At 39.1% G+C, this 125,806-nt stretch overlaps 2 protein-coding genes and 1 pseudogene across 3 annotated transcripts; 1 reads left to right on the top strand and 2 right to left on the bottom strand.

Moving 5' to 3' along the window:
- Positions 1-40,240: 40,240 nt before the first annotated feature.
- On the bottom strand, positions 40,241-75,944 carry THSD1 (thrombospondin type 1 domain containing 1). 2 transcript variants are annotated; one of them, XM_036249975.1, is made up of 5 exons: positions 75,864-75,944; positions 72,666-72,795; positions 67,649-68,602; positions 46,345-46,503; positions 40,241-41,899 (listed from the first exon to the last, which is right to left on the bottom strand). In XM_036249975.1, exons 2-5 carry the CDS (start codon positions 72,721-72,723, stop codon positions 40,512-40,514), a joined length of 2,559 nt encoding a protein of 852 aa, XP_036105868.1. In that variant the 5' UTR covers positions 72,724-72,795; positions 75,864-75,944; the 3' UTR covers positions 40,241-40,511. The 2 variants fall into 2 exon arrangements, with proteins under 2 accessions (XP_036105868.1, XP_036105867.1); XM_036249974.1 differs by lacking the exon at positions 46,345-46,503 and having other exon boundaries at positions 72,666-72,774.
- Positions 51,515-51,608, top strand: LOC118623090 (annotated as a pseudogene).
- A 4,818-nt stretch (positions 75,945-80,762) lies between the features above and the next one.
- VPS36 (vacuolar protein sorting 36 homolog) lies at positions 80,763-118,651 on the bottom strand. The gene is made up of 13 exons (XM_036249976.1): positions 118,574-118,651; positions 117,115-117,185; positions 112,019-112,133; positions 110,637-110,726; positions 109,822-109,908; positions 104,016-104,048; positions 103,819-103,896; positions 103,135-103,269; positions 93,532-93,597; positions 83,479-83,543; positions 82,588-82,672; positions 81,326-81,402; positions 80,763-81,246 (listed from the first exon to the last, which is right to left on the bottom strand). Exons 2-13 carry the CDS (start codon positions 117,174-117,176, stop codon positions 81,153-81,155), a joined length of 987 nt encoding a protein of 328 aa, XP_036105869.1. The 5' UTR covers positions 117,177-117,185; positions 118,574-118,651; the 3' UTR covers positions 80,763-81,152.
- Between the last annotated feature and the right edge of the window lie 7,155 nt (positions 118,652-125,806).

The raw sequence follows: 125,806 nt of genomic DNA, 5'->3' as shown, positions 1-125,806 counted from the left end.
CCAAGATATTTATCAATTATATCAAGGAAAACAGTAAATTGATAGTGAAGAAATTTGACAGATACCATCTTAACCGAGTAATCAAGATTAAAATCAACAGTAATAGGACATATTTACATTGTACACTGAGAAGGATACTTCACCTCTGTGGTATTCTGGCCAAAATATACATAACCTCAATCTAATAATGAGAAAAGATCACACAAACCCCATTTGAAGGACATTCTGCAAAATACCTGGCCACTACTCTTGGAGGTGTCAGATCCTGAAAGACAAAGACCAAGGAAGTCCCCCAGACTGGAAGAAACTTCGGAGATAGACAACTAAGTGTGACATTCCAAATTGGATCCTGGAATGGTGGGGGGGGGGGGTGCAAAAGACACTGGAAGGAAAACTAATGAAACTCAAATAAGGCCTGTAGTTTAATTAATAGTATTATACCAATGTTAATTTTTTGGTTTTGATAACTATGGTTATGTAATTGTTAACATTAGGGGAAGCTGGATGAGATGAAGAGTATACTTGAACGCTACATACTATAAAACTTTTCTATAACTCTAAAATTATTTAAAATTAAACATTTTATTTTTTATTAATTTTTGTTAGAGATGTTTCTTTTTTTCCCATTGACAACCAACTACCCATCACCTCCACTTCATACCAGGCTTTGTTGTCCATGTCCATTGGTTATGTGTACATGCATATAAGTTCTGTGGTTTATCTATTCTCTCCCCCCACCATCCCCTCTTAGAGTTGTCAGTCTGTATCCTATTTCCATGTCTCTGGGTCTACCCTATTCCTCAGACTGTTATATTCTTTATATTTCACAAATAAGTGACATCATGTGGTATTTGTCTTTTTCTGCTTGGCTTGTTTCACTTAGGATAATACTCTCCAGGTTCCTCTATGTGGTCTCAAAGGATAAGAGATCTTTCTTTCTTACAGCTGCATAGTACTCCATTGTATATATGTACCACAGCTTTTTTATCCATTTGTCTACTGATGGACACTTGGGCTGTTTCCAGATCTTAGCAATTGTAAATACTGCTGCTATGAAAATAAGGGTAGGTATATTCTTTCTGATTGGTTTTTCAGGCTTCTTAGAATATATTCCTAGAAGCTGGATCACTGGGTTAAATGAAAGTTCAATTTTTTATTTTTTGAGGTAACACCATAGTGCTTTCCATAGTGGCTGCACCACTGCGCATTCCCACCAGCAGTGTACTAGAGTCCCCTTTTCTCCACACCTTCACCAACACTTGTTGTTTGATGATTTTCTGATGGAGGCCATTCTGACAGGTGTGAGGTGCTACCTCATTGTTATTTTAATTTGCATCTCTCTGATGATTAGTGATGTTGAGCATTTCTTCATCTCTCTCTTGGCTATTTGTATGTCCTTTTTGGAGAGGTGTTTATTCAGCTTCTCTGCCCATTTTTTTAATTGGGTTCTTTGTCTCTCTTTTGTTGAGTTGTATGAGCACTATCTATATATTGGAAATTAACCCCTTATCTGATATATCATTGGCAATTATGCTCTCCCATACAGTAAGTCGCCTTTCCATTTTGATGATAGTATCTTTCGCTGTGCAGAAGCTTTTGAGTTTGATGTAGTCACATGTGTTCATTTTCTCCTTTGTTTCTATTGCCTTAGGTGATGTATCAGTGAAAATTCTCCTGTGTATGATTTCTGAAATTTTGTTGCCTACAGTTTCTTCTAGGATTTTTATGGATTCATGAGTCACATATGAGTCTTTTATCCATTTTAAGTTTATTCTTGTGTGTGGTGTAAGTTGATGGTTTAGTTTCTTTTTTTGCTTTGCATGTAGCAGTCCAATCTCCCAACACTATTTATGAAAAAAGGCTGTCTTTACTCCATTGTATGCTCTTGCCTCCTTTGTCAAATATTAATTGACCATAACGTCTTGGGTTCATTTCTAGATTCCCTGTTCTGTTCCACTGGATTATATGCTTGTTCTTGTGCCAGTACCAGGCTGTTTTGATTACAGTAGCTTTGTAGTATAACCTGATATTCAGTATTGTGATCCCACCTACTTTGTCCTTCTTTTTCAAGATTACTGCAGCTATTCAGGGTCTTTTTTGGTTCCATATGAACTTTTGAAGTATTTGTTATAGTTCTTTGATACGTGTCATTGGTATTTTGATGGAGATTGCATTGAATCTATAGCTTGCTTTGGGTAATATGGACATTTTAATTATGTTAATTCTTCCAATCCATGAACAAGGATCCTTACTTCTTTGGTTAAGTTTATTCCTAGGTATCTTAATTTTTTTGCCACAATGGTAACTGGGATTGATTTTTTAGTTTCTCTTTCTGTGAGTTCATCATTTGTGTATAAGAATGTCATCAATTTCTTGATGTTAATTTTGTATCCTGCTACTTTGCCAAATTTGTTTATTAAGTGTAGTAAATTTTTGAGGGAGTCTTTAGGGTTTTGTATGTATAATATCATGTCATCTGCATTTAATGACAGTTTCACTTCCTCCTTTTCAATTTGGATCCCTTCTTTTATTTCTTCCTGTCTGCTGTGGCTAAGACATCCAGTACTGTGTTAAATAAGAGTGGTGGAAGCGAGCATCCCTCTCTTGTTCCTGTTCTTAAGGAAAATGCTTTTAGTTTTTGCCCATTGAGTATGATGTTAGCTGTAGGTCTTTCATATATAGTCTGTTCCCACATTGCTGAGCGTTTCTATTAGAAATGGATGCTGGATTTTGTCAAAGACTTTTTCAGCATCTATTGATATGATCATATGATATTTATTCTTCATTTTGTTTATGTGGTGTATCACATTTATTGATATGTGAATATTGTACCAGCCTTGCATCCCTGGGATGAATCCCACTTGGTCATGATGAATAATTTTTTTTTGATGTATTGCTGGATCCGATTTGCTAGTATTTTGTTCAGGATTTTGGTGTCTATGTTCATCGGGGATATTGGCCTGTAGTTTTCTTTCTTTGTAGTGTCCTTTTCTGGTTTTTGAATTAGAATTATGCTGGCCTCATTACACAAGTTTGGAAGTTGTCTTTCTTCTTTAATTTTTTGAGTAGTTTGAAAAGAATGGGTGTTAGTTCTTCTTTGAATGTTTGGTAAAACTCCCCTGTGAAGCCATCCGGGCCTGGGCTTTTGTTTGCTGGGAGAGTCTTGATTAACTCTTCAATTTTCTGAGTTGTTATTGGTCTGTTCAAGTTTTCTATCTCTTCCCTGTCCAGTTTGGGGAGACTATGTGTTTTTAGAAATTTGTCCATTTCACTTAGATTGTCAAATTTGTTGCCATATAATTGTTCATAGTATTTGTTAATGATCTTTTGTATTTTTGTGGTGTCAGTTGTTAGTTCTCCTCTTTCATTTCTGATTTTGTGTATTTGGGTTCACTCTCTTTGTATCTTGGTGAGTGTACTAAGGGTCCATCAATTTTGTTTACCTTTTTGAAAAACCAGCTCTTAGTAGCATTCATCCTTTGAATTATTTTTTTGGTCTCTATGTCATTTATTTCTGCTCTGATCTTTACTATTTCCTTTCTTGTACTTGCTCTGGGGTTTTCTTTTTTTTTTTTTTTTTTTTTGCTTTCTAGTTCTTTAAGTTGTTAAGTTGGATAAACTGTTAGAAATTTTTCTTGTTTCTCGAGGTAAACCCATAGTGCTATGAACTTCCCTCTCAGAACTACTTTTGCTGCATCCCATAGATTTTGTGTTGTTGTGTGTTCATTTTCATTGTTTTCCAGGAAGTTTCACAATTTCTTCCTTGATCTCCTTTGTGGCCCATTCATTGTTTAATAACATGCTATTTAACCTCCATGTGTTCAAATGTCTTTGCATGTTCTTTTTACAGTTGATTTCTAGTTTCATGCCATTGTGATCTGAGAAGATGCTTGATATGATTTTGATCTTCTTGAACTTGCAGAGACTTAGTTTGTGTCCTAACATGTTGTCTATCTTTGAGAATGTCCCATGTGCACTTGAGAAGAATGTAAATTCTGTAGTCTTGAGGTGTAATTCTCCATGATATCTATTAAATCCATTTAGTCTAGTGCTTCATTAGAGTCTCTGTTCCCTTGCTAACTTTTTGTCTAGAGGATCTATGCAGTGATATCAGCAGGGTGTTGAAGTCCCCTGCTATGATTGTATTGCTGTCAATTTCTCCTTTGAAGTCCTCCAGATGGTTTTTAATATATTTTGGTGCTCCTATGTTGGCTGCATATATGTTTATCAAGGTCATATCTTCCTGTTGGATAGATCCTTTTAATATTATGTAGTGGCCTTTTTTGACTCTAGTTATGGACTTCATTTTGAAATCTATTTTATCAGATATGAGTATTGCTTCTCCAGCTTTTATTTCCTTTCCATTTGCTTGGAAGATTTTTTTTCATCCCTACACTTTCAACCTATGTGAGTCTTTTGTTGTGAGGTGGGTCTCCTGTAAATAACATATAAATGAATCATACTTTCTTATCCAATCAGCTACTCTGTGTCTTTTAATCGGAGCATTCAATCCATTTACATTTAAGGTGATTATTTATATGTACTTATTTATTGCCATTTTTATTTAGTGTGTTTTTATTTTTCTTCCTATTTCTTCTACTAATTACAGCAGTCCTTTTAACATTTCTTGCAGTGCTGGTTTGGTGCTAATGTATCTTTTAGCCTTCTTTTGTTTAGGAAGCTCTTTATTTGACCTATTTTGAATGATAGACTTGATGGGTAGAGTAGTCTTGGATTCAGGATCTTGGATTCAGATTCTTGTTTTACATGACCTTGATTACCTCATGCCATTCTGTTCTGGCCTGTAGTGTTTCTGTTGAGTAGTCAGCTGATAGTCTTATGAGTTTGTTTTTGGGGGTTTTTTTGTTTGTTTGTTTGTTTGTTTGTTTGTTTTTTGTAGGTAAACTGTTGCTTATCTCTTGCTGCCTTTAGGATTCTCTCTTTGTCCTTAATTTTTGGCATTTTATTACTATGTGTCTTAGTATGGGCCTATTTGGGTTTTTCTTACTTGTGCTTTTTGGACTTGAATGCCTTCTTCCTTCACCAAATTAGTGAAGTTTTCTGTCCCTATTTCTTCAAATGTATTCTCTAACCCTTGGTCATTTTTTTCTTTGGGGACTCCTATGATGCAAATATTATTACGTTTCCAGTTGTCCCACAATTCTCTTAAGCTGTCTTCCTGTTTCTTTGGTTTCTTTGTTTTTGTTTTGTTTTTTATTCTCACCTGAGGTCATTTTTCCATATTTTGTTCAAATAGAGTGGGACTGAGATAGAGGAAGAAGGAGAGAAACATTTATGTGATATGAACACATCAAATGGTTTTCACTCCCACTACCAACCAGGGCCGGGGACAAACTGCCACTGAGGCTCGTGCCCTTAACGAGAACAGAACCTGGATCTTTCTGGACTGCAGGTCGGCACTCCTACTCTTGAGCCAAACTGGCCAGGGCTGTCTTCCTATTTTTTAATTGTTTTTTCCTTTTGGTTTTCTGATTGGTTGATAGTTTCTATCCTGTGTTCTAATTCACTGATCCAGTCCTCAGCTTCCTCTACTTTGCTGTTTAGTCCTTCCAAAGTGTTCTTTATTTCTGCTATGTCATTCTTAATTTATTCTTTGTGGTTTTTAATTTTCAATTGATTGATTTTCAATGTTTCTATGTCTTTACTCATGTCTTTACTCAACATGCTATTGAGCTCCCTTAAGATCATGTCTCTGAATTCTAGCTCTGTTAACTTGCTTAACTACATTTCATTTATCTCATCTTTGGTAGAGGTCTCTTGTTCTTTCATTTGGCATTTTTTTCTTTGTTTTACCATTTTGGCTATCTCAGTGAGTTTTGGAGCCTGCCAAATTTTCCCTGTGTGTGTTGGTGTTCTGCTGTTGTGGCTCACTCTCCTGGGTTTGCATGAGCATGGGAGGACCCATGCTAAACACCACTATCAAGTCTTACTTTCCTGTGTGGAGTTGCAAGCCCAGGAATGGTTCAGTTATCCTCTAGCTTTTTGCCTGAAGGCTATTAGTTGTGATTACTTGAAGAGCCTTGTGTTCTCAGTTGAATAAAAAACTCCCTCAGGTGTTCAGTGTAAGGGGATTTCCTGAGGGTGGGCAGATGCTGGTTGTTAATGGGCCTCAATTTGCATTTCAGTGGCCACCGAGTGGGGTTGAATCTCCAAGCGAGGGGCCGCTGCCTCTCCCAGGAGCCCTGGGAAGGAGTACGATGACCACCATCCTGCATGGTCACAACTCAGCAAAAGTTCTGAGTGCCCCCAAATCCCGAGTTTCCCCACTCAGTTCCAGTCCAGTCTGCCCTCCCTCTGACAGAGCCCAAGGTGAGTGAGATACTTCAGCATCTGTCCTGGCTCTGCACTCTGGAGCCACTTGGGAGTTTAACCCGAGGCCTCTGCTTACAACTAAGACTGCTGTTGTCCGTGGGCTCCCAGCCCCCCTCTCGCAACTCCGCAATTCTACTAGGATTGGTTCAGTGTCCCTGGTTAAATGGTCCTCACAGCTGCTTTTCTGTTGCTCTTTCCCGATGATTTGTCTTTATTTTAGTTGTAATTCCAGTTTGGTCGTGGGAGATGGTCTGTGTAGCTTCCATTCCCTCCATCACCATTTTGGCCAGGGTCTTAAATGTTTTATTTTTAAGAATTTGGTTCAAATCTCAGCTCCAGTGTTTGCTACTCTATGACTATTCCTTAGGGAGCACTGCAGAGCCACTCTGTGGACACAGAGTTCACCATCCTTTACCTCAGCAAGCCAAATGCCTATTGATTAGCACTGTTTGAAAGGGGAAATCTTGAAAACAATCATGGAATGTTTGCAGGTAGTCATCTCGGCAGTTCAAGTGTCAGTTTAAGGCAGAATAATATGGGACTAGAGAATTGCTTCCTGTTTATTAGGGAGTCGAAAGCTGCTTTAGTAAATATTATGCCAAGAGGAAATTTACTTACCCAAAAGAATAGCTAAAGAAAGAGGATTTTAGTCCAGAAGAAAGCATAAAAATAGAAGATTACCAGTTAAAGAGTAGTGGAATTTTAGGGGTCATGTTGTTTCAAAGTTTTGTTAATGTCTTTATTGTCTCTTTAGAATTAAAAATACATCTCCCTAAAAAATTAAAAATGGTTATACTTCTAATAGAGAAGCATATTGTTGAAACTCACTGCCTCTCTAATCCCAGCATCTAGGAAAAATGTCCCAGGAATGCTTCAGCAGTTAGAAAACAATTCAGCTTGGCAGTGCTCATTTCCCTCGATACCCTCCCACACATCCACACATGCATTTCTTTTGACCACTATGAACATTCCATGCTTTCCCCTTCCAACAGTATCTGCCTCACTTCCATGTTCTCATTCTCTTGTGGGCCCTTCATTCCTGCAGAAACACTGAATATAATTCAAGCATGAATCTGAGCTCAAGGACACAAATGCTGCAAACTAGAAGGGATCCCATTTTCATTATGCTTTCCAAGTTCAGTAAGATTTTCTTTAGTTCCCAACAATCAGATTTCATTGTCTTTACCATTCAACTTTTCTCCTTCAAAGTTCTATTCATTACATATGCACCCTTATGTTCATAGAAGGATTATTTATAGAGCTAAGACCTAGAAACAGCCCAAGTGCCCATCAGTAGATGAGTAGATAAAAAAGCTATGGTAGCCCTGGCCAGTTTGGCTGAGCAGTTAGATCATCAGCCTATGGACTAAAGAGTCTCTGGTTTGATTCCCTGTCAATGGGATATACCTTGGTTACAGGTTTGATCCCTGGCTTCTGTCAGAGTACTGCAGGAGGCAACCAATCAACGTGTCTCTCTCACATTGATGTTTCTCTCTTGCGCTCTCTCTTTCCCTTCCTCCTTCCCACTCTATCTTAAAAAAAAATCAACATAAAAATATCCTCAGGTGAATATTTTTTAAAAGCAATGGTACATCTACACAGTGGAATACTGTGCAGCTATAAAAAAGGATCCCTTACCCTTTGTAACTACATGGATGGACCTGGAGATTATTACACTAAGCAAAATAAGGCAGTCAGAGAAAGACAAATATCATGTGATCTCACTTATATGTGGAATCCAATGAATAAAATAAACAAAAGAACAAAATGGGTCCAGAGGCATGGATTCATGAAACAGAATGACAGATCTCAGAGAAGGAAGGTGGTGGGGAGTACAAAAAGAGATTAACCAAAGGCTATATCTGCATATATGCATAGCCCATGGACACAGATAGTAGTGAGGTGACTGTCTGGGGCGAGGCAGGGGCTGGGTGGAGGGGGGTTAAAGAGGAGATGAGGGACATCTGTAATACTGTCAACAGTAAGAAAAAAAATTCTCCAATGTAACAAAAAAGTGTTTTTAATACTTTGCCCCACTTGACACATTTTCTACGTGTTATAGGAAGTTAAAGGTTTTAAATTTACTGAAAATGTTCTGCAATCAAATCTCTGTAGAGTATAAATCACCCAGAAAACTCTCTAAACCCATTTAGAATTATTTTCTTTCAGAAAACCTACCAAGACCTTTTCATGGGCCTGACCCAATGGAGAACTCACAGCCAAGTACCCCAAAGAGAACATGCATGTAGCATCTCCCAGCACCCTACCACAGTCAAGAAGTTACAGGTCGATGGTAACATGCCCAATCAGTACTTGTGAGATTAGAGTTGCCTGGGGCTCCACTCCATTGTTTAATGGTTGCCTTTATACTTTGATTATTTATTTTTAATATTCAAATGTGGCTCCTTTGCCACCAGTTCTACCAGGGAGTGGCTTTAACCCCAGACTAGATTAATCCATATATCTAAAGTTTTATCCCTTCAAGCACCAAAGCAAACATATTATTTAAACTGGTGTCTATGGAATGTCAATGTATTTACCATTCCTTGTGTTTAAAACAGAGTATACTGGATATCACTGGGCACTCTGGATGGACCCCTTTGGCATATGATGCCCTGTGGCTAGGGTAATGTACAGCTCACCTGATCTTGTTTCAGTTCATCTAGGCCCGCGCTCTTTGGAATTCTTTATTTTTATTTATTTTTCTCTTTGGAATTCTTAGATCACACTTTTAACTTTTCTTTTTCCCCTTTACTGTCAAAAGCTATAAGCTATGAGCTGCTCACAATCACCAATGTGCCTGTCTGTGTACTTTTCAGGTACTTCTAATCTGCTGTAGGCTTGGAAATGAGATATCTAGAATCATGCCACTACGTAAAATACAAATGTATAGATCCTGAGGGAAGTCTGACAACCTCTCACATTATTAACATATGTGAGCTTTGAGTATGATCCCAAAGAACTGAAGGAAGCTAGAAAAAAAATAAAGTGACTCTTGGACTCCATTCTTGAAAAAGTCTCCTTTGAGCAGCCAAGTTACAAAAACAAAAGATTATTTTATTCTTTGATATACAGTTGTCCCTTGCCACTTGGCGCTTTGACTTTCGCGGCTTCACTCTATCGCGGTTTTTCGAATATATGTATAAATAAAGAATCCTACTTCGTGGAAATTCATTTATTGTGGTAGAGTCTGGAACTGATTAACTGTGATAAATGGGCTGACTGTAAATTTCATACCCAATGAAATGCACATAATCTTCTGTGTACAGTTTAATACATTCTGTCAGATGTATATTCCATGGAACTATTACCCAAGCAAGATATAGAACATTTCCATCACCCCTGAAGTTTCCTTGTGTCATTTCAAGCCAGTGCTCCCACCTTTCTGCCACTGCACAGAGACCCAGAGACAACAGCTGTTCTGATTTTGTACTGCTATAGATTCATTTGCCTGCCCTTGAACTTTGCCCAAATGGAATCATACAACATTTTTCTATGTCTAGCTTCTTTTGTTCAACATAATGTTTTGAAGATTCAACTTGTTGCATGTATTAGTGAATCATTCTTTTATATGTTGAGCAGTAGTTCAAGGTACAAATACCACACAATTTGTCTATGCATTCCTCTGTTGATACAATTTGGGTTGTTTCCAGTTTGGTGCTATTATAAATAAAGTCCTATGATTATTTAAGTATAAATGCCTTGTAGACATATGTTTTTATTTCTCTTAAGTAAATACCTAAGAGTGGAATTGCTTACTATTTGTTTTTATAATAAGTTATATATACATAATCAATTTGTTAAATGGTTTTGAGTGGCTTTTAATTTTTAGAATTAACCTACAGACAAAGCAAGTGAAAATAACTGTACTTACAAGAATAAGGAAAAGAGTAAAGAGCATGGTAGGTAAAAAGAATAGTACATGCAAGGTCCTGAGGAGGAAATATTTGATATACTTAAGGATCAGAGTGTAGGCCATGTGGCTAGAGCATGATGTTGTAAAGGAATAGTGGTGGTGATACCATTATAATAATCTGGTTACTATTTAACAGGAAAGTAGTAAAGGGAAGACCAGATAATATAAGCATCCATTTTTTTTTTTGGTATGTGCCCCTAGCAGGAACCAAACCCGGGACTCTCTGGTCCGCAGGCCAATGCTTCAACTGCTGAGCCAAACCGGCCAGGGCTAAGCATACCATATTTACAACTTTGCCAGGAAGCTGCAGTCAACCCTCTCCAAGTCTGTTTCCCACAGACTGATGGTCAAGGGACTGGACAAAGCTGCAGTTTAGATGCATGCCCAGTAAGGTCTGAGTGATGGGAAAATGCTTACCTGTCAGTCACACCTGGGAACAAGTCAGTGGCCTAAATAGGTGTGACTACTGCAAAGGTACAAGATCTGAGATACATAATCTCTTGAACAAAGGAAGTTCACTCTCTTGCTCTCTTGTCTCTTGTTCTCCTGGCCCTCTTGGGACTCCTGTTGCAGAGAGAGCACTCCCCTGCCTTTGCCAATGTGTCTCTCAGCCACATGGGACCCACACAATGGACTGCTGGACTGAATCTAGCCTGATGCTCAACTCCACCATAGAATGAAAACTCTGGACACTGGCCTATTTCTAGCTCTGCTGAACCCCCAGCTATCCCTATTTCAGAACTGGATTAAAGGAACTGGGACTTTGCAACCCAAGGAATATAACTATACAAATAAAAATTATTCATTCTTCCAGGCAAATCTTAGAAAATTCCTTTTCTGAAGATATCACAAGAGACTCACCCCCGCTAGCAATGGAGAAATTGGCCCACTCATTTCTCCTGCAACAGTAGGAGATAAAACTGGTGAGGATGGCTGGGGTCAGACTATGAAGGGCCTAGTAAGCTGCAGTAAGCAGGCTACATTTTATCTACAGTGCATCCCGTGAATGGTTATAGGAAGCTGAGTAGTAGTATTCTCTGAGGAGGAGGCGGGAGTAAAGCCTTGCAGATGGGTATGGCGTTAGGCTAGAGATGGAGAAGCATGGGCATTTTTAAGGCATATTTTGGAAGTAGGATGTGAGCGATTGGCATCTACCAAATGAATTTCTAAGTTAAAGGGGGGAGGGAGAAAATATTACATAAATATCCAGGCATTATTTTTGAAATCTTAAATTTATTATCTCTTTGGTCTGGGCTGATTTTGTGTGAGTCATTAAAAGTTATTCCCAGAAAAGCTAAAATAAATGAAACTAAGGAGAAAAGGTATATTTAAAAAGCAAACAGATTCTAAAATGTTGGTGGAGTGAATGGAAGCCACACAGACCATCTCCCAGGACCAAACTGGAATTACAACTAAAATAAAGACAAATCGTCAGGAAAAGGCAAAATAAAAGCAGCTTAAAGGACCACATAACCAATCCCTATAGGCTTGCGGAGACGTGAGACGGGGGCTGGGAGCTTACGGTCGGCAGCAGCCTAAGCTGTGAGCAGTGTCCTTAAGTCAAATTCCCAAGTGGCTTCAAAGCAAAGAGCCTGGACAGACAATAAAATAGCCACAGCCACTCACCTTGGGCTCTGGCAGAAGGAGGGCAGACTGGACTGGAACTGTGAGCGGCCACTCGGGATTTGGAGGGTGCCCAGAGCTTTTGCTGGGTTGCGGCCACAAAGAACAGTGGTCATCTTACTCCTTCCCAGGGCTATGGAGAGAGGCAGCGGGCCCCTCTCTCAAAGATTCAACCCCACCCAGGATGCCATTAAAATGCAAACTGAGGCCCATTAACAACCAGCATCTGCCCCACCCTCAGGAAATCCCCTTACACTGAGCACTTGAGGGAGTTTTTCATTCAAATGAGAAGACAAGGTTCTTCAGGTAACCCTACAGATAGCCTCCAGGCAAAAAGCTAGAGGATAACTGTACCATTCCCTGGGCTAGGAACTGTAACCAGGAAAGTAAGATTTGACAGTGGTGTTTAACGTGGGTCCTCCCTGGTTCATCCAAACCCAGGAGAGGGAGCCACAAACAGCAGAACACCAACACGCACAGGGAAAATTTGGCAGGCACCAAAGCCCACTGTGATAGCCAAAATGGTGAAACACAAATACAAAATCCAAATGAAACAACAAGAGCCTTCTACCAAAGATGACATAAATGAGGTGCAGTTAAGCAAGTTAACAAAACTAGAATTCAGAGCCATGATCTTGAGGAAGATCAACAGCATGTGTAAGGACATGAGCACCATGAGTAAAGACATAGAAATGCTGAAAATCAAACAGTTGGATAATAAAAACCACCACGAAGAAATGAAGAATGACATATCAGAAATAAAGAACAATTTGGAAAGTCTAAATAGCAGAGTAGAGGAAGCTGAGGACTGCATCAGTGAATTAGAAGATAAAATAGAAAAAATAAACCAATCAATAAACTAAAAGGAAAAAACAATTAAAAAACAGGAAGGCAGCTTAAGAGAATTGTGGGACAACTAGAAACGTAGTAACATTCACATACTAGGAGTCCCCAAAGAAGAAGAAAATGAGCATGGGTTAGAGAATATATTCAAAAAATAGTGACAGAAAACTTCCCTAATTTGGTGAAGGAAGAAGGAATTCAAGTTAAAGAAACACAGAGGGTTCCAAGTAAGAAGAACCCAAACAGGCCCACACCAAGACACATAGTAATCAAAATCCAAAAATTAAAGACAAAGAGAGAATCCTAAAAGCAGCAAGAGATAAGCAACAGGTTACCTACAAAGGAAATCCCACAAAGGCTCTCAGCTGACTTCTCAACAGAAACACTACAGGCCAGAAGGGAATGCCATAAGGTAATCAAGGTCATGAAAAACAAGGAGTTGAATCCAAGAACCTGAACTCAAGACTACTCTACTCAGCAAGGCTATCATTCAAAATAGAAGGTCAAATAAAGAGCTTCCCAGACAAAAAAGGCTAAGGGAATATATTAGTACCAAACTAGCACTGAAAGAAATGTTAAAAAGACTGCTGTAATTAGTAGAAGAAATAGAAAAAAATATATATAACCACACTAAACAGAAATGGCAATAAATAAGTACATGTCAATAATCACCTTAAATGTAAATGGATTTAATGCTATGATAAAAAGACACAGAGTAGCTGATTAGATAAGAAAGCATGACTCATATATATGTTGTTTACAAGAGACCCACCTCACAACAAAAGACTCATATAGTTTGAAAGTGAAGAGATGGAAAAAAATCTTCCAAGCAAACGGAAAAGAAAAAAAGCTGGGATAGCAATACTCCTATCTGATCAAATAGATTTCAAAATGAAGGCCATAACTAGAGTCAAAGAAGGCCACTACATAATATTGAAAGGATCTATCCAACAGGAAGATATAACCTTGATAAACATATGCACCCAATATAGGAGCAACAAAATATATTAAAAATCTTCTGGAAGACTTCAAAGGAGAAATTGATAGCAAGACAATCATAGCAGGGGACTTCACTCCCCGCTGACACCACTGCATAGATCCTCTAGACAAAAAATTAGCAAGAAAACACAGAATCTAAATGAAGCACTAACCAAATGGATTTAATAGATATCTACAGAGAATTACACCCCAAAACTACAGAATTCACATTCTTCTCAAGTGCACATGGGACATTCTCAAAGATAGACCACATGATAGGACACAAACTAAATCTCCACAAGTTCAAGAAGATTGATATCATATCAAGCATCTTCTCAGATCACAATAGCATGAAACTAGAAATTAATTGCAACAAAAACATGTAAATACACTTGAACACATGGAGGTTGAATACCATGTTATTAAACAATGAATGGGTAACTGAGGAGATCAAGGAAGAAATTAAAAACTTCCTGGAATCCAATGAAAATGAACACACAACAACACAAAATCTATGGGGTACAGTGAAAGCAGTTCTCAGAGGGAAGTTCATAGCACTACAGTCCTACCTCAAGAAACAAGAAAAATATCTAATAGATTACCTAACCTCACAACTTAAAGATCTAGAAAGCAAACAAAAAGAAAACCCCAGAGCACGTAGAAGGAAGGAAATAGTAAAGATCAGAGCAGAAATAAATGACATAGACACCAAAAAAATAATTCAAAGGATCAATGAAACAAAGAGCTGGTTTTTCGAAAAGATAAACAAGATTGATGGACCCTTAGCTAGACTCACCAAAAAAAAAAGAGAACCCAAATACACAAAATCAGAAATGAAAGAGGAGAAATAACAACTGTTACGACAGAAATACAAAAGATAGTTAACAACTACTATGAAAAATTATGTGGCAACAATTCGACAATCTAAGCAAAAGGGACAAATTTCTAGAAACACATAGTCTCCCAAAACTTGACCGGGAAGAGATGGAAAACTTGAACAGACCAATAAAAACAAAAGAAATTGGCCCTGGCCGGTTTGGCTCAGCGGTTAGTGCATCCACCTGCGGTCCGGAGAAACCCGGGTTCGGTTCCCGCTAAGGGCATGTACCTCGGTTGCAGTTTGTCTCCGGCCCTGGTTGGTCGTGCGGGTGGCAGCCACTTGATGTGTTCCTTTCACATCGATGTTTCCCTCTCTCTCTCTCTCTCTTCCTCTCCCTCCCTCCCACTCTATCTGTGCAAAAAATGGAAAAATGTCCTCGGGTGAGGATTAAAAAAAGAAAGAAAAAAAAAACGAAATTGAGGATGTAATTAAGACTCTCCCAGCAAACAAAAGCCCTGGCTCGGATGCTTTCACAGGGCAGTTTTACCAAACATTCAAAGAACTAACACCCATTCTCCTCCAACTATTTCAAAAAATTCGAGACGAAGGAAGACTTCCAAACATGTGTTATGAGGCCAGCATAATTCTAATTCCAAAACCAGAAAAAGACATTAAAGAGAAAGAAAACTACAGGTCAATATCCCTGATGAACATAGACTCTGAAATCCTGAACAAAATACTAGCAAATCGGATCCAGCAACACATCAAAAAAATTATTCACCATAACCAAGTGGGATTCATCCCAGGGATGCAAGGCTGGTACAATATTTGCAAATAAATAAATGTGATGTACTACATAAACAAAATGAAGAATAGAAACCACATGATCATATCAATAGACACTGAAAAAGCATTTGACAAAATCCAGCATCCATTTTTAATAATACACTCAGCAATGTGAGAATAAAGGGATCATATCCAGACGTAATAAAGGCCATATATGAAAGACCTACAGCCAACATCATACTCAAGGGCAGAAACTAAAAACATTTCCCTTAAGAACAGGAACAAGACAGGGATGACCACTTTCGCCACTCTTATTTAACATTGAACTGGAAGTCTTAACCACAGCAATGAGACATGAAAAAAAAATAAAATAAAAGGGATCCAAATTGGAAAGGAGGAAGTGAAACTGTCATTATTTGCAGTTGACATGATATTATATATAGAAAACCCTAAAGACTCCATCAAACATATACTAGACTTAATAAATGAATTTGGCAAAGTAGCAGTATACAAAATTAACATCAAGAAATCAATGACATTCTTAAACACCAATGATGAACTCACAGAAAGAGAAACTGAAAAAACAATCCCATTTACCATCCTGGCAAACAAAATTAAGATACCTAGGAATAAACTTAACAAAAGAAGTAGAGGACCTATTTCCAGAAAACTACAGGACATTAAAAAAAGAAATGGAGGAAGATATAAAAAAGTGGAAGCACATACCTTGTTTATGGATTGAAAGAATTAACATCATTAAAAGGGCCATATTACCCAAAGCAATCTATAGATTCAATGCAATCCCCATCAAAATACCAACGACATATTTCACAGAATTAGAACAAATACTTCAAAAGTTCATAAGGAACCAAAAAAGACCCCAAATAGCCACAGCAATCTTGAAAAAGAAGGACAAAGTACGTGGGATCACAATAGCAGATATCGGATTATACTACAAAGCAACTGTAATCAAAACAGCCTGGTACTGGCACAAGAACAGGCATATAGACCAGTGGAACAGAACTGAGAACCCGGAAATTGACCTAAGACATTATGCTCAATTAATATTTGACAAAGGTGGCAAGAGCATACAGTGGTGTAAAGACAGCCTCTTTAATCAATGGTGTTGGGAAAATTGGACAGCTACATGCAAAAAAATGAAACTAGACCATCAACTTACACCATACAAAAAATAAACTCAAAATGGATAAAAGAGCCCTGGCCGGTTTGGCTCAGCGGTTGGAACATCGGCCTGTGGTTCAGAGACACCTGGGTTCGGTTCCTGCTAAGGGCATGTACCTCGGTTACGGTTTGTCCCCGGCCCTGATTGGGTCATGCAGGTGGCAGCCACTCGATATGTCCCTTTCACGTTGCTGTTTCTCTCTCTCTCTTCCTTCCACTCTATCTGAACAAAAAATAAAAAATGTCCTCGGGTGAGGATAAAAACAAAACCAAAATGGATAAAAGGCTTAAATGTGACCCATGAATCCATAAAAATTCTAGAAGAAAATGTAGGCAACAAAATTTCAGACATCATACGCAGCAGAATTTTCATTGATACATCACCTAAGGCAACAGAAACAAAGAAAAAAAGAACACATGGGACTACATCAAACTCAAAAGCTTCTGCACAGCAAAAGAAACAACCATCAAAGTGGAAAGGCAACCCACTGTATGGGAGAACATCATTGCCAATGATATATCAGATATGGGGTTAATTTCCAAAATATACAGAGTACTCATACAACTCAACAAAAGGAAGACAAAGAACCCAATTAAAAAATGGGCAGAGGAGCTGAATAGACACCACCCCTAACAGGACATACAAATGGCCAAGAGACATATGAAGAAATTCTCAACATCACTAATCATCAGAGAGATGCAAATTAACACAACAATGAGGTATCACCTCACACTTGCCAGAATGGCCACCATCAACAAATCATCAAACAAGTGTTGGCGAGGGTGTGGAGAAAAGGGGACTCTAGGGCACTGCTGGTGGGAAGGCAGACTGGTGCAGCCACTATGGAAAACAATATGGTGCTACCTTAAAAAATTAAAAATTGAATTGCCATTTGACCGAGTGATCCTGCTTCTAGGAATATATCCTAAGAAGCATGAAACACCAATCAGAAAGAATATATGTACTCCCATGTTCATAGCAGCACTATTTACAATAGCTAAGATCTGGAAACAGCCCAAGTGTCCATCAGTAGACGAATGGATAAAACAGCTGTGGTACATATACACAATGGAGTCCTGTGCAGCTATAAGAAAGAAAGATCTCTTATCCTTTGAGACGACATAGAGGGACCTGGAAAGTATTATCCTAAATGAAACAAGCCAAGCAGAAAAAGACAAATACCACATGATCTCACTTATGTATGGAATATAATGAATATAACAGTCTGAGGAATAGGGTAGACCCAGAAACACGAAAATAGGGTACAGAGTAACAACCCTCAGAAGAGGGGGTGGTGAGGGGTGGGAAGAAATAAACCACAGAACTTATATGCATGTATGCATAACCAATGGACATGGGCAACAAAGCCGGGGATGGGGCAGGGGGCGATGAGGAGGAGGGTGTCAATGGGGTAAAAAAGGAGAAACATCTGTAACAAAAATAAAAATATATAAATTAAAAAAATAAATTAAAAAAAAAAGCTGTGGTACATATACACAATGGAGTACTATGCAGCTGTTAGAAAGAAAGATCTCTTATCCTTTGAGACGACATGGAGGGACCTGGAAAGTATCATCCTAAGTGAAACAAGCCAAACAGAGAAAAACAAGTATCATATGATCTCACTTATTTGTGGAATATAATGAACATAACAGTCTGAGGAATGGGGTAGTCCCAGAAACGTGGAGGTGGGGTAGTGGGGGAGAAATAAACCACAGAACTTATATGCATGTATGCATGAACAATGGACATGGACAACAAAACTGGGGACAGGGCAGGGAAGGATGGGGAGGCTGGAATCAGTGGGGGGAAAAGGAGAAACATCTGTAACAAAAATAAATAAATTAATTAAATAACATAATAATAAAAAAATTAAATAAATAAATAAATAAATAAAAAGCAGGGAATAGGACAATAAAAGAGATTACTCATTTAATTTAAATTATAAAGGAGCCAGTTCTAAAACAGAGAAGTGTAATGCCAATGACTCATGCCTTATAGCAGGCCAGTCTCATTAAGCTTTACTAGAAGGATAGACTCAGAAACCTATTTTTTCTATTGGTCTCATATCTGCCTCTTTGATGAAATAGGGAAACTGGTATGAAAATGGTGCTGTCCCTGAAATACATTTCATAACATAGCGTATGCATCTAAAATCACTTTAAAACACATTTATTTCAGTAAAGTAAGTCAAACAGAGGAAGACAAATACTTTTTTATGATATAATATATGTGAAATCTTAAAAAGCTGAACTCATAAAAACAGACTAGGATGGTGATTACCAGGGACTGAGCGTTGGTGGTCAAAGAGTACAAACTTCTGGTTATAAGATAAATAAATTCTGGGGATCTAATGTACAGCATAGTGATCATAGCTAATAACACTGTATTATATGCTGGAAAGATGCTAAAAGAGTAGATCCTAAGTATTCTCATCACAAATTTTTAAAATGATAATTATGTGACATGATGCAGGAGCTAGCAAACACTATGGTGGTTATCATTTTGCAATATAAAAATGTGTTAAAGCAACATATTGTACATCTTGAACTTATACAATATTATATTTTGATAAATCTGGAAAAAATATTTATTTCACTGAACTTATCCAATTTGGGATCTAGCCAATAGCAATGTCAAGGGATAGTGTAAGAAGGTTTTAGTCACCCCCATGATCTACTTCAGTCCCCCCATCAAAGCTCCCAATAAATATACAATTTAAGGAATAAAATACATGCTCTACAAACAATGCTTCAAGGTCTATTTGCTAACCTCACTGAATTACTCTTCTAAGGCTGCTGTAATTAATTACTACAAAGTGAGTGGCTTAAAACAACAATTTATTCTCTCACAGTTCCAGAGGCCAGAAACCAAGATGAAATCAAGATGTTGGCATGGTTGGTTCTTTCTCTCTGAGGGAGAAACTGCCATACATCTCTCCTAGGTGGTGACTGCCAACGATTCCTTGGCTTATATATAACTGCAATCTCTTCACATACCTTTCCTTGTTATGTTTCTGTGTCTTCTCCTTTTTTGTTCCTCATAAGGATATTCATCATTGGATTTAAGGTACACCCTAAATCCAGGATGAGTTCATCTTGAAACCCTTAATTTATTTATGTCTACAAAGACCCTACTTCCAAATAAGGTCATAGTCAGATACTAGGGGTTAGAACTTTGGCATATCTTTTTCCTTTAATTTTTTTTTTTTTTTTTATCCTCACCCGAGGATATTTTTCCATTTTTTGTACAGATAGAGTGGGAGGGAGAGAGAGGAAGGGAGAGAGAGAGAGAAACATCGTTGTGAAGGGACACATCGAGTGGCTGCCACCCGCACGACCAACCAGGGCCGGGGACAAACTGCAACCGAAGTACATGCCCTTAGCGGGAACTGAACCCGGGTCTCTCCGGACCGCAGGCCGACGCTCTAACCGCTGAGCCAAACTGGCCAGGGCTGGCATATCTTTTTGTAACCCACCTCACTCACCTTCTGATCTGATTGCTGCCTCTGAGCCTCTCCTATAGAAATTTTGGAGGAGCCTCTGACTCTGTCTTCCTAGTTTCACCTACAGTTCTCCACAAATAATAAAATAAGTACCAGGTAACTACTGAGTATTTACCAGTGACAGGCACTATATATGTATATCTATATATGAAAATGGCATTTGTATTTTAAATTAATCATTGTTAAAGTCATACTTGCATTATGTTTAAAAAGCAAATGGTATAACTTCTAATGAAAAACAGTGATTCCCTGTCTTACCCTTCTCTAATCCCATCCCGTTTCCCAATTCATTTAACTTTCTTCTAATATTTACATCCAATATTATAAATATAATTCTTATACTGCTATTTCTTGATTTTTCTATTTTATACAGTATGTATTGACTTTCTATTATGGACTACAAGAATTTAGCCTGACCTCCTTCATTTCTCCCATCTCCCAAAGGGCGTATGCCAATTTCCTTTACTACTAAGCTGAGTACAGTACTATAATTGTAATGTTTTTTCCTTGTGCAAATTTTGTTTTTTCCTCAAGTTATTAATTGCTTTTTTTTCTATGTATAGATATTTTTTATTCCCAAACTCTCAAAAGTATTTAAAATCCCTCTTAGTACTATTTTCCTCTGGTCAAATGTATCAGGTCATCTATCAATTCCATTTTTCCTTTAGGGGGACTTTTTCCGGAGGTGTCCATTGTCCTCCCGTCCAGGCCTTGTGCATAATTGCTCTGGCACTTTCTTTCCAGTCTGTTAGAAATTCCTTCTGTTTCTCTTCTGTGTTGGAGTTCTCATTTCCTGCCCTTTGTGTCTTCCTTTACTCACTCATTTTCTTTTTCTTTTTTTTTTAATATATTTTTATTGATTTTTTTTTTTTTTTTTTTTTTTTTTTTTTTAGAGAGAGAGGAAGGAAGAGAGAGAGAGAAACACTGATGTGAGAAACATCAATCAGCTGCCTCCTGCATGCCCCCTACTGGGCACTGAGCCGGCAACCCAGGCATGTGTCCTGACCAGGAGTCGAACTGGGACCTCTCAGTCGGTGAGTCAACACTCAATCCATTGAGTCACACAGGCGGGGCTCTTCACCCGTTTTCATAAAGCACATTAACCAGTAACTTCTTGAGAAAGAAAACAGAAAAAGTAAAAATTTTAGACTTTTGTGTCTGAAAATGTCTTGATAATTTGGTTTGGTACCTCATTGAAAAACATTTTGTCTCTACGATTTTAAGTTGTTTCTTTGTATTATTGACTACAGTTGCAGTTAAGAGGTCTGATTCTGATGCTGTGAAATCCTGAGCTTTCCCAGTGTCCTCTGGGGCATACCACCTTTTTTTAGGGGGGTGGTTAATCCTCACCCTCACCCGAGGGTATTTTTTCCATTGATTTTTAGATAGGGAGAGAGGAGAGAGGGGAGAGAGAGAGAGAGAGAGAGGGAGAGAGGGGGGGGAGAGAGAGAGAGAGAGAGAGAGAGAGAGAGAGAGAAACATTGATGTGAGAGAGACACATCAATTGGTTGTCTCCTGCATGACCCCAACCAGGGCCAGGATCAAACCTGCAACTGAGGTACATGCTCTTGACTGGGAATCAAACCCATGACTTTTCAGTCTAAAGGCTGATTTTCTAACCACTGAGCCAAACTGGCCAGGCCTCCATTTATGTAGTTAGTTAGTTAGTTAGTTAGTTAGTTAGTTAGTTAGTTAGTGTGGAAGGGAGGCTGAGGGGTAAGAGAGAGAAACATTGATGTGAGAGACACATCCATTGGTTTTGGGGGAGATACATTGATTGGTTGCCTCACACACACACACCCAGACTGGGCCAGGGATGGAACCTGCAACCCAGATATGTGCCCTTGACCGAGAATCAAACCCACTACCTTTCAGTGTATGGTGCGTGGGCCGAGGCTCTAACCATGGAGCAACACCGACTAGGTCATCAGCTTTTTCTCATTGGTGTTCCTTTCTTAGATTTAGATTTCAGCTTGTTACATCAATTACCATTTCTCCATCCTGGAGTGACCATGAAAATACTTAACCACTAGGAGAGCGTGAGCATTGAATGGACACTGCCTCTATAAATTACCAATAGGGTCATTTGAGTGTGCACTGGTGAGCACCAATTCAATATCTGCTCTGCCTCCATCCAGTTTCTTTTCTTTAAAACTTTGGTAACATTTCTTGTTTACTGTTGTCTTCTTTCCCATTGTCCTCTCCTTAGGTATGTAAGCCTTTTTGGATTCCTTTACCATCATTTTGATTAGATTTCAGCATAAGTTAAAGTATATGCTTGTGTTTAAAAGTTATGTTTAGCCCTGGCCGGTTTGGCTCAGCAGTTGAAGTGACAGCCTGTGGACCAAAGAGCCCTGGGTTCGATTCCGGCCAAGGGCACGTACCTCAGTTGTGGTTAGTCCCTGCCCCAGTTGGGGTCATGCAGGTGGCAACCAATCGATATGTCTCTTTCACATCAATGTCTCTCTCTCTCTCTCTCTCTCTTTCTCTCTCTCTCTCTTACTCTCTCCCCTTCCCTCCCACTCTGTATGAAGATAAATGTAAAAGTACCCTTGGGTGAGGATTTTAAAAAAAAGAAAAGAATACTATTTTTAAAAAAAGTTATGTTTAGCCAGAAGTCTACAAGATGCTCCATTCTGTTATCACACTTCATCCTTACACCAACCCTTTGTGAAAGGTATTATTAGCTCCATCTAACAAAGAAGCTGAGGTATAAATATGTTGACAACTCTTGCTCAAGTTTGGGTAGGTAATTAGTATGGATCAAAGTCCAAATCCATTGATCTGGTTTCAAAATCCATGGTTTTGCCTCCCTGAAGTGAGCATCTCTTAAAGTCCATGAGCATAATTTATATAGCCTCTCTCCATATTACTATGCTTTTACCAACCTTCTGCTAGCTATGTGCTTTTCAAATTATATCAAAAGCACCTGGGAGTGATTGTTTTAAATGTGGCTTTCCTGGATTCCACCCTAGACCTGTTAAATCTCAATCTCCAGGAGACTTGGGATTGGGTTTGTACTTTAAACCAGTTCCCCAGAAAAGTATGGCTCCCAGACACTTTGAGAAGCACTGCTCTAGTTAATGTATGCCTCTCCAAAGCAGCAATACTCACCATTCCTCACTGAATTTTTTTGTTGTTTGGTGAGATATGCAGGTCTTGAGGAATCCAAGCTGTTATACAGTAATATTAGAACAGATAATTGAGGGGCAATATTGGAAAGTAAATATTCTGAGTCAATTTTCCCGAGAGAGACTATCTAAAAATATTACTACAAAAATATCTAAATATGTGATGACAAAGGCATAATTTTTAAAGCTAAACAAACTAGGGTGAAAATAAGGCAAATACTAATAGAACCAGGAAGTACTCAAAACAAATCCAAATGATAAACCAGTGTATGCACTGGTCCTGATGGCTGGGACATCCCAGGGAGCTCAGAGTCAGCGCCTGAGGACTGAGCAGATAGAAAACAGACTGTACCCCCACATAAACTCAGGCTGAAGTCAGTGAATAAACCACCCAACATGCTAATGCTACTTGTGAATTTGTTAGAAGGGAGTATTGTGAATAAATGTTCTGTGAGCCTTTTGGTGGTGAGCATCCCCCAGACAGCACTCTAGAAGCAGCACAGCAGAGAGGCAGCAACAACACGGTGGTTTAAGTGTGAGCTCTGGGAAAAACCTTCTAGGGAATGATCTTGATTCCATCATTCACTCAGTGTGACTTTGAACAAGTTCTTTAACTGTCCTGGGTCTCACCGTCTTCATCTGGGTACATCTAGCTCCCAAAGCTGGTATAAATATCAAATGATTTCATGAAAAACAAGTGCCTTCACCAGCACCTCACACATAGCAAACTCTCAACAAATATTAGCTGGGATTACATACACTGGTGCCCTGACAGCAAATGCTAGCAGACTAGCCTGTTTGAATTTAGCTTTTTAATGTCCAAATCATACCCATTTATCTCTAATATTTAGAAAATATTTCTGGTAGAAACATCGGCAAGTTATTTCTTTAACATCCGATAATACTTGAAATATAAATATGGCCTCACTGCTACTTCTTCATGGAAATGTAATTCCACATGTCAATTTTTGAGTCTACTTTAATCCAACTGGTCTAGTCCCTCCTTCTTTTCTGCTGTTCTCCTCTCCCACCATGGGCCCATCAGGACCACCTGCAGAGATCCCGCCTCAGCATGGCTTCCAGCCCACCCCAAACTCAACCATGCCCTGTCCTGCTGCTGTGAAGCCTTATCAGATTGGCTTTTTAAATTCTTCCAAACATTCTGCTTTCCCCAGCCTGTATAACGTCTGCATGAACTCAACAAACAGCTGTTGGTTTTTATAGTCACCACACCTTCTCAAACTCTAGAAAACAAATTCCCTTAAAGTGAATTTTGTATTTAAAAACTGCTTTGCCCTGGCCGGTTTGGCTCAGCAGTTGGAGCGTTGGCCTGTGGACCAGAGAGGCCCAGTTCGGTTCCCACTAGGGGCACATACATACCAAATAAATAAATAAATAAATAAATAAATAAATAAATAAATAAAAATTGCTTTTAAATGAAGGGGAAAAGGCCTCCTCTTTCACTTGAGTTGTGTCTTAATGGAATGGGTCATAAAACTTAAACTAAGTAATGGAACTTTGAATAGTTTATCCCAGCAGAATAAATGTATCCTACATTATCTATTGATTACTCATCAATATCATAGGCTGGAAAGAAATACCCAAAATGAAAAGTAGAGTTAGGGATCTGGGAATTTTTTTTTCTTATTCAAAAGCTTCCTTTAATCTTAAAGCAGATTTTAAAATATATGGAAATAAAGTTTAAAATATTTATTAATGACTTTCTTCTTTTGATTTCTATAACTATCAAACAATCATTATTTATGAAAATCATGTTATAAATCCTGGGAATCAATTGGTTTTTAAAAAGTTAAGTCAAGCAAACACCCTTGTCACAATGTTAGTTTTTACAATTGTGAACAAGGAACTCATAGCAAGTTCCTGCTGTCTCTCATATTTTAGAAAAATTTTTCCAATAATATCTCAGACTAGAAATTTAAATATTTTTTTCTGGCATGCAAAAGCCTACGTTTAATCTAATAAATGAGGAGCCATGTTACTGATTGAGAACATAGCACAAAAGCAACAGAATTGTTTTTTAATAATGGGTGACTCAATACGGCCCAAGTTCAACCTACATAAAACATTGCTCTGCTTTGATTTGCTTGAACATGAAGTTCCAGTTGGAAAACATTCACTGTGGGGATTGTGTTAGGAGGTTAACAACATCTGGACTCAGCAATGGTAGAGTAGAAACAGATGGTGACTTCATGGTAGGAGAGCTGTGGTCCTCTGTAGTGAGTTGCTCATGCCATGATTTTTTTTGGCTGTTGTTTTGCTAATAATAATAAACAACTAGGAAAAAAAAAAAGAAATTGTTTAGGTGGCTCCATCTAATTAGCTCAAAAGTATTTCAGAGTTCTAGAATTCTCCAAAGAAATTGTATCACAGGACCCCATAGAAATAAAATGTTGAACGTCAATCAAAATATCAGTGATAATCACATCATTGTCTTTATACCAGAAGTATTTCTTTGGATTTTGTACGCAGGTTAGTGCTTAATTAGCTGTCTCCCACCATCCTCACCGCCCATCTCTAAACCAAAGACAGCCCTGGACAGTGTTACTAAGTGGTTAGAGCATTGGCCCCTGCACCTAAGGGTCACAGGTTTGATTTCTGTAAAGGGCATGTACTTGGGTTGCAGGTTTGATCCCAGATCCTGGTCAGAGCATGTGCAGGAAGTAACCAATCAATGTGTCTCTCACACATTTATATTTCTCTCTCTCTCCCCTCCCTCTCTCTCTAAAACTCAATGGAAAAAATAATCCTAGGGTGAGGATTAACAACAACAACAAAAAGGTAAGTAGCTATGACATAATATTATATATCTATATAAATATATATATATTGGAACTCCCCTAACTTCAAATCCTGGCTCAGCAGTTCACTAATTGTGCCCTTGAGCAAACAAGTTATTTAACTTCCTTGTACCTCACTTTCTTCATCTGTAAAATGAGAATAATAACTTATAGGGTTGATCTGAGAATTAAATAAATTAACTTATTACATATAAGCACTTAAAACAATGCCAGCACATAGTGGGAGCTCAATAAACATTAGCTATTTTTATTTTATTCTACTCTTGCAGCAGACATTCCTTCAGGCTAATCATTTATTGATTATAAAATTACTTTCTTTTTAGTGCCCAGTGTGGTAGGAAATCATGTGTTGCTCGGGGACCAGAGAACTAAAAACAGGGTGTTGGCAGGAGGAGATTCTTTTCAGCCACAGTGCCTGTGGTGTATCCTTGAGCAAGCCCTTCCCCTCTGAGCCTCCCATGGCTGCATAAATTCAGTGAGACTTCATACACTTGATGCACCTAGACTGCTACCTAAAATGTACGTAAGAAGTGATTCTTGATTACTGGGAAAATGCATATCTGTAAGATCCTCTGGGAAATTACTCATAACAAACCCTTCTTTAAGTTTTTCAAAACTTGTAGAATTTAACAAAACTCTTTTTTAATTTTTATTTTATTTTATTATTGTTACAGATGTTTCTCCTTTTTTACCCCATTCACACCCTCCTCCCGATACCCCCCACCCTGTCCCCGGCTGTGTTGTCCATGTCCATTGGTTATGCATACATGCATATAAGTTCTGTGGTTTATCTCTTCCAACCCCCCACCACCCCCTATTCTGAGGGTTGTCAGTCTGTACCCTACTTCTGTGTTTCTGGGTTTACCCTATTCCTCAGACTGTTATATTCATTATATTCCATACATAAGTGAGATCATGTGGTGTTAGTCTTTTTCTGCTTGGCTTGTTTCACTTAGGATAATATTTTCCAGGTCTCTCCATATTGTCTGAAAGGATAAGAGATCTTTCTTTCTTACAGCTGTATAGTACTCCATTGTGTATATGTACCACAGCTTTTTTATCATTTTGTCTACTGAGGGACACGTCGGCTATTTCCAGATCTTAGCTATTGCAAATAGTGCTGCTATGAACATGGGGGTACATATATTCTTTCTGATTGGTGTTTCAGGCTTCTTAGGGTATATTCCTAGAAGAGGGATCACTCAGTCAAATGGAAGTTTAATTTTTAATTTTTTGAGGTAGCACCATATTGTTTTCCACAGTGGCAGCACCAATCTGCATTCCCACCAGGAGTGTACTAGAGTCCCCTTTTCTCCACACCCTCGCCAACACTTGTTGTTTGATGATTTGTTGATGACAGTCATTCTGACAGGTGTGAGGTGATACCTCATAGTTGTTTTAATTTGCATCTCTCTGATGATTAGTGATGTTGAGCATTAGTTCATATTGTCTCTTGGCCATTTGAATGTCCTTTTTGGAGAGGTGTCTATTCAGCTCCTCTGCCCATTTTTTAATTGGGTTCTTTGTCTTCCTTTTGTTGAGTTGTATGAGTACTCTATATATTTTGGAAATTAACCCCATATCTGATATATCATTGGCAATGATGTTCCCCCATACAGTGGGTAGCCTTTCCACTTTGATGGTTCTTTCTTTTGCTGTGCAGAAGCTTTTGAGTTTGATGTAGTCCCATGTGTTCATTTTCTCCTTTGTTTCTGTTGCCTTAGGTGATGTATCAGTAAAAATTCTACTGCGTATGATGTCTGAAATTTTGTTGCCTACATTTTCTCCTACAATTTTTATGGATTCACAGAACACCTTTAAGTCTTTTATCCATTTTGAGTTTATTTTTGTGTATGGTGTAAGTTGATGGTGTAAGTTCATTTTTTTGCATGTAGCTGTCTAATTTTCCCAACACCATTTATTGAAGAGGCTGTCTTTACTCCATTGCCACCTTTGTCAAATATTAATTGAGCATAATATCTTGGGTCAATTTCCGGGTTCTCCGTTCTGTTCCACTGGTCTATATGCCTGTTCTTGTGCCAGTACCAGGCTGTTTTGATTACAGTCACTTTGTAGTATAACCTGATATCTGTATTGTGATCCCACCTACTTTGTCATTCTTTCTAAGATTACTGTAGAAGCCCTGGCCAGTTTGGCTCAGCAGTTGGAGCGTTGGCCTGCGGACCAGAAAGTTCAGGGCTCAGTTCCCGCTAGGGTCACATACCAAAAAAAAAAAAGAAAAGATTGCTGTAGCTATTCGGGGTCTTTCTTTATTCCATATGAACTTTTGAAGTCTTGTTTTAGTTCTGTAAAATATGTCGTTGGTATTTTGATGGAGATTGCATTGAATCTATAGATTGCTTTGGGTAATATGGCCCTTTTAATGATGTTAATTCTTTCAATCCATGAACAAGGTATGTGCTTCCATTTTTTTATATCTTCCTCTATTACTTTTTTCAATGCCCTGTAGTTTTCTGGAAATAGGTCCTTTACTTCTTTTGTTAAGTTTATTCCTAGGTATCTTAATTTTTTTGCCACAATGGTAACTGGGATTGTTTTTTCAGTTTCTCTTTCTGTGAGTTCATCATTGGTGTATAAGAATGACATTGATTTCTTGATGTTAATTTTGTATCCTGCTACTTTGCCAAATTCATTTATTAAGTCTAGTATATGTTTGATGGAGTCTTTAGGGTTTTCTATGTATAATATCATGTCAACTGCAAATAATGACAGTTTTACTTCCTCCTTTCCAATTTGGATCCCTTTTATTTTTTCTTCATGTTTGATTGCATTGGCTAAGACTTCCAGTACAACGTTAAATAAGAGTGGTGAAACTGGGCATCTTTGCCTTGTTCCTGTTCTTAAGGGAAATGCTTTCAGTTTCTGCCCATTGAGTATGGTGTTGGCTGTAGGTCTTTCATATATGGCTTTTATTATGTCTAGATATGATCCCTCTATTCCCACATTGCTGAGTGTTTTTATCAGAAATGGGTGCTGGATTTTGTCAAATGCTTTTTGAGCATCTATTGATATGATCATGTGGTTTTTATCATTCCTTTTGTTTATGTGGTGTATCACATTTATTGCATCCCTGGAATGAATCCCACTTGGTCATGGTGAATAATTTTTTTGATGTATTGCTGGATCCTATTTGCTAATATTTTGTTAAGGATTTTGGCATCTCTGTTCATCAGGAATGTTGGCCTGTAGATTTTCTTCTTTGTAATGTCATTTTCTGGTTTTGGAATTAGAATTATGCTGGCCTCATAAAACAAGTTTGGATGTCTTCCTTCTTCTTGAATGTTTTGGAATAGTTTGAGGAAAATGGGTGTTAGTTCTTCTTTGAATGTTTGGTAAAATTCCCCCGTGAAGCCATCCGGGCCTGGGCTTTGTTTGCTGGGAGAGCCTTCATTACAACTTCGATTTTCTTACTTTTTATTGGTCTGTTCAAGTTTAATATCTCTTCCTGGTCCAGTTGGGGAACTATGTGTTTGTAGCAATTTGCCTATTTTGCTTAGATTGTCAAATTTGTTGCCATATAATTGTTCATAATATTTGTTAATGATCTTTTGTATTTTTGTGGTGTCAGTTGTTACTTCTCCTCTTTCATTTCTGATTTTGTGTATTTGGGTTCTCTCTCCTTGTTTCTTGGTGAGTTTGGCTAAGGGTCCATCAATCTTGTTTATCTTTTCGAAAAACCAACTCTTTGTTTCATTGATTCTTTGAATTGTCTTTTTGGTCTGTATGTCATTTATTTCTGCTCTGATCTTTACTATTTCCTTCCTTTTACTTGCTCTGGTGTTTTTGTTTGCTTTCTATTTATTTAAGTTGTGAGGTTAGATAGTTTATTAGAAATTTTTCTTGTTTCCTGAGGTAGGCCTGTAGTGCTCTGAACTTCCCTCTCAGAACTCCTTCGTTGCATCCCATAGATTTTGTGTTGTTGTGTGTTCATTTTCTTTTGTTTCCAGGAAGTTTTTAATTTCTTCCTTGATCTCCATGGTAACCCATTGTTTAATAACATGCTATTTAGCCTCCATGTGTTCAAATGTCTTTGAATGTTCTTGTTGCAATTGATTTCTAGATTTATGCTATTATAATCTGAAAAGATGCTTGATATGATTTCGAAATTTTTGAACTTGTAGAGACTTAGTTTGTGTCCTAACATGTGACCTATCTTTGATAATGTCCCATGTGCACTTGAGAAGAATGTGAATTCTGTAGTTTTGGGCTGTACTTCTCTGTAGGTATCTACTAAATCCATTTGGTCTAGTGCTTCATCTAGAGTCTGTGTTTCCTTGTTAATTTTTTGTCTAGATGATCTATCCAGTGAGGTCAGAAGGGTACTTAAGTCCCCTGCTATGATTGTATTCCTGTTGATTTCTCCTTTGAAGTCTTCCAGAAGTTTTTAAATATATTTCGGTGCTCCTATATTGAGTGCATATATGTTTACCAAATTATATATTTCTGTTGGATAGATCCTTTCAATATTATGTAGTGACCTTCTTTGTCTCTAGTTATGTCCTTCATTTTGAAATCTATTTGATCAGATATGAGTATTGCTACCTCAGCTTTTTTTTCCCTTCCATTTACTTGGAAGATTTTTTTCCATTTCTTCATTTTGACCTATGTGAGTCTTTTGTTGTGTGGTGGATCTCTTGTAAACAACATATATGTGAATCATGCTTTCTTATCCAATCAGCTACTTTGTGTCTATTTATGGGAGCATTCACTCCATTTAAATTTACAGTGATTATTGATATGTACTTATTTATTGCCATTTTGTTTAATGTGGTTATATTTTTCTATTTCTTCTACTAATTACAGCAGTCCTTTTAATATTTCTTGCAGTGCTGGTTTGATGCTAATATATTCCCCTAGCCTTTTTTTGTCTGGAAAGCTCTTTGTCTTTCTATTTTGAATGATAGCCTTGCTGGATAGAGTAGTCTTGGATTCAGATCCTTGTTTTTCATGACCTTGATTACTTCATGCCATTCCTTTTTGGCCTGCAGTGTTTCTGTTGAGTAGTCAGCTGAGAGCCTTATTGGGGTTCCTTTGTAGGTAACCTGTTGCTTATCTCTTGCTGCTTTTAGGATTCTCTCTTTGTCTGTAATTTTTGGCATTTTAATTACTGGGTGTCTTGATGTGAGCCTGTTTGGGTTCTTCTTACTTGAGGTTTTCTGTACTTCTTTAACTTGAATGCTTCTTTCTTCACCAAATTAGGGAAGTTTTCTGTCACTTTTTATCCAAATATATTCTCTAACCCTTGCTCAGTTTCTTCATCTTCAGGGACTGCTAATATGCAAATATTATTACATTTCCAGTGTCCCACAGTTCTCTTAAGCTGTCTTCCTGTTTTTTACTTTTTTCCTTTTGGTTTTCTGATTGTTTGATTTTTCTCCTGCCCTGTCTTCTAATTCACTGATTCAATTTTCAGCTTCGTCTACTCTTCTGGTTAGTCCTTCCAATGTGTTCTTTATTTCTGCTGTGTCATTCTTCATTTCCACTTGGTTGGTTTTCAATGTTTCTGTATCTTTACTCATGATGTTGAGGTCCTTACTCATGATGTTGAGCTTCCTCAAGATCATGGCTCTGAAATCTACCTCTGATAACTTGCTGAACTGCATTTCATTTATCTCATCTTCAGTGGAGTTCTCTTCTTTTTTTCATATGGTATTTGTTTCTTTGTTTCACCATTTTGGCTATTTCAGTGGGTTTTGGGGCCTGCCAAATTATCCCTGCAGGTTTTGGTGTTCTGCTGTTTGTGGCTTCCTCTACTGGGTTTGAATGAGTGTGGGAGGACCCACAGTAAACAGCATTGTCAAGTCTTACTTTTCTGGGTAGATTTGGAAACCCAAGACTGGTCAGTTATCCTCTAGCTTTTTGCCTAGAGGCTATTAGTCGAGGTTACTTGAAGAGCCTTGGGTTCTCAGTTGAATGAAAAACTCTCTCAGGTGTTCAGTGTAAGAGGATTTCTTGAGGGTGGGACAGATGCTGGGTGTTAATGAGCCTCAATTTGCATTTCTTTGGCCCACTTGGGTGAGGTCAAATCTTCAAGGGAGGGGCTTCCATCTTTCCCCAGAGCTCTGGGTAGGAGTAAGATGGTCACCATCCTGTGTGGCTACAACTCAGGAAACGCTCTGAGTGTCTTCCAAGTCCCAAGTGTCCCCACACAGTTCCAGTCCTGTCAGCCTTTCCTCTGCTGGAGCCCAAGGTGAGTGGTGTGGCTAATTTAGCGCTCTGTCCCAGCCCTCTGTGCTGTGGAACCAGCTTTGGATTTTAACCCTGAGGGCTCTGCTCACAGCTAAAGCTGTTGCTGTCCGTGGGCTCCCAGCCCCCTTCTCATGCCTCCACAATCCTACCAGAATCGACTCAGTGTCCCTGTTATATGGTCCTTGCAAGCTGCTTTTCTGTTGCTTTTTCCTGACAATTTGTTTTTATTTTAGTTGTAGTTTCAGTTTGGTCCTGGGAGACAGTCTGTGTAGCTTCTGTTCACTCCACCACCATTTTGGAATCTCTCCTTGAGTCAATCCAATGTCCTGGCAAGCTTCTCTATCCTCCCCGTGGTCTGTTCAAACACAGCAGTGGCAGATGAGAGTCAGGGTCCAGTGAAATCACTGGTGGTGTGCCTTCCTTTTTGTCAAGGGGGCATAATATTAGTGGTTCCCGCTGGCTTCCAACAACAGTGGCTCAAGGGGCCAGTGTGACTGTAGCTTCCTGGCCGATGCACCAAAATGTTGTGGCAGAAATTCAGTCAGCAGGAAGAGACAAACTGCACATACTTGGAGGATCAGAAATGACTGTTTAATGTGCACCAGTGCTGGCCCAGCAGAACTGTGCTGTTTTTATTTTATTCCTTTTTTTTCTTTTTCCCAGAGAAATAAAGGTCTAAACATTTTTTTTTTTTTTTTTTTTTATCCTCACCCGAGGACATTTTTCCATTTTTTGTTCAGATAGACTGGGAGGGAGAGAGAGGAAGAGAGAGAGAGAGAGAAACATCAATGTGAAAGGGACACATCGAGTGGCTGCCACCCGCACGACCAACCAGGGCCAGGGACAAACTGCAACCGAGGCACATGCCCTTAGCGGGAACCAAACCCGGTCTCTCCGGACCGCAGGCCGATGCTCCAACCGCTGAGCCAAACCGGCCAGGGCAGGTCTAAACATTTTTTAAAATGATTTCTTTCTGTACTTCATGCTGATGGAGTGGAATAGAGCGATTATGTATATTTTTTTCAGATGCTTCATAATGAGTATATATTGCTTTATTTTTAAATAAAAAATATTTTAAAGCAGTTTTATGGTATAAAGCTTAGAAACAGCAAAACATACAAAGTTTATGAAGAACTATATTTTTAATTAATTATGATTATGAGCTAAAATTAAGTTTCTAAGTGCATGTATTTGAATTGATAAAATAAATTTATATCATCAATTTATAGTAATAAGATGCAGTTTGATGTGTTTTGGCAGTAGTTAAGGGAGAAATTGACAATATCAGTGACCACAGGATGGAGGCATCCCATCTGGCTGAAGTGGCATCCAGAAGAGAGGTGGGCAGTGAGACAATTTTTGCTCGAATACCAGGATGTGGGAGACTGTTTGCATGGCATCCATTTTGTTAAAATCTGCTCTGCCATCTCCTGCCCCAAGGCAAGATATCTCTGTATACAATGTTTCTGCATTCCTTTAAGTAACCATTTACTCAGCCAGTTATACTCTGTTTATCTTTTGTTCCACCAGGGATATTTACTTGAAATTGCTATATGCTTGGCAATAAATGTTCTTGTTTTTTTGCTTCTTGCCCTATATATTGTGTGGATCTCCCCAGAATAAACGAGACTTGATCAGAGCCCTGTCTTGTCTCCATTTCTCGTGTCTCTTTTCCCTCCTCATCCTCACTCCCCCTCTAGAGTCCTCGTTGCTCGACCTGCGGACCTGCGGGACGGGTCACCAGGAGAAACAGTAACATTAAACATGACAGGGCAGCTGTGTGTATGAGCCATCTGGGATCTCCATGGAAGAAAAACAAAACAGAGTGGGCAGTTTGGGGTTTGGTTGGCAGCAACATCAGAAACAAATTCTACTGACAGCCTCAAGATGACTCACTGATTAAATTTCCAGAAATTAGTAATAGGTTATCTCTGACCCTCATCATAATCCTGTAAGGTAAGATTGTTGTTTGGTTTGGTTTGGTCAGCTTTTTTGTTTGTTCGTTTTTTTAAGTCAAATAGCACAGAAGGATTTACAACAAAAAACAATGGGTTTGCTGCTTTTCATTTCCCAGCCGCAGTCCTGCTTTGCAAGTGATACCACTTTTACCTTCCTGGCTTTTAATTCTCCTGCCGATGTCCTCGAACTGTACAAGTTTTATTGAGCTGTTATTTATAGCATTATCTGTTGACTTGCAATGACAGAGATTCAGCTTAATGTCACCTTGCACACACAATAGTCACATAATTAGTTTTAGTTCTATCATTTGCTTTTGCAACTTTTATTTCCTTAAATTTTGGTCTTTAAATCTCTCAAATGCAGACAGCATCTCTTGGCTCTTTATTTTGTGAAAGGAGGATATTTGAGCTCCTACTTCTAAACTACCCACCTCCACTTCTACCTCCACACTTTTTGTAAAGCTATACTTGACAAAATTCTTCCAGACCCATGCAGGATTAACCTTCCTCAGACACCAAAATCCATGGATGTTCCAGTTTTTTGTATAAAATAGTGTAGAACAGTGCACAGCTGGCCCTCTGCATCCACAGACTCCCAAACTTGGATACAAAATACTGTTGTTTTGGATATTTTTGGATCCGTGTTTGGTTGAATCCACAGATGCAGAACTCATGGATACGGAAGACCCACTGTATTCTTATTCTTAGATTACCATGACTGATAACATTTACATTTCATCCTGTAACTATAATAAAGTCATCTACAGTTTGTCCTTAGGTTAGAGCCTAATAGACAGTAACCTATAAACAGCATTAGTACTATGTTTATGAAACTTTCCTCTGCAACAGAACCAAGAAGTATTTCTTTCTCTGTAATCATGTCACAACCCTGTGCTGCTAAACTGCTCACAATCATGATCGTTTGATGTTTTTTTCTAGTGTTTTCTTATTGAAAGAGGAAACCTGTACCATCTCGTCCATTCTATCTATTGCTTGGAATTCTTCATTCCCCCTCCCCCTTCTTTTCATAGCCAATGGACATTTAATTCTAACTTGATTCATATTTATATTGTCTTTTAAATTTTTTCTAGTTATTTTTCTTCTTTTAATGCATTTTTTGCCTATAGTGTACTTTCAAGATCCTCCAACTTTTATGTTCTTTGGCATTTCTTTCTTTCCTGGAGCCCTATTCTTGCTCAAATATGAACTGGTAGCTAAGTCACCCACATAGCAGACATTCTTGGTCACATCTGCTGTTTCTAAACCCCATGTCTTCTTTGCAATACTGTTATTCTACTGATGAAGTACATGCTCAAATAACTTCTCAAGAGAAAAGTATACAGCAAGTATGCTCAATCTTTGCATGTCTAACAATGTCTTTAGTAATTTGTCACTAGTAATTTGACTAGTCATAGATTTCCCAAGTTAAAAATCATTTGCCCCTGAATTCTGAAGCTGTTATACCACTGCTTCTAGCATAGTTAATAACAATCTAATGCCAACATGATTTGTTTCTTGTAGGAGTTTGTATTCCCCTGCCCCAAGAAAGCTTTTAGGATTTCTCTGTTAGCTTATTATTCTAAAACTTCCAAGTGAATGTGTGGCCTTTCCCATTGTCCCTAATCACAACCCAGGAGGACCTTTTTAAAGGAAATGAAAAGCTCACCTTTCATTCTGGAAATTTTCTTTGTATTATTTCTTTAACATCTTTTCCCCTTGTTTTCTCTGCTCTTTCTGGAATTCTTATTACTCTCTTATTGGACCCGCTTTGGATTAATCTTCTGTGCATGTATATATTTAATACTCTCACATTTTACATATTTTTGTTCCAGGTTTTAGATTTCTCTAATTTAGCTTACAATGTACTATTAAGTATTTTATTTTCAAAGGTTCCTTTCCATTTTCTGATTTTTTTATAGCATCATGTTCTTGTTTAATAAATGTAACATCATTTCATTTTTTTTGTGTGTGTGTGTGTGTGATAATTAGTTTTGTAGAGTTTTTATATGACTTTTCTCAAATTTCCTGAATGATATGTTTCCTCTAGGGTCAGTTTCTCTCTGCTTATCTTTCATCATCCTGTAGGCCTTCTCAAATGTTTGGTGATTCTTGGTTATCAGGCTATTCCTGAACGTAATGATTGGCAGGCTTCCATATAGGGTGTATAGTCAGAGATCTGATCATTGTTCTAAGGCAGTGGTTCTCAACCTGCGGGTAGCGACCCCTTTGGGGATCAAACGACCCTTTCACAGGGGTCACCTAAGACCACCGGAAAACACATATTTCCGATGGTCTTAGGAACCAATATACCGCTCCTCTATCCATCTCCAGGTGGGTCCGCACACATGCAGATACACCCACATACAACATGAGGAACAGTATTAAAGAGTCGCAGCATTAGGAAGGTTGAAAACCACTGTTTAGGCATCTCAAATGCCAGAATGTAGATAGCTTTGTGCTAGGATACCAATGACAACTCCAACTGCCCAAGTTTTCTCAGAAAGATCCTTCAGTGTCTTTAGAAAAGTCCCCTCTGGTCATTTGCTTGTTGGTTGGTTGGTTTTGTTTTTGTTTGTGGTTGAACATCTAGTTGTGGGGATTCTTGGCACCAGAGAAGTAGTGATGGAAGATGACCATTCCATATACACATCTTCACTATCTTTGTCTTCTCTTCATTCTACTAACCTAGAATCCCCAACCTCTGCAAGGTTCTATCACATAGGGAGGCTCCCTCATCTTCTCTATGACTCTCCAAGCATATTCTGTGCTGTAGCTTCTTCCACTCTGTTCTCCCATGCACTTTGTCTTATAGAAGTTCACTGAAATCACTTGTCTTTTGTTTTCTTAACTTTTTTTGGTATTGCACCTTTTTTATAATTTTAATTGAGTCCTAGAAGGAAGAAACAATGATGTATGCTCAAATCCCCATCCTAAATCTCTAGCAAGAATAGAGATTTTCTCATTTTACATCTGAAAAATGGAGACTTGTAATTAAGTGACTTGCCTAAGATCACACAGCTAGAAAGAGAAGGGCCAGGATTAAATTTGTATACTTTTGACTGTGCCAAACTACTTCTTTTTGTCCAAACTACGACTCAGCTGGTATGACCTGGAGGTCTTACACTATACTATACTACTGTAAGTTTACATAATACTGTAATATTTAAAGTGTCATTTGTGTATAAAAACGATTCAGAAACTGCACAAACTGAAAACTGTGCAATATCACTTTACAAGTTACATATCTAGAATACAATGAGAAATAATCAAAGTTGTAAAGCAGCAGTTTTATATTTTGTGGGTCAAGATGGAGTGTACTAGAACTTGTGGAGAGAAAATTGATTGGAAGGGCTGGATTATCATTCAGGTAGTGGTGGCAAGGATTTGACATACTGCATGCTCTCGGCTCTATCAAATCCTCTTTAAAAGTCACAGTGGGAAGCAACTCCCCAAAAGAGGTGCTGCAGATTCCAGAGCAGTGGAGTGAATGGGAGAGACTTGCTAGGAAGGCAGGGAACCCCATTCACTTGGATGCCCCTCTCTCATATACATTCAACAGCCTGGCTGGTGTAGCTCAGTAGTTTGAGCGCCATCCCATGGACTGAGAGGTCCCAGTTCAATTCCGGGTCAGGGTACATGCCCAGGTGGTGGGCTCAATCCCCAGTAGGGGGCGTGCAGGAGGCAGCTGATCAATGTTTCTCTCTCATCGATGTTTCTATCTCTCTCCCTTTCTCATTAAAAAAAAAAAAAAACATATTTAAAAAAAAAATACTTATTAAGTGACTACTGTGTACAGACACGACAACAGGCTCCGAAGATACTTTCCCCTTTAGCCAGGATAATATCCACCAAAAATGAGGCTTTCATTTTTGGAGACTTTCTAGAAATTAAAATTCCACCGTATCACACAGGGACACATCTTAGTCACAATGGTTTAAGATTTAAAGTGTTGAAATTGTTCTAGTTCAACCACAAATATAGTATGAAGGTTTTTGAATAGCTAGTTTTTTATCCCATAGATCTTTATTGAGCCCCTACTGGCAGCCACTGGGACACAACAGTGAAGAATAGGAGATTATTTCTAATGAAGTTTAGGACTTATCCACCAAAGACAATGCTGAAGCATCTACTTTTCTGTTTCTCAGAGGTGAGGCCAAATTAACAACTATGAAATGCTGAGATTGGCTCTTAGTAAGAGCCACAGAACACTGGACTACACAATGAATGTGTTTGTTATATGCTGGTATTAGGTCACAGTGATATTGTTTAGATACATAAATACTAGGGAAGAACATAATTTAGTAGAAAATCCTTCTCTTCATAGTGTTTTTCTTGACTTTTCGCATTCCCTGTGGCTGTTTTGGTCTGACACTGTAGAGAAATTCACTGTGAGGTCTGAAATAAGTGTGTACCCTCTGTTCTCAAAGGATGGTAACAGCCCTGTGAACTTGGAAAGAGACCAGGGCTTTTAAGTATGATAAACAAAGAAAATGGAAATTAAAAAGTCTGGTTTCCTCTTCTTTGTATCAGCACATACCAGCTGCCAGACGCTGCTGAATAATCTACTCCTCCTGTTCCTGAAATGAGTCCTCCTGTTCCTGAAAGGTAGATAGTTATTAAAGCATTGCCAAAAGGAAGTATGTTTTCATTTCCAATACTAGTGGCACAAATGAAGCTAATGCAACACATAGAAGATAAACTTTTAAAAAATACAGTATTTGCATTTGTGATTATTTTTTTTTTGTCCCATCTAATTCCACTCTCTCCAACGGTCTCCAAAATCTCACCAGCAGGTTGTCATCCTCATAAACATGAAGAGGAAGAAAAAAAAGAGTCTACAAGGCAGGGTGGGTGTGGCATCTAGAGAGGTCATGGGGAACAAGAAGTGCAGCTACTCAAGTGTATGCAGATAAGGCTTTAGGTTCAAGGGCTGAAAGTGAGTATACCCTATGGCAGTGTGCCCTCATGGTACCTGATGGAAGACTTCCAATGAAGGAGCCCAACCTTTAGGTTGTTTTGTGTAGTTGTGTAGCCTTCACTTCCAATCATAGCAAGTTGCAAAACTAGTCCTAACATCAAGCAGCAGAAAGTTTCCTTTGGGAAAAGCTAATAAAGGCATCTCTCTGTGCCCTCTTACTGCAAAAGGGCCAGCTTTCTCCTGAAGGTGTTATTAAAGAGAAGCTTGCAAAAGCTGTGCTGACAGTGCAGAGTACGGTAGAGTAAAAATGAGTCCGTGTTCATCCAACCCTGCAGGAGTTAAGTCCCCTCCTTGAGCCTCAAATTCTTCATCTGTAAAATGTGGTAGGCAGATTGAATCAGAAAAGTGATTCTACATTTCTAAAAGACTTTTCTCGCTCCCTCTTTACTCTTTCCAATTAAAAAAAGAGTAAGCTGTAAGAGCATAATATAGTCCACCTGCTTTCCACACCCCTGTGATTAATTCACATACTTTCTGATTAATATGATAACGTTATCTTCAGAAACACACATATCCTGGTTTCAGAATTACACTCCCTGGGGTCTTGGCTGCCATGCTGGCCCAGCACAGTAAGCAGGCTGATACCAGGGAGCCTCCTGGACAGCACCCACTGCCCTGTTCCAGCTGACGCTCTCTCAGGAAACAATGCCTTCCTTTCCCAAATGTTTATTTTGCTCAGAACAATGATGGATATATGGATAGGTCTTCATTTGACTTACCACCCAAACAACCGGCTTCTTATGTTATTTCTCCACAGAAGAATTAACTTACATTATTGTGTGTCAAGTCACCAGAACTCCTTGTTGAGTTAAAAAAAAAAAAAAAAGTAACATATCACCCAACCCTGGCCTGAAAGTTCATCTGGAGTATCTCGCAGTATCACCCTGTCTAGGTAGCCTAGTATGTAATAGTCATAACTGACTTAATCAGCCAAACATGAAACATGTTCAATTCTGCCCCTGTAGGCATCAAATTCTTAAGTATTTATAACTTAATAAATTACAATTCGGAGTTGTGTTAGCAAGTTCATTTTGTTCCAGTCCTTATTAGACTTGAGACTCCCAAATTTGTTTCCAGATGAAAACTGTTGAAGAATTGTTCAAAGCATTTCCTACTCACAAATCACATCTTGTCATCTTTCATGTCCACGTGAGAAAACAAGCCCTATTTCACTCTTGTTTAAATTTTATTATTGTAGTTATTAGTAATAAACCAATAGAAATAGGATAACAAAGGGAAAATTTCAGGATGAATATCCTCTTCATTATGAATTAGAATGCATGTGCGCACACACAAGTTACTTCCTTCCCACATGCTGTCCTACTGTACAAACAGTTATACGAAACAGTCCACAAAACAATATGAGCAGCTGATACCATGAGCTGGGGAAAGGACACCAGTTATGTGGAGTCTCAGGCTGATTTCGGTCTAGATGACCAGCTTCTCCACACTAAGTGTACTTGTGGTATCATCCTCTTCGTTTGACCCAAAATATCCCGGGAGGTCCAGCATCCTCTGCTCAGCTTCGGTGAGGCCAAATGACGTATTGTCATAGAAGGCGAACTCAGGGTGAGCCGGGAAGCTCTGACACCTGTCCTTTCTACATTGAGACGGGCTCAGAGGACTCACCCTGTGGTAGCTGTCTTTGGGTGCAGTGGGTGAAGGCTGCTTCCTTGAGACACTTCTGTGACTGGGGGACGGTCCCCTCCTGGCTCTGGGAGGCTCTGTTCTCTCACCTCCTGCCATGAATTCTGCCTGGCGGAACCCCAGGTCTGGTTTCCTCGTGGGCTGCCCCAACGTGTAGGATTTAGGGAGAGAGCTTAATGGACCACTGGTTCCCCCTGCTCCCTGGAAATGATCCGGTTTCTCAGGGAATACGACAGCTCCTCGACTCAGAGGCCGACACCTGTCTCCTGCCTGGTCCCAGGGTCGGGTGCGCGCACTGTAGCCAGGGGCCTGCCGCGGGGTCAGGGTGGACATGCTCCTCTCCCGGAACGGCCGGGCCTGCTTGGTTTCGTGAAAACTGGCAGTCCTCCTGAAATGAAAGCTCCTGGGGTGGCTTCTCTCCGACAGCCCCCCGCGGCTGCCCACAGGCCTCAGCGGTGACTTGCGGATGAGGGTCTGGCTGGGGCTGACAGCACAGCTGGCCGGGGGGCCGCTGCCCTCCGGGCGAGAGGAGGGCCTCTCCCCGGCACTGCCTGCGGGCTGCTCCAGAAACGGGGCTTTGATCCGGAACTTGTTTGCCGCGGCTTCTTCCGGGCTCTCGGGGTCCAGGGGCGGGTCCAGGGGCGGGGCGGCAGCGTCGATGGCCGTGTCGGTCAGGGGGCTCTGAGACACGTGGTACACTTTGGTGGTCTCCGTCAGGCCCTTCTTCTTCATCTCCTTCAGCTGCTGCTGGGCCAGCCGGTAGCTGAACAGGGGGGGGATTATCTTCTGGGCGCTGGACTGGAAGCTCTCACTGCCGGAGGCCTCGTCGTCAGGGGTCACTGGCACGCTCTGCCTGTAGGTCAGGGGGATGCCCGTGTCCCCCCGGCTGCCCATGAGCCCGTCTCCCGCGTCCGAGAAGCTCCCACGCTGCTCGCTCAGCTCGCAGATGTTCTCCTCGTCTGAGTTCTTCCGGAAGCTGGGGGAGTGGAGGGAGTTGTGTCGGGCGGGGGTGCTGCACTTCGGGGGACGCCCGAACTTCCTCCACAGCGTGATGAGGACGGTGGCGACGATGATGAACAAGCACAGGGAAATCCCCGTGACAGTCACAATGTTGTTGGACTTTACTGGACCCTTGGGCTGAAGAGGAGACACACTGGATGGCTGGAAAGCTACAAAAAAAGGAAGAACAAATGTAGTCTCTAGAATTGTTTTCTCTGCATGGTTTTAAGATCTCTGAGAGGCTTGCTCTAACTATCTGGCAGCTAGAGAAAGAAGTAAACTAACCAAGGACCAGGATTTGTAGCCAGAAAGGGGGCTGTGAAGTTTAAGATTTCATCAGAGGAGCAGCTGCAGACAAAGGGAAGGCATACGTTAGGTGGACACTGAGGTCGCCTAGCTAGTCCTAGCTATGGGATGGTGAGGAACATGGGGACCCAGGTCCTAGTGACTGATGGCTGTCATGAGGTTGAAAATTGACAGTATTTGGGGATAGTTGGGGAGTCATCTAAGTGGATGGCTTGGGCATCAAAAGAGTAGAAGTTTTACATGGAGGTAGAAGAGTTGGCTAAAGTGACAATCAGAAAGGAGAGGGGGAGCACACCTGTTGCTGACCCTGTATGCTTATAAAGTACATGTCAAGCTTCCCCCCAAGAAGGTAGGGGAGAAGCTGTGCCCTATAGTCATCCAGCCCTCAGGTAAGGCAAGGAGGTGAAGGGAGTATCTGGTGAAAAGGTTCTGGATGTTGATGAGCTTGCTTGTCAGGTGTCCCATAGGTGCCATAGGAAGGAGAGGGGAGGACGGGTCTGTGGCTGGTGGCAATAAGGCTGTGGGAAACCAGAGATCAGACAGGTGACTGGAAGGATATGAATGGTGGATAGTGACCAAGGAGGAAAGAGAGGTGAGGTCTGGTGGCATAAGTTGGTCTCAGGTTCCCAGGCTGTGGTCTCAGATGGCATCTGAGTCTTGGTGAAACATTTTGATGGCTGTGGGACAAACCAGTTTGAGAGAGCAAGGAAGAAGAAAACTCAGTGCCACATGGAAGGTAGGAATGGGAGTGGATCGCTTAAAATGGACGAGTGAGAAAGCAGGGGCTTAACAGTTCCTGGATATTAGACAGGAAAAGTGAGTTACATTGTCAACAATCTTATTTTCATGTATGACTTTCTCCTGACATACTAATTTAGGTACAACCTACCTAAATTATTTTGCATTATTTGTTTTATACTTGTAAGAATTTCCTGATGTATGCCTACCTCAAAGGTACACTTAACTAGATGTCCCATATACGTACCTTAAGTGAAAAATGTTCATTTTACCTGGAAACCTTCCTCATGCTGCTTCTATGTAGAAAATTTGAGGTGTCAATAGGAGCTCTGAGCCCAGGTCGCTGTTATTGTGGCTTATCTGGTCACCTCACTTCTATGGTCCTCTTCCAAGAACAGAGGTGTTCCCAGCATGTATTATCATCCCTAAAAGCTTCCACAGCAAGCTGTGGGTACCTTTATCAGTGCAGGCTCTCTACTATACTATATATTACGCCTGTTTTTGTGTCTGATGAGCAACTATATGGTAAGTTCCAGACAGGGACATGTCTTATCTACATATTCCCAACCCCAGTCACAGTAACTTGCATATAATTGATAATCAATAAGTGAGAGGTTAATTAATCAAGTGATTCATTATTTAAAAGGTAATAGCAAAATGATCAGTATCCACCAGACAGAACTGGTTGCAATTGCAATTGGTTCCTCCTCCTCTTGTGTTGAACAAAATGGACCAAATTAATATAGAACTAGACTTAGACCTTGGCATGAAAACATCCCCTCAAAGCCAAACAAAACTCTAAACTCTCAACCAAGTGAAATTCACTGGATGATAAAAGACTTGTTTCCTGACTTATCACTTCTTTCATCTGCAGTGACTGTTGAGGTCAGGGGGTAGCAGCATTGCTGTTACACACTGAGGACCTCTTCACTTAGCCGTTATCTGTGACCTGGCTGGATCCCTTCAACACCACAGCTGGAGGAAAACCCAAGAACTGCTGGCCTCTCCTATCTCTGCCTCATCTATCTTTCTTTTTTCACCTGAAATGTAGATTTCCTGACGTTAAGCAGCCTGTGAACAAATCTCTACATTTCCAAGGAGTGGAAGATAGGTTGAATAGGAAAAAGAGAACACTTGAAAGAAATTATCATATTTATCCACATAAGCATCTATCTGAGTACCCCTTATAGAAGAAGTAGGGGTACCTGTAGCACTTACCCTTTTTGCTAACTTACAATGTACAAGTTTCTAGCTCCCACCCAGTATTAAAGAGTTAAGATGCCAGAATATGAAATAATACCACATATCCTTGAAAATGATTGTTAATTTCAGGTGTTGATGTTTCTAGAAAGCTACACTGGCCTGTATATAAAGGCAAAGTATTCAAGATAAGTAGCTTAGTATGGGGTCAGATATAGCCCCCTGCTTTCTAGCTTTATGGTCTTAGACAGGTCATTTACCCTCTCTATGCCACCAAGTCCTCAATCTGTATATGGAGATAATGATGGACCTACTTAATGTGTGCAAGGCATTTAGGAGAATGCCTGCTTGGCAGCAGGCTCTCAAAATCTGAGCCCAACATGATCATCCTTACCTTGTAGAGTTGTGAGCTTTAAGTGAGGTGATATATCCAAAGTACTGGCACACAGCAGATGGTCAATAAATGGTTGATATTGTCATTTCAACAATACTAAGGTGCAATAAAAGCCAGGGGCAATTGATTCTAAATTCACTCAAGAATTACTGAACTCTAGCCCAACTGGTGTGGCTCAGTGGACTGAGCATTGCACCATGGACTGAGAGGTCCTGGTTCAATTCACCAGTCAGGGCACATGCCTGGGCTGCAGGCTCAGTCCCCAGCGGGGAACATATAGGAGGCAGCCAATTGATGTTTCTTTCTCACATCATTGTTTCTATCTCTCTCTCCTTCCCTCTCTCTCTAAAATATCAACAGAAACATATTTTGAACTCTAGATGGGATATCTTCACATGCCACCTTAGAATTCAAAGGAATCGGTGTATTTAAAGAAAAGTTACACACAAGGAAGAAACTGTGGAAAGTGAAGGGAACTTATAAAGAAAGGAGTAGACAGACAATAGAGCCTTAGAAAGCAGTATTGGATATAACTGGAGAAAGAATAGATTCAGGGTGTGCCCAAGGCTTATAAAAAAAAAAAAAAGAGAGCGAGAGAGGGGCAGGCTCAGGGATGGGAGAAGAACCTGGGTCTGAAGCTATAATAAAAAAAACTAGGAAAGATCATCCTTAGGATACTGGAATAAAGGGAAGAAGAACTGTAGCACTGGCTGGAAAGACAAGATAGCAAGAATGATTTTCTAAGGTCACAGACCTGGACACTGGCCAAGGTGTTGCCAGGTGCCTGTAGTTTTGGCTAAAAGGTACCCTGAGATTAAAGCACAGAAAAACATCTAACTTCTCCAGATGAGAATGGGAAGAGGAAATAGAGATGGTTTTCTAACTTGGAATTGGAGTGGAAAAAGTCAAAGACTTGACAGAAGGGCTTTATTTAAGGGTCAGGACCAGAGCAAAGGCCAGCCAACTAAATGGGGGATTTGGTTATGTATCAGAAGATGGAATGGTGTGTGGGAAGAACAAGGATTCTTTATTACTGTAACCTGTGGCAAATGAATGGGATTCTGTTCCATAAACTAAAGCAAACCTAACTGAGCCAATATGAACATTACATTAAAGTCAGTTCATGCCCTGGCCGGTTTGGCTCAGCGGTTAGAGCGTCGGCCTGTGGTCCAGAGAAACCCAGGTTCGGTTCCCACTAAGGGCATGTACCTCGGTTGCAGTTTGTCCCCGGCCCTGGTTGGTTGTGCGGGTGGCAGCCACTCGATGTGTCCCTTTCACGCCGATGTTTCTCTCTCCCTTTTTCTCTTCCTCTTTCTCCCTCCCACTCTATCTGAACAAAAAATGGAAAAATGTCCTTGGATGAGGATAAAAAATAAATAAAGTCAGTTCACATCAAGTTTTCATTGAGCAACTACTAGTGTGTGCCTTCAAGATACTTAGAGGATGCAGGGAAGGCCAGTCTCTAGGTAATGGCAAAAAGAACTCCCTACCTTTTCCTCCTGGGTGGACTGGTCAAGAATAAATATAGGGCCATCCAGGGGATAAGTCTTGCCCCATTTTGTCAAACAATGGTCTATGTGGTCCCTTGGAGCTTCTCTGGGATGATGGGGAGAAAATATTTTTAATGTTTTTCCACAATTTTGGTGAGGAGACGTGAAAGAGAGAGAAATAAAACAAAAGTAAAAACAAAAAAATATATTGAGGTGGGGAATGATCACTTCTCCCATTTTTGTATTTATAAATATAATTTCATATGTCTGAATCTTTAGGTAAATTTCCTTGTCATTTCCCTATCTTCTACAGTGTTAAACCCCCTATTCCGAATCAATGACACACTAATGAGTACAAGGTTAGTGCAGCCAACAGCAACAACAGAATTTTATGAGTCCATTCCTGAACTCAGTGTGGTCATTTTCAGGCAGATGTGGGCTCAACAGTTGCCCTGGGAGAGACTCCCAAAGGAAGAAGAATACCTACCAGCACACTCCTCCAGGGAGCACCGGGAGGTCTCCGAGGACATTCCAGGGCAGCCAGGTCTGGAGGGAAAGGAAGTCAGGCACAGACGGCGACGCTCTCTGACACCATCCCCACACGTGGCACTACACTGGCTCCACGGCTGCCACAGTCCCCAAGTTTCTGCAAGGACATTAGCCATGCTTTTAATGCTTGCTCATTTGAGAATCAAATTTAACAGCACCCAAATGAAGCAGCAAAACTAAAATCTTGAGCCTTGAAAAGTCAGTAAATAAAAACATTCTCAGATGTAGAAAGCTGGAAAGAGTGTTGTTACTCCTACTCTTAAAACAAATGAAAGCTGTATGAACTACAAAATATTAACCTTTTAACCTTTCTAGATCCCATCAGAGAGTTTAAGTCACAGGGCAGCCAAATAGCCTAAAGTATAAGAAAAGTCAGCTCCTCTATGAAAACAGGATGCAAGCATCGCTTCCTGGGGCAGGTGCTAGGCTTCATACAAGCTGGTGAGAAGTCATCAAAAATGTAATGAACTGCCTAATTGGGGCTAGCATGAAAACACAGAATGCTAGGAGCCGCATGCTCAAGGGGAGTTTGTACCCACTTTCAGGCTATTCTCCATAGATCTCACCAGATGCTCACAGGGACTAAGGGAAGGTGCAAGAGCAGAAAAAGCCTTCCTTTCTAGATGGAGGCCTAAGGAGGGAAGGAATAGCACTGTGGGAAAGACTCAAACCTCACCCAGATCCTCCTTCACATTTGCTTCATCAACAAAAGCCTCAACCGCTGGAGACAAGACTCTAAAAGCACCCAGTATTGCCAGGAAATTTTAAAAAATGATTAAAACACTTCACTCCTGGACAGGAGGGGAAAATATCCTGGACCCAGATTGTTAGAGGGCTTCTACCACTAGGGAGGGGTTGCATTATCAAGAAGGCCCCAACCCTGAGACTCAGGGGCACAGTACTTGCCTAAGACTAAGACTGAACTGGCACAACAGTGTACTCTCCCACCCCCATAGCCCATCCCCAACCCTGCACCATATTAGCAATTACCAAGTATCAAATAACAACAACTTACTACTGTGGCAGGGGCAAGAGTAACAGGTGAAAATATCTCTGATACAGACTCAAGCCTAAAGCTGAAAGTACAACAGAAGTATGGAGTAAAACCCTCTGGCAAACCAAATCTTACCCTGAAACAAAGTAACATTAGAAAAACTTGAACTCTGTTATGCACTGAAGGTAGCCATAGCAACAGCAAAACCCAAACACAGCTCAACTCTGTACTAGATTGACCAACCCTCACACTAAACATCAGCAAAACCAGGGTTTGCTCGTTTCCAGGCAAATACTATTTAACAGTGTCTACACATCTAAGTAAGATGTCAAACTTTCAACCAACAATTATGAAACACATAGAGGAGAAAAAAAAAAAAAAACAATACACTATCAAGAGATAAAGTAAACAAGACAGCCAGACTCAGATGTGACCCAGATATTGGAACCATCAGAGAGAAAAGTTAAGATAATTATGATTAAGATGTTAAAGATTTTAATGGAAAGGTGAACAAGAAACATAAATAGATGAAAATTTTCATCAGAGTGTTGTAAACTAAAAAGAATCAAATGGAATGCTAGAAATGAAAAGCATGGTAACAGAGATAAAGAATGCCTCCTAGAGGCTCACAGTGGACTCAACACAGCGGAGGAAAGAAACAATGAGTCTGAATATATGTCAATAGAAATCATTCCAACTGAAACACAAAGAAGAAAAAAATTAGTGAATAAAACAGAATAGAATACCTAAAAGCTGTGGGACAATATCAAACAGTGTATTACACTTGTAATTAGAATCCCAGAAGAGGAAAAAAATTGAATGCCCAAGAATTCTTCAAAATTAATTAAGGATACCAAACTACTTCCAAAACACCCAGAAAACACCAAGCGGTATAAATTTTAAAAAGCAAATAAACAAAAAACTTGAACATGCTGTTTTCAAACTACTAAAAACAAAAACAAACAGAAAACTTTATGGAAGAAGGGAAGGGGAAGGTAGAACAGAAGAATAAAGATGAGAATAACAGCAGACTTCTCATCATGCAAACCAGAGATAATGGAGTGTTATCTCTACAGTATACTAAAATAAAAAATGAGCAACCCAGAATCCCATATTCAGTGAAAATATTTTTCAAAAATAATGAAGAAATAAAGACTTTTTCAGACAAAAACTGAAAATTAATTACCAGCAGATCTTCACTACAAGAAATGTTAGAAAATCCTTCAGGAGGGTTTTCAGTCAAGATAGTGGATTAGGTGAATGCTGTACTCACCTCCTTCCATGAACACACCAAAATTACAACTTAATTATAGAACAATCAACCTGGATAACCATTTTAAGACTAGCTAACAGTAGTCCTATAACTAAAGTTATAAGAAGCCATGTCAAGACTGGTAGGAAGGGTAGACACACAAAACAGGCTGGACATACTCCCAAGTGCAATGGTTAAGAGTCTGAAGAAATATATCAGCTGTAGAGGTCCTCCCTGAGGAGCAAGGGGTCTCAGCCATCTGCTAGGATCCCCAGCCTGGAACACCAGTGCCAGAAGGAAGAATCCACAACATCTGGCTGTGGTAATCAACAGGGTTTCCTGAGATGGAAGGCTGCTGGAAACCCAGGTGTCCTCTTAAAGGGCCAGCACACAAACTCTTACTGGTAGACCCTCACCTTGGGCACTGGCAGAGGGAGAGTGGCTTGGTGGGCACCAGAGACATACAGGGAGAGACTGAGTTGTGTGGCTTTCATGCAAGGGGTGGAGGGAATGCCATCTTGTCCCTGTGTTGAACCCTCCTTCCCACAGGGCCAACGGGAGTCATATCTCCTGTGTTGAACCCTCCCTCCATGGGCCAAATCTGATTATGTATTGGCCTAGTGAACTCTGATAGTACCCTGATTACTCACTGATACCCTGCCCCATCCCACTTACCCACAGCCTGAGGCTGTTTTGGGGGCAATCATCCTTAGCCTGCATTGCAGACTTTCCTTTAAAATCTTGAGAAATTCTTGTGTAGCTTGGGAGTTGCTTGGGACAAGCAAGGAGAGGCTGAATTTTGTGGCTTCAGGGCAGGGACTGGAGGGGTGGTGGCCACTAGGCCACTATTCCTGTGTTGTGGCTGACAGGCACCATCTTTCCTGTGTTGTGCCCTCCCCCCATCCACCAAATGTAAACTTGAGTAGCTTGGTGAATTCCTCTAACTCTACCTGATGACTTCCAGAGACCTCATCCCACCCAACTTGCCCACAGCCCAGTGCTCTGTCATGCAACAAGCCTGGGCCTGAATTATTGTCTTTAGTATAAAAACAATAAAAAATGAAAGCAAAGCAAAACAAAACAAAAGTACCTTGGGGACTGCCAGAGACATTCAGGGATGCCACCATCTGCCCTGTGTTGTGCCCTCCCCCACCCAGCCAAATTGTTACTGTAGACAGTCAGTATACTAATGATTGGAATGTGGGCAGTCAGCAGCAGAGTGAGCATTGGCCAGGCTGGCCACTTCAGAGGTGCAGGCTGAAGGTTCACCAGGATCCAGGGGTGCCCCACATACTCCAACTGGATACCCCAAAGGTGCAGAACACCTTGTCCAGCGTCAGGAGATGGGCTGAGAGCTGCCTCATCTCCAGGCTTCCAGATGGCGGGTCCTGCAGTCCCTACCTCCCCACCAACCCTTATACCATAGACAGTCCTGGAGTGCCAGTGAGTCTCCCACATTGGTCAAGGTGGTGCAGGGGAGGTTCTTACACTTAGCATGCCAAAAGCTAGAAGAATGAATAAAAAGGGCCCATGCCAAAAGATAGAAAGATGAATGGATAAGACCTGAGCACACCAAAAGCTAGCAAGATAATTGGATAGAAAAAGGCCCCTCTACCCTATCCCTATTAGAACCACAGGCTTGAACAGGAAGAAGAATGGTCTTGAAGACAGGAGTCTACCTTTCTCCCAGGTCATGGCAGCTAAATAAACTTCTTTCCTTTTTCACTAGCACCTGTCTCACGAGTTTGGCTTTTGTTGTAACAGGGAGCCGAACCTGTGTTTCAGTTACAAAACTTGATTCTGCATTTGTCTGGTAAACTCCACTAGCTCCACCCCCAATAACTCCCTAAGAATAGACTAAGGCAGCTCATGTTCTGCCCAAGGCTCTTTCAGCAGCTGAGTCTTTTGGGCAGTTGAGAGGCTGAGACTGGTTTCAAGGTGCCTGAACCTTTTGGTGGTCTGCCTCAGGCCCAATACTGGTGTTAGCCGGCCTTGGTTTGCAGCATGGCCCCTCCTATATGCATCTAGGCCTAGCACAGGTAGCTACTAAATGCTATAGCTTTATAGCACCTAACAGGTAGCCCCATGATAGTCACAGGCAGCATCTGACATTGACCTATACCAGAGACCCTTCCAAGAGGCCCAGAACACATCTGGTGACCAGTTTCAGACCACAACAGAATACCACCTGATTCACTCAACAAGAAGAATACCCAAATGGGAGGTCTCAGCCTGCACTGGACCCCACTAGGGCAAATCCTGCTCTGTGGGGTCAACCCCTGCACAGCAGATTGTATGCTGTAGTGGTGGCCAATCCTCACAGCCAGGCAGCCTAAAGGTCAGTCCCACCCACAGATGCGCCATCAGCAATCAAGGCTCAACTATAATAGGAAGTCACATATAACCCACACAAGGGACATTCCTAAAGTGCCTGGCTAAGGTGATCAGAAAGTCTGTGACACTGGGCACCACAAGACACCTACTACATAAGGCTATACTGCCAAGACTGGGAAACAGTCTAATACAAACAGTCTAAAACAGTCTTCTAATACATGGAAACAAAGACAAAGAAGCAGCCAAAATGAGGAGAATAATAAATATGTCCCAAATGAGAAAACTGGAGAAGCATCCAGAAAGAACTAAGTGAAATGAAGACTAGAAGTCTACCAGACCCAGAAATAATAACACTGGTTATACGCAAAACACTAGTTGGCAAGAATATATACACCCCTAAGTTAACTGCAGCATTATTTACAATAGCCAAGATATAGAAGCAAACAAGTGCCCCCCAATAGATGATTAGATAAAGAAGTGGTACATATATCAGTGGGATATTACTTGGCCATAAAAAACAATGAACTCGTGCTCACTTCGGCAGTACATATACTAAAACTGGAACAATACATGACCCCTGCGCAAGGATGACACACAAATTTGTGAAGTGTTCCATATTTTCAAAAAATAAAACAAAACAAGGAACTCTTACCCTACTTCAGCATAGATGGACCCAGACAGTATTATGCTAAGTGAAATCAGTCAGTCAGAGAAAGACAAATACCACATGATTTCACTTACATGAGGAATCAAACAAACAAAATTAATGAATGGACAAACTAGAAAACAGACTGACAGTTGCCACAGGAGAAGGGTTTTGGGGAATTGGTAAAAAAGCGAAAGAGATTAAATACAAATAGGTAGTTATAAAACACTCATAGGGATGTAAAGTACAACATAGGGAATATATTCAGTAATATTGTTAATAACTACAAGCCAGGTGGATACACTAAATATCAGGGGGGAACACTTTGTAAAGCATATGACTGGTCTAACCATTATGCTATATATCTGAAAATAATACTGAATGCTATCTGTAATTGAAAAAAGATACATGGGGGAAAAAAACACTGGTTATAAGGGTGCTCAAGAAACTTAGAACAGCAACAAAGAAATAGTAAGCATAAAGAAAAATTAAGATAACAAAAAAAAGAACCAGTCATAAATGAAGAATACAATAACCAAAACAAAGAATACACTAGAAGGAATCAACAGTAGATTAGATGAGGCAGATGATCAAGTCAACAATCTAGAAGACAAGGCAGCAGAAAACACCCGTTCAGAAGAGAAAAAAAAAAAATTAATAAGAAGAGTTTAAGGATCTTCTGGGACAACATCAAGCATAACAACATTCACATCATATGGGTATTAGAAGGAGAAGACAGAGAGCAAAGGATTGAGAACCTATTTCAATGAATAATAACTGAAAATTTTCCTAACCTGGTGAAGGAAATAGACATACAAGTCCAGGAAGCACAGAGAGTATCAACCAAGATAAACCCAGAGGCCAACATCAGAACACATCATAAGCAAAATGCAAAGGTTAAAGACAAAGAATCTTAAAAGCAGCAAGAAAAAAACAGTTAGTTACCTAGAAGGGAGCTCCCATAAAACTGTCAGCTGATTTCTCAACAGAAACTTTACAAGCCAGAAGAGATTGGCATGCAATATTCAAAGTGATCAAAAGCAATGACCTACACTGTGGGTAAAAGGCTGCCCACACTACAGGACCCAGAGATGAGGGGGCCAACTGAGAGCCCTTCCAGCTGGCACATGGGTCCTCCCAAAGCCTCCACATTACCCCCTACACAACTAGACATTAAAATAAAGAGAGAGAGAAAAAAAAGCAAGGACCTACAACCAAGATTACCTAGCAGGGATATTTAAAACTGAAGAAGAGATAAAGAGTTTCCCAGACAAGAAAAGGCTAAAGGAGTTCATCACAACCAAACCAGTATTACAAGAAATGTTAAAGGGACTTCTTTATGAAGAAGAAGGGAAAAAAGGAAACATAAATATGAATAATAAAATGGCATTACCTATCAATTACCTATCACTTACCTATCAATAATCACTTTAAATGTAAATGGATTAAGTATTCCAACCAAAGACAGAGTAGATGAATGGATAATAACAAGATTCATACATATGCTGTCTACAAAAAAACCAATTCAGATTTACAGACACACAGAGAGACTGAAAGTAAAAGGACAGAAAAAGATATTTCATGGAAATGGAAACAAAAAAAGCTGGAGGGTGGGCGTGCAATACTTATATCAGACAAAATAAGGCTATAATAAGAGAAAAGGAAGGACATTATATAATAATAATAATAATAATAAAGGAATCAACTGAACAAGAGGATATAACCATTGTAAACATTTATATACCCAACACAAGAGCACCCAAATATATAAAGTAAATATTGATGGGCATAAAGGGAGAGATTGACATCAGTACAGTCATAGTACAGAACTTTAATAATCCCATTGCCATCAAAGACAGATCTGAAAGATGGAAAATCAACAATAAAGCACTGGTCTTAAATGACACATTGAACCAGATGGATTAACTTAATATCCCCTAACCTGCACAATATACATTATTTTCAAGTGCACATAAAACATTTTCCAGAAAAGACATGTGAGGCCACAAAATATGTCTCAATAAATTTAAAAAGACTGAAATCGTGTCAAGCATATTCTCCAACCATGATGGTATGAAACTAGAAATCAATTTCAAGAAGAAAAATGAAAAACACACAAACACAAGGAGGCTAAATTACATGCTACAAAATGGTGATGGATTAACAATGAGATAAAGGAAGAAATAAACATATACCTTGAGAAAAATGAAAATGAAAATAACAACCCAAAATCTATGGAACACAGTGAAAGCCATCCTAAGAGGGAAATTCATAGCAATACAGGCTTACCTCAAGAAACATTTCAAATATATAACCAAATATTACACCTAGATGAACTAGGAGAAAAACAACAGGCAGAGCCCAAAATGAGAAGAAAAAAAATAATAAAGAACAGAGCAGAGAATATGGGGGCGGGCAAAACCAGAGGGAGGGTGAGTGTGTGAGAGAGTGAGCAAGTATGTGAGAGAATGTGTGTGGACGTGAAGGTGGATGACCAAACCCGAGCAGTGCAGAGCCATGGAGCAGAAGGTTCCTGTGCTGTGGACGGAAGCCGCCGGCTACCTCGGTAAGCGGCCCTTCAGGGTGCTAATCCCTGTGCCACGGGGAGATCCCACCATTTTGGAAGATCCCAGGTCTTCCCTGGGAGAAGGCAGTGGGAGCGGCTAGGGCCCAGCAACCTGAGCCTACCAGCACACATGGCACCATCGGACCAGTGGACACTCTGTGTCGACACAGACCAGTGCACAGTAGTGGAGCTCCCAAGATGCCAGTCAGGGAAGTCCCAGACAGCCAGGAACCCAGCACCATCCCCCATAGTAGCAGCCTGATCAGAGTCCGGATACATCCCCAGCAACAGAAGGCTGGGGAGCAGAATCCATTCCCAGGCAACAGAAGCACACAACAGCAGGTGAGACCCATCCCCAAAATCTACAGCAAAAGCTTAGCTGGAGTTGAGCCCCATGGGGCAGCAGGACCCCCCAGCTGCCAGCAGCTGGACCTGCAGCTCCACAGAGGCCTGTGCAGTCCAGTGGCCCACAAGAGCAGTAGGAAGCCAGAGCCCAAGAGAGACTGGTGAGATCCACCTGCCCGCCCGCGGGAACTGCAGGATGCAAAGGCACCAGAGAGGCCTGTGTGACCCAGCAGGGACTGTGTGATCCAGTTACATGCAGGACCTGCGGGGTACTAAAACACCAGAAGGCTTGTGCGACCCAGCAGGGACTGTGCGATCCAGTTACCCACAGAACCTGCGGGGTACTGAAGCACCAGGGAGGCCTGTGCAACCCAGCAGCCCATAACATAAGCATAGTGCCGGGTCCCCAACAGGACTGTGAGATCCAGTTACCCATGAGACCTGCAGGGTGCGGGGGCACCAGAGGCCTGTGAGACCCAGCTTCGCACAAGGTAAGTGCAGAGGATGTGAAAATGGAGGCAAAGTGAATAGAAGCTACACAGACGATCTCCTAGGACCAAACGAGAAGTACAACTAAAATAAAGACAAATCCTTGGAAAAAAGCAACAGAAAAGCAGCAGAACAGGACCATATAACCAGAAACACTGGCAGGATGTGCGGAGGTGAGAGAGGGTGGCAGGCTGAGAGACCACGGACAGCAGCAGAGTTAGCTGTGAGCAGGGCCCTTGGGGAATAAAGACCAAGCCCACTCCACAGCACAGAGAGCCAAGACAGATTGCTAAAATAGCCATAGCCACTCACCTGGGGGCTACGGCAAGGGGAGAGAAGACTGGGCTAAAACTCTGTGGGGACTCCCGGAATTTGGAGGGCACTAAGAGTTTTTGCAGAGTTGCAGCCACAAAAGACAGTGGCCAGTGTGCTACTTCCCCGAGCTGTGGGGGAAAGCAGCAGCCCTTACCCCAGCTTGGAGATTCAGCCTTTCCCAGGTGAGGAAAAGAAATGCAAATTGAGGCTCATTAATAACCAGCATCTATCCCACCCTCTGGAAATCCTCTTATGCAGAACACCAGGGCTACATTCCAAGGCACTGAGTAACTGAGAATACTAGTCACCAGGGTAAATGTTAGAGGATAACTGAACCTTTTCTGGGCTTGCAAATCTACTCAAGAAAGTAAGACTTGACAGTGGTGTGTAACATGGGCCTACCCAGCCTCATCCAAACCCAGTAGAGGGAGCCACAAACAGCAAAACCAACACTCACAGGGAAAATTTGGCAGGCTCCACAACCCAATGAGATAGCCAAAATGGTGAAACAAAGAAACAAGTCCCAAATGAGAGAACAAGAGAACTCTATCGAAGATGAGATCAATGAAATGCAGCTAAATTATCAGAGGTAGAGTTCAGAGCCATTATCTTGGGGAAGCTCAACAGCATGAGTAAGGATATCAGCACCATGAGTAAAGATATAGAAATATTGAAAACCAACCAAGTGGAAATGAAGAATGACATAGCAGATATTAAGAACACATTGAAAGGACTAACCAGCAGAGTAGAGGAAGCTGAGGACCATATCAGTGAATTAGAAGACAGGGTAGAAAAAAAAAAAATCAACCAATCCGAAAACCAAAATCAAAAATCAATTAAAAAACAGGAAGATAGCTTAAGAGAACTGTGGGACAACTGAAAACGTAATAACATTCGCATCATAGGAGTCACTGAAGAGGAAGAAAAAGGGCAAGGGTTAGAGAATATATTTGAAAAAATAGTGACAGAAAACTTTCCTAACTTGCTGAAGAATGAAGGCATTCAAGTTCAAGAAGCACAGAGAGCCCCAAGTCAAAAGAACCCAAACAGGCGCACACCAAGAAACATGGTCATTAAAATGCCAAAAATTAAAGACAAAGAGAGAATCCTAAAGGCAGCAAGAGATAAGCAACAGGTTACCTACAAAGGAACCCCCATAAGGCTCTCAGCTGACTTCTCAACAGAAACACTACAGGCATGCAGTAATCAAGGTCATGAAAAACAAGGATCTGAATCCAAGACTACTCTATCCAGCAAGGCTATCATTCAAAATAGAAGGTCAAATAACGAGCTTTCCAGACCAAAAGAAAAGGCAAAGGGAATATATTAACACCAAACCAGCACTGCAAAATATGCTAACAGAACTGTTGTAATTAGTACAAGAAATAGAAAAAATATATATAACCACACTAAACAGAAATGGCAATAAATAAGTACATATCAATTATCCCCTTTAATGTGAATGGTTTGAATGCTCCCATAAAAAGACACAGAGTAGCTGACTGGATAAGAAAGCATGACTCACATATATGTTGTTTCCAAGAAACACACCTCACAACAAAAGACTCACATAGGTTGTAAGTGAAGGGATGAAAAAAAAATCTTCCAAGCAAACGGAAAGAAAAAAAAAAAAAAGCTGAGGTAGCAATACTCATATCTGATAAAGTAGATTTCAAAAAGGCCATAACTAGAGACAAAGAAGGCCACTACATAATATTGAAAGGATCTATCCAACAAGAAGATATAACCTTTGTAAACATATATGCACCCAATATAGGAGTACCAACATATATTAAAAATCTTCTGGGGAACTTCAAAGGAGAAGTCAACAGCAATACAATCATAGCAGGGGATTTCAGCACCCTGCTGACATCACTGAATAGATCTGCTAGACAAAAAATTAACAAGAAAACACAGACTCTAAATAAAGCACTAGATCAAATGGATTTAACAGATATCTACAGAGAATTACACCCCAAAACTGCAGAATTCACATTCTTCTCAAGTGCACATGGGACATTCTCAAAGATAGACCACATGTTAGGGCACAAAATAAGTCTCTATAAGTTCAAGAAGATTAAAATCATATCAAGCATCTTCTCAGATCACAATGTCATGCAACTAGAAAACAACTGCAAGAAAAATATTTGTTCAGGATTTTGTCTGCAAAGACATTTGAACACATGGAGACTAAATAACATGCTATTGAACAATGAATGGGTTACCATGGAAATCAATGAAGAAATTAAAAACTTCCTGGAAACCAATGAAAATGGACACACAACAACACAAAATCTATGGGATGCAGCAAAAGCAGTTCCGAGAGGGAAGTTCATAGCACTCTAGGTCTACCTCAAGAAGCAAGAAAAAAATTTTAATAGACTATCTAACCTCACAACTTTTAGAACTAGAAAGCAAACAAAAAGAAAACCTGAGAACAAGTAGAAGGAAGGAAATAGGAAAGATCAGAGCAGACATAAATGACATGGAGACCAAAAAAAAAAAAAAACAATTCAAAGGATCAGTGAAACAAAGACCTCGTTCTCTGAGAAGAAAAACAAGATTGATGGACCCTTAGCTAGGCTCACCAAGAAAGAAAGAGAACCCAAATACACAAAACCAGAAATGAAAGAGGAGAAAAAATAACTTACACCACAGAAATACAAAGGATTGTGAAAAAATATTATGAACAATTATACGGCAACAAATTCGACAATCGAAGCAAAATGGACAAATTTCTAAAAACACAGTCTCTCAAAACTGAACCAGGAAGAGATAGAAAATGTGAACAGACCAATAACAACAAAAGAAATTGAAGAGGTAATCAAGACTCTTCCAGCAAACAAAAACCCAGGCCCGGAAGGCTTCATGTGGGAATTTTACTAAACATTCAAAGAAGAACTAATAGCATTCTCCTCAAACTATTTCAAAAAATTCTAGAAGGAAGACTTCCAAACTCGTTCTATGAGGCCAGCATAATTCTAATTCCAAAACCAGAAAAAGGCACTACAAAGAAAGAAAACTACAGACCAATCAATATCCCTGATGAATATAGATGCCAAAATCCTGAACCAAATACTAGCAAATCGGATCCAGCAATACACCAAAAAACTTATTCACCATGACCCAGTGGGATTCACCCTAGGAATGCAAGGCTGGTACGATATTCGCAAATCAATAAATGTGATACACCACATAAACTAAATGAAAGATAAAAATCATATGACCCTATCAATAGATGATGAAAAAGCATTTGACAAAATCCATCACGCATTTCTGATAAAAACGCTCAGCAATCTGGGAATAGAGGGATCATATCTCAACATAATAAAAGCCATACATGAAAAACCTGCAGCCAACATCATACTCAATGGGCAAAAATTAAAAGCATTTCCCTTAAGAACAGGAATAAGACAAGGATGCCCACTTTCGCCACTCTCATTTAACATAGTACTGGAAGTCTTAGCCACAGCAATCAGACAGGAAGAAGTCATAAAAGGGATCCAAATGGGAAAGGAGGAAGTGAAACTGTTATTATTCGCAGATGACATGATACTATACATAGAAAACCCCAAAGACTGCATCAAAAATTTACTAGACTTAATAAATGAATTTGACAAAGTAGCAGGATCCAAAATTAACGTCAAGAAACCGATTGCCAAAAGAAACAACCATCAAAATGGAAAGACAACCCACTGTATGGGAGAACATCATTGCCAATGATACATCAGATAAGGGGTTAATTTCCAAAATATACAGAGTACTCATACAACTCAACAAAAGGAAGACAAAGAACCCAATTAAAAAATGGGCAGAGGAACTAAATAGACACCTCTCCAAACAGGACATACAAATGGCAAAGAGACATATGAAGAAATGCTCAACATCACTAATCATCAGAGAGATGCAAATTAAAACAACAATGAGGTATCACCTCACACCTGTCAGAATGGCCGCCATCAACAAATCATCAAACAACAAGTGTTGGCGAGGGTTTGGAGAAAAGGGGACTCTAGTACACTGCTGGTGGGAATGCAGACTGGTACAGCCGCTGTGGAAAAAAATATGGTGTTACCTCAAAAAAATAAAAATTGAACTTGCATTTGACCCTGTGATCCCACTTCTAGGAATATACCCTAAGAAGCCTGAGATACCAATCAGAAAGAATATATGTACCCCCATGTTCATAGCAGCACTATTTACAATAGATAAGATCTAGAAACAGCCCAAGTGTCCATCAGTAGACAAATGGGTAAAAAAGCTGTGGTACATATACACAATGGAGTACTACGCAGCTGTAAGAAAGAAAGATCTCTTATCCTTTGAGACTACATGGAGGGACCTGGAAAGTATTATCCTAAACGAAACAAGCCAAACAGAGAAAGACAAGTATAATATGATCTCACTTATTTGTGGAATATAATGAACATAACAGTCTGAGGAATGGGGTAGTCCCAGAGACGTGGAAGTAGGATACAGACTGACAATCCCCAGTAGAGAGGGTGGTGGGGGATTGATAAACCACAGAACTTATATGCATGTGTGCATGAATAATAGACATGGACAACAAAACTGGGGACAGTTTGGGGAAGGAAGATGAGGGAGGAATCAGTGGGGGAAAAAGGAGAAACATCTGTAACAAAAATAAATTAATTAATTTTAAAAAAGAAAGAAAAAACATAGGATGGATTGAAGAAATATAAAACTAGCAAGATGACAGCTCTTAATCTAACCACTTAATGATTACATTAAATTTAAATAATAAAAATACATCAGTTAAAAGACAGAGATTGTGAGTTTGTGTTAAAAAAAAGTATGACCAAACTATATGCTATTTAAAAGAAAGGATGGAATAATTTATACCTTGTGAACATTAAGGAAAACAAAACTGTTTTTGTACATAACAGACATTTCTCCCAAGAGGACATACAAATGACCAAGAGTTACATGAAAAAAAATACTTGACTTCACTAGCTATTAGGTAAATGCAAATCAAAACTACAATGAGATACCTGTTAGAATGGCTATTATCCACAAGACAAGTAATAACAAGTATTGGAGAGGTTGTGGAGAAAAAGGTATCTCATTCATTGCTAGTGGGAATGTAAACTGGTACAGACACTATGGAAAACAGGATGGAGTTTCCTGAAAAAAATTATAAATAGAGTTACCATATGACCCACCAATTCCTCTTCTGGGTATCCAACCAAATTTTTGAAAACATCTATTCTCAAAGATACATGCACCCCTATGTTCTCTGCAGCATTATTCATATTGGCCAAGACATGGAAACAACCAAAGAGTCCTTCAATAGATGATTAGATAAAGAAGATGTCCTAAGCAAAACAAACCAATCAGAGAAAGACAAATTTCACATGATCTCACTTATCTATGGAATATAATGAACAAAACAAACTGATTAAAAAATCCAGAGACATAGAAATAGGGTACAGACTGACAAACCTCAGAAAAGGAGGTGGGAGGGAAGGAAGAGATAAACCACAGAACTTATATGCATGTATGCGTAACCACAGACATAGACAGCAATGTTGGGGACAGGGCAGAGTGGGGTGGCATAAGAAGGAAGGTTTCAATGGGGGAAAAGGAGAAACATCTGTAACAAAATTAATTAATTTAAAATAATTTTAAAAATATTTCCAATGGAGTACTAAAAAAAAAAAAAAGATGTGGTACATATATACAATAGAATACTACTCAACCATAAGAAAAGATGAAATATTGCCATTTGCGACAACATGAATGGACCTTGAGAATACCATGCTAAGCAAAATAAGTCAGAAAAAGCTAAGAACCATATTATTTCATTTATATGTGGTATATAAAACTGAAACTCATGGACACCGACAATAGTATAGTGGTTTACAGAGGGAAGGGGTTAAGAGGATAGTAAAGGGGGCCAAATATATGGTGACAGAAGATGCTATGACTCTGGGTGGTAGGCACACAATGTAATATACAGATGATGTATTACAGAATTCTATACTTTAAACCTATATAATCTTATTAACCAATGTTTCCCCAATAAATTTAATTTTTAAAAGATTTTAAGAAAAAAAAACTGGAGGGCTATATTAATATCAGACAAAATAAGACTACAGAACAAGAAATATTATCAGTGATAAAGAGGAAAGGGTCAACTCAGCAAAGAGGTTTAAGCTTTAACAACCCTAAATGGAGCTATACCTAACACCAGAGCTTCAAAATACATACAAAACACTCTCGTAATAGTTATTATTGAGTGATAAATGCTAACTTTTCTTCCAAGCATATATGCAATCACTGACAGATAAAATGATTGAACAGTCCCCTATAAAGAATTACACTAAGTCTCTTCTCTATCAGCACCCATCCAACCCCAAGACACAACAGTAGACCTAGCCAACTAGTCATGCTAACACTAGGCTCCAAAACACCTCTGCATAAAGGTCTCTCTTCATCCTTCATGAGCAAAATCTTACACTGCAGTCAAAGGTATACAAAGCACTACAAAAACAAGAAGAGCATGTAAGGCAGATACATTCTCAGGTGAGCTAAGTGGTGCAATTTTTGGAATGAGTCATGGAATATAAGTTCTTTACAGCAATTAAAAGTCTCCTGGACTTACGCAAGAGTTCCTGGACCAACATAAACTGAGGTGTGGTAATTTTGTTCCATCCAGAGGTTCAACTGAACATGATATTGGTTTTATGCCTCCCAAATCACACTGCAATTCCTCAAATGGCAGAACAATGAGCCAGCTTTGTCCTCAAGCTTCAGAGCTGTTCAGACACTAAGCCCCAGCACTTCCAGAGCTTTGGAAATCTGATACTAACGTCTCTTGAGTTAAAGTGTTGTGATTTATTTTTTAAAAATCTACTGGGAATTCCACTACTGTGAAATCTAAATTGAAAACTAAGTCAATGTATAGTTTATTCTTCTCTTGTGCTCACATTTAAGACCACAAAATGTAGAAATACAAAAGCTAAGTCCTTTGTTATTCTTTCTTAACTCTTCTATACTTTACATAAATATAATTTACTTAAATACATAAAGTCATTTGTCAAACTAAAACCAAAAATTCTATTAATGGGGGCCAGAAAAAAAAAAAAAGTTTTGATGAAAGGATGAATCTTAATGTCAAAAATGTCATTTTGAAATGTTTTGTCTTTTTCCCTTAAACATAAAATCATGGTTTGGAAGATAACCAACAATAGAAAAAATTATTATTTAAGCTAAGTTTTATGTGTTTTTATTTCTACACTAAATTTACTCAAATAAAGCAATGGAAAAATTTAATCAGGCAACTTTTTAAAAATGCTTTAAGTAACTCTACCTGTTCCCTGAACATTTCTGCTAATAACTTTGAGGAAAATATTTGGTAAAATGGGAACTCATTAGATAACTGCAGTTCATGTATTAGAAATGAAAAGCAAGATGACCAATATTCCAAAAGTCTTACTTCATGAATAAAAGGTTTTGTTTTGTTTTGTTTTGTTTTTTTGTGCATACATATGCTCACACTACATAACAAACCTGTTTGGCCAGGACAAATGCCTTTCTGGCCACTATAGAAAATATTAATTCTAAATAAGCAAAATTTGTCTGGAATGGGGAATGGGAGATTTGTTTCCACCTCCAAGACTATCTGAAGTAATACAACCTATGAAATATTCATATCTGTGAAACATTTTGCTCAAGAGACTAAGGTAACTAAACAAAGAATGCTTATAGATAAGTAGCTAAAAGTAGCAGTAGGAGCAAAGGCACCAGGATAGGCAGTTCAGACAGTCCATGCACAGACCTTTCACACAGGCTCACTCATATGGGATGAATTGTGCTTATGCCTGGGCCAGTGGACTCCAAAGTGAGTTACGTGTCTTTAAGAGTGGTGTGAACAGCACAAGATGAACCAGTAAGGAGAAAAATATCAGAAATTGTTTTCAACTTAAGAGCTTTATATTATTAAAGTGGTTAAGCCCCTTAGCCACCACTAACATTAGGCAAGTTACTTAACCTTTCTGTGCCTCCATTTCTTCACCTATAAAATTGACAATACAATAAACCTAACTCATAGGGTTGTTATGTGAATTAAATGGGTTAATATTCATAAAGCATTTAGAACAGTGCCTGAGCAAAGCAATCACTGTATCAGTGTGAGCTGTATTGTGTCAGATGGTCACAAACAGTATGTCAGATACCCTAAAGGAATCCTGGAGGAAGAGGAGTTCCACTAGTTGAAGGGTTTACTGGTTCACTTTCAGAGAATTGTGAAGTATTAAAGCAACCAGTGGTCTGCTCCTATGAACTTTTTAATATTTTCTAATTTTAGGTAAACTCACAAAGTGGACAAAGTGGTTTAAAAACATTCTGGCAAAGAAGTAAAAATAATACTATTATTGCAAGCACCTGAAAATTAAAACAAAATGACAGAGGTAACTATTCCTTTCTTGGTAAAAAAAAAAAACAAAAAAAAAAACAACTCTTGTTCAGTCATTATGAAGGAAAAACAAGACCATGTAATCAGTGACACAAGAAGACAGCCAAAAATTTTAAATTATCAAGAAAACTGTGTTAATTATACATTATTTTTATTTGCCCCCCCCCCGAAAAAAAACTGTGAATATGAATTTATACCCTTGATCATTAATTGCAACTTTGCCCTAAATACATTTTTTGCCTTAAGATACAGGGTCCATACTCCCTGGCTGAAACCCTTGGGGCAGATGTGTTCAGAATTTAGAATTTCTCAATTCAGATTTCTGTAAGTTATTACAGTGCCTGTGCTATATATCACCAACACTCCCCTAGCAGGATCTCAGGCAGCATCCTATAACCAACACATTAACATATCTGCAGAGGAAAATGTAAATTTCCTCACTAAGTAGGATAAATGAAGATCATAAATAATCATTTTTGACAACATCTATTATATATTTGCTGTAAATTGTCATTTACAGAGTATCTTAAGGTCCTAAGACAAACCTACCGTACACATTCTTATTCCATTTTCAAAAACAACTAATAAGAAATTCAGTAGAGTTGGTGGCTCACATAAGTCACAGTAAGTTCAGTGGGGTCCCTGAATTAAGCCATTAGTCAAAAAAGACAGTCTTTACTGATGAGAGCTGACAATTATTTAAATGGAAAATTAAAAGAAGAAAATGTGATTCAATCATATATATATTTTTATACTAAAAACATGGAAAGGCACTGAGGTTCCTATCACTAGCATAAATTTCACAATCAGTCTGAGTCAAAGCCACCGCTGGGCAGCCACACAGAAAATCTGGGGTCTCCAGGAGCATTTAGCCCCTGCAGGTACTGCTTCCAGTTGTGTCTGGTTGCTGCAGCCCCCAGGGAGCCCCTGGCCATCCTCAGCCTGGACGTACAGAGAACCAGTCCCAGCTCTGCCCCTTTCTAGTGTCTTCCCCCCACGGCTGTGGAGGAAAACCCAGTTGTTAGACAATGATTGGAAGAATCTGGGGAAAGTCCAAAAGCTGGGAGAACCAAGGTAGATTTCCAGTGCCTTTCATCAAATGGCCCAAATATCTTTACTCCCCTTGGTTTGTTTCCATTAAATTAAATTAGAATTTTTTTTCTCTTAACAAGTAACTTCTGAAAAGGCAAGCACATCTTGAACGATTTTTAATGAGTTTAACGTAATTATTTTTCAACTAACATGAGACTAGCCACATCTGAGTTCAATATTCAGTTTAATAAACACGTATTAAGCACCCCTTAATGTGGTAGGCATATTAAGTGAGCCAAATAAAGACTGTAAATAGCTTTGTGGCAGCACAGGTTGACTTTTGCCACCAAATGAGAGTCCCCAATCTGGGGGTGAGGTAAAGAAGGGGTAAGGGCATCAGGGAAGAAAGACCTTGAACAAGCAATAACAGAAATGATGTCGAGAGATTAACTAAGGACAGCGTGCCAGCTTACAGCAAGGCAATTTAACTAGTCTGGGTTGAGAAAGAGTAACCCAAGTGAAGACTTGAGGGATGGGTTAATGTTAACCAGGTTAAGGTGGGGCAAGGCTGTTCCAGGCTCCAGCCAAGTGACCACAGGGTGGGGAGTCGGGCCATGGAGCACCTTGTGGGTTCTCATCCTCCTGTCAAGCCTGGTGCCTGAGAGGCTTTAAGCAGGGGAACAGCCTCAGCTGGCCGGAACTGTAAACAACCCCTCTGGCTGCACTGCGAATGCGGTGGGAGGAGGACAGTCAGGAGTCTGTTGCAGGAGTGAAGGGAAGGAAAATCTGGGGTCTCCAGGAGCATTTAGCTCCTGCAGGTACTGCTTCAACCAACTGGTGTCACTGAAACTGGGGAGACTAGAGTGATACCGACATTCAGAAGTTCTTTGAGGAGAGAACATCACAGGACACAGTAAATTATTTATAGGAAGAAGGTGAAGAAGAGGAAGACTCCTGGGTTTTTGTTTTGAACAATGATTGGGTGGTAGAGTCCTGTTGAGGAGCAGGGTTGAGGGGTAGGGTGAGTCCAATTCCAGGTATGTCACTTTTGAGGTGCCTCAGGGACTTCTGAGGGGTGACAGCTATTCAGACACTTGAATGTAGGGGAGAGATGACAACCTGGAGTCACCAGCATCAGGATAGTAACCACCCAGCACACATAAAGACTAAGAAAAGCAGACAAGATGCAGACGTCTGACACGTAGGAGATAAGACGAGGTGGAACTGGCAGGCCACGGAGACCATGAGACAGCTGGCAGGCAGGAGGCAAACAGCAAGTGTGACATCACTGACTTGAAGTCAATGAAGATACAGACTGAAAAACATCCAGGGATTTGGGGACCTGGAAGTCATCCACTGGCTGCTATAATGAGAGCATTTTCAGGGGAGGAGGTGTGAGTTTGGAGTGAGTTCAAAAGTTAATGTGAGGTGAGGAAATGAACCCCAAAGTATAAATGACTTTTTCAAGAACCTGGGCTATAGAAGGAAGAAGAGTTAAGAGGGTAATTTCTGAGAAAGAACCAGGTGGTGAGGAATGATTTTGTTTTGTTTTTAGATAAGAGAGTTTCAAAGTTGATGGGAATAAGCTGGTAAAGAAGGGACAGAGAGGATAATGATTGACAGAAGGTTCCTGAAATGGGCAGAGGCGGGGCTCCACAGTGGAGGGGAGGGCTGGCTTTGCACGGGAGGAATGACGCATATTCCCCAGTGACAGCAGAAGGTGAAGAGGATGGGACTGATACCTATGGACTCAAAGAGGTTTTGGTGGGGGGTGAGGGAGCTCATACCTTATGGCTTCCAGCTGCTCGGTGTGGTAGGAGGTAAATTCATCTCTGAGAGGTAACCAAGGGCAGAGGTGAGGTTTGAGGGAAGCAAGCAGAGGAGGTGAAAAGAGCAGTTGTGGAAAACAGAAGCAGAGTCAGCCAGGGCGCCTCGCTGGGTACAACCATGGGCCCGGCTGACGGTGGAGGCGTGACCCTCCCCCATACTGGACTGGGTGCTATCTTCTCATGAAGCTTTGCTGCAGTGGGTGGCCAGCAGTTGGCTGGATCTGCACAGACCTTGGCCATGGCCTGGCAAGTACATTAGAAGTACAACAAAGCAGAGTTTGGGGTGTGGGCAGGAGAGTGATTGATGGGATGGGCCACATAATCTGAGCTTCAGAGATGTAAATGCAAGCAGGGAAATGGCCAGTGAGTGGGCAGACAGTCAAAGGAAAGGGACTTCTAAGGAGAGAAAGTGGGTGAATCTGGATCAATAAACACTTGTAGTTACAAAGATGCTGGAGGTTTGGGCTGTCAAGGGGCATGCAGCTAAGTGGAGATGAAGACAGAAGCAACATGTAAGCAAACCAACCTCCGTCAGGTTAACCTTTGCCAAGACCAGGCTTGCACCCAGGAAAAGAGAAAGATATGTAAAGACAGGCATGGGGCATGGATGGAATTGTAATAACCCCAATTCTTTGTGATTAGGTAGGGCATTATGCAAAGAATTCAGAACTTGAAGTTTTTAGAAATCTTGCTTTGAAATTTCATGAAAGCAGCTTCATTCTTATAATGAAGGACTTAAGAGGAAAAAGACATGCTCAGCTGGAGCAAGCCAGCAAGTTACTAAATACAGCTTGGAATTTAGATTTGAATTCTGATCACACCTGCCGTGGACTTGCCATATGATGTAATAACAGCTAATGTTTATTAGTGCCACTATGACATGTGATCCATAAAAATGATAATATAGTTCATAGAAAATTAAGCTCACCCAAATTCAAAATAATAATTTTGACTGCATAAAGGGATCAATTTGATTTTTAAAAATTTAAATCTCAATACCAACCTATATTTCTCTGAATTATCATGCACTCTTTCTCCTTTGTGGAAAACTGGCTTCTGCTTGAAATGCCAAAGTCAAAGCAGTATTTATTCCTTCCCATGTCGAACAAAGTGCAGTTAAACACTGTTCTCCTCTGTCCCAAAGGCAAGCTGTTTTCAGCCAGCCGCATGGTCCTTTCCCCAGGACGTCTGGGAGCCTCCTTGAAGACGGCAATCACTCCTTGGACGAAGATGCATGGAGGGGGTAGCACCATCACCTCCACCCCAGACGCACATGTGAGTTCTGGCACCATCACCAGTTTGTATCCAAATTTCTGGGCCAGGTCAATGGGTCCTACAGAGGTAATGACTGAGTCTTGGCCAACGAGCTTCAGCACCACAGTGACATAGGCTTCTGGCCCCACAGGTGCACAGCCAAACTCAATCCACTGACCTTGAGAGAGTTCTGTCTTCTTGCTGGTTCTTATCTCTAGTGGTTGTCCCTGACTTGTTCCTGCCTCGGGAAGACTGTTGGTGAAGATGACATCCACCAAGATGTCAGGCTTGTCCACAGGGAATAGGCATAGTGGTTGACTGGTGAAAAGGCCCACCTGGAAGGTGCCTTCTGCTGCCTTGGATGTCCTATTCAGATCAACATGAAAGTCAGGCCATTCCACCTTCAAAAAGGCACTTTTCTCTGAAGTGCTGCTGTCTGTCATGCCCTGAGTCATCATGAACCAGTAGTCACCAGCCTCCTTGAAGTAGAAGCATTCAAACTCAAGTGTCCCCTGGGACTGGTTGGTCAGGAGGTATTTGGTGGTCACAGTCTGATTGGTGTTAGCCTCCAGCAACAGCACAGATACATTCCTCAGTGTCCCATTAGCGCCATCAAAATACTGAAAATCCACAGACACTGTGGTGTTGCTTAGTGCTACATGTCCTGGCTCTCCTAAGAGGAGATATTCGGCTTCTCCAAGAACTGAAATGAAACAGTCAGAATGGGGTTTACAAAGGTACACTTGAGCAGCACTATTGGACACAGCAAAGAAAAAAATCATATAAACACAAGGGAAGTCTGAAGTGAGCCAAGGATGATAGAAAATGATGTGAGTGCTCATTCTGGGAACAGGGCACTGTTTCCACTTTAAAGTGGCTTTGTCTCTTTAGCGGCATCTTTAATGATTATGATTAAGATAGTGATACTCTGAATTCATAACATTCAATAATGTAATATGTCTGCAATGAAATTCTATAAAGCAAGAGTAACAATTTACAATTCTCAAGATGAAAATCTAATACCTCACTTTTCTCATTTTAATTATATTCTGGTGTTCAGATAATTTGGGGAAATGAATTTACAGTGAGGTGACAGAAAGCTTGGTTTATTTTTTTTAAATATGTTTTTATTGATTGTGGATAGAAAGGGAGAGTGAGTGAGAGAAACTTTGATCAGTTGCCTCACATATGCACCCCGGCCGGGGACTGAACTGGTAACCTGGGCATGTGCCCTGACCAGGAATTGAACTGGTGACCTATCAGTGCACGGGATAATATTCAACCAACCGAGCCACACCAGCCAGGCCAGAGAAAGCTTGGTTTAAATGATATAATATAAACTGCTCTATATTATTCAAAATGTAAGACCCTAAATATACTTCAAAACTTTTTTTTGTTAATCCTCACCCAAGGTATACTTTTTCCACTGATTTTTAGAGAGAGCAGATGAGAGAGAGGAAGGTAGAGAGAAAAAGAAAATCAATGTGAGAAAGACACATTGATTGGTTGTCTCCTGAAACACAGGTTATGTGCCATTGACAGGGAATCAAACCCACAACCCTTCGGTGTGTGGAACAACGCTCTAACCACTGAGCAAAAACGACCAGGGCCAAAATTATTATTTTCAGATATTCAAGACAAGTATTTTGTTGGACATTTTCACCATAAAGAAACCAGTGCTGCCCTGGCTGGTTTGGTTCAGCGGTTAGAGCGTCAGCCTGCAGTCCAGAGAAACCCAGATTCAGTTCCTGCTAAGGGCACGTACCTTGGTTGCAGTCTGTCCCTGGCCCTGGTTGGTCGTGCGGGTGGCAGTCACTCAGTGTGTCCCTTTCACATCGATGTTTCTCTCTCTCTCTGTTCCTCTCTCTCCCTCCTATTCTATCTGAACAAAAAATGGAAAAATGTTCTCGAGTAAGGATAAAAAAAGAAAAAAAGAAACCAGTGCCCTTGGTTTATATGAGGCAGAAATTTTTAGACAAATAAGAAATGTTGACACTGTTCTCCATGGGTCATCCAAAGAAAGAGTGAAACTTTATGAAATAGCTAGGCTTGTTCTTGGCAATTTTAATGACATTACAGCAACAGAAAAGAGACCCATCAGAACAGCTGAAGTAAAGACTGGAAAAAACACAAACACAGAGAACCTTTGTTTTTGTTTTGAACCCCATCCAAATACTTATCAAAGGAGACAGAATTTGGCAATGCAACAATCGGCTGGCCTGTGGCTAGGGTAAGAAACAATTCTAGGTTTAGGGGACTGCAGTGCCCTTATGGTTTGAAAAGCAACATGTGTAAGTATGAATTCATTTATCCTACTATGTATACCTCATATGTATACCATACGTACATGCTCTATCATATATAGGTCCAAAGGGCCTCAATGTGTTGTTTGGACTGGCAGTCTTTAAATCTACCCTTACATGTATCCAATCAATGATTATTAGAATCAGCACATGAATATATTAGCACATAGAAATTTGGGTTGTTTTGGTTTTTTTGCATTTATCTTCAGACAGAGTGGGACGGGGGCGGGGGGGGAGAGAAACATCAGTGTGAGAGAGAAACATCAATTGGTTGCCACCTGCACCCAGGGACAAACTGCAACCAAGGTGCATGCCCGTGGCTGGAATCGAACCTGGGACTCCTTGGTCCGCAGCCCGATGCTCTAACTGCTGAGCCAAACCGGCCAGGGCTGGGGACTTTCTTTTAATTAACTCTGCACTTCTTCCATTTCTTATTGAAGATGAGGTGAAATAAGAGATATAAAACTTGGATAGTCCTGAATGCTTGGTCACCACTTGCTTGAAAACCTTGATTGGATAAAGTTTTTTTTTGTTGTTGTTGTTTTTTAATTTATTTAGTCAAAATAGAAGTTGAGGAATATTTTCTTTCCGATGGAGACAATTCAAAGTTAAGGTTGAAAAGGTGGCTGATTCTGGTGCAGCTTGTGTGCTGGTTCATAGCTGAACTGGTACCATTTTGTGAACAGGTGGCTAAACAGACTCCAGTGCTTGCTGGATTAAGATTAAGAGGCATACATACACCACTTAGTTACCTAATGAAAGCCTGTTGTCAATGATAGGGATTGTCAGTGAGGCAGATCGAATTCTGATTTGATGGCAGCCAATCAATGAAAGACATACATGCCCAGTTGAAAATGAAGAAAAAAGATACAGTGGGTTCCAGAACAGTGTACTAAAGAGAGAGCTGACTGCTTTACTCTACAGCTCTTGCTTTTGCATACAAGAATACAATTTCATTTAGAAAACTACAATTTGATTGTATACCATCCTGACTCCTATGGTATAGTTTTCTCTATTCTTTCATTCCCTCTCCCCATTCCTTTATTGTCTTTAAAAAAACTGATATCTCAATATAAACATGTTGCTTAAAAAAATAAACCTAATTGGTAATGGTATATTTGATCAACATCAAATGGAGAGGGGGAAATAAAAACCCAGATCTATGAAAATACCTCCTCTTCCATTAGTAGCCTGTGCATTCAATTTCCATGCTCTGTGCTCTATTTTATGCTCATTCAATTTTTTATTTCCCAGTAAGATATTTTGTGCTCGACAATGACAAACATCCATGGCCAAGGCTGGGTAGCTCAGTTGGTTAGAGCATCATCCCAATACGCCAAGGATGCAAGTTTGATTCCTGGTCAGGGCACATATAAGAATCAGCCAATGAATGCATACATAAGTGTGTCTCTCTCTCCAAAATCAATCAATAAATATTTTTAAAAACAATGACAACATCCTTGCAGACTTTATTTAAATGGAAGACTTTGATGTCTTTATTGATCACTATGAAGCCAGGGCACTTTTATGATTTTTTGTATAAGGCTGTTACATGCAGAGCAATCTGTTTTAAGTAGGGATAAATGACTTTAAAAGTAATAAATCCCAGAATGGATTTCCATACAAACTTGTTTAAATAAACTTTTTAAAAAAGAAATGACTGAGGAAGGAGATTTGCTGGACAAAATGACCAGTACACCCTCCAAGCCCATTTAACTGGCTGTGCCACCAATATTGTATGAACCAGGGTTCTCCTTCCCTTGGATCATAATTTTTTCATCAAAAGGAAAACAACTTCCACTCTCATACCATCAACTGCTTAGATGTTTATGAAATATTTGAAAATCATCAAAACTAGCATATTATTAAATCTATGGGTTCAGTAGTTGTGTATCTGAGAAATGAACTCAGTATTTCATTGAAACCACTGAATGAAGAAAACTAACATTACACACCTACTGTATGCTCAGGCCATTCAAGGTGTTTCAAATTCTTGACTTTATTTTACCATCACAACAACCCTGTGAAGTTAATATTATTGTTAAGGTTGAAAAGGATTAAAACTTTTATCTAAGGCATACAACTGGAAAGGACTGAAATTCAAATTGGTTCCAAAGATATTCTAGCTGCAAAACACTCCAGTCAAGTGAAATCTTATGTCAAACCCCAATGTATAAAACTTTTCATGTGTGTGTAACAGGTTTGTCTCCAATTTGTTAAATTGAAAGTGAGTTGTTTTTTATTATCTTTTTAAAGACTTAAAAATATATTTAAAGTGAAATTTGACTCAAGAATGCAGAGCCTTAAGAGAACCCAGGGTTGCAAGGATCACAGTCTAAAACGGACTGCACTGTAAACCCTGCCCTGCCTCATGCAGGGTCATCAACATCAATGTATTTATAACCTTCACAGTTATGTTTCTCCATTGATTCCTACCACGTTAAGTACACTCACAATACTCACCACAGTCACAGAGCACCACCAACAATAGATTTGAAAAGTCTTTCAACATTGGTTTCATTCTGATCAGCAAAATCCCAGGTCTTTGGTCTCCTCATGTCCTTTCTCACATCTAAATGGTGAATTTTTTTTTCTTTAATAAACACCTGAAATTAGAACCTCAGAAAAGTGATGAGATTCTCAAAATAGTAATCTTAATATGACAAAAACCATTCTAAGAAGTCAAACTTCCTAGGTGACACTGAAAAGAAAATAGAAAGGACACTAATTTTCACTGGGGAAATGATGTGTAACTACACACTTCCCTTTTGTTCCATCCTAGTCTACCTATTAAGAACATTCAGGATGCCCAACACCAAAATTATCCTTGCAGAACATCTTTGCAGCACATCCTTGAGTAAAAAATTGTTATTTGCTTAACTTCATTAAAACTAATAGCTAATCTTGATAATATATCTTCACATATTTATCTGCTTAGTAATTCACACTGATTTACTCAACTTTAGTAAATTTACTAAATTTTTGCCAAACTTTCAATTTGCATTGTGCTGTGTAGAAAGTCCTGCTTTGTTTCTACAGATGGGCATACTGTCTTTCTTGCACAATTAATTGCTTCATTTCTTAATGCCTAGGAACTATACCAAAACTATCAAACCTTTATAAAAGATAGCCAGAGAATTGCAATTAAATGTGAACTCCATGTGGCCCTGACTTCCCTTGTTTTGGACACTCTAAGGAGAAAACAGAGAGATAACAATTATCATTATCTGTCAGACTTCTAATACTTGTTGCTGCTGATATGCATCAGGAGACGGATGATTTCATTCAGTAATCTTCCCAGACCACCTAGAAGAGCAGGAAAGACCTTGCTGGCCTGTGCTTCAGAATGATTTGTGGGAGGAGGCACTCACTTTGATATAAAAAACTGTTAGACTATAGAATAAAATACAGGGCCTGTCCGGTTTGGCTCAGCAGTTAGAGCATCGGCCTGCGGTCCAGAGAGACCCAGGTTCGGTTCCGGCTAAGGGCACGTACCTCGGTTGCAGTTTGTCCCCAGCCCTGGTTGGGTCATGCGGGTGGCAGCCACTTGATGTGTCCCTTTCACGTTAATGTTTCTCTCTCTCTCTCCCCCTCCCACTCTGTCTGAACAAAAAATTGAAAAATGTTTTCGGGTGAGGATAAAAAAATAAATAAAATAAATAAATAAATAAAAACTGCATGAGTTTGCTTGTTTTTTAAAAAAAAAAAAAATAGAATACAGGGCATTTAAGTGACTTCGTTTTTTTTTTCACACTAGGATCTAGTAAAAGTGGGCTACTAAACATAGCCAAATACACATTAACTTAATGTTTATATTCCCAATATAAATATGCTGTCTATTCAAATTAAAGAGAAAATAATGGAATTAAAGGGAATGACTGAAATAATAAAAAATTCAATGGAGAGAAAACTGATGTGTCTCTATTAGCTTTCCTTTAGTGGGAGTTGGTTGAACAAAGGAAATACGTATTGCACTTCCTCAACGGAAAGCAGAGATTTAAAGTGTAATTATGCAGATGATTAGGACTCCCTTCCCTCCCCAACAAAAAAAGAAAGAAAAGAAAATTCAAGTTTGCTGGAATTAGGCACAGATTTGACCTAAATCCTTTTTTTGAACAAAAAAATCCTTTTTCTGATTCCAGAGCAGCTCGTGTAAACTTGGGCTGTGAAACTTGGCCAAAGACAGCAGAGGAGCATCATGTATCTCCTCAGCAAGCCAGCAACACTCAGTAACCAAAGTCAGAAGAAAGGAGCATCCCCAGTTCCCAAAAGTTGAAATGGCTTTTCCCAAATTGCTTGCTTCCCTGTTATAACTATTTTTAAAAGGAACTCCTACTTACAACTGATTTTGTAATTATAACACATTTTCCTCCTTAAGAAAATGACCAGAAAAACCTAGAATAGTTTAATAATCTATATTTAGAAGTGAATATACATATAAAATAAACCATCCTACCTGAAATCATAATACAGACTTTTTAAAAGAAATGCTGAATTTTTACTAGCTCAACCACTAATTTCAAGACTTGAACAGATCATCCCAAAATAAAATGAATTGCTGGGTAAAAAGTACTACATTAAAAAAAAAAAAAAAGATGATGACAGCATGCTTTTTTTTTTTTGGTTCCTTTGCTTGCTTAATTTATCTCAGCATGTTGTTCCCAATACAGTACTTGCTACTTACAATAATTGACTTGAAAATCATTCTGAGAAAATTAGAACTTAGGTATTTTTATACATATTTTTAAATACTTCTATATAGCTTTCACAAATTCTACAAATTCTGAATGTATCGATTAGAGTAGACAAAGTTGTGAATATTTTCATTGTCTAATGGTATCACAGCAAGAGGATTCCATGTTTTTGGTGAAACCAGCTACGATAAACCCTTAGTGTCTTTGTAGTTGGAGAAAAAGAATGAATTACACTAAAGGCCAGGGGACCTTATTAAAAAATAAAGGGGAAAAGAAAAAGAAGCAAAGTGATTTTATCCCTTCTGGTAAACCTTTACACGCTCGCGTGTGTATACATGTAATAATAGTATTTATTAGGAGGCTAGCCCTGATTCCAGAGCAGCTCGTGTAAACTGGCTTTATTTATATATTCAGTCCCGTCGGTTCAGCCCGGGTCCCACCCATTGGATGCAGCTTGTCCGGAAAGCTGTGCACCCCCTACATCCATACTCAGCTTTCCAAAGGCCCGCAAGGCAAGTTCATGCTTGCAAATCTAGCCCTGCCTGTGTGGCCAGAGAAGGCGCTCTTAAAATGAGGACTATTTTGAAACGTTTATATTTCAGTCTTATATCCCAGAAAGGATTTCTTTTGGGAAAAAGAGCTAATTTGTTCTGAAACGCTCGTACCCTAAGACGCTGTTCTTCAAGGGTCCCAACTACTCGGACTTGCCGGTCTACGGTCAGCCTGTCCCTCGGCAACACCTGCGCCACGGGAGAACCTGGTTCTGGTTCAAGTCCGGACTCGGAGATTTAGAGCGTGCCACCGTGGGGCGGAGGCTGAGCACCAAGTACTGAGGGACGGCGACTGGGTACGTCAAGGGTCTGGCACCTTCTACCTGCGCTTTCCAGCTGCGGGGAGGGTGGAGGCGCGAGTCCGGGAAGCCCCTGCGGCACAGGAGCGCCTGCCGGGTCGCAGAGGCTCTACTTACCTCCCGTCACCGGCGGGAGCAGCGGCCCGGGCCGGGGCCCGGGCGAGCGTGGTGGCGAGAGAAGCTGCGGCGAGAAGCCTCAGGGCCTGCGAGGCGGCGCACCAGCATACCGTCCCGGACTGCGCGCCCGCACCCTGCGCTCGCCAACCACAGCCCCACCCGGACCCGCCCCGACTGCGCGGGTGGGGAGCACTCCGAGGGCGGGGCCCTGCGCGAGCCCACAAGGCCCGCCCCCGTGCCCTGGGCAGCGCATCCTTTCCTGCCTGCACCCGGCTGGCCCTCTGGGGACAGGAAACAGCCCAGGAAACGCTAACGGAGCGGCCAGGGCTAGCGGGAGGGGGCGCAGACCCACCCCACCCCCAACGCATGCACAAACACACCCTTAGCCCGCAGGCAGGACCCGGGTTTTAAGGGTGAGCCAGCAGTCTCTTGACATTTCAAATTTAATCACTTCTCTTCTGGGTCATTTTCTTCTGAGGGGAACACAAAGTAAGCCACTGAAGTGACAAAACTGGTGAGTTGTAAACATGGTTTCCCTGACATACTTCGTTTCCCACATGTCATGGAAGTTTCAAAAGAAAACAGTTCAGGTAAGGTGCATAATCGTTTTTCTTTCTCAGGAGCCAGGATTGGTTATTTAATTAATTTTAAAATAACATTTTAGTTCAGCTGATGTGGCTCAGTGGTTGAGCTCCTCCCATGGACCAAAAGGTCGCAGGTTCCATTCAGGTCAGGGCACATGCCTGGGTTTCGTTCTCCATCCCCAGTAGGGGGCGTGCAGGAAGAAGCCAATAAATGCTTCTCTCTAATCAATGTTTCTATCTTCCTCTCCCTTCCTCTCTCTAAAAAAAAAATCAATAAAATATATTTGTAAATAACATTTTAAAAACTCTAATCTGCAGGTTCAGATCTTTTCAAAATAATATGAGAGGATAGAATTCCACCTTGCTTAATTAACAGTTTGTAGTTATTTTTGAGTACACTACAATGTACAACACCGTTTACATTTGCATTTCTTTTACACAAAATATACCATGTAGCACACAAAACTAATATGGTAATAGAAATCACAACATTAGCAGTGGCCTCTGGGGAGCAAGGTGATTGGAGAGCAACCAGGGAACTTTTTGGGATGACAGATAAATTCTACCGGTTAGAGTGTATGTTACATGAATTATGCATTTGTCAAAACTTATCCAAATTAAGATCTGTGTATTGCACTACTTGTAAATTTTACCTCAATTTTTAAAACTCTTATAAAACAGCATTCACAGCTCCTGAATCCATCACTTAGTCTTTTAAAAGGTAGCACAATTATTCAATTACCAGAATTATCAGAGGTTGTCAGAGGTACCATATTTGGTAAGTAATAATCTTGTCAAACAACTAATTCTAGTAATACCAATGAAATCCACCCAAAATTTCAAAAAAGGCTTTAAGGCCATCATTCAATATCACTGCCAGTAGAATTACCTAGCCCAATATCCATTCAACTCAAGTTAGGATTCCTTTTCAACTACACGCCACAGTCCCTGGCATTTTCACCTTTGAAAGCAAAAGCTCAATAGTAAGATTGGGCTTTGCAGTCAGGTAGAGCTCAGATGAATTCCAGCCCTGTCTTCGTAACCTTGGGCAAATGACAGTCCCTCCTTTCTTCCGCTGTAAAAGGCACACACTTCATTCCATCTCTGATTAAGTTTGCTCACATGTCCATTTCCCCAAGTAGGCCACCCTCTTAAGGGCAGGAGCTGTATCTTACTCACTTTTGTATCCCATCCCACCCCACCACCACCAGTGGCCTCACACTAAGTTGGTATATATTAAAATGTTGGTTTTTTTTTTAACTGAATTGAATGGGAGATAAAGTGAAGTCAAATTTTAATAGATAAAAACATCAGAGTTCATTCATTCAATAAATATTTACTGAGTGTTTACTGTGTGCCAGGCCCTGTTGTAGGTTCTGAGGCTATGTCTATGAGCAAACCAGATAAAAATCTCTGCCCCTGTGGAGCTTATACTCTAAATCTATTATAAGGGATGGGATTAACAATAAATTTATGTAAATTTAATCATACCTATCAGGAAAAAAAGAGACACACACATTTAAATAGTTTAATTATTGGTGCTAGAAAAGTCTACTGTTGATATGTAGTTTTTATTATATATTGTACTTACTATATTCATAAAATATTCATACCCATGTATCACTACAGGGATTCTAATGTAAGACTATATGTAGAACTTTGTTGGCAATTTAAGAGATTTTCAAGGATCATTTTGAGCATGTTCGAGTTCATACTTAGGCACAGTCTTTAAAATCTAACCATCTTGCAAGATGTGACTCTACTACTCCAAAATGAAAACTCTGAGATTGTTGGACAAAGGAGAACCATTGTAAGTAGTTCAGCATGAGAATAATGACATGATGAATCCATATTTGGTCATATCAATCTGGTATCAGGGAACACAATATAGTACATTCATATCAATACATAAAGTCAATCAACAGTGGAATTCACATCAAGAATTTTTTTTTAAGTTCATGAGCCATTTGCCATTTTTTTAAACAACTAAAATAGTAAGAGCTTGAAGTCATAAATAGTTATAATCAACTCTTGATTATAAATCTAAAAACAAATTGTAACATACCAACTTATTCTGATTAAAGGTTTATCATTTTCATATAGTTTTCAAAGAGTATTTAAAAAGACACCAAGATAAGAAAAATCATTTTTAAATTTTGCAATAACTTTATATATATTAATACCCATCACTGAACCCTGAAAACATTCTTCACTTTTACAATGTAAAAAACTTTTAGGACAGTATGTGACTAGAAATATTCCATTACCATAAAGCTACGAAGAGATTAATGCTCCTAAGAGCCAAGTTAGGAAAGCAAAAACATAATTATATCAATGATAAGCACCAAGACAGAACTTTTTTGCACTTAGGACCTGACTGGTTGTATTTAAACATAACCTCTATCAATAGAGGATCAAAATAAACACCTTACTTGACAAAAAAACAAAACAACACACAACAAATAGATATACTGAGGTCTGGAAAATGTGAAGAATGCCCAATTTAAAAATAAAACAATGAAAGCAATCACTTGTTTTATAATAAATATTTTTTGCAAAATATATTCATATGTCTCTTTACTGCCTCTTTAGTTCATTTCATTACAATTCAGATTGCTCCATTTTTGTTAATGTGTTGCCAAACTAATGTAAATACATGTGCTGAATTATGGGTGTTTGCTGTAAGGAATCCACACCATTAGAGCTAGATCCCAGTAGCTCAACAATCTTAGTTGTGCAGCCCAGAGAGGAATGACATACAAAGAAGCTTACACAGTGGCCTGAAAGAGTTGGGCAGTCAGACACTAAATTCCCCCCAGAACAAACCTGAGGCTGAGCAATGTGGGAACTAGGGGATCTGTGGTCACAATGTAGAATCAGTGACAGGTTTGGAAAATGAAGACTAAGGCAGGATGCCTCAGGCACAACATTCCCGAGACATCGGAGGATGTAAAGCTGTGACAGCCAATTTTCCTGGAGGGATCGGGGACTGAATCGCTGCACTTAGAGGGTCTGCAACTGAGGATCCCTGCAACTTTCCCAAAAAGCACCTGAGGCACCTCTGGCAGTAGCACTCACCTCTCTCAGTGAGAACATCTTAGGGACACCCAGAGTGTGAACCTGGGTGTTGTCTCCTCCTGGTCTCAGTGGTTCCCTCAACACAGATACTATCCCCTCTGGAGGCCTGGCCAGAAATCATCACTGCCTTCCACTTATCACTCAGCCTCAGAAAGAAGGCCTCTGTGCCTATGGGGTCCCTGAGTTTGAGGTAATTCCAGCATACTGTATGCTATATAGCAGGAACATATGAAGTCAGGGAGTCCACTTTAACACACAAGCTATCTAAATTCAGTATTCACCAGTTTTTGTTACCTCAGTAATACTTTTTAGCAGGAAAGTTTCTCCACACAACTTATCGTATGTGGGGTAAAGAAAAAATATTGCTAGAATATGATAGAAATATTTTAAAAGTTTAGTGTGAAACTCCTTGAGGGAAGGAAAAAAAGACATACTACTTTTCTACTTCTATGTTCCCATCCTTGGCTTTGAGGTCAATGAGCACCAAGGTTCCTAAGCTAGTTCAAGGTTCTCCCAGCCCCTCCACCCACACACAATCCTAGGGAATTCCTGAGCCATCTACTTCTCAAATTTGTAATCATATCTCTGGGCATGTCTATGCAGCTCTTTAATTCAGTTTCAAGAACCACAGCAGTTTTTAAACAAAATGACATAGTTGCATTCTTTAAATGCCAGGCATGAAATCATTACTTAAAAAAAAACGAATCAGATAATATATACGTGAGTCAAATACAACTCTCTCCTTTTTTAAGGTGCTTTATTTGGTCTGCTGAAGACATGTTATGACTGCTTCTAAAGAAAAGCCCTTAGAAGGAGCCTCCTGTGTTGTCCTTGCCAACCTAGCTCAGGTTAAAGCGCCGGTCCACAGGCCAAAGAGCTGCAAGTTCAGTTTCCGGTCAAGGGTGTGTACCTCGGTTGCAGGTTTGATCCCCAACCCCGCTCAGGGTCATGGAAGAGGCAACCCATTGATGTGTCTCTCTCACATCGATGTTTTTCTCTCTCTATCTCTCCCTTACTCCCCCCTTCCCACTCTATCTAAAAAAAAAAAAATCAATAGAAAAATATCCTCAGGTGAGGATTAAAAAAAAAAGGAGCCTCCTATGGCACTCCGCAGTTTGATATTTTGTTCCAATGTTGCCAGGTTCTTCAACTACACTGTACATAGGGCTTGCTTCATGAAAACCCCCCAGAATGGGCACATTAGACACAGAATAAAACTTCATTTACTTATAATTCAGTGAATTTTTAGTCACACAAAAATAATGACCTAACTTGTTTAAATATGCAACTCCTCTTTTCCTTCCCCCATGAACTAAATTCCTTTCTTAAAATGGTTAGATTTGATGATCAAGTTAAAATCCACCATATTTCAAGTTAAACTATGAGGACAGAATCAACTGTAGCATGATTTCAAATTCACATTGGCATTCGTTTTTCTGTATGTTCCTACATTTGTCCTAAATCAATTTCCTACCCCATAACATTAGGAAGAAATTAAAAGAGTGTTATATTATACTGCAACGTTCCAGTGAATTCAGTTTATCAGAGTTTACTCTTAGCTCAATATCATACAACTTCTCCATAATGCAAGTATATGGATAAGAGGAATTTCAAATACAAAAAACCTTTAGCTCTGTGACATAAATAAATTTGGGTAAAACCGCAAGCCTTCCACTGAGTCGTCTCGGCAAAGATGGCCCATCTTCTCTGCAAGAAGCAACCTAGAAATCAAGGGAGAAAACCACTATCACCTGTCCATTCAGAAACACAAGTTGTAACGAAGAGCAAGACCTTACTTACCTTTCTTTAGCCAGGAGGACAGACATTCCCACCAGCTTGGCAAACTCTTCTGATGTTAGGGATCCCTTTTCTGAAACCTAACAGAAACACATAGCAGAATAAAATGTCATAATTTAGACCGCTAGGTACTATCCAAGAGAGAATGTCTATTAGTTATACTCAGGAAATAGTTTACTGAATTATCTACTAAAATCCAAAGAAAATTCACTATAGAACTAAGTATTCTTCTGTTTAATTGTACAAAAGCTAAAACCCAGACCAAATAAAGGCTAAAATATCACAAAACACCTATAATAAAGGCACTGCACTACAGTCTAAAAAACACTCTGATATACTGAAAAGGAACACAGAACAAATTCTAATTGAATTCATATTACATGATCCAGTGAAGAACATTTATGTATAGGTTTAGTTTAAAATATGTAGTCAAAATATCTTTAGACTTGGGTTTTTTCATCTAGTTTAAAATGAAAAGTATAATAAATGTAAGTTATTCAAATTATACAGGCTCAACATAGAGGCTATGAAGGCAGTAATATTTCAAGTACCCTAATAAGTAAATATCAGTTTGGTCATAAAAACTAAACTGCATTAACTAAGCTACATTGCTTTTCATATTTTTTGAAACAGTTCTTTCATAAAACAACTTTTGATGTTTGTAATGCTACTTATATAGCTGTTAATGAAAGTAAAAGTTCTATCAGGGAAAACCTTTCTGATTAACTAAGTTAAAAACCTGTTCTCGCCCTGGCCAGTTTGCTCAGTGGTTAGAGCGTCAGCCTGCAGTCCAGAGAGACCCAGGTTCGGTTCCCGCTAAGGGCACGTACCTCGGTTGCAATTTATTCCTGGCCCTGGATGGGTCATGCGGGAGGCAGCCACTCGATGTGTCCCTTTCACGTCAATGTTTCTTTCTCTCCCCCCCCCCCACTCTATCTGAACAAAAAAATGGAAAAAGTATCCTCGGGTGAGGATTACAAAAAAACAAAACCTGTTCTCAAGACTGAGCATAAAACAAAAAGAAAGCACTTCATTAATCCCAACTCTCCTTTCTATAAGATGTTTTGAGTGTTAGTACGTTTCAAAAAGCTTTCCAAGAATAACTTTGATTTATTCATTGTTAATGATAAACCATTTTTAACTGGGCCAACAAACATTACTTTATAGTAAACTTAAGTCCAAAAGGAAATCCTGTTTCTCAAGCTGCTAGGCACTCGGGTCCTCAGGGCAAGCCCTAACGACCGGAGGAAACTGGGTTCACATACTGTCTCCAAGGCTGAGGCCACCATTTCCTCTTCCTTGTGGGACTGGAGCTCAATGACCATGACGCCACTGTCAAAAACTCGGAGCCTAAAATCCGCAGATGGGAGAAAAAAAGCTGTGAATATCTAGGATCTTCAACCACTGAGGAGGCACAAATATTTTTTACCTTCTTTTATGCCCAGGTATGAAGGCAATATTAACACAAAACATCATTTAAAACTTAACTAATCACAAGCAACTATGGCATAACTATAAAGCTCATGAATAAACTATAATCTAAATACTAAAAAAACACATATTTCTATACATGTGTCTGGCTACTTATTTTTCAATTACACTTTTTCAATCACAGATGACATTCAATATTATTTTATTTTCGTCTCAGGTGTTCAATACAGTGAGTGATTAGACAATTATATAATTTGTGAAGTCATTACTTGACAATTCTAGCACCAACCCGGCACTATACATAGTTATTACAATATTATGCACAATGTAGTACATCTCTGACTGGCTAGTTTTTTTTAAACCTGAGGATAAGGAAAATGTAATTCACAGTTAAACATCTGTACTTGTAAGTCTTCAGAAACAAACACAAAATGTCTAAGGGAAGAGGGGCTAGTAACCCTGACCTCACGAGAGGAGCCCACATTCTTGTCTCACTGCCCCAAAACAGCAAGAGTTGGACTATTACACCAACCAGGCCATGCACAGGATGGAAGCCAGAATGGCAGAGGTGCTTGTGGTGCCAAGTGAATTCTGTTAACAACTAATTTGAAGAGGGGCAAAATGTTAGCTCACCCCACAGGATGGCAGACCTGGAAGGGCTTTCCTGTCTAATTTTTGCAGAGCAGGGGCTATACTTGGCAAACTTGCAGCAGAGGTTCTCTTACCTGAGAGGTAATTTCAGGGCTTCCAGCATCTTGCATGCATTCACTAAATCTTCTGGTGAGAGCAACTAATTGAGGAAAAAGTCCAGTTTACATTGCAAATTAATAGAGTGATGCTATATAAATATAGAGAACGCTAAAACAGAAGAGGAAATTTTAAAAGTATCATTTATCAAAGATTTTAGGGGACTTAATTACTATAAGGCAAAAAAATGAACAAAGAACCAAAACTTCTATTCATTAAAACACTCCTACCCAACAGAAACCAAATGGAAGTCATACACGTAATTTATTTTTATCATTATTTAAAAATTTGTTGAACAGACCCAAAATGTTGGTGGAGTGAATGGAAGCTACAAAGACCATCTCCCAGGACCAAACTTGAATTACAACTAAAATAAAGACAAATTGTCAGGAAAAAGCAACAGAAAAGCAGCTTGTGAGGACCATATAACCAGGGACACTGAATCGATCCTGGTAGGAATGCGGAGGCGACAGATGGGGGTTGGAAGCCAACGGACAGCAGCAGCATTAGCTGTGAGCAGTGCCCTCAGGTTAAACTCCTAAGCGGCTCCACAGCCCACAGCCGGAAAGACGCTAATATAGTCATAGCCACTCACCTTGGGCTCCAGCAGAGGGAGGGCGAAGTGGACTGGAACTGTGTGGGGACACTCAGGATTTGGACGGTGCTCAGAGCTTTTACTGAGTTGCAACCACACAGGACGAAAAGGCCATCTTACACCTTCCCAGGGCTCTAGGAAAAGGTGGTGGCCCCCCCTCAGAGATTCAACCCCACCCAGGTGGGCCATTGAAATGGGGGCTCGTTAACAACCAGCATCTGACCCACGCTCAGGAAATCCCCTTACACTGAGCACTTGAGGGAGTTTATCATTCAACTGAGTACCCAAGGCTCTTCAAGTAACCGCTACTGATAGCCTCCAGGCAAAAAGTTAGAGGATAACTGAACAATTCCTGGGCTAGCAATTCTAACCAGGAAAGTAAGACTTGACAGTGCAGTTTAACGTGAGTCCTCCCTCACTCATTCAAACCCAGGAGAGGGAGCCACAAAGAGCAGAACACCAACACCCACAGGAAAAATTTGGCAGGCTCCAAAGCCCACTGTGATAGCCAAAATGGTAAAACAAACAAACAAAACAGAATGAAAGAACAAGAGACCTCTACCGAAGATGACATAAATGAGGAGCAGTTATGCAAGTTAACAAAGCTAAAATTCAGAACCATGATGTTGAGGAAGCTCAACAGCATGAGTAAGGACATCAACACCATGAGTAAAGACATAGAAATGTTAAAAGTCAACCAGTTGGAAAATTAAAAACCACCAAGAAGAAATTAAGAATTACATAGCAGAAATAAGAAACACATTGGAAGGTATAAAAAGCAGACTTCAGGAAGCTGAGGACCGAACCAGTGAATTAAAAGACAGGGTAGAAAAAAGATCAACAAATCAGGAAACCAAAAGGAAAAAAAAACAATTAAAAAACAGGAAGGCAGCTTAAGAGAATTGTGGGACAACTAAAAACGTAATAGCATTCGCATCATAGGAGTCCCCAAAGAGGAAAAAAATGGGCAAGGGTTACAGAATATATTTGAAGAAATAGTGACGGAAAAATTTCCTAATTTGGTGAAGGAAAAAGGCATTCAAGTTCAAGTAGCACAGAAAATCCCAAGTAAGAAGAACCCAAACAGGCCCACACCAAGACACATAGTAATTAAAATGCCAAATATTAAAGACAGAGAATCCTAAAAGCAGCAAGAGATAAGTAATAGGTTACTGACAAAGGAAACCCCATAAGGCTCTCATCGGACTGCTCAACAGACACACACCACACCAGAAGAGAATGGCATGAAGTAATCAAGGTCATGAAAAACAAGGATCTAAATCCAAGATTACTCTACCCAGCCAGGCTATCATTCAAAATAGAAGGTCAAATAAAGAGCTTTCCAGGCAAAAAAAAAAGAAGAAAAAAAAAGGCTAAGGGAATACATTAGCAGCAAACAAGCACTGCAAGAAATGTTAAAAAGACTGCTATAATTAGTAGAAGAAATAGTAAGAAAATTATAACCACACTAAACAAAAATGGCAATAAAAAAGTACATATCAATAATCACCTTAAATGTAAATGGACTGAATGCTCCAATAAAAAGACACAGAGTAGCTGATTGTATAACAAAGCATGACTCATCTATATGTTGTTTACAAGAGACCCACCTCACAACAAAAGACTCATATAGGTTGAAAGTGAAGGGATGGAAAAAAAATCTTCCAAGCAAATGGAAAGGAAAAAACAAGCTGGGGTAGCAATACTCCTATCTGATCAAATAGATTTCAAAATGAACGCCATAACAAGAGACAAAGAAGGCAACTATATAATATTGAAAGACTCTATTCAACAGGAAGATATAATCTTGATAAACATATATGGACCTAATATAGGAGCACCAAATATATTAAAAATCTTCTGGAGAACTTCAAAGGAGAAATCAACAGAAATACAATCATAGCAGGGGATTTCAACACCCCACTGACATCACTGAATAGATCCTCTAGACAAAAAATTAGCAAGGAAACAGAGACTCTAAATGAAGCACTAGACTAAATGGACTTAATAGATATCTACAGAGAATTACACCCCAAAACTAGAGAATTCACATTCTTCTCAAGTACACATGGGACATTCTCAAAGATAGACTACATGATAGGACATAAACTAAATGCCTACAAGTTCAAGAAGACTGAAATCGTATCAAGCATCTTCTCAGATCACAATGGCATGAAACTAGAAATCAACTGCCAGAAGAACATGCAAAGACATTGGAACACATGGAGGCTAAATAGCATGTTATTAAACAATGAATGGGTTACCGAGGAGATCAAGGAAGAAATTAAAAAAAACTTCCTATAAACCAATAAAAATGAACACACAACAACACAAAAACTATGGGACGCAGCAAAAGGAGTTCTGAGAGGGACGTTCATAGCACTACAGGCCTACCTCAAGAAACAAGAAAAATTTCTAATACTCTATCTAACCTCACAACTTCAAGAATTAGAAAGCAAGCAAACAAAAACAAAAAAACACCAGAGCAAGCAGAAGGAAGGAAATAGTAAAGATCAGAGCAGAAATAAATGAAATAAAGATCAAAAAAAAATTGAAAGGATCAAGAAACAAAGAGCTGCTTTTTCCAAAAAATACACAAGATTGATGGACCCTAAGCTAGACTCACCAAGAAACAGAGAGAGAGAACCCAAATACACAAAATCAGAAATGAAAGAGGGGAAGTAACAACTGACACCACAGAAATAAAAAAGATCTTTAACAACTACTATGAATAATTATATGGTAACAAATTCGACAATCTAAGCGAAATAGACAACTTTATAGAAACACACAGTCTCCCAAAACTGGACTGGGAAGGGATAGAAAATTTGAACAGACCAATAACAACTAAGGAAATTGAAGATGTAATCAAGACTCTCCTGGCAAACAAAAACCCAGGCCCGGATGGCTTCACGGGGGAGTTTTACCGAACATTGAAAAAAGAACTAACACCCATTCTCCTCAAACTATTTCAAAAACTTCAAGAAGGAAGACTTCCAAAGTCGTTCTATGAGGCCAACATAATTCTAATTCCAAAACCAGAAAAAAAACACTACAAAGAAAGAAAACTACAGGCCAATACCCCTGATGAACATAGATGCCAAAATCCTGAACAAAATACTAGCAAATCGAATCCAGCAATACATCAAAAAAATTATTCACCATGACCACGTGGGATTCATCCCAGGGATGCAAGTCTGGTACAATATTTGCAAATCAATAAATGTGATACACCACATAAATAAAATGAAGAGGAAAAACCACATGATCATATAAATAGATGCTCAAAAAGCATTTGACAAAATCCAGCATCCATTTCTGATAAAAACACTCAGCAATGTGGGAATAGAGTGATCATATCTTGACATAATAAAGGCTATGTATGAAAGACCTACAGCCAACATCTTACTCGACGAGCAGAAACTAAAACCATTTCCCTTAAGAACAGGAATAAGACAGGGATGCCCACTTTCACCACTCTTATTTAACACAGTACTGGAAGTCAGCCACAGCAATCGGAAATGAGGAAAAAATAAAAGGGATCCAAATTGGAAAGGAGGAAGTGAAACTGTCATTATTTGCAGATGATATGATATTATACATAGAAAACCTTAAAGACTCCATCAAAAATCTACTGGACTTAATAAATGCATTTAGCAAAGTAGCAGGATACAAAATTAACGTCAAGAAATCGACAGCATTCTTATACACCAATAATAAACTCACAGAAAGAGAAACTGAAACAACAATCCCATTTACCATCGTGGCAAAAAATTAAGATACCTAGGAATAAACTTAACCAAAAAAGTAAAGGTCCTATTTGCAGAAAACTACAGAACATTGAAAAAAGAAACAGAGGAAGATACAAAAATATGGGAGCACATTCCTTCTGCATGAATTGGAAGAATTAACATCATTAAAATGTCCATATTACCCAAAGCAATCTATAGATTCTATGCAATCCCCATCAAAATACCAACAACATATTTCACAGTACAAGAAGAAATACTTCAAAAGTTCATATGGAACTAAAAAAGATCCCGAATAGCCTTAGCAATCTTGAAAAAGAAGGACAAAGTACGTGGGATCACAATACCAGATATCAGGTTATAGTACAAAGTGACTGTAATTGAAACAGCCTGGTACTGGCACAAGAACAGGCTTATAAACCAGTGGGACAGAACAGAGAACCCAGAAATGGACCCAAGACATTATGCTCAATTAATATTTCACAAAGGAGGCAAGAACATACAATGGAGTAAAGACAGCCTCTTTAATAAATGATGTTGGGAAAATTGGACAGCTTCATGCAAAAAAATGAAACGAAAACATCAACTTACACCATACACAAAAATAAACTCAAAATGGATAAAAGACTTACATGTGACCCATGAATCCATAAAAATTCTAGAAGAAAATGTAGGCAACAAAATTTCGGACCTCATAGGCAGCACAATTTTCACTGATACATCACGTAAGGCAACAGAAAAAAGGAGAAACATGGGGACACATCAAACTCAAAAGCTTCTGCACAGCAAAAAAACATTTAAATGGAAAGGCAACCCACTGTATGGAAGAACATCATTGCCAATGATACATCAGATAAGGGGTTAATTTCCAAAATATATAGACTACTCATATAACTCAACAAAAGGAAGACAAAGAACACAATTAAAAATGGGCAGAGGAGCTGAACAGACCCTCTCCAAACAGGACATACAAATGGCCAAGAGACATATGAAGAAATGCTCAACATCACTAATCATCAGAGAGATGTAAATTAAAACAACAATGAGGTATCACCTCACACCTGTCAGAATGGCCGCCATCAACAAATCATCAAACAAGTGTTGGTGAGGGTGTGGAGAAAAGGGGACTCTAGTATACTGCTGGTGGAAATGCAGACTGGTGCAGCCACTATGGAAAACAATATGGTGTTACCTCAAAAAATTAAAAATTGAACTTCCATTTGACCCAGTGATACCATTCTAGGAATATACCCTAAGAAGCCTGAAACACCAATCAGAAAGAATATATGTACCCCCATGTTCATATCAGCCCTATTTATAATAGCTAAGATCTGGAAACAGCCCAAATGTTCATCAGTAGACGAATGGATAAAAAAGCTGTGGTACCTATACACAATGGAGTACTATGCAGCTGTAAGAAAGACAGATCTCTTATCTTTTGAGGTGACATGGAGGGACCTGGAAAGTATTATCCTAAGCAAAACAAGCCAAGCAGAGAAAGACAAATATCACATTATCTCACTTATTTGTGGAATATAATGAACATAACAGTCTGAGGAATATGGTAGACCCAGAGACGTGGAAGTAGGGTACAGACTTGACAACCCTCAGAAGAGGGGATGGTGGGGGGAGTGAAGAGATAAACCACATAACTTATATGCATGTACGTATAACCAATGGACATGGACAACAAAGTAGGGGTTGGGGTGGCGGTGATGGGGAAGAGGGTTTCAGTGTGGTAAAAAAGGAGAAACATCTATAACAAAAATAAAATTTAAAAAAAAAATTTTTTTTCTTTATTGATTTCCAGAGAGAAAGGAAGGAAGAGGGAGAGAGAGAGAGAGAGACATCAACCAGGTAGAACATGATTGGCCACCTCCTGCATGCCCCCTACTGGGGTCTGGGCCCACAACCTGGGCATTTGCGCCAACCAGGAATAGAACTGTCAACCTCCTGGTGCATGGGTCAATGCTCAACCACTGAGCCACACCAGCTGGGCCATACATGGAATTTAAAATTTTCTAGTAGGGGACTTCCGGTCAAGATGGCATCATAGGTAAACGTGATATCGTATCCTCTCACAACCAAATCAAAGTTACAACTAAACTACAGAACAACCATCATTCAAAACAACCTGACATCAAGCTGAATGTAAGTCCTACTACTAGGAAATTAAAAAAGAAGCTGCATCGAGACTGTTAGGAGGGGCAGAGGCGCAATGGGCTGGTCCCACACCTACATGTGGCAGAAAAAAATTAGGACACCTTGGCTGGGAAGGTCCTTCCTGAGGACTGAGGGACCCCGTCTCACACCAGGCACCCAGCTCAGGTTTCCAGTGCCAGGATGAGAATCCCCATCACTTCTGGCTGGAAAAACCAGAGGGAACTGAGGCTGAGGCAGCTCCTCTTAAAAGGCCCGCACACAGAGTTACTCGGATTTGTACCCTTCAGGCTACAAAGGTGGGGGAGGCAGCTTGAAAGGCACCAGAGACATATGAGGAAGAACTGAGTTGTTTGGCATTGGAAAGAGGGCTGGAGAGGCTGCTTTCTCCTGGACAGATGGGCTATCAGAGGCCTTTGTTTCATTGATGAGCACTTCCCTGGGGCAGCACACAGCCCCCATATCTGGGACTCCCAGCAACTTGGCTCACAATGTTTGCCCCTCCCTGGTGATTCCCTGAGGCCCTGCCCCACCCAACTTTCCAGTCCACCCGAGCTGTTGCCAGTTGCTTTACCATAAGAATGGCCTGTCTTGAATCCTGCTACAGGTTTTCCTAAAGTCTTTCAAACAAGCAGTAACTGGTCTCAGCTAGACCCATACCTCTAGTTAAGCAATACATAGACATAAACACAGGGAGGCAGCCAAAATGAAGAGACAAAGAAACAGGTTCCAAATGAAAGAACAGAACAAAATTCCAGGAAAAGAACTAAGTGAAATGGAGATAAGCAACCTAACAGATGCTGAGTTCAAAATACTGCTTATGCCCTGGCCGGTTTGGCTCAGCGGTTAGAGCGTCGGCCTGCGGTCCGGAGAGACCCGGGTTCGGTTCCCGCTAAGGGCACGTACCTTGGTTGCAGTTTGTCCCCAGCCCTGGTTGGGTCGTGTGGGTGGCAACCACTCAATGTGTCGCTTTCACGCCAATGTTTCTCTCTCTCTCTCTCTCTCTCTCTCACTCTATCTAAACAAAATATCGAAAAATGTCCTCAGGTGAGGATAAAAAACAAAACAAAACAAAACACTGCTTATAAGGATATCCGATGAACTTAGTGAGAACCTCAATGAACTGAGTGAGGGCCTCAACAGCATAAAAAAAAGACCAGTCAGAAATGAAGGAGGCACTAACTGAAATAAAGAATAATTTACACAGATTCAATAGTAGAGTAGGTAAAGCCAAGAAGCAAACCATCCATTTGAAATATAAGGAATCAAAAAACACCCAATCAGAATAGCAAAAAGAAAAAAGAATCCAAAAACATAAGGATAGTGTAAGGAGCCTCTGGAACAACTTCAAGGGTACCAACATTCACATCTTGCGGATGCCAGAAGGAGAAGAAAGAGAACAAGAAATCGAAAACCTATTTGAAACAATAATGGCAGAAAACTTCCCTACCTTGGTGAAGAAAACAGGCATACAAATCCAGGAAGCACAGAGAGTCCCAAACAAGATGAACCCCAAAAGGTCCACATCAAGACACATCATCATCAAAATGCAAAAGGTTCAAGACAAAGAGAGAATCTTAAAAGCAGCAAGAGAAAAGCAGTTAGTTACCTACAAGGGAGTTCCCATAAGACTGTCAGCTGATTTCTCAAAAGAAACTTTGCAGGCCAGAAGCGGGTGGCAAGAATTATTCAGAGTGATGAAAAGCAAGAACCTACAACCGAGATTACTCTATCCTGCAAAGCTGTCATTTAGAATTGATGGCCATATAAAAACTTTCCCAGACAAGAAAAAGTTAAAGGAGTTCATCACCACCAAACCGTTATTATATGAAATGATGAAGAGTCTTTTTGAAGAAAAAGATAAAAAATATGAACAAACAAAATGGTAATGAATACATATCTATCGACATTTGAATCTACAAACAAAATGAACAGGAAGAACAGAAGCATTCTCATAGATACAGAGAACATTTTGTTGGTTGCCAGATGGGAGTGGGTTTCGGGGAATGGGTAGAAAAGGTAAAGGGATTAAGAAGTACAAATTGGTTGTTAGACCGACAAACCTCAAAGGGAAGGAGGATTGAGGCATGGGAAGAGATAAACCAAAGAACACACAGACAACGGTGTGTGTGGGGAAAGGCAGGAGGGGGGTGGGAGTGGAGAAGAGGAAATAGGGGAAAAATGAGGAACATCTGTAATACATTCAACAATAAAAATGAATTAAATAAAATTAAATAAATAAAATTTTCTAGTAGCCATATTAAAAATTAAAAGAAACAGATGAAATTAATTTTAATACATATATACCCAACATATCAAAAATTCAGCATACAGGGTGGGGCAAAAGTAGGTTTACAGTTGTTCGTATGGTAAATAATAAAATTAATTAATAATACAAGAATAAACTGTTTTGCATACTCACAACTGTAAACCTACTTTTGCCCCACCCTGTATATATCAATATAAAAATTATTAATGAAATATTTACCATTTCTTTTTCTGTACTAAATCTTCTAAATGAGTATGTAATTTATACTTACAACATATATCAATTAGATTAACTACATTTCAAGTTCACAGTCATCACAAGTAGCTAGCTAGTGGCCACCCTTCTAGACCACGGAGCCTAAAAGAATAAGCCCAGTGTGCTAGTTGACAAGCACAGCTTTGAGTCACACAGAATGGCTAGGGAGCCAACCTAGCCTGGGTCCAAATCCCTGTCAAATCACTGTCTCCAGGTGCAGCCTATGTAAAGTTACTTAATAGTTCTAAGCCTCAATTTCCTCACCCCAGGTTTCCCCCAGATGAGGACAGTAAAAGTATTGCACCTCACTGAGGTATTGGGAGGACAGATGAGATAATACGTACAGAATGCTTGGTGGATTGTTAAGTACTCACCGATGGCAGTTATGACTATTCCAATAAAAACAGAGAGCACAGGCTTAACTCATGGGTCTAGGGTGAGCACTGGAAAGATGGAGTTAACTGCTGACACCACAGAACTGTGTTTGGCTATGAGGGCACAAAGAGTGCACAACAGAAACTGGAAGGCCAAGGATATCTAGGTACGAAGGGTCAATGTGAGTTAAAGAACAGCCGTGGCTGATTCACAGCTGAAGGAGCATGGCAGTTCTCCCTCTGCATTACCTATAGGCACTCTGCATCCAACCCAATGAAGTCAAACAGCTATCCCATAGAAAGGGCATCAGGTACAACCTTATAATCACAATATAAACACAGACTATTAGAGCTGAAAACTATCTATCAGTCAATCCAAACCCTTATTTTAAGGGTAGGAAAACTGAGTCTGAAAGGTTAAGTTACTCAGGTTCAATCAGCAAAACCAGGAACAGAATCTACCTCCTAGATCACATAGTGTTCTTTTCACTGCTCCATACTTTTTCTCAAAATAGTTTTGACAGTCACAACCCTTCCTCAAATTGTATTCACTGTAGGGTAATTTGTATTATATTATGAAAGTCTGTATTTAGTTTTTTTAAAAGAAAATCTAAATATTCTATGCTTACTTCCATTCCTCGAGCTCGGTTTACTAAACAGTACACCTCCGTGAGTGACATTATACCTCCTCGTTCCTGTTAAAATATAAAAATTTAAACAGTATTGTGTTATAATTGCACCAGTTAGCATTTCTTAGAAATCACAGAGTGAAATCAGAAATTATAAAATGTATTGAGAAGCTTTTAAAAATACTATTTACAAACAGGAGAACTTAGATACCATGAGACATTCAAATTCAATACTTGGACATTAATGTCTTTATTACTCTTCTAACATTTCCTTAAATGAAAAGAGCATTCTCTACCATGTTTCAAAAGTGTTATAAGAAGATTCCAAAATGGCGGCGGAGTGAACGGAAGCTACATAGACCGTCTCCCAGAACCAAACTATCATTACAACTATAACACAGACAAATTGATGAGAAAAAGCAACAGAAAAGCAGCTTACAAGAACCATATAACGAGGGACACTGACTCCATCTTGATAGGATTGCAAAGGCGCGAGACAGGGACTGGGAGCCCACAGACAGCAGCGGCCTTAGCTGGGAGCAGCACCCTCAGGTTAACCTCCCAAGGAGCTCCACAGCGCAAAGCCGGGACAGAGGCTAAAAAAGGCACAGTCACTCCCCTGGGGCTCTGGCAGAGGGAGGGCAGACTGGACTGGAACTGTGTGGGGACACGGGATTTGGAGGGCACTCAGAGCTTTTGCTGAGTTGCTGCCCCGCAGGGCAGTGGCCCTCTTGCTCCTTCAAAGGGCTCTAGGGAGAGTCAGCAGCCCCTCCCTCGGAGACCCAACCCCACCCTGTGGGCCATTGAAATGCTAATTGAGGCTCATTAACAACCAGCATCTGCCTCACCCTCTGGAAATCCCCTTATATAGAGCACCTGAGGGAGTTTTTCAATCAACTGACAACCAAAACTCTTCAAGTAACCTGGACTGCTAGTCTCCAGGCAAAAAGCTAGAGGATAACAGTACCTTTCCTGAGCTGGCAACTTTAACCAGGAAAGTAAGACTTGACAGTGGTGTTTAACATGAGTACTCCCTCGCTCATCTAAACCCAGGAGAGGGATCCACCAACAGCAGAACACCAACACCCACAGGGAAAAGGTGACAGGCTCCAAAGCCCACTGTGATAGCCAAAATGGTGAAACACAGAAAGAAAACCCAAATGAAAGCATAAGAGGCCTCCACCGAAGATGAGATCAATGTGGAGCAGTTAGGCAAGTTAACAGAGCTAGAATTCAGAGCCATGATCTTGAAGAAGCTCAACAGCATGAGTAAGGACATAGAGATGCTGACAATAAACCAAATGGAAATTAAAAACAAACAAGAAGAGATCAAAAATGACATATCAGAAATGAAAAACACATTGGAAGGTTTAAAAAGCAGAGTAGGCGAAGCTGAGGACCGAATGAGTGAATTAGAAGACAGGGTAGAAAAATATCAACCAATCAAAAAACCAAAAGGAAAAAACGATTAAAAACCAGGAAGACACTTTAAGAGAACTGTGGGACAACGAAAAATGTAATAATATTTGCATCATAGGAGTCCCGGAAGAAGAAAATGAACAAGGGTCAGAGAATGTACTGAAAGAAATAGTGACAGAAAACTTCCCTAATTTGGTGAAGGAAGAAGGCATTCAAGTTGAAGAAGCACAGAGAGCCCCAAGGAAGAAGAACCCAAACAGGCCCACACCAAGACACATAGTAATTAAAATGCCAAAAATTACAGACAAAGAGAGAATCCTAAAAGCAGCAAGAGATAAGCAACAGGTTACCTACAAAGGAAACCCCATAACGCTATAAGCTGACTTCTCACAAGAAACACTACAGGACAGAAGGAAATGGCATGAAGTAATCAAGGTCATGAAAAACAAGGATCTGAATCCAAGACTACTCTACCCAGCTAGGCTAGCATTCAAAATAGAAGGTCAAATAAAGAGCTTACCAGACAAAAAAAGGCTAAGGGAATACATTAGCACCAAACCAGCAATGCAAGAAATGTTAAAAGGACTACTGTAATTAGTAGAAGAAATAGGAAGAAAATTATAACCACACTAAACAAAAATGGCAATAAACAAGTACATATCAATAATCACCTTGAATGTAAATGGACTGAATGCTTTGAAAAAAAAAGACACAGAGTAGTTGATTGGATAAGAAAGCATGACTCATCTATATGTTTTTTTCAAGAGACCCAACTCACAACAAAAGACTCACATAGGTTGAAAGTGAAGGGATGGAAAAAATTTTCCAAGCAAAGGGAAACCAAAAAAAGCTGGGGTAGCAATACTCCTATCTAATAATATAAATATCAAAATGAAGGCCATAACTGGAGATAAATAAGGCCACTACATAATATTGAAAGGATCTATCCAACAGGAAGATATAATCTTGATAAACATATATGCACTAAATATAGGGGCACAAACTATATTAAAAATCTTCTGGAGGACTTCCAAGGAGAAATCGACAGCAATACAATCATGCAGAGGACTTCAACACCCGTTGACAACACTGGATAGATCCTCTAGACAAAAAATTAGCAAGGAAACAGAGACTCTAAATAAAGCACTATACTAAATGGATTTAAAAGATATCTACATAGAATTACACCCCAAAACTAGAGAATTCACATTCTTCTCAAGTGCACAAGAGACATTCTCAAAGATAGACCACATGATAGGACACAAACTAAATCTCTACAAGTTCAAGAAGACTGAAATCATATCAAGCATCTTCTCAGATCACAATGGCATGAAACTAGAAATCAATTGCAACAAGAACATACAAAGACATTTGAACACATCAAAGATAAATAGCATGTTATTAAACAATGAACGGGTTACCGAGGAAATCAAGGAAGAAATTAAAAACTTCCTGGAAACCAATGAAAATGAACACACAACAACACACAATCTATGGGATGCAGCAAAAGGAGTTCTGAGAGGGAAGTTCATAGCACTACAGGCCTGCCTAAAGAAACAAGAAAAATTTCTAATTGACTTTATAACCTCACAACATAACGAATTAGACTGCAAACAAAAAGAAAACCACAGAGCAAGTAGAAGGACGGAAATAGTAAACATCAGAGCAGAAACAATTCAAAGGATCAATTAAACAAAGAGCCGCTTTTTCCAAAAGATACACAAGATTGATGGACCCTTACCTAGACTCACCAAGAAACAAAGAGAGAGAACCCAAATATACAAAACCAGAAATAAAAGAGAAGTAACAACCAACACCACAGAAATACAAAAGATTGTTAACATCTACTATGAACTAATATATGGCAACAAATTCGACCATCTAAGCAAAATGGACAAATTTCTAGAAACACACAGTCTTCCAAAACTGGACTGGGAAGAGATAGAAAACTTGAACAGACCAATAACAACTAAGGAAATTGAAGACGTAATTAAGACTCTACCGGCAAACAAAAGCCCAGACCTGGATGGCTTCACGGGGGAGTTTTAAGGAACATTCATAAAAAAACTAACACCCATTCTCCTCAAACTATTTCAAAAATTCAAGAAGAAGGAAGACTTCCAACTCGTTCTATGAGGCCAGCATAATTCTAATTCCAAAACCAGAAAAAGACACTACGAAGAAAGAAAACTACAGGCCAATATCCCTGATTAACACAGATGCCAAAATCGTGAACAAAATACAAGCAAATCGGATCCAGCAACACATCAAAAAAATTATTCACCATGACCAAGTGGGATTCATCACAGGGATGCAAGGCTGATATAATATTCGCACATCAATAAATGTACTACACCACATAAACAAAATGAGGAATAAAAACCACATGATCATAAAAATAGACGCTGAAAAAGCACTCGACAAAATCCAGCATCCATTTCTGATAAAAAACGCTCAGCAATGTGGGAATAGAGGAATCATATCTCGACATAATAAAGGCCATATATGAAAGACCTACAGCCAACATCATACTCAATGGGCAGACTAAAAGCATAAAAAATCTACTAGACTTAATAAATGCATTTGGCAAAGTAGCAGGATACAAAATTAACGTCAAGAAATCGACGGTATTTTTATACATCAATGATGAACGCACAGAAAGAGAAACTGAAACAACAATCCCATTTACCATCGTGGCAAACAAAATTAAGATACCTAGGAATAAATTAAACCAAAGAAGTAAAGGACCCCTTTTCAGAAAACTACAGGACATTGAAAAAAGAAATAGAGGAAGATAAAAAAAGTCGAAGCACATACCTTGTTCATGGATTGGAAGAATTAACATCATTAAAATGTCCATACTACCCAAAGCAATCTATAGATTCAATGCAATCCCCATCAAAATACCAACGACATATTTCACAGAATTAGAATAAATACTTCAAAAGTTCATATGGAACCAAAAACGTCCCCGAAGGGCCACAGCAATTTTGAAAAAGAAGGACAAAGTAGGTGGGATCACAATACCAGATATCAGGTTATACTACAAAGCCACTGTAATTAAAACAGCCTGGTACTGGCACAAGAACAGTCATATAGACCTGTGGAACAGAACTGAGAGCCCAGAAATGGACCCAAGGTAATATGCTCAATTAATATTTGACACAGGTGGCAAGAGCATACAGTGGAGTAAAGACAGCCTCTTTAATAAATGGTGTTGGGAAAATTGGACAGCTACATGCAAAAAAAAGAAACTAGACCATCAATTTACACCATACACAAAAATAAACTCAAAATGGATAAAAGACTCAAATGTGACCTGTGAATCCATAAAAATTCTAGAAGAAAATGTAGGCATCAAAATATCGGACATCATATACAGTAGAATTTTCACTGATACATCACCTAAGCCATCAGAAACAAAGGAAAAAATGAACACATGGGACTACATCAAACTCAAAAGCTTCTGCACAGCAAAAGAAACAATCATCAAAATGAAAAAGCAAGCCACTGTATGGGAGAGCATCATTGCCAATGATACATCAGATAAAGCGTTAATTTCCAAAATATACAGAGTACTCATACAACTCAACAAAAGGAAGACAGAGAACCCAATTAAAAAATGGGCAGAGGACCTAAATAGACACCTCTCCAAACAGGACATACAAATGGCAAAGAGACATATGAAGAAATGCTCAACATCACTAATCATCAGAGAGATGCCAATTAAAACAACAATGAGGTATCACCTCACACCTGTCAGAATGGCCGCCATCAACAAATCATCAAACAACAAGTGTTGGTGAGGGTATGGAGAAAAGGGGACTCTAGTACACTACTGTTGGGAATGCAGACTGGTGCAGCCACTATGGAAAACAATATGGTGTTACCTCAAAAAATTAAAAATTGAACTTGCATTTGACCCTGTGATCCCACTGCTGGGAATATACCCTAAGAAGCCTGAAACACCAATTAGATAGAATATATGTACCCCCATGTTCATAGTAGCACTATTTACAATAGCTAAAATCTGGAAACAGCCCAAGTTTCCATCAGTAGATGAATGGATAAAAAAGCTGTGGTACATATACACATGGAGCACTATGCAGCTCTAAGAAAGAAAGATCTCTTATCCTTTGCAAGGACATGGAGAGATCTGGAAAGTATTATCCTAAGTGAAATAAGCCAAGCAGAAAAAGACAAATATCTCATGATCTCACTTATATACAAAATCTAATGAACATAATAGTCTGAGGAATATGGTAGACCAGAAACATGGGAGTAGGGCACAGACTGACATCACTCAGAAGAGGGGGTTGGGGGGGTGGAAAGAGATAAACCACAGAACTTATATGCATGTATGCATAACCAATGGACATGGACAACAAAGCCGGGGACGGGGTGAGGGACATGGGGAGGGGGTTGCCAATGGGGTAAAAAAGGAGAAACATCTGTAACAAAAAAAAAATTTTTTTTTAAATAAATATACAAATCAACTCTGACAGAAAAAAAAAAAAGTGTTTTAAATTATTCCAGCTAATAAACAAAGAAGAAACTGTAGAACTAAATAAGAGAGACTTGCGGTCAAGATGGTGGCATAGGTAAACGCGGTATCGCGTCCTCCCACAACCACATCAAAGTTACAACTAAACTACAGAACAATCATCATTCAAAACCGCCTGAAATCAAGCTGAATGGAAGTCCTACAACTACGGAATTAAAACAGCAGCCACATCCAGACTGTAGGGGGGTCGGAGCCCCGAGGGCTGGTGGTGAGTTGAACTGGTCCCACACCCACGTGTGGCGGATAAAAATCAGGAGGACACCTCGGCTGGGAAGGTCCTTCCTGAGGACTGAGGGGTCCCCGTCCCACACCAGGAGCCCCGCTCAGGGTTCCAGTGCCAGGTAGAGAATCCCCATAACCTATGGCTGGAAAAACCAGTGGGAACTGAGGCGCAGGGAGACTGCGGCAGCTGGAGACCCAGGCATCTCCTTAAAGGGCCCGCGCACAGACTTATCGGACTCTCTCCCTCTAAGCTTGGAGGGGAGGCAGCTCGAGGGGCACCAGAGACATACAGGGAAGAACTGAGCTGTTTGGCACTGGAGCGAGGGCTGGAGAGGGGGCTTTCTCCGGGACAAACATGGTGTCAGAGGCCTTTGTTCCTTTGGTGAGCCCTTCCCTGGGGCAGCAGACAGTCGCCATATCTGGGACTCCAGCAACCTGGCTCACACTGGTAGCCCCGCCCTGGTAACTCCCTGAGGCCCAGGCCCGCCCCACCCCACTTTCAGGCCCACCCAAGCTGTTGCCACTTGCTTAACCATAGGATTGGCCTGCCTTGGATCCTGCTTCAGGTTTTTCCTAAATTCTTTCAAACAAGCAGCATCTGGTCTCAGCTAGCCCCATACTGCTCGTTAAGTAATACACAGAAACAAACACAGGGAGGCAGCCAAAATGAGGAGACAAAGAAACAAGTCCCAAATGAAAGAACAGAACAAAACCCCAATAAAAGAACTAAGCAAAATGGAGATAAACAACCTAACAGATGCTGAGTTCAAAATACTGCTTATAAGGATACTCAATGAACTCAGTGAGAACCTCAGTGAACTTAGTGAGGGTCTCAAGAGCATAAAAAAGGACCAGTCAGAAATGATGGATGCACAGTCAGAGAAGGAGGCATTAATTGAAATAAAGAATAATTTACACAGATTCAATAGTAGAGTAGGTAAATCCAAGAAGCAAACCATCGATTTGGAACATAAGGAAGCAAAAAACACCCAATCAGAACAGCAAAAAGAAAAAAGAATCCAAAAAAGGGAGGATAGTGTAAGGAGCCTCTGGAACAACTTCAAGCGTGCCAACATTCGCATCTTGGGGGTGCCAGAAGGAGAAGAGCAAGAACAAGAAATCGAAAACCTATTTGAAACAATAATGGCAGAAAACTTTCCTAACTTGGTGAAGGAAACAGGCATACAAATCCAGGAAGCACAGAGAGTCCCAAACAAGATGAACCCCAAAAGGCCCACACCAAGACACAGCATCATCATCAAAATGCAAAAGGTTCAAGACAAAGAGAGAATCTTAAAAGCAGCAAGAGAAAAGTAGTTAGTTACCTACAAGGGAGTTCCCATAAGACTGTCAGCTGATTTCTCAAAAGAAACTTTGCAGGCCAGAAGGGAATGGCAAGAATTATTCAGAGTGATGAAAAGCAAGAACCTACAACCGAGATTACTCTATCCTGCAAAGCTGTCATTTAGAATCGATGGCCATATAAAAACTTTCCCAGACAAGAAAAAGTTAAAGGAGTTCATCACCACCAAACCGTCATTATATGAAATGATGAAGGGTCTTTTTGAAGAAAAAGATAAAATATATGAGCAAACAAAATGGCAATGAATACATATCTATCAACAATGGAATCTACACACAAAATGAACAGGTAGAACAGAAACATTCTCAGAGATACAGAGAACATTTTGTTGGTTGCCAGTTGGGAGGGGGGTTGGGGGAATGGGTGAAAAAGGTGAAGGGATGAAGAAGTACAAATTCATTGCTAGATTGACAAACCTCAAAGGGAAAGGAGTTGAGGGGGTGGGAAGAAATAAACCAAAGAACTTATATACATAACCAATGGACACAGACAATTGTGTGGGAAAAGGCAGGAGGGGGGCGGGAGTGGGGAGGAGGGGGTCAATGGGGGGAAAATGTGGAACATCTGTAATACATTCTACATTCAACAACAAAGATTTAAAAGAAGAATATCACCATTTTGCTACTCTTAATGAATAATCCAGATAATGACTGTCAATGGCTACGAACATCATAAAGAAAAGACAATCAAACATTATGTACCTCCTGATGAAACTGTACAACACTTCTATGACGTATTCTTGTCAGAAAAAAAAAGAACTTCTAGATATAACTATCAGTTTACAGGGTACCATGATAACATACAAGTCAGCAAAATCCAGATTGAGATAATATCAGATAAACTACTAGTTTCTCCAATCAATAAATTGGGAGGTGAGGGGTCGGCTGAGGGTACAGACGAAGAAGGGAAAACCCATAAAATTTAAAAAAAAAAAAAAAAAAAACTTGAGAGACAACCAATTGCAGTGTATCCTGATTTGAACAAACCAACTGTAAGAGGAAATGTGAACAATAAGCTGATATTTAATAATATTAAAAACTAATTTTTAACTTTTTTTAATCCTCATCAAAGGATATTTTTCCATTGATTTTCAGATACAGTAGGAGGGAGGGAGGGAAGGGGAGAGAGAGAGAAAAAAATAAACATCGATGTGAAAGAGACACATTAATTAGTTGCCTCCCACATGACCCTGACCAGGGCCGGGGATCGAACCTGCAACCCAGGTACATGCTTTTGACTGGGAATCAAACTCACACCTCTTTAGTCCTCAGATCAACGCTCTAACTGGTGAGCCAAACCAGCCAGGGTTATTTTTAACCTTTTAGGTGTGAAATGGGATTATAATTACATTTAAAGGTGTATTTATTATTATTACATGCTGAAATATTTACAGATAAAGTGACATGAGTCTGGGATCTGCTTTACAGTAATTCTGAGTGGAGGTTAGCTTAGAGAAGAAGTTTTATGATGGGCACACAAGAATTCATTAGTCTATGTTGTCATATATTTGAAATATTTCTTAATACAAGTGCTTTAATAAATAAAGTTCTGATTGCCCGAATAGACGAAGATAAATCTTATGATGAAATTAACAGAACATATACAGGGTGGGGCAAAAGTAGGTTTACAGTTGTGAGTACATGAAACACAAAATTTTTTCCTGTATTATTATTTTTATTGTATTATTTTCCATACGAACATCTGTAAACCTGTATATTGACTACTTATATACAAATATATCTAAATATATAGAGATCACATATTTCCTTCTGAAAAGAGGGAAGAAAAATTACAGATCAACTAGATTTAGAAAGCTATAAATATCTGAAGTGAAAATTAAAGTCAATTTAGAAGATTATGGACAAAGAATCCATTAATAAGTACACTGAACTAATTTAATATTCCTAAAAGAAAAAAATAACATGATGGTTGAATAGTAACCATACCTGAAAGGCGTTAGGCTTTTATTAAGATTTCTGATGACATGGATATAATTTAACACAATTTAAAAAGACCACTTAGGTTTTGTTTTTACCTCTAAAGGTGTCTGCAATATTCCAGCTAACTGTTTAGCCAGCTGCATGTGGTACTGTGTGCCTGAGCCGTAGGTTTCCCTGGTGACTGGGTTAGCTATTCCCATGCTCAGCAAATAGGATTTAAACCTGATGGTCTATAATAGGAGGAGAAAATGCACAAAGAGACAACTCAGAATTAGTCTCTCCATTCCAACATTCGAAATCCTTTCATCATAAATTCAATTCTACTCAATTATTCCTCATAGTTCCCTGCATAAATCTAATTATCCTTCCTTTTATCTTGCTATCTCATACTCCCTTTACCTCACAAGTTTGGTGTGAGAGGTGATTTAAATAACAACTATGCTATGGTTAATGCCAACCAAATGATACAATTGAGAACTTGGAAGAATATCTGTGACCAGACTGTAGACAAATTTAATGAGATAAGAAACTTATGATGTATAAAACAGGCATTCTTACATATTTCAATATCTGTTTTATATACTCCAAGAAAAGCTACTGAAATATCCTACAATCCTAGAATTAACAGTTTTTATGGCTGACTTTTTTTTAGCATTTTCGTATGTCCTCAAGTCCTAAAAGAAGTAAAACACTACATTAAAAAAGCAAACTGGTAAACCACCAAAACATCACTGCATTATTTGTGTAGTTTCTAATGCCTTAAAAAGCAACCTATTTACCTCATCTTCTGTGATGTCACCTTGCTTGTCTTTAATCTTATTAGCAATTAATTTTGATAACTCCACCATTTCTTTAGCCTGTAAAGAGAACAGTAAAAGACTAAAAAGAAATACTGTCCCCAAAGTGTCTGCTAACAGAATACATTTTCAAAACTGTATCATAATTGGTATGGAATTAATAGGTATAAATGACATACCTTGACCATTAGCTTGCTGAGGTCTTCAAAGGCCTGAAATGAGAAATGAGTTTTGTTGGAATCTGTCTAAATAATTAAAATGTTTTAAAGTAATGAAGCACTCTATTTTCTTTCCTATGATAAAAATTTATGAAATTTTCTTACATGTCAATTTACTTATATAAATATTTATACAAGTGATAAATCTACCTTGTTCTAAGAAGTTAGTTTAGCGAAGAAACCATAAATTTTCCAAAACAAACTTGCAAAAACAACTTTTAAAATTTTCAAAGAGAAAAGATGATTATACAAATAGTTGATATAAGTAATAGTTCAGAAAATATTATTTACTGTTCTTTAGCACAAGTTAAGAAAATTTGTCACTGGCTTTTCCCAAACCATTTCCTGATAGGAGGCATTGTAAAGCTTTCCTGGCTGAAAACAGCAATAGGCAGCTGCCGGAATGCTTTGGGCATAACCTTTTTGTCTCTAATAGTAACAGGTGTGATTTAACTGAAACCATAAATCTCAGACTCTGAACACTAAACAGATACCTGTGGTTTTGCATATAGTGAATACCACAAAATAAAAACATTCAAATACCACAAAAACATATCTAAATAAAATCCACTGATTGTTTAATTTACTACAATGACTATCTACTTCAAAGGTCTCTTCATATTTAATCATACATATTTATAATAAATTTGTTTCAAATTACCAAAAATATACTTCCAGTGCAGAATACCTTCTAATTGATGTGCACAGATGTTATTTTTCAAAAACCAATTAAGCAATATATCAGTAATTGAAAATCTTTCAGTTCACATAGAATAGTGATCAACAGGTTCTGATTAACTCATTCCCATCTTAATTATATGCAGGAAAGTATCCCCCATCAGCAAAAGGACTTTGCTAAAATAAGTGTTGTGTAGGGTTCTTATGGCTAACTCACTAAAGCTAATACTGAAAACAAAGGGGAATGTGCACACACCTAACAGGAATTTCCTCAGATAAACAAAGGCTTAAACACTGGATTCTTATCAGCGACAGCCAGCAGAGGCAGGAAACCTTCTGTGGGAAACTCTGGGCACCAGTTCTACAACTTAGTCAATTCTAACACTTACACGGAGGGCAAATCACACACCAACCCAGTGTTCAAAATTAAACACACCAACACTTTACACACTTAGATTTTTATTCTGAATATAAAAAGTTTAAGGAAGACAACACTTTTAAATTTTATATGGTAAATCACTTTATTTACTGTATTATATTTTCATTTAAAATGCTAAAATAGTGAGTTCACACAGAATACAAAGATTAGCCCTTATTCCTTATAGTTCATAAAAAATTAATATAAATATTATGTAGTTATATAAGAATTTCCTATAAAATAATTTGAATAATTATAAAACACAAACAAGTTTTCTCAATTCTATTTCTATTATTCTAAAATTTGAAATTACCAACTATCTTAAAAATGGGTGGAGAAACTACCTTCAATAAAATTAAAACTATATAGGTAAAAATGCAAATTAGATGCATGTGCTCATTCTATTATTTAATTTGCCAGTTTACAGAACCTTCTATCCCTCTACCATGTCCATAGTCAAATTTCCATTCCAATTTTGAAAAAAAAGTGGCATCCACCTTAAAACCAGGGGGTACCCCCTTAAGCCTATTTGTAGCATTATTTCTTACTGACTTCCATTCATTACTTTGGTTATTAGCTTCAGTAACTATTAATAAATTCTTTAATTTTCTATTTCAATATTATTTTTTTTTCCTCCTTTATTGATTTTAGAGAGATAGGGATAGAGAGAGAGAGAACACCGATTAGCTGCCTCCTGCATGCCCCCCAACTAGGGATTTGGCCCATAACCTGGGCAAGTGCCCTGATCAGGAATAGAACTGGTGACCTCTTGGTGCATGGGTCAATGCTCAACCACCAGTGTCACACTGGTGGGCTGTTTCAATATTGATTTTATACTTTTGCATATTCCATTCCCTCTGCCTGGATCCTTTTATTCCTACTAGTCATCTGCTAGTAACTGTTCAATTTTCAAGCCTTGACTTCCATTACTTCTGCTAACAAGCCTTCCCTGAGTCCAACAGAGGAAGGCCCATCATGTGTTTCTGTTGCAGCCACTATTTTCTCCTAACACAGCATTTCTCACATTGTAGAGAAAGCCCATGTGCCTGCCTGCCTGCCTGCCTGGCCTATCACCACAATATCTAAAACATCTGATGCAGGACTCACAAAATAGAGAGTAGGGACTGTCTGCTGAGTAAATCAGTGACCTGCATGAGAGAGCACAATGCTTCTGTAGAATACTTTGAGTTATATAACTCTGTGAAAATTAGACTGAAACACAGTAACATTTTATAAATTAAGAAAAACAATATTTTGAACACTAAATCAGGATGGCAGCATTCAGAAAAAGGAACACTAATAATGCAAAATTAACTCACTGCTTCATGCCATCTCCAAGTGTCACATTAAAAGAATGACAACAAAAGACAGTGACAGCACCTTCAGGGTGGCAAAGAAAATGGACATGATGTAGTGGACTACACTTGCCTGCAAAGCAAAAGATCCGAGTTCTCATAACCCTGGTTTCAAATCCAATCACTAGCTCTGAGACAATCATTTCTCTGGGTAGTAAGAACTCCTCTAATGCTAAAATGCTGGAATTTTATGGGACTAAAGGATTCAGGAAAGATGGTGGCTATGGAAGTATAGTTTTATAATCTCTCCAATTTGCTACATAAAAACAAACAGGGCAACTATATTTCAAAACCAAAAACCCACAGGCAGCTTATAGTACAAAACTACGGGACAAGATATCCAAAAATAACCCAAGGTACAAACAGATAGGAGAAACCACCAAGAGCCACAGGACCTGCATCTAGATGGCAGAAAGAAAAGGGAGGCACCAGGGCGACTGATAGATCTAAGTAAGAGAAAGCCACCAGATCCACAGGTGGTCACTGGAAAGGGAGATGGGCCAACCTGAGGACAGTAACTCACACTGGAAGAGGTCTGCCCACTTCAATGCTAGGTGGGTACAAGGGGTCCTCAGGAATGGCCGAAGCCGCCTAAGAACTCATGAAACTAAACCTTCAGGCTTCTCTTCCAGGACAGGATCCCACACTGAAGAGAAACTATTGAGAGAGGAATGAAAAACTGAGCAAGGTAGGGATAACAGAGAGAAAGAGAAAAAAGACTGATAAAATTGGGATGGAAACAGGGCCAGGAAACCACCGAAAGCAGCTGCCACCTTTTTAACACCGTATGAACACAGAAGAAGAGTGAGCTCTGAGGAGTGAGAAAGCCTACCCTGAACTACTCGAAAAGCTCAGGAAAACTAATTTCACAGGAAAATTAGCAACAGTAAAGTATCACAAAACTCAAAGAAAAAAATAAATAAGGAGAACAGTATTACATACAATGAAAGCATGCCAGAAAGACATGTTCATAGATCAGATTGAAATGTAACCTTTTATTTCAAATTGAGCTAAAAGATGTTTTAAAAATGACACAGGTTGTGAAAGGACAATATCGGGAATGAAGTGACAGAATTCAGGAAAAAATATTTTTAATCATTTCTAAAATAAAGACCACACTAGACAGAACATAAGAGTGAATAAACACAACAGATACCTTAAGAGAACAGGTGAAAAAAAGGAAAATTTTCTAAATAAAAAAGAAATGAAGAAAGAGGCAAAAAGTGTTTGGAAGTCACAAATAATGAAGATAGGAAGTAAAGCTACAAATACAGCTATTAGGATTTACAGAATAAAAAATAACAAAACAATTACTGAAAATTATGACATAGAAAAACTTCCCTGAAATTAAAAGAAAAAACTTCTGAAACCAAATACTGAAAGCATATTGGATAACAATCAAGAACAAGTAACATGTTCAAGTAAACACAGAGACACAATCTAGTAAAATTACTAGGTTTTATATTTTTAAAAAATAGTTCTTTGAGTATCTAAAGAAAAACAGCAAATGACTTTGAAGGGGTGAAGAAACTAGATTACCATCACTCTTTACCAGCAATACTTCATGCCAGACAAAAAAATTAAAAGTAACATACTGAAGGCACACAAAGAAAGAAAATGTGAGCCAAGGATTTTTAATCCACCCAAACTGACTTTCACATATAAGGAACACAAACATGCCAGAACTCAGGGAATATTGTTCCCATGAACATTTTCTAAAAAACCTATTAGAGAATGAGCTTCAGATAACCCAAATGAATAGAGGGAGATCAACATAAGGACGGAAGTCTTACACAAACAGATGCTTATAAAACTGAGACCAAATGAGAGCTAGAGGGGAACTAGTACATATAGTAGCAGAATGATCAGAGTGTAGATGCAGCAGCATATCTATTTTTAAAACATGGGAAGAATGGGAAGAACACATACACAAAAAATTGTTTTCAATTGTTTTAATAACTACTTGCTAGAGTAGTCCTGAATTTGAACAGGAAGTATCAGCATGACCTCACGAAGCATTTTATTTAAAAAAAAAAAAATCTAGCTCTGTTCACTGAAAAGGCCTGTAAACAAAGATCTATATCCAATAGATGTATATTCTTAACAAATAGACTGCAGTTTTGAAATACCATTTCCCAACAAGGAAAAGCAGAGCTTCTCAGATATGGTTGATTCCATATTTGGGGCAGGATATGATCAAGATGGTCCTGGAATTTGTTACACCAAATTATAAATAAGTAATCAAAGTCCACCAGATCACATCAAAAACACTCAGGAGCCAACCTGAAGAGGCTACCACTTGCCAAAGATAGGACAATTTGATCTTTAAATAAAATAATTGCAATTGATTGAAACTTATCAAATATGTTAAAATTTATGAATTCATAGTAATATGTAAAAAAAGAAAACCTAGTTAGTCACCACTGGAGGATAAGGAACCAATTTATTATCTTGATAATAAAGGGGGGCACTTATCCTGCCTTATATGAACTGTATCACTCAGTAGCCACACATTAGATGAAGGGAAGCATCTCGTTAAAAAGTATTCCAACTAATAAATGAAAAATAAATCACAGACGATTACCATTTGCAACCGCCAATTAACCAAAAGATTTATGCACTGAACATTAACAGCTGCCGACATCATAAAGAGACATGTGTGCCTCCTGATGAAAGAACACAGACCACTAGTCTTACCAAAGGGATCAAACATCAGTCTGATCAAGCCCTTGGATGCATAACTTGTTTTCTTAACTACAGTTCCTTTCCCTTCGCTTGAATTTCCTCATATATGATAAAGTTACAGAAACATTCTAATGTACATGCTCAGGATTATTCTAATTGAGGGGCTGGTTTAATCCATTCCTGTCTCTGTGTCTGGTCCCTGAGTGGTCATCAGCATTAAACTATGTGGCATCTGACCAGGATTAAAAATAGCATTTTTTCCTCAACTAAGTTAATCAAATGTCCAAATAATTATATAGAGGACCTTGAAATTCAATAAGAGTATCCTCCAATAAATTCCATCTAGATTTAAAATTTTTCACACAACAATCCATGATATTTTCTAACACCATAGAAAATAAATTTGCATTTCTTTTTTATTCCTTTATGGAAAAAGTTTTCAAAATACATTTTGGCTAAATTTTGCCAACCTAAAGTGGACCTATTAAGTGGAATAAGAAAGATACTGTGTAGCTTCAGGCAAACTAAATATATTCCAATATACAGAATGGAATTAGTCACAGTTGTATCCAAAACAATAAACACAAAGGACTGAAAAAGACAAGCTGACCAGAAATTGTGTAAGAGTTACCTCAGAAATGTTTTTGTCAGTTTCTTTTCTTTTTTCTTCTAGTTTCCTTTCAATACCTACAATTCCTACAGCCCTTATTCTTCCTGGCTGAAAAATAAAAGTAGAAAATAAGACATACAAAATAGGAAGGACTCAATCTTTTGTTAACCCACCACATTTTCAATGACAGGAAAGGACCCATAAAACAAACACCAAAGAAAAACAACATACAATTTACATCTAGTTTCCTTTCAAAACATTTGTTATTTTCTTGCCACGTGATGATCTTCAAATCATTATAAAGAAGCATCGAACATACAATAAATGGCATATCTTACTCTTCATTTCAGACATAGATTTCCTATACATTTTTGTTCTTTGGCAACCTACTGTGTATGTATAAGATATATTTAACAGGGTCTCAAATGTGCAAAAATTGTACTTAAAATTTTGGTACTTGATAGTTATTAAACAAACTGCTTTTACATGTTTGAGCATCTGCCCACAGTTGGTGGTTAATGTAGACTGGCCTGGAAAATGTCACCCAGTAGTATTTTATTGTCTCTCTCAGATGCCACACTGATTATGAACAACAGGATGAAGCAAGTGGAATCTAACTTTTATGATCCCAGGAATTACTCTGGTAAGTAGTCATTTATTTTTACTAAGTGTCTACTGGCTACAGAGCACTAAATTAGGTTCTGTAAAAATAAATTTTTAATCAAATATCACTATTTTATCTCTGGAAAGTTCTATAATCACAGAAACATTTTTCTTTAATGAAGATATAAGTACAGAGCTAAAAACACTAGATTAAGAAACAGTTTTAAAAATACCTGGGGTCCTCTATTTGTTTGGAATGACTGGGAAACTGGCATATTCTCCCATCTTCTCTGCGTCATTTCCTCTGATAAACGCCTATAAAACTGTTATACACATAGATACTCTTTAAATGAGTCAGTCAGGTTGTGGCATCCTCAAAGAATTCATTACTTAACATTTCTTTAGTTGAAAGGTCTAGTCAATCATTTGCAACAAGCCTAGACACTCTCAGATACATCAAAGAAAATCAAAGGAAGTTCTTTTCTTGGATCAACTTCAGAAAGAACAAAGAACAAAAAGAAGGAACTGACCTTCTATAGAAAGTGAGCTATTTTCAACAAAGAGATGAGTGACAATGAAATAAATAGACTTACTTTAAACAATCCTGCCTACGTGGATTGTTTTCAACCTATAGTGAAACGCAGTGCCAAGAAAAATATACAACCATTCATTATCCATGAAGAAAGCAAATAATAGTCTCTTAAAATGTATAATCAGAAATTGGGGCCAAAATTGCTTCTGCTCACAAAAAAATCAACTATATTTTTCACCTACATTGGACTGATTTCAGTTAGTGACTTATATTTGCTTAGTGCCTACTGTGTGAAGAGCACTGGGTGCAAAACTACAGAAGAAGAACATGAATAGCTTATGACATTGATGGGAAGATAAACACACACTTATAAATTTCTGAAAATACTTATATAGTAACTTATTAATCAGAACATATAAACTATACTCTAAAATTCACATTTAAGAACAAAGGGCTAACAATACACGGGACACTAATGAAAAATAAAAGCAAGGTGTGGACTTATCCCTATGAGATTTTAAGAGATTATCAATGTGGAATTAAAATTCTCCTAATTCTGAAGCTATAGGGATTATGACAGTGTGGTGTTAATATAGTATGGTATTGGCACAGGAAAAGAATAGCTCAGAAATAGGAAGGGACCAGTGCTTATTTGCAAAAAAGAAGCAATTAAGTGATTAGATTTGTTGGTGTTAATAAAGACAGACTGCCTGATCTAAAGTTGGTGAGTTTTTAGATACTGAGGTAGTTTAACACGTCACTGCATTATGCTCTGTTTCTTAAACCGTACTACATGTACCACTGAAAACTTGAGTAGTAGCCTAATGGCATGACTTAGCCTCACTCTTTCCTTGTGACCATACACTCCTGCTTCCCATTTCCACTGTCACCTAAATTTCATATTCTATACTGATAAGACATAAGATTATCAAAAATGTTATTGTAAACATGTGGTGAAACCTGGTATGTTGCCTTCCCATATTAACAATATGGAAACAATACTGCCTTCAATCATATTAACAAACAACAAAAATATATGCAAGCACACATTTCTGGTCCAATTTTATTCATATAGAGATTTACCTCAATCTGGCCATGTTCTTTGAAGGAGAGTTTGATGTAGGAGTTCTTACTACTCTGGAATGGACCAAGCTCTTTGTTAGGAGGAGCTGGGTGAAGATGAACCACTATTTTAGCACTAAAAAAAAGAAAATGTAATATATTAAATTGGCTTTTAAAAATCACTAATTCTATTTTTATATCTTTTAATATATTTCAGGTCACTTTTAAAATTCATGTAGAGACAAAAAATATCCTTAAAGAAATCCTTTTAAAGTTTGTATTAATTCAGTATTAATAAACCTTTCAAAAATACCTCTACTTAGGCCGGTGTGGCTCAGTGGTTGAGCGTTGACCCATGCACCAAAAATCTCTACATAAAACTTGCAAGCCATGTACAAAAAAGGTCAAGTTACTAGGTTTATAGATTAAATAAAATGTGGTTTCAGGAAATAAGTTCGAAATAAATTTACAAAATTTGGGGTGCTTTATGATTTGATTTATGATTGGTGTTTTCTTTCCATTTACAGAGTCATCCCCAGGAGTTACCACGGGGCCTAAAATTTCTGCCAAAGCATACTACCTTACTCATTTGAAAACAAAATGTTAAAATTTATCTATGTAATCCTTCCCAGTGGTCATGGTCAGAGCCAGTCCTTGCAGCAAACTGGCCTGGGGGTATATCCCTTCCATTGAGGTGCCAACAGCAATCAAGACTCAACTACAACAGGAGGGTGTACACAGCCTACTGGGGGCGGGGGAGGAGGGCTGAGAATGCAACTGGAGTGCCCAGCTCTGGTGAACAGGGAGGCTGTGCCACTGGACCCTACAGAACATTCTACCAAGCCCAGGAGACATAGCAATTCTAGCTAATATATAGAAACAAACAGAGAAGCTGCCAAAATGAGGAGACAAAGAAAATAAGCCCCAAATGAAAGAACAGAACAAAACTCCAGAAAAAGAACTAAACAAAATGGAAACAAGCAATCTGCTAGATGCAGCATTCAAAACACTGGTTATAAGGATGCTCAATAAACTTAGGGAAGAGTAGTTGAACTTAGAGAGAACTTGAACAACATAAAAAAGGACATGGAACCCTGGCCGGTTTTGCTCAGTGGTTAGAGCATCAGCCCACAATTCAAAGAGTCACGGGTTCAATTCTAGTCAAGGGCACGTACCTTGGTTGCGGTTAGGTCCCTAGCCCTGGTTGGGGTCATGCAGGAGGCAACCAATCAATGTGTCTCTCTCACATCAATATTTCTCTCTCTCTCTCTCACCTCCCACTCTGTCTGAAGATAAATGGAAAAATATCCTCAGATGAGGATTAAGAAAAAAAAAAAAAGGACATGGAAACTATAAAAAGAACCAGTCAGAAGTGAAGGATACACTAACAGACTTTTTATTAAAACACCATCCAAAACTAAGATTCTACACGGTCATTTTTAGAGAATGCCACTTGATCAACAGCAAGTGCTGCTCTAGGAACATAAATTGTCATAATCTTTTTGACTACCATTAATTATCTTCTATGCTATTAAAAATACCACTATATTAGTTCAGTTTTATGTCCTTTTTCCTCTTTTTTTCCCCCAACTTATTCAATAAACAATATTCTATAAAGATTAGCAAAACCAAAAGACTTAGCCAAAATATCTTGGATATCTAGCTTAAAGCTTTTTCTTTATGGCCACACTACAAATTCACCTACTACTCAATTTTACATGTGGTTACCTAAATATCACTGTAAAATTGAAAAACCGTGTATGGGGATTCCTCAGTGTAACAAATGTTTTGTTTAGTGAACTGGGATCAATTTGTAAGGACTCTTCATCTATTCCTTTGTGGTGAACATCTTGAAGCTCAGTGAGCAAATACACTCTGCAAGCAGAATCACAGGACTGTTTGAAATGAACTGCCAACTAGAGAAACTAAACTACGACAATTAAGATAGGGTGACTAAGCAAAAGCATTATATAATCTTTAAAACTAAAAAAAAAACCTTAGCCCTGTTATCACATTTTGTCAAGAAAATCTAAAGAAAAGCTAAAATATTATGATACAACATGAAGTTTAAAAATCCCAAAGTCAGCAAAGAAGATCCATGTGAATTTTTTCACATATTCATTTCTTGGGTCATTCAGTATCATACTTCATCAAGTTTAAAATCCACCAAATCAAAGAATTATCTTGGGTTGGTGGATGTTAAAAGGTGATGCCTTGGCAGGTTTGGCTCAGCAGTTAGAGCATCAGCCCGAAGACCAAGGGGTAATGGGTTCCATTCCCAGTCAGGGGCATGTACCTGGATTGCAGGTTTGATTCCCTGCACAAGTCAGGGTCATGTGGAAGGCAACGAATCAATGTGTCTCTCTCACATTGATCTTTCTTTCTCTCTCTCTCTCTCTCTCTCTCTCTCTCTCTCCTCTTCTCTCCCTTCCACTCCATCTAAAAATAAATGGAAAAATATCCTCAGGTAAGGATTATAAAAAAAAAAGTGAAAATATAATACATCTTTGAATCAATGAGACACAGTAAATGGGGGCGGGGTAGCTAGGAACTAAAGAGAATATTTGAGAAAAGTTAACCTGGCAAATTATTAAATTCCTCCCCACTGGAGATGTTTAAAAATAAGACACTAGCCTGGCCAGTGTGGCTCAATGGTTGAGCGTTGACTCATGCACCAAGAGGTCACCAGTTCCATTCCTGGTTGGGGCACATGCCCAGGTTGTGGGCCAAATCCCCAGTGGGGAGCATGAAGGAGGTGGCCAATTGATGTTCTCTCTCATTGATGTTTCTATCTCTCTCTCCTTCTCCCCTTCCTCTCTCTCTAAAATCAATAAAGAAAAAAAATTTTTTAATTAAAATAAAACACTAATATGAAAATAACTATTTTGAACAAATTTGTTATAGTTTAGATTTCTTTGGAAAACAGCAGAGGAAAATGCAAATGATCTAGAACACCCTTCAAGTTTTACATTGTAGTACTTAATAAGACAACCAATATATACGAATAGTGAATTTTGTACACCTGAAACTAATGTAATGCTGTATGTCAATTACACCTTATTAAAAAGTAAAACACAATTTTTAAAAAGAACATATGAGATGAAAAAAAGTCACAAGGGGCAAAATATGAATTAGAGAAATAGCCTACTCTAAAAATATATACTTTATTACTCTTTCCAAGATATTAATTAGTTTCTTTTATATCAAATAAGCAATCTTTTAGGCTAGCTACATTATAATTAAGGCGTGTATTGAATTTCTGGTGAAGTTCAACACTTATTTAATATCTATTAAAGTATCTATGCTAAAGCTACAAATGGATCCACCTGGAAAAAAAACTCATTATCAGCAATATTCTTAAGTTGACCTCAATTACATTCACTTAAAATATAAAACCAGAATTTTTTATATACTTGAATAAACAGAAATATTTTTACCTGTGGTTTTAAACCAGGGCAACCACATCTCATGGTTTGCCTGGTACAGTCCAATTTTATGCTTGCCTTGGTCCAATTATAAACAGCGCTCCCACTACTTATAAATGTCCCAATTTGGACAATAACTATTATGATACTCTAACACTGATTATCTCAAAAAGTCAAAGTGAAAAACTTAATGATAAATTAGAAATAAGAGCAAAGTCAGTTTTTTTCTCATTTCTGATTTTAAGTACTAAATGATAAGATACATAAATATATATAATTTTTTTAATCCTCACCTGAGGACATTTTTCCATTTTTTGTTCAGACAGAGTGGGAGGGAGGGAGGGAGGAAGGGAGAGAGAGAGAGAAACATCGATGTGAAAGGGACACATCGAGTGGCTGCCACCCACATGACCAACCAGGGCCAGGGACAAACTGCAACCGAAGTATGTGCCCTTAGCGGGAACCGAACCCGGGTCTCTCTGGACCGCAGGCCAACGCTCTAACCGCTGAGCCAAACCGGCCAGGGCTAAGATACATAAATATTTAAAAGCAAATGTCTGGCCCAGCCACTGTGGTTCAGTGGATTGTGTGTTATCCCATGGACTGAGAGGTCCCAGTTCGATTCCCAGTCAGGGCACATGCCTGGGCTATGGGCTCCATCCCCAGCAGGGGGCGGGTAGCAGGCAGCTGATTGATGTTTCTCTCTCACAGTTTCTAATTCTCTCTCCCTTCCTCTCTCTAAAAAAAAAAAAATCAACTAAAAACATACTTTAAAAAATAGATTTCTGATCAAGATGGCAGCGTAGGTAAATGAGTATAGCCTCCTCCCACAACCACATCAAAATTACAAGGAAACTACTGAACAACCTCATTCAGAACTGCCTGAAACAGAGCTGAATGGAAGTCCTACAACTAGGAAATTAAAGAAGCAGCCACACCCAGACTGGTATGAGGGGCGGAGGTGCAGACGGGCTGGTCCCCACAACCACGTGTGGTGGATAAAAATCAGGAGGGACACCTGGCTGGAAAAACCAGCAGAACTGAGGCTGAGGGAGGCTGGGGGAGGCTGGGGGAGGCTGGGGGAGGCTGAGACTTCTGGAGCCCCAGGCAGCTCCTCTTAAAGGGCCCAAGCAGGGACTTACTACTAGGACTTACTCCCTCTAAGCTCAGAGGGGAGGCAGCTTGAGAGGCATCTGAGACATACAGGGAAGAACTGGGCTGTTCAGCCTCGGGACAAGGGCTGGAGAGGTAGCTTTCTCACAGATGTGCTGTCAGAGGCCTTTGTTCCTTTGGTGAGCCCTGGCAGACTGCTACCATATCAATATGAGATAGTTCATGTTAAAAATAAATAAATAAATATAAATAAATAAATAAAAGTAAATGTCTGTGGAAATATATACAATGACAACTGGACCACATTTATTTATAATAACCCAAGGATATTATAGTAAACCGTAGTACTTGATTCATGCTTTAAGAATGACTTCCATTTATCAATGAGTTGAAGGTAGGACAATACCTTCTTAGGGGAACTCCTGACCAAGAACTGTAATTCATAAAGTCCCCAAACACTATCATTAGATTTGTGTCCACATATGCAGTCATGGCACAGCAATAAATCAACTAAATTAATGATAACAGCTTGAATGAAAATGTATTTTGTGAATAAAGACTATAATATATAGACCTTACCTTTTCCCAATTCCAGCTGCCTGTTCTTCAATGAACACAATTTGGGAAAGAGGAACAGCCATGCAGCATTCCTAAGAGGCAATCAACACAAAACATGACTCCTAAGACCAGTCAGGAATCCTTAGTTTATAGCAGTTAATAGGATTGTCAAATGCCTTTAAGGTACTCAATAATAAAAATAATAATGTTACTTTATTCCTTAAAAAAACTTGAGGAAAAATTGAATGAAAACAATATTATGGTGGCATTTTACTACATGGAAAGACATATGTTTAAAAACTGCTGTAACTACCTTTGTTTTTACAGTAGGTATATCTTTTTAAAAATATTATTTATAGGCAACTTTTTACATATAATATATTCTTATATGGAAAACAAAAGATAGAACAGGTAAACTGAAGCAACTTTAAAGAATGTATTGATTTTTCTTCTTTATAATCTTCTATACTTCACTCACCCACCCACAATTTTTAACAGAAAATACTAATGTAGCTTCCCTTTATTAGTAAATTTAATTTTTTTTCATTATTATAAATGACTGGCATTCAATGGCTGGTTTAAGGATTTCTAAATTAGCCTCTTTATATGATAATCAAAAATCTATACTAAGATTAACTTATAAACATACCTATCCCTCCAAAAAAATAGATTTCTTTCCTGAATGTATATTTCTTTTAAAATAGAAAATATTAACAGTTTTAAGGTATGCATTATCGACAACAGAATATCACCACTAAGGGGACAAAAATTGGTTGTTGGGAAGCAAAAAGATTCTTGTATCTTGCAATGGCCAGTGATCTTTCAAAGAGCCTTAGTACAGTGTACAGTTTATCTGTGGAATCGAAATTTCACAGCGGGAAGCAGCAATTATAAAAATAATATAGAAGGGAGTGTTTATTTTACTGGCAACACTGAAATTTATTCATAAACACACACATTTTCAAGTTCTTTAGAATAAAGATATCACATAATTTGTCTCTCTTCCTAGAAATGAAAACACAGTGGTTTCTCCTCTGGCTGAGTGTTTGAGAGGCTGTTGTTCTCGATATCTAGGTAGAAGCGTGCACTTCCCAGCAGGCCTACCCTCCTGGTTCTCAGCAGCAACTAGAAGGGTAGGTTGTTCTGAGGATGAATGAGTTTTTTAAGGACCCCAGCAACTGATGGGAGAATTATTCCTGTTACACATGGAACAATCAGGTATGGAGTAGGATCTGACTAGTGTTTGAAAAAAAGGAGTCATCATGACTTTCTACTCAGTTACTACAGACATTTCTGGAGATGAATGAGGGACGACACTCTAACTCCTCCATCTGCCCTCCACGCAGAAAGGTCTTATGGGACACACACATTCTGATGATATTCTGAAAATGAAAATTTGTTGCATCTATTTATAGTTTTGCCAGAAGGAAAAACTTCAGTGATTTAAAACCTAGAACAGATGTAAAAAACTGTATCTTACATGATTTTTCTGATCTCTCCAAATTAGTCGATGTGTACTAAGAAGGAGGGTCCCAGCATCAAATTTTATCTAGAAAGACAAGAAAGATCATCACAAAATATTAATGACATATCACTCAATGTGGTCCAGTTTTTCTTCCTCACAAATTTCACAATAGTAAGTTAATCTCAAATAAATATTTTAGAATTAGGCTTATCACAATTAAAGAGAAGCAATGCTACACATTTCTTAAGCTATATATATAGTCTTGCTGAAGTAGGAAAAAATTGCAAACAACCTGGATGTATAACAATAGGGGAGTGGTCAAATCAAGTATGATACATTCATACTATGGACTCTATACAGAAGTTTAAAAGAATAACGAGACAGCCCTGGCCGGTCTGGCTCAGTGGTAGAACTTCAACCCCCAGAACAATGTCCCGCAGGCTCAATTCCAGCCAAGGGCACGAACCTCGGTTATGGTCTGTCCCCGGCCCTGGTTGGGGTCGTGCGGGAGGCAACCAGTCAACGTGTCTCTCTCACGCTGACATTTCTCTCTCTCTCCCCCCCACTCTATCTGAAGATAAATAGAAAAATATCCGCAGGTGAGGATTAAAAAAAAAGGAATAATGAGACAGAGCTCCATGGACTACCATAGAACTCCAAGACATTGAGTTAGTGTCAGGAGGAAGGAAGCAACTTATAGCATATTACACTAGATAGATAGATAGATAGATAGATAGATAGATAGATAGATAGATAGACAGACGGATGATAGATAGATAATTGATAGATAGATGATAGATAGATATAGATTGATATAATGTCCACATACTTCGAACTACAGACATTACATATAAGCAGTAAAAAAAAGGTCTACATGGAATACTCAGTGATCTGTTAACAATGATTATCTCAGAAAAAGTGTAAAGGAGTAGGGAGAAGCAAAGGGCCCTTTTTTAAAAGTTCACTATTGACTAAATTCTTTTCAATGAGACTAAATTCATGTATAACACTCGTATAATTTTTAAATTAATTTTTAAATACTAAGAAAATGCAGAAATAGACACAAACACATTAAAAATAAGTGTGGGCCCCAGCCGGTTTGGTTCACTTCAGTGGTTAGAGCATCAAACTGTGGACCAAAGAGTCTCGAGTTCAGTCCCAGTCAAGGGCATGTACCTTGGTTGCAGGTTTGATCCTCAGCCCTGGTCAGGGTCGTGCAGGAAGCAACCAGTCAATGTGACATCAATGTTTCTCTCTCTCTCCCTCACTCACTCCCTCCCTCCCACTCTATCTGAAAATCAGTAGGAAAATATCCTCAGTTGAGGATTAAAAAATAAGTGTGAATGGAGATTCAACCAATGGCACTGGGACAACTGGGTTGCCTAGTAAGAAGAAACAACAAACATAAAGTTGAATTTATACCTAACACACTGCACCAAAATAAATTCTAGATGGATCAAATATCTGAGTTTAAAAAAATTATAAAAGCAATACAAAAAAATCATGAGAGAATTTTTAAAATAATTTCAGAGTGGAGAAGGTCTTTCTAAGAAAAACTATAACCAATTAGCATTAGAGAAAAAGACTGATAAATTCAACTAAACAAACATGTATGCACACAAATTCTTTGTGGCAAAAACCACCAAGAGCAAAGATAACAGACTGGGAAAAACTGTAACTCATATCAGAGACAAAGGGCTAACTTCCTTAAAATATAAAGAACTCTTACGAATTAATAATAATATAGCCTGTAATCCACTTGAGAAACACGCAAAGGCTGTTAACAGAAAGTTTACAGGAAAAGAACAAATGACACATTAATAGAACTTACCATATCTAATCAATTTTAAATGCACACACCCCACACACACATTTTAACAACTCTAGAATAAACATGCATCTTACAGTCAATGGTATCTTAAATTCTGTCAAATACAATAAGTACATAAAGATGCCCAAACTCACTGAAGAAAAAGGCAAATTAAGGGAACATCAAGATACCCATTTCATCCATGACACTGGCAGAGGTCCAAAAGTTTGATAATATTGTGTTGGTGAATTGTTAGAAAAATATGCATTTGCACACATTGCTGGATGCTAACTTTCAAGGAGGGCAGTGTATTAATATCTGTCAAAAATACAAATACACGTATCCTTTAAAAATTGCCCTTCTTAGAATTTATCCCACAAATGAATTCAAATGTGTGTACAATGATATACTACCATGTTACACAGTACTCTTCGTTAAAAGCAATAGGAAACAATTTAAATGTCCATCAACAGGGAAATATACATTCACACAATGAACAACTACTCAGTCATTAAAAAGAATGAGGAGACTCTTTGTGTACTTACTGTATTTGAAAAAAATCTAAGATGCCATTGATTGTAAGATGCATACTTATTCTAGAGTTATTAAATTGTGGGGGGGATCTGCATTTAAAATTGATGAAATATTGTAAATTCTCCACATTAAGTGAAAAAAACAAGATTCAGAACTTTGTATGCATAGTATATTACATATTTATATTTTAAAAATGAAAAACAATATATTTTACACAAATACTTATGTATTTCACATACAAATACCTATGTGTGCACAGCTCTCTAGAATGATGCACTGGTGGCCTCTAATGGGGAACTGAATGTCAAAGAGACAGTGTAGGAGGGAGACTTTTAACTTTATACTTTTTCTGGGTTTTAAATTTTTATCATGGAATTATATCATCTACTCAAAAATATAAATGTAAAAATGTGTTTTAAAACTATAATACAGAGCTTCTGGTCAAGATGGCAGAGCATGTAACCACCTCACTCATATCCTTTCAAGGCCACATCAAAATTACAAATAAACTAACTACAGAACAACCATCACTGAGAACTGCCTCAAGTCTAGCTGAACAGAAATCCTATAACTAAGGATATACAGAAGAAGCCACATCCAGACTGGTAGGAGGGGCAGAGAGGTGGACGATGCTGGTCTCACACCCACGAGTGGTGGTTAAAAATCAAGAGGGATATCTCAGCTGGGGAGGTCTCCCTGAGGAGCAACGGGTCCCCCACCAGACCCCCAGCCCAGGTTTCCAGTGCTGGCAAGAGAAGTCCCCATAACTTCTGGTTGTGGCAAAGACTGGCTGAGTGGGGCTCAGGGCTGTTGAGAGTCCTAGGAGTTCCTCTGAAAGGGCCCACGCAGACTTACTCGCTGACAGACCTGCTCACTCTGAGCTCCAGCACTGGGGCAGCAGCTTTAAAGGGGCCAGGACAGCCCTGGCCAGTTTGGCTCAGCGGTTAGAGCGTTGGCCTGCGGTCCGGAGAGACCCGGGTTTGGTTCCCACTAAGGGCATGTACCTCGGTTGCAGTTTGTCCCCGGCCCTGGTTGGTCGTGCGGGTGGCAGCCACTCGATGTGTCCCTTTCACATCGATGTTTCTCTCTCTCTCTCTCTTCCTCTCTCTCCTTCCCACTCTATCTGTACAAAAAATGGAAAAATGTCCTCGGGTGAGGATATAAATAAATAAATAAATAAATAAATAAATAAATAAATGGGCCAGGACATATGGGGAGGAGCAGCTTTCTCCCAGACAAAAGTGCTGGCAGAAGCCATTGTTCCTTTGCTGAACCCTCCCCCTGTAGGTGCAGGCAGGCGCCATATCTGCCTCTCCATCAACCAGGCTAACACTGTTTCCCAGCCTTGATGATTCCCTGAGAGCCCGTCCCACCCAACTTGCAGGCGCACCCAGGCCACTGCCAGTGGCTTTTCTACACAATCAGTCTGTCTGGGTTCACACTACAGACTTTCCTAAAATCTCTCAAAGGTTCAAAAACACTCAACAAGCAACATCTGACTTCAGCGTGCCATAGACCTCTTGCTAAGCAGCCCAAGCGCATTACTAGTAGCAATAAGCCTAGGCTTGCAGCTTACCCTCTCCCAGGTACCTACAAACTCAGCACAAGTAGCAACCATCTGCAAATCACTTTGTAGTCCATACCAGGTGGTCCCCTGCAGGGCATAGGCAGCAGCTGACCTTAGCTTGTACCTCTTGAAAGGTCCCAGAGCCAGCAAACCCAGTGGACAGCTTCAGACCAACCAGAGTACCACCCAACCACCTCCACAAGCAACACTCAAGGGGCAGACTCTACAGGTATCAGAGCCCCACTGAAGCAAGTTCTGCTCCATGGGGTCAGTTCCTGCACTGTAGTTACTGCCTGTCCTCACAGCTGATCTGCCTGGGGGATCAAGCCCTCCCAGAGATGTGTCAACAGCAATCAAGGCTCACCTACAACAGGGGGGTACACATAGCCCACAGTAGGGGTGGGTAGAGGGGGGCTTGGGTGATTGAGGACACTGCACCACTGGTCTCTGTAGGACACCTAATATATAGGGCAACTGCACCAAGATGGGGAGGTGTAGCAGCTCTACCTGACATAGAAACAAATACAGGGAGGCAGGCAAAATTAGAAAATAAAGAAACATGTCCCAAATGAAAAAGAACAAAACTCCACAAAAAGAACTAAATAAATGAAACTAAACAATCTATCAGATGCAGAGTTCAAAGAACTAGTTATAAGGGTGTTCAATAATCTCAATGAGAACTCCAACAAAAAGTAAGGAAACATAAAAATGGAGATAAAAACATAAAATAAAACCAGTCAGAAATGAAGAATACATTATAGAAGGAATCAACAGTAGATTAGATGAAGTAGAGGATCAAATAGCCAATTTGGAAGATAAGTAGGAGATAACACCCAATCAGAACAGAATAAAAATAGGATAGTTTAAAGGGTCTCTGGGACAACATCAAGCATAGCAACGGTCACATCATGGGGTTGCCAGAAGGAGAAAAGAGAACAGGAACTGAAAAACCTATTTGAAAAAATAATGACGGAAAACTCCCCTAACCTGGTGAAGGAAACAGACATACAAGTCCAGAAGTGCAGAGCCACAGAAAAAAATCAATCTAAATAGACCCACATGAAGACATAATTAAAATGCCAAAAGTTAAAGACAAAGAGAGAATCTTAAAAGCAGCAAGAGAAAAGCAGTTAGTTACCTACAATGGAGCGCCCATAAGACTGTCAGCTGATTTTTCAAACGAAACTCTGCAGGCCGGAAGGGAATAGCAAGAAATATTCAAAGTGATGAAAAGCAAGAACCTACAACCAAGATTACTCTATCCTGTAAAGTTATCGTTTAGAATTGATGGACATATAAAGAGCTTCCCAGACAAGAAAAAGCTAAAGGAGTTCATCACCACCAAACCAGTATTACATGAAATGTTGAAGAGTCTTCCTAAAGATAAAAAATATGAACAATAAAATGGCAATGAAATAAATATCTATCAACAATTGAATCTACAAACAAAATGAACAAACAGAAAAGAAACAGACTTATAGACACAGAGAACTTTTTGTTGGGTGCCAAGTGGAAGAGGGGTTGGGAAGATGGGTGAAAAAGATGAAGGGATTAAGAAGTACAAATTGATTGTTAGACTGGGGAACCTCAGAGGGAAGAAGGGTGGGGCACAAAGAGATAACCCAAAGAACTTGTATGCATATATGCATAACCAATGGACACAGACAAGTGTGGGGAAAGCAGGAGGAGGGCAGGAGTAGGGAGAAGGGAGTCAATGGGGGGGGGGGGAATGAGGGGACCATCTGTAATACCTTCAACAATAAAGATTACCTTCAACAATAAAGATAATTTTTTTTAAGTATAATACAATCACAAAAAATGCCAGCTAGGACTTTAGGACCAAACTTTTAATCCTCATTATTTGTTATTACGCATTGAAAATTATATAAATAAGCAAATTTTACAGTTGCAACCCAAGAGATTAATAAATCAAACCACTTCATTTCTGTTAAAAGCAAAAATATATTGGAAGCTTCTATTAACTCTAATTGCTAGAAAATAGAAATAGCTCTTAGGTAGGATTTGTTTATATTCTTTTCAGAAATAATTTGTTGTTTCAAAAGTTACAAGGTTGATCCCGTTTATAAGGTTACCTAACCACACAAACTCAATGAAAGCATTTTAGTGAGGGTTCATTCATTACAAATAATAATCCTTTGGAGTTGAAAATAATATGGTTACAATATTTGTCAGTTAAATAACCAATCTGAACATTATATATCATCCTTAAGTAAAAACAACCATAATGTAGTTGACACTTACAAGATACACACATTAATATAAAAAGTAGGTTTCAAAACATTATACATAGCATAATTACATATATACACAGCACTCAAAAGTGTGAACACACACACCAAATATAATATCACATAACTTTGAAATGTATATAAATTACTTGTTAAACCAAACATAATCAGAAACATTCTTTTCTCAAAAAAAGTCCTGGTGTAATTAAAAAAAACAATATTTTTTACTTAAAATTTTAAAATTATTTTCTAAGAGTAAGGTATTATTGTATTACTAATATCCTAATATTAGTAAGTATTAATATGATTAATAGACTTTAATGGCAAGAGACTTACTCAACGATCTAGTTTAAATACAATCTGTAAGAGATTATTCAACAACTCAGAAAAAAGACTATGAATTCCATACTTTCCTCTGAATCAGAAGTAAGACATACATAGTAGTGGCACTTATTCTGATTGGTTTCAAAGGTTTTGGTTAATCCTGTACATGTAAAACTAAATAACTAAAGATATTTTTTAAATCTTTTTTCCAATAAGTAAAATTTCCCTTTTCCAACAGCAAATATTTTATCAACTTAAGAGTACATGATGAGCCCTAGCTCATTTTGCTCAGTGGTTAGAGCGTTGGCCTGCAGTCCAGAGAGACCTGAGTTCGGTTCCCGTTAAGAGCACATACCTCGGTTGCAGTTTGTCCCCGGCCCAGGTTGGGTCGTGCAGGAGGCAGCCACTCAATGTGGCCCTTTCACATCAATGTTTCTCTCCCTCTCTCTCTCTCTCTTTCCTCTCTCTCTCCTACTCTATGTGAACAAAAATGGAAAAATGTCTTCGGGTGAGGATAAAAAAAAAAAAGTACGTGATGCTACGTTAAAGCATAATAATTCTGATTAATAAACTACTTTATCTTACTGAAATCCACATATAAGGGTGTAAATTTAAAGCTGAAGCTAGAGTATGTTCCGTTGCAATGTCAACTAAAAAGGTGCAAATGTAAAAACGTTGCTGTTCTAGATAACAAAAAATAGAGATTCCAAAATGGCGGCAGAGTGAATGGAAGCTACACAGACCGTCACCCAGGACCAAACTAG

This window comes from Molossus molossus, unplaced genomic scaffold (genome assembly GCF_014108415.1).
Source record: "Molossus molossus isolate mMolMol1 unplaced genomic scaffold, mMolMol1.p scaffold_m16_p_9, whole genome shotgun sequence".
In the NCBI taxonomy this organism is placed as follows: Eukaryota; Metazoa; Chordata; class Mammalia; order Chiroptera; family Molossidae; genus Molossus; species Molossus molossus.
This window is presented reverse-complemented; position numbering and strand designations above follow the sequence as displayed.

Bases quoted from the DNA above. Each gene is read 5' to 3' on its own strand.
- THSD1 (XM_036249975.1), bottom strand. From the start codon at position 72,723: ATGAAACCAATGTTGAAAGACTTTTCAAATCTATTGTTGGTGGTGCTC. The intron at 46,504-67,648 runs GTTGGTATTGAG...ATGTCCTTGCAG, and splicing joins GATAATTCAGAGAAATATAG to AAACTTGGGGACTGTGGCAG. The intron at 41,900-46,344 runs GTAGGTATTCTT...CTTTTTTTGTAG, and splicing joins CTCCCTGGAGGAGTGTGCTG to CTTTCCAGCCATCCAGTGTG.
- VPS36 (XM_036249976.1), bottom strand. From the start codon at position 117,176: ATGGCTGTTCCTCTTTCCCAAATTGTGTTCATTGAAGAACAGGCAGCT. The intron at 112,134-117,114 runs GTAAGGTCTATA...TCTTTTTTTTAG, and splicing joins GCAGCTGGAATTGGGAAAAG to TGCTAAAATAGTGGTTCATC. The intron at 110,727-112,018 runs GTAAATCTCTAT...TGTGTATAACAG, and splicing joins AAGAACATGGCCAGATTGAG to TTTTATAGGCGTTTATCAGA.